This window comes from Xenopus laevis, chromosome 2L (assembly GCF_017654675.1).
Source record: "Xenopus laevis strain J_2021 chromosome 2L, Xenopus_laevis_v10.1, whole genome shotgun sequence".
Classification (NCBI taxonomy): domain Eukaryota; kingdom Metazoa; phylum Chordata; class Amphibia; order Anura; family Pipidae; genus Xenopus; species Xenopus laevis.
This window is the reverse complement of record NC_054373.1, coordinates 153,250,280-153,394,458: the sequence shown is the minus strand read 5'-3', so window position 1 is coordinate 153,394,458 and position 144,179 is coordinate 153,250,280. Positions and strand designations below refer to the sequence as shown.

General features: G+C 39.4%; 2 protein-coding genes across 5 annotated transcripts in view; both read right to left on the bottom strand.

Moving 5' to 3' along the window:
* The window catches only part of gpr84.L (G protein-coupled receptor 84 L homeolog), a 2,991-nt gene extending 1,179 nt beyond the window's left edge, over nucleotides 1-1,812 (bottom strand). Inside the window, exons 1-2 of the mRNA XM_018247543.2 lie at nucleotides 1,611-1,812; nucleotides 1-206 (exon numbers count right to left, since the gene is read on the bottom strand). The exon at nucleotides 1-206 is cut by the window's left edge and continues 1,179 nt beyond it. Of these exons, the coding sequence (XP_018103032.1) occupies nucleotides 1-206; nucleotides 1,611-1,644 (240 nt within the window). The 5' untranslated portion in view covers nucleotides 1,645-1,812. The remainder of the gene's footprint in view (nucleotides 207-1,610) is intronic.
* A 30,953-nt stretch (nucleotides 1,813-32,765) lies between these two features.
* On the bottom strand, nucleotides 32,766-141,621 carry znf385a.L (zinc finger protein 385A L homeolog). 4 transcript variants are annotated; one of them, XM_018247540.2, is made up of 10 exons: nucleotides 141,554-141,621; nucleotides 138,656-138,814; nucleotides 114,626-114,719; nucleotides 83,015-83,157; nucleotides 67,628-67,738; nucleotides 54,744-54,906; nucleotides 39,174-39,455; nucleotides 37,872-38,050; nucleotides 37,450-37,545; nucleotides 32,766-36,561 (listed from the first exon to the last, which is right to left on the bottom strand). In XM_018247540.2, exons 3-10 carry the CDS (start codon nucleotides 114,645-114,647, stop codon nucleotides 36,337-36,339), a joined length of 1,221 nt encoding a protein of 406 aa, XP_018103029.1. In that variant the 5' UTR covers nucleotides 114,648-114,719; nucleotides 138,656-138,814; nucleotides 141,554-141,621; the 3' UTR covers nucleotides 32,766-36,336. The 4 variants fall into 4 exon arrangements, with proteins under 4 accessions (XP_018103029.1, XP_018103031.1, XP_018103030.1 ...); XM_018247542.2 differs by lacking the exon at nucleotides 141,554-141,621 and adding an exon at nucleotides 141,265-141,283; XM_018247541.2 differs by lacking the exon at nucleotides 141,554-141,621 and having other exon boundaries at nucleotides 138,656-139,293.
* Between the last annotated feature and the right edge of the window lie 2,558 nt (nucleotides 141,622-144,179).

Here is a 144,179-nt window from a genome sequence, read left to right as displayed (position 1 = left end):
GTTTATTATCAGCAGATTGAACCGGGTCTGGAGCTTTTTATCCAGAGCATACGCAAGCACTGTCAGCACATTTCCAATAGTCCCCACCAGAGACACCATAATTCCCCATGTCACACCAAAATAGCGATACTCCACGATGGAGGGGTCATAGCAGGAAAAATTGGAATCTGTCTCATTCATGATGGAAGTAGACATTGTAACAGCTCCTATCAATGAAGAAAATGAAGCAATGAAGATGCTTTACATTTATAAAATACAATTTTAAAGTGACCAAAAATCAGGGACAGAAAGGGGGCTGGATGACATGGGTCACTACAATGTCTAGTTCTGTGTGCAAATGTTTTATGTGCATTTTGCCTGTAGTCTTCAACAATGTCAGTTGATTTTATTCAATTTATAGTAATGTGGAAGTGTTTAAAATCCTTGTTTCTTAATTACTCAGGCTCCACTGTTTAATTAACACATTTCTACTTTCAAACTCTAAATAGCCTTCGGTTGCTGTTATGTACAGTATGTAATCTATTGATACTTCTCATTCTATGAGTGGTTTAAGGAAGTGAGGAAATTTGTATTAGTCATAATAACGTATATAGTTTTTATGTCTTCTATAATTAACTTCTAGCAAATTCTTATGCCAGCTATAATTGAAGGCTTATAAGGGAATGGCCACATAATACAGAAAAAAATCCCCACATTATCATACGTGCTTTTCCTTAATGCATCTATGAGCAAAGCCACTAAGACAAAGATGTGTGTTTCCTGGACACTAAAATAGATATTATTGTATTTATGGGGTAAACCACATGGGCTACAAATTATTGTGAAGTTTGCACTCACGGGAAACCATTTCAATCATTTTACATAGCCACAAGTAGTCAAATTGAAACAGCTTGCCTTAAATAGCTATAAGCGACCCCAGGTAAATCAGTTACAGTAGTGGAGTGATTTTCAGCAGGTACAGGCAGAAAACAAAACAGGGAGATTGTAGTAACATGCATGTTTAGACCCTTACTGGAATGTATTCTTGTTTAGACCCTTACTGGAATGTATTCTTGTTGGAATGTAAAGTACTCTCAACAAGATTCATACCTGAAAGGCACTGCCCTTTCCCACCATGCCAAATATTTAACTCAGCATAACTCTGAGTCGTTTCAATCGTTTGCCCTGGTGGAAGGCAGCCCCCGACTCTGGGTATAGGCAAAGCTGGGTTTATCATTAGGCACTTGCCTAGCAGCACTTGGTTATATAGCCAACCCTATCAGCTTAGGGCTTGGCACATGGGAGGAATTTTTCAGCAACACTTTGGTTGCAATAAGAACAGTATAACTATAATACATTCTTTTCTACAATATTAGCTGACTACTGGTACATAGCACAATCCCTGTCCTACATTTGCAACACAAGCCCTGTCATATATCATGTCCAGTCCCTCTTAAAAACAAGAAACCCCACCTGCAACTCACAGCAATATTATCAGAGGACATTTCTCTAAATCCTGTAGCGAAGCAGTGAGCCTAGGAAGGCAATTGTTTATATTAGTTTAACTTTGCCTCTGTACAATATTTCTTAGCAGAAAAAAGAAAAAAGACATGAGACTTCCACTAACTTACCCAATACTGGAAGAGTGCCTGCGATCTCAAGCATTTAAGAAACCATTCTGGCTTTATATGTACTGCCTGCCTTCGGAGTGTGCAAGGAAAACCCCACCTTGCTCAATAATCTGACAAAACATCCGCCAGCATGTCATCTCTGAGTTATACTCTGTCTCTCTAAGGTGCTGATTAACCCTCTTGGTGCTCTCTCAGCCCTTCCCTTGGAGAATTTCACTTCTATTTACTTTTATGTTCAATTAGATTTTTTATCTCCTCCCCAGACACGCACAGCCTTTCTATATCTTTAACTAGCAGCATCCTGAGCTCCTGTTTGCTCCTTCAGTATATTAGTATTGTGTATTATGAATATAGTTTTATTCCAGTAGAATTTGCCACAATTATTAGTAGATGCTTATACCCTCTGTGTATGTTTTGGCACAGCTTCAGTGTTGAAATACCTTGATAAGGAAGATAATAAGAAGCTCATACATGGAAATATACAGAATATAAAAAAAAATTGATGTGCCTTTTACATGTTACTTTTGTACTTAGTTCCATGTAAATTCATTTTAATTATTTAAAGCATGTGGGTAGCCCCGTTATGGTTCCGTAAACATGTGTTCCTTTATGTGAGTTTATGGATTATATTTGTGTAGGGGTTGTAGGGGTTCAGTACCAGAATACAACCCTTAGACTAGAGCTGGACTGTACCTGCAGCATGAATAGGTAGAAGTAGAGAGATAGAAAGAGAGAACTTAGAGCAGTCTCAATTATTACCCAATGCCTTGTCAGGGAGTGTTTGATGCTTCACTTGTCCCCCTAGATCAGGGGTTGTGAGCCATATTCAAGTGTAAAAGAAGTTTACAAGCATGTAACACAAGCATGCAAACAGTTCCTAGGGGTGCCAAATATGAGCTGTGCTGTGCTATTTGGTATCCCCTATGTGGACTGGAAGCCTCCAGGAGGCTCTGTTTGGCAGTATACCTGTCTTTTCTGCAACCAAAACTTGCCTCCAAGCCAGGAACTCAAAAATAAGCACCAGCTGGGAGCAACATCCAATGGGTTGGTGAGAAACATGTTGCTCACGACCCACTGGTTGGGGATCACTGCCCTAGATAATATATAATATAAAGGAGTAGTCTAGATCTGCTTCTAGTGTCTCCTTGAGGGTGGCTAAGTGTGTCTAAACCAGGACTAGAGCCCACACTAAATAAAGATAGAGGGCCCCATAAATGATAGTTAATCAGAGCAGGGCTGGAACCCAACGAGAGTTTCCAGCCAACGATGTTCTAGTAGGCTTAGTACCCAACTGGAACAGCTTTTTATACAGGGCCACCTGATTAGTATAGAGCGTTTCCTAGGAGTGTCCCAGAGTGTATAGAACTGCTTCAGTTGTGAGTACTTATATTGTATTATTATCATTACTCATAAACTCATATACACATTATATTAATAAATAGTACAGTGGGATTCCCCCATTTTAGGCTGTATGCCTATAAGCATTATTATCTGTTTTGATGACAGGGCATGTTATTTATTTGCTTAGCAATCTGTAAGGCTTGTATGAGGGTATATTCTCTACTGACATATTTCAGCCAGAGGAGTAACACCCAAAATTGCCACAGTTGCAACCTATTGACTTGGATGGGAAATGCATGGCTGCGCTGAAACTGGTGCTTTTCAGTCAAAAAATGCAGGTTGAATAGAGGTTGGTTAAAAAGTCGAGTACAAGGACAAAGACATTGGTGTACCACTCTGCTGGAGTATTGAATACATTATCTAAGAGCTTCTGGTTTGGAACTACAGCCAAATGTGCTGTCTTTATCTGGCGCAGGCCATGATTTGTAACACCAGCAGTATGTTAATAATGTATTTAACACAATAGACTACAAATACACTTAATATACACTTAGGGGCACATTTACTAAGGGTCGAATATCGAGGGTTAATTAACCCTTGTTGTTCGACCATCGAAGTAAAATCCTTCGACTTCGAATATCGAAGTCGAAGGATTTACTGCATTTAGTTCAATCGAACGATCGATTCGAAGGATTTTAATCCATCGATCGAACGATTTTCCTTCGATCATAAATTGCTAGGAAAGCTTATGGGGACCTTCCCGATAGGCTAACATTGGTGCTCGGTAGGTTTTAGGTGGCGAAGTAAGTAGTCGAATTTTTTTTAAAGAGACAGTACTTCGACTATCGAATGGTCAAATAGTCGAATGATTTTTAGTTTGAATCGTTCGATTCGAAGTCAAAGTCAAGGTGAAGTAGCCAATTCGATGGTCGAATTAGCCAAAAAAAAAACCTTCGAAATTCCAAGTATTTTTCATTCTAATCCTTCACTTTAGCTTAGTAAATGTGCCCCTTAATATATGAATTTTGAATGAGTGTGTGTATGTGTGTATATATATATATATATATATATATATATATATATATATATATATATATATATATATATATATATATATATATATATGCATGCATATACAGTAGATGTATATTTTTATTTTCATAGTGCTGCCAGGTTGGTTATATATCAATATTCCAGACGTTTCATACATGCAATGATGACTATCAAGCCTTTGCCAACAATTATGTTTATCTCCTTGCCCATGAAAACAATACACCCAGGTGAGGCTTCAGAGCAGCATTACTGAACTTAATAATTATGAATCAGATAATTGCTCTATTAAATCCACAGACACTCCATTGTTTGAATGCAAATTGTTTCTATCATACGAGAAATTAAAGGTACGGTATTGCAAAAGAGATAAAACAAGGTAAAAAATACAATTATATTAATTAGAAAATAAACATGTTTGAAAATATTCCATCATTTTCTTAGCTTTTTCTACATTGACAGAGACAGGGGTGGTAGATGCATGCAATCGTACTGCACTGATGCCACAACATGCAAGTGTGTTATGGGAGATTCACCAGCAACTTTGTGGCTGGCAGTTGCTTCTTCTCTCATCAGCTCCATACGGCATCAACCCCCTCAGATAGGTACAACACTGTAAATGATTTATTGGGCCTACTGTTGCTACTGTGAACAATGTTTTGGTTGGTTTGTCAGATTCCAGACTGTCAGTACTTTGCTTCCTTCAATTTTTCATTTATTGAGGCATCACTACAGGTATTATTGGCACCTTCAGTGTTGGGCATACTCCCATAATTCTGTTAATTGCTGCATAAGGCACCTAACGTGTTGTAGCCAAACAAAGCCTCATAATGCAAGAAGAACAATGATCCCAATTACTAACGTGGATATTAAACTACTAAGACAACCGACAATGTAGTCATAGGGGCAAATTCACTAAGATGCGAAGTTGCGCCAGGCGCAACTTCGCCGCACTTCGCCAGGCGTAGTTTCGCCAGCGCTTCGCAAATTCACTAAAATCCGAAGTTGCGCACAGGTGTAGCGTAAGGTTGCGGCGTTGCGCTAGCGTTGTTTCGCTATATAAAGCGAAGTTGCGCTAGCGAAGGCTAATTTGCATACGGCGCGAAATTCAAATTTCAATGGAGGAACATGTATCTGCACTACAAATGCCTAGAAAACCTTCAAATCTGCAAATAAAAATTTTATTTTGCCCTACACATGTGCCCACTGTCTAGGTAAGTTGCCATGAGTCAGGAAATGTAGGGGGGAGGAAGGGGAGCCCCAAAATATTTTCGATCTTTTTCAGCCTATCAGCCATCATGTAGAAAACACGCCAGCGTTTTTTGGGACTTAGAAAAAAAATTGACTTTTTTTTAAACAATCCCTATCTACTCTATTGCGCTTCGCCAGGTCTGAGGTGGCGAAGGAAGTCTAGCGTAAAAGGTAGCGTTCACTACACTGCGCAAGTTAGTGAATTTGCGTAGTTTCGTCGCTAGCGAAGATTCGCCTGGCGTAAGGTTGCGAAGTAACACTAGCGAAACTACGCCAGCATTCGTTAGTGAATTTGCGCAGTAGCGAAAATGCCAAACGCTAGCGAATTAACGCTAGCGTTCGGCGCTTCGCGCCTTAGTGAATTTGCCCCTAAATGTTTGTAGACATTCAATATATTTAATTCTCTCAGCATTGGCATTGCAAGGCCCTTATCAGATTCTGCATTCAGTGATAAGCAAATCTGTCCTGTTTTTGCTAAATCACAGGAAAAATATTTGTGAAACGGGTTTGCAAAATATATTGAAGCCTCGCAAAATGCATTGAAGTTAACGGGCGTTTTTTTGCTGCATTTTTTTGGGCCGTGTCTGGATTTTTTTGTGCCAAATATTCACAGTAACATTTTGCCATGGTTTCGCAAAGAATTTTTGGCCCTTGGTGTATCCAAAAATGTTGCTCATCACTATTCAGAAGAATTACTCATACAGGTATGGGACATGTTATCCAGAGTGCTGAATAATTTAGTTCCTCATACCTTAAGTCTAATAGAAAACCATGTAAAAATGAAGGGCGTTATTTATCAGCCTATGAGTAAGTGCCCCAATAGGCACGAAACGCGTTAGGTTTTATGTCCTAATAAATTTTTCTACTTTTTACATTTGTTTCTTTATTATTGGAGACCCTCACATTCTTTTTGGACACAGTACTTTCGTTATTTATCAAAGGTCGAGTTTTAGAGCTATGTGAGCTTTTTTTTAATGAACTCACAACTGGAATGGCTACAATTTAAGAAAAGAAATTTGAACATCAAAAATCTGTGAATTCGGGGTTAACAACCCGAAACCTAGAATTGATCAAGTTTACGGCAGAAAAAAAATCGAATTTCTTGAATTGATTGAGTTTTCGAGTGAAACCCACCGAAAAAAACATCAACATCATGAAGGCTATTAACATCTTCAAACGGTTCAAGGGACCTCTGCCTTTGACTTCTTCATGACCTCGACAGGTTTTCGATGGTGTATTTTCGGATTCGAGTTATTTCCATAGCCAGGGTTTAATAAATCTCGAAAAATGCGAGGGTTTTTTTTTGGATTTACATTTATTTTTATTTTAGTTTGTTCAGCCCCAATTTTAACTGAATGGTTACAGACAGTTGAAAATGTCTTGTGACGTTGCTCTGCTTATAAAAGTTAGTGACTCCTGACTGAATCACAAGATCTTCCTTTGTTCAACTATATGTAAATGTCTACTGATTCTAGGCATCTGGCAGAAGTGATCAGCGGGGGGCGCTCTTCTTTAAAAAACAACTAATATCTTGAAAACCAGGGGAAAAAAATAATTCAAATTGCAAAAGTGCTCAGAGCTATTTTACAGTCATCTGTTTTGAGCGTTTAGTTGTAATTTATTTTGCTCTTGACAAAACTCTACTAAGGGTGAAGCCACACTGGGCGTTTTGGGGAAATTTGGTCACCTGGTGACTAATCGCCTCGTTTTTTCGGCGACCAATCTCCCCAAACGACTTCCCTCACTCTGCGCCGGCTAAAATTGAAAAAACGCAGTCGCTAAACGAGGCGATTCGTTTTCCAAAGTTGCCTCACGAGGAAACTTCGGGCGACTTCAGAAAACGAATCGTGTGATTAGCGCAGGCGTTTTTTCATTTAAGCCAGCGCAGAGTGAGGGAAGGCATTTGGTGAGATTGGTCGCCGCAAAAACGAGGCATTTAGTCGCCAGGCGACCAAATCTCCCCAAAACACCCAGTGTGGCCTGACCCTAATAGGGCAAAGTGGAACACTACAATACAGAATTCAACTGTAACACATTGTCCTATTGTGTTACTTTCCCTGATGTTTCCTTTTTAAAGAGGCCTTGGAAGCAAGATTGAGTAAAGCTCCTTTTGTCCTTTCTAATCAAGTAACGTCTCGTACACATCACTCGGACTACAGTTTGAAGTCATTAACCATAAATAGTGTTTCCACTTAATATGGGCCTATCTTTTCTAACGATTTGAATTCATTTTTAATGAAATTTTAAGAGGTAGTTCTGAGAAAGAATTGATCAGCAGCAAACAGAAAAAATGGAAACAGTAGAGAAAAGTATGGATTTGTCGCTGAGCAACAAGATTTGATTGTTTATTTTTCCTTCCTTTTCCAGCATATACAGTATATTGCCTGCAAGTTATTCAATACTTATCTCAGCCTTCAAACACCAACTCCCGCCTCCCGAATGTCTTTTCTATGAGTAGAGCTTTATTGCCATATAATCATAACTAACACCTATAAAGATACAGTGGGATAAGTTCCTGTTTCTAGTAGAATTGCCCTTTATACAGTTACATTCTGCTGAGCTGTCTGCTGCATTGCCCCTGGCTCAGGAATCTCATTTGCACAGGCTATACACCCCCAGCTTATTACAGGTATGGAATCTCTTAACCTGGAAACACCTTATCCAGAAAGCTCCAAATTACGGGAAGGCCATATCCCATAGACTCCATTTTAATCAAATAATAATTAATTGTTTTCTTTTTTTCTGTAATTATAAAACAGTACTTGTTTTTGATCACAACTAAGATAGGAAATAATCCTATTGAGTTTAATTCTTTATTTTTTTAGTAGAATTAAAGTATGGAGATCCAAATTACAGAAACACCCCTTATCTGGAAAACTCCAGGTCCAAAGCATTCTGGATAACAGGTCCCATACCTGTAAATATATAAATGAGCAGACCAGGTATGGCCATGGATAGAATGTGCCCAGAACCCAGTGCCAATCCTCTCCTTAGTCTTAATACCAACCAGGGCGCCCATTTGTCTCGGATATAGTAAGAACTCCTTGACTAAATATTCAACTGAATAGGAGGTACAAATGAATTTCTAAATACCCCATATGGGAGAATGGGGCAATTACAAACAGGATAAAATGTGAAAGCAAAAAGAGAAAACAACAAAGAGGGCAACACGTTAATGAGTAGAGGATGAATAAAATGGGGGGGGGGAGAAGTAGGGAAACAGAAAAGCCTACACCATAATGAAGGTACACTATGTAAATATACATAAAAGGTGCTGTGTACTTATCATAAAAATCCCTTATCATTTCTCATTTTCTAACTCACCATTCTGTAACTGATACACTATCCACCTATATCCTGTTCCCTTCAACTTTAGAGCAGGTGAAAAATTCCCCACCCTAAAGAAGATTTCCAAAGACCTAAATGTAGACTGAGCCTAGCACAACAAGAATGTACTGCAAGGATAAATCATAGGGGCTAATTTATCAACAATGGCCACATTTGCTTGTGGGCAGTAACCCATGGAAACCAATAAAATTGTTGCATTCATTGTTCTACTTGTAGCTGGCTTTTAAAAGCTAATTACTGATTGGTCGCTATGGGTAACTGCCCATGGGCAAATTTGCCCAGTGTTGATAAATAAGCCATATTTTCTCTAAAGGCTCATACAGATGGGAAGAACAGAACAAAATGCAGATGACCAGTGTCGGACTGGCCCACAGGGATACCAGGAAAACTACCGGTGAGCCCAGGTGTCAATGGGCCCTCCTGCTTCGAAACATTTGGCCTATTTCATGGTCATTACCTGTTTCTATGAGAACAAAGAGAATAAATAGACTGAATAATAGACTAAAGCATGTAAAGAGACTAGGAGAATAGAGGTTAAGTGAGGAGATGAATTATAATACAGTAGTAGAGTGGGCCCCTGATCTAAGGTCTTTTGGTGGACCCCTGGTCTAAGGTTTTTGGGTGGACCCCTGGTGTCCTAGTCCGACACAGCAGCCGACTCTTCCTTATGGGCCATACTGACACAGGAGCTCCTCCATATAAAAGGAGACTCTATCAATCATCCTTCACATGGTTTTGTCATTAGAGTAAAAGGTTTCTTTACTTGTGAAACCACAAGCGAGGTTTACCTAATAAAATGTCCATGTGGCAAGGCCTAGTAAGGCCAGACAAAACGTAAGGTATAAAAAAGGTTAAAGAACATAACGGCAATATAAGGAATTTTAAACCCAAAACGGCAACAGATACTTCAGTAGCAAGGCATTTTTTTGAAATGGGTCATAATTTAATGCAATTGAAATGGTTAGTATTGGAGCAAGTGAAATTACCACAGCTGGGTGGTGATATTGGAAAACTACTACTCCAAAGGGAGGCCTTTTGGATTAAAATATTGAATACTCAAATACCGGAACTTCTGAATGATACATGGAGTATTAAATGTTTCTTAAAATGTGAGCATTGCCTTATATTTCTTTATTTCCTTGTAGATTCTGGTGACTGCCTTAGCCAGCAATAGAACGGAAGGGGTACATTCAGCTAACAAGTACCCTAGGATAAGACAAGATAAAATGACTGGCAGTCATATATAATATGTACATCTTGTATATTGTGTAAATGCTCCATTGTGTTTTTACACAGGGTAGGCCTGAAGGGCAGTACCAGAGTTCAAGTTATATATTGTTTATGTTTGGTTTGGATACAACGAAAAAGACTTTGCAACACAAGGATGACACGTTGTTGCGGATTCTCCTCCCTTCCTTTTTTTTGGATGGACTATTTATTTTGTTTCATTTTGGATGTTGGACCTGGCCTAAACAGTGACTATTACCTACAAGAGTATGATTTGGATGCATAGCTGTAACTAATTGAAGGGGAAGAGTTGAAGGTGGTGTTGGTTTATTTATTCTTACTTTCAAATTGAAACACTTACACTTGATAAAGGGTTCGACCAGAAACATGTTGTGGAAATGTGGAAATAAACGCACTTTGCAGTAATTGTTGCTTGGGCTTGTTCCTACCGTATTATTGTTATAGTTGCACAGGAGCATCCAAGTGCTGAATACAGACAGAAGGCATCATGTTGAATTTCTTTCTGAGCTCCTCTGCGGTGGAACGCAGGAAAACTGACCACAGGTGAGCCAAGGTGAAAATGCCTGCCTGTATGAACCCTTCAGTAATATGTTTTCTGGACAGATATATCTAGGTAAAGCCATTGATAGATTCGCAGGATATGATCCGCATAAAGGTTATGCACAATTAGAAGGAACCTGAATTTATGTAGGTAGAAAGATCAAAGAAAAGTCCCAGATCCAGCTTTCAGACCACCATTTCCGGGTGGTACTTTTACTATTAGTATTGGAACTGATTGGCAAAATGGCATGAATTAAAGCTAACTGCCAGAGAAGCATACTATATATTGATGTACCAAACTGCAATGACAGCTAGTCTCCGTTCCCTTAGTCCCCAGTTCTATTCAGCTTACCAAGTGCACTTATTAAATACCATTCAACTCAGTTTCTGAATGGAATCTCTGCCCATTAGCTAATCACCCCATGAGACCTCACCTCAGTGCCCCCCTGGGCAGAACACGGAGCTGGATGATTCTCCCACCAACTGGAAAGCCTTGTGCCTTCTGTCTGAGCAGCAACAAAGAAATGCTTCCAATGCCACACAGTGGGTTGATGATGTACAAATGTTTAACCCATTCAGGCTTTAGGAATGTTGGGGTCCCAATCTAAATGAAAATAAACATTTAATTTAGCGGTGTTTTACATAAAACTGTTTGTGAACTTTAATTGTAAAAATAACTTAATTGTAAAATAACTTAATATTCCCCTAGTGTTTTATTCCCAATTGTGGCGTTGGGAACCTTTGGCAAAGGCCGTCTCTGCCCTACCCTAGAAGCAGCCCTCTCAACAGTGATTATTTCTGGGCTAAATATCATATTGCAGTATATGTGGGCTCATGGGTAATAACAATGAAGGATAAAGGCAGCAGATGAAGTTGTTGGTTTAGTTTAATACTGATTAGCAAACATAAAGTAATTAGATATCAATTGCACCTGCACTGTTGTTTGTATTCACTTACAGGCAGTTCAATAACCCTATTGAGAGACATGTGCTTAATATAGGATTGAGTGCAGCATTTGGCAATACCATTACTGGAATTAAAGGTTTCCAAGGTACAGGTAAGTCATTAATAACAATCCCTTGTGTCTTGGGTACAGAGGGCCAAGCTGTCGGCTGCCTGGTGCTCCTTCTCTAGCTGTCATACAGCCAAGTTTCATATCCTTTATGGGAAATGATTTCTCCTAATAAAGCTGAGTCCTCTGAGATCCCTCAACTGTAGAAGAAAACCCTTCCTCCAGCAGTGGCCCCATTTCAACACTCTGGCTTGACATATTATATAATGTTTGGAAATAAGGGGCAGGATATATGAATTTCAGTTATTTTTTATTCTGTTTATAAAAGGATAAGTCTGGGACAGGCACAGCAGCACAGACCTCAATACCACAAGAACCACAGAGGGAAGCCCATAGGAGAGTATGGGGAATGACAAAACCAGAATGAATTTTGCTGTTTGTGTGTATCAAATCAGGAACATTATAAAACATACAACCCATAAAATGAAATGTAACATTAAAGGGATACTGTCATGGGAAAAAAACATTTTTTCAAAATGAATCAGTTAATAGTGCTGCTTCAGCATAATTCTGCACTGAAATCCATTTCTCAAAAGAGCAAACAGATTTTTTTATATTCAATTTTGAAATCTGACATGGGGCTAGACATATTGTCAATTTCCCAGCTGCCCCAAGTCATGTGACTTGTGCTCTGATGAACTTCAATCACTCTTTACTGCTGTACTGCAAGTTGGAGTGATATCACCCCCTCCCTTTTCCCCCCCAGCAGCCAAACAAAAGAACAATGGGAATGTAACCAGATAACCGCTCCCTAACACAAGATAACAGCTGCCTGGTAGATCTAAGAACAACACTCAATAGTAAAAACCCATGTCCCACTGAGACACATTCAGTTACATTGAAAAGGAAAAACAGCAGCCTGCCAGAAAGCATTTCATTCCTAAAGTGCAGGCACAAGTCACATGACCAGGGGCAGCTGGGAAATTGACAAAATGTCTAGCCCCATGTCAGATTTCAAAATTGAATATAAAAAAATCTGATTGCTCTTTTGAGAAATGGATTTCAGTGTAGAATTATGCTGGAGCAGCACTATTAACTGATTCATTTTGAAAAAAAATTTTTTTCCCATGACAGTATCCCTTTAAGGACCAGTGTTACAGCAGGGCACATCAGGGTTTGAACAGGGGAGGGGGCTGAGGCCCCCCAGTTTGATTTTGTAGCAGTAATTGGGGTAAACTCTCCAAAAAAAGGTGAGGGGTCCTTTTGCACATGGCCGAGACCCCCAGGGCAATTAATCATAGAAACCTATGATGAAGTACCCTGTTAGGCTCAAAACTCGTAAGGCTGTTCTTGTTGAGATGCTTTTTCCATAAATAAATATATTTTTCACTGCTTCACTTTTTTTGGGCCAGTTTAAGTCATTTACTATGTGCAAGGCAGAGAGCAAAATACAAATCCATTATTTTTGTTGCACTTTGTGCCCTGCCCTGAGTGAATAAATGTAGTTTTTGGGTTCATTCAGTGAATACAGCTCTGGCTGTGTTTGCCAGACCTGTTTTAATGAGGGTTAGGTGCACGCAGGTGGGCGCAGACCACAGTAGGGCAGACAGTAAGGACAGGGCTGCTCTGCACCCACACTGAAGATATTTGTATCTGTCAGAAAGTGCACAGCGCTGCATAGCCAGACCTGAACAATAGCGCTCTTAGAATGAGAACTAATGGTAGTTCTTTTGCACTTCAGCATCGGGTCTAAGGAAATTACTCATATCTATTTTTATATTACATATAGGGCAAATGGAATAAAGGACATTAAAAGAAAAAAAAACATACAATGCAAATAAAAATTGAAGTTTGCAAGTTTATATCCCCAATTTGTAGACCTTGAAAGATATAAATAAGCACAAAGTGCAAATACATTCACAAAATATACTCCATGTTTGTTCCTATTTACATTCTCTCCCAATAAAGTATTTTATGATAATCCCCCTGTGTTTATCTGTATCCCAAAAAAAATAATGTTTTCTGGCTTTGCCTTTCTCTGCACCTCCTCCCCACACTTATATCACTTACTGTAGATCTCTCGTGGATTCCCCCTGTGGAACTGAGGTCTGCGCTTCTGCTGCATGAAAACCCACAGTGCTCCTCCCTGACACCCATATGAAGATGAAAGACCTGATTGTTGTTTTTATCAAGCAGCTTTTATATTAGCTGACAGTATTAAGGGATGTAGTTCTGTATAGTTGTATAAGACAAGTCTTCCCAATGGGACCAACATTCGTGCTCCATCTGGAATGGGGCCAACATTCGTGCTCCATCTGCAGCAACAACTAAAGCTCACCAAGCATTCAACAAATGGTGTGCAGTTTAATTGTCTTTACCCCCCCCCCCCCATATTCAGTGCTGGTTAGGTAAGGAGGGTGCCACATTACATGGGTCCCACTAGTACAGAATATGTTCAACACAGCATATACAAGTAGCTCTTATATATAAATATGGATATATTCAGTGCCCCTGGGAGGGCGCACCCTGTGTTTGTATATATCCCTTACCACTGTAATGCTTTTTACTATGGGGAATATTTATCAAAGGGTTAAAATTAGGGTCCATCACAGTTTGCCTATAGGGAACTCCATGGCTCTCTTGTTAAAGGGTTTTAGGGGCATAACTTTATTTTCATCCTTTGGTAAATGTGTCCCATCTATGCATAACAGGAATTTGCAACCTACAGCCATGTGTACTTTTGTGATTTATTTATTTTGATACAATATTTTGCAGTGAAGATCTTTTTAGCTCCAGGGGAAAAAAAGAATTGGTTAGGGTGAGCTAAAAGGAGCCAAAGATCTCTTCTCGTGCAATACAGAATGCATTCACATGACTCTTGCTACAGAGCTTTTTCCTTTTCTGATGTGACTTCCCCTTTAAAAAGAACAAGCTGTCTCTAGATGAGCAGGACACTCCCTGGAATGCCTTGTACTCCACTAACCTTGGCACTTCAGTATTGTACCATAAATCCAACAACAGGGAACAAAGTACAAAAGACATGTTATCTGAACATTTGTACCCTGCCATGCACATAAAACCAGGAAAGTAGTTCTTTGCTTTGGACACTTTGGACACTTACTCCTTAGATTTACCCATGCAGCTATTGTCCTTTTCCTGGGTCTGTTGTAATTGTTCATTGATTGCTCAGTATGTGGCAGTGTCTAAAAGGGAGAGCACACATGCTCAGGGCTGTCTTCCTGGATCCCACCTTGCAGGGAGATGGGTACAGATTGGGTCTGAGCAGGTGAAATGCCCTGGTTAGGGAAAGTTTATCTAGTGGGAGAAGTTTCTGTAAGGGGCAGTGTGAGCAGCTTGCTGACTCCAACAAGGAGAGTAGTTAGCACCCTTGTGGTGATCAAGCCACCAGAAAGGGACATGAGTGGGTGAGCTCAGGAGCAGCAAAAGTACCAAGGAACAAGATACCGAATGGCTGTGAGTTTTTTGTCTTGCAACTTATTACAATCAGGACTACCCCTCGTTTTTTCCAGTGGTTCACTTAACACCCCCACCCAAATTTCATTGTATCGCCTATTTTCTTATGTTCTCCCATTCTATAAAAACCTTTTTATTCCCTCTCTTTCTTCCATTTCTGTGTACCACTTTTCTTTCCTTTTTTAATACACATACCCACTCCTGTCCCGTTCCCTTATATATATATATATATATATATATATATATATATATATATATGGGAGAAGAGAAATCCTTTCCCTGCTTTTCTGTCTGTGACATCATTCAGCCCAGTAACAGGCTGGAGAGCGACCTGATTGGCTGGACACCGCAGTGCATCCTGGGAGGAGAGGGTGTGCCAGACTGCAAAGTGTGTGTGTTTATTATTTCCTAGGGGATTCCTCTGAGGTAAGTTCCTCAGTGCTCCCTAGGTGGAGGCACTGCGCTGTGATTCCTAGTTCCCAGTACTTTTCGACTTACAAAAGGGATTCAGGGCCCCTGAATTGCCAAGGAAGCTATTATTTAAAGGGACAGTAACCAAATTAGCGTTACATTTTGTAGGCACTGCTGAGATGTCGACTGGGAAGCTGGGGATGTTTGATGAAAATATGTCTGCCTTTGAAACTCCACAAAGTGTTCGCCAATGGTGTACTGCATTGGGACTTAACCCCCGAAAGGTTGCCGCTGTTGGGCCCATGGTGCCCAGAGTGAAGGAAGAATTTATTTATCAAGTTCTGGATGGGGAACAGATTTTTTACCGCCCAAGGGTGGCTGCATCACGGCGGGATTCTGCCGGGGTCCTGTTGAATGTTCTTATAGACAGCCCCAGAGAGATAGATCGTGACCGTGTTCCCCCTGATATTGATGCTGAAAGTGAAGGGCCCTGGAAGATTGTTCTGCCTGATATGTCTGATGACGCAGATGAGTTAACTTCCCAGGGTGATGCCCTTACTACCCAGTATGCAGTGAAGGCACCGGAGAGTTTGCAGCTGAACAAGACGTTGTTTGATTCGCCAGCTGAAAAGAGTCACATAAAGAGATGTCTATCCTGTGAGAGCGTGGTCTCCAAGGGGAGTCGCCATAGTTCTGGTGGCCGGCTGGATACCCCAGAGATCGTGAGCGCGGGGTAACTTACTGACCAACTGACACAGCTAGCCTGGAATGGTAATTTTAAGAGACTTAAAGTGTTTTCAGGTACCAATCCTGTACCCTCAGATGAAGAGTCCTTTGAGAGTTGGAGAGACTCGAGTCCGTGAGAGATTGGACTGGGCCAGAGACTACTATGAGAAGGAAGATCCTTGAGAGTCTTCGCAGCCCTGCCGTGGATGTTGTTAAGTCCTATATGGTAGGTCACCCCGATTCTACTACGGGTGATCTGATTGAAGTCCTGGAGGTGACGTTTGGCCCTGTAGAGAGTGCTACAGAGATGCTCTATCGCTTCCACTCTACCGTCCAGAAAGAGAAGGAAGATTTGTCTGCTTATCTTGTGCGGCTAGAACAAGGCCTGAGACTGCTAGTGAGCCGCGGTGCAATTACAGACAATGAAATGGATTCTATGAGAATTCGCCAATTGAAAAGAGGGACCCTGAATAGTGACCCTGTTGCCATAACAATTAGAGCACACTACCAGGATAAGCTACCCCCTGGGTATGTTGCTCTGATGGAGAGAGTTCGGCGAGAGGAGGCTGATGCCTATGTGAGGGTCAAACGGAGTTCAACTGCAGGGCATACAGAGAAATCCCCTGCTGAAGCAAAACTGACAGAAGAGAACAAGAAACTTCGCAAAGAGTTGGAGGAGTTAAAAGCTCAATTGTCTGAGAGAGCCAAACCCCCAGCTGAAACTAAGAGAGTTCCTACGTGTTACCGGTGTGGAAAGCTTGGCCACATCCAGTCAAACTGCCCAGTTCCTGATGAAGGTGAAACCCAATCTGCACTGTGTAAAGTACGCCGTAGATGTAGAAGATTCCATGGAAGATGTTACAAGTGCCAAGTGATGGGTCATCAGGCCCGAAGTTGTAAGACTTACAAAAATTCCACCATACAGAAGTCTTATTATGAGCCTTCTGTCTGTGAGAGTGACTCCCCTGAAGAGGATAGGGTGTTGAGTCGAGAGAAGACTACTGTGGAGAACCCTATTGGCATGAAGGTGGCCCCTGAAAACTTTGATACCCCCGATAGATCTAAAGTACTGGGTCTGGGTAAGCGCAGGTCTCCAGGTAAGGCCAATGTTAGGGTCCCAGGTAACAATAGTGATAAAGACATTTTTGACTGTTTTGCTGTCCAGGCATGCCAGGGCATACGGCAAGCGAGGACGTTGCCGATTTGTCCAAGGGGAGAATGTAGGGGTGAAGAGAAATCCTTTCCCTGCTTTTCTGTCTGTGACATCATTCAGCCCAGTAACAGGCTGGAGAGCGACCTGATTGGCTGGACACCGCAGTGCATCCTGGGAGGAGAGGGTGTGCCAGACTGCAAAGTGTGTGTGTTTATTATTTCCTAGGTGATTCCTCTGAGGTAAGTTCCTCAGTGCTCCCTAGGTGGAGGCACTGCGCTGTGATTCCTAGTTCCCAGTACTTTTCGACTCGCAAAAGGGATTCAGGGCCCCTGAATTGCCAAGGAAGCTATTATTTAAAGGGACAGTAACCAAATTAGCGTTATATATATATATATATATATATATATATATATATATATATATATATATATATATATATATATATATATATATATTACCCTGTAAAGTTTTCTTCTGCTTTCTCTATGTCCCCACTCCCTTCTTCTACCACTCCCTCAGGGTTTTGACTGTTTAAGGACACACAGTGATCAAACATGGGGAGGGAGGACATATTTGATGATTCTCATTTATCCAGGTCATGATATACAGTATCTAGCAACGTTTCACCATCACCACTCATCCGAGTGGCTTCTTCAGTACTCAGTGGTAAGGAATTCCCAGGAATTTAAATCCTTGAGGGTAGTAAAATCACAGACATCCAATCACAATGGTTCCATTGAACTTCAACACCTTTGGAACCATTGTGATTGGATGACTCTGACTTTACTACTCTTCAAGGTTTAAATGCCGGGGAACATTTCCCAGCATGCTTTACCCAGTGATCCCCAACCAGTGGCTCGTGAGCAACATGTTACTCCCCAACCCCCTGCATGTTGCTCCCAGTGGTCTCAAAGCAGGTGCTGATTTTTGAATTCCTGGCTTGGAGGCAAGTTTTGGTTGCATAAAAAACAGGAGTCATGCCAAACAGACCCTCCTGTAGTCCACATAGGGGCTACCAAATAGCCAATCAGACTTATTTTCATTCATATTTATGCTTGTGTTGCTCCCCAACTCTTTCTACATTTGAATGTGGCTCAAGGGTAAAAAATTGTTGAAGGTTCCTTCTTTAACCCATGATAGAATGTTAAACTATACTAGGATTTATAATCCAGCAAAAACTGACTGACAGTACTTTTACAGGTATAAGTACTGTATATTGAATCATGTAAACATTAATCAAACCCAATAGGCTGGTTTTGCTTCCAGCAAGGATTAATTATATCTTAGGTGGGGTATAAGTACAAGGTACTGTTTTATTATTACAGACAAAAAGGAAATCATTTTCAAAAATCTGAATTATTTGGATAAAATTGAGTCTATGGGAGACAGCCTTTCCTGTAATTCAGAAAGTATTATTTTTAGCCCGCACAAATACCTTAGCACTTATTCCCTTCCAGCTGTTCCAAGAGTTCTGTCTGTCCAAATGAATAGAAAAACTGAAGGGGCCATATTGTGCCTGGCTTTCATATAGTATCTGTCTGGTCAGCCCATGGCCAACTGATTCCATAAATTACAGGATTGCTCCATGTAAGGCCTTAAAATATGTGGGAAAATGTGTCACTCAAAATCAATGTGCTTTAAGTGGCAGTTAGACTGTTACAATTAGTCATTAATGACATGAGAAAGAGGAGTGAAGCCCATGGATGTGCTAATAAAGATGCTTCTATATATTTTGACACCCATTCTGAGCCTCATTTTTTAAAAGGGGCTTCTTTTTCTTTTCTCCCCCTCAATGCATCTCACCCATGATTACTGATTTAATATTTGTCTAAGTGGTTAATTGTTTTGAGGCTCTATTTAATTAGAAGTGCTTCCTTTTTTTACATGTAACTAAATGCAGCGCTGCAATCCTAGCAAACCATTCACTGAAACCAGGACGAACCAGTAATCACATTAGTTTAGAAGAAAAATTGCCTAAAATGTATGCCAGGTACTAGTTTAATGCACAGACATAAAAAGGGTAATGATTCTCTATGCATCAGAATTAGAGCAATTAGCACTAGTTTATTGCTGGCTATAAGTTAACGTGCAACTATATCGGTGTATTCTCACTTATCTCCACTAGGTGGTAGTAAAGCCTTAAAGATTACCAGTTAAGGTTTTCATTTTAAAGGGAAAAAAAACCTCATTATCATGTTATCCCTGAGTTTTCTGCTTTCATCCCTCCACCTGATTTTTCTACCCACAATGTCCAGCTCTAGTTACTGAATTAATCACTTACCTTCCTTTTGGCAGGAGAATTTAGAAGCCTCTTTATAAAAAAAAAATACATGTAAAATCCAAAGCCTTTAGACTTAACCTGCATTTAAAAAAATATATTTTCACACTTTAAGAGAGAAACAGATTCACAAATAATCATTTTGTGATTGATTATGAAGGCATCTATAAAGAAATGAATATAGTCTTCCTGGAGAACTGAAATTAAATCTTTATGTTAATTACACTTCTAATTTTAATGGGGGAGGGTATTAAACATGTAAAAAGAAGATCCACAATGTGAACAGCTGTCATGTTGTGTGTATTATAACTGATGTCATAGATGTCACTTTATTAATAGAATTATTTAAGGGGTGGTTAACTTTTAAGTTTAGGCTAATTCTAAGCAACTTTTCAATTGGCCTTTAAATTTTCTTTTTTTATATAGTATTTGAATTATTTGCCTTCTTCTGAATCTTTCCAGCTTTCAAATGGGGATCACTGACCCCATTTCAAAACAAATGCTCTGTAAGGCTACAAATGTATTGTTATTGCTACTTTTTATTACTCATCTTTCTATTCAGGCATCTCCTATTCATATTCCAGTCTCTTTTTCAAATCAATGCATAGTTGCTATGGTAATTTGGACCATAGCAACAAGATTACTGAAAATGCAAACTGAAGAGCTGCTGAATTAAATAACTCAAAAAGCTCTAACAAAAAAAAATGAAAACCAATTGAAATTGTTTGAGAAGTATCTCTACATCATACTAAAAGTTAACTCAGAAGTGGAAAACCTTCAGTTATACATATTTATAAGGTTAAATGCAACAAAACTGAACAGTCATGCAAAAAAATACCAATTTCAAAACTTATCTGGCAATTATTATGCTCAATTCAGCCCATGAGCTAATGAATGAAAGAGTTGAAACTGAAAAAAATAGTCTAAGGGGCCCATTCATTAAGTTCGAGTGAATGAATAGAAGAAAAAAAACTTCAAATTTCGAAGTGTTTTTTTGGCTACTTCGACCATTGAATGGGCTACTTCGACCATCAACTACTACTTCGACTTCGAATCGAAGGATTCAAACTAAAAATCGTTCAACTATTCGACCATTCGATAGTCGAAGTACTGTCTCTTTAAAAAAAACTTCGACCCCCTAGTTCGACACCTAAAAGCTACTGAGCTCAATGTTAGCCTATGGGGAAGGTCCCCATTGGCTTGCCTAACTTGTTTTGGTCGAAGGATAATCCTTCGATCGTTGGATTAAAATCCTTTGAATCGTTCTATTCGAAGGATTTAATCGTTTGATCGAACGATTATTCCTTTGATCGTTCGATCTAAGTATTTGTGCAAAATCCTTCGACTTCGATATTCGAAGTCGAAGGATTTTCATTCCCCAGTCAAATATCGAGGGTTAATTAACCCTCGATATTTGACCCTTGATGAATTTGCCCCTAAATGTTAAAATAGTTGTTTTGCAGATTGTCCTATAAGACTGATAAATAATATAAGAAATGCAAACAAGCAGCTGAAACATGTGGCCTGAGAAGATGTATCCATGGATGCAAATATTTTGCTCACACAGGACTCAATGATTTATTTGCCATGGTATTATATGCAATAAAATAACAAAGGCTGAGGCTTGTGATTGTAGCACAGAATGACAGCGGATGTTTGTCCATATATTGCAATATATGGTCTGGCCAGTCCTACACTCAACTTTCATGGTTGCCTTTTAATTGGCCACCACTGGGATCACCTGACTATAGCAGAAAAGGGTGGGAGCTACAACACGAAGCTGGTCACTGCTCCTGTATAAAGGGCAACCATGTATAGGAGTTGCAGGTAAAACTTAGTCCTTGTGTAAAATGTATAATGAAGCAATAGAATTCTTAATGAATCAGATGAAAATTGAGCATAGGACTGGCCAGATATGGGATGACTTTGACGTAGTTGGCCAGATTAAATATATTGCAATATATGGATAAACAATCCCTGTTTTATTTAAAGGGTAAGGCATTTTTTAGTAGCAGTATGCACAAAATGTCTCAATTCTTTAAATATATTGATAATGGGTTGAGTGCAGAGGACCTTTTGTATTTGTCTATATTGTAGCACAGAATGTCTAGCTCTTTCTTGCTCTTGTCTCACCTTCTCTCTCTCCCAGAAGGTCCATCTCTTCACGGAAGCCTAATAAATCCTACTGAAAGAGTTACTGTCCATCCTCTCACTCTCATCATATTTCCTGTAGCAAATGTCTTCCATAGCCCAACTCTCCCTGCTTGTCTTCAGCCTACCAAATGTTCCTGCACCTTCAAACTCCCTTCACTCGGACACATTATTGGTTGGAAATGGACTTTGTCCCTTTATCTCCTTGACTACTAATATCTGTATGATGTACAACAGTGGCACGGTATTCCCCATATATAGGACAAGGACACATCATCACAATGATCATTTAAATCAGTTAGAGTTTTTGGTAATTCCAAATAACTTAAATGTTGGGTGTAATGTGCTGTTTCTTGCACAGGTATGGGACCTATTATCCACAATACTCCGGACCTGGGGTTTCCCATATAAGGGATCTTTCTGTAATTTGGATCTCAGTACAAAGTCAACTAAACAATCCTTTAAACATGAAATAAACCCACAAGGCTGGTTTTGCCTCCACTAAGGATGAATTATATCTTAGTTGGGATCAAGTACAATCTACTGTTTATTACAGAGAAATAGGTAATCCTTTTCAAGTTTTGAATTATTTGATTGAAATTGAATCTATGGTAGATAACCTTCCTATAAGTCAGAGCTTTCTGAATAATGGGTTTCTGTATAACAGATTCCATACCCGTATTTAATTTCTAATCAGTAAATCACTACCATGTAAGCATTTATCAATATATAGCTTTATTTCATCTGGTCTTGAGGACACCAATGATGCTAATTAGCAATCATCACTAAAGATTGCACTACATACCCATCTTGTTCAGTTCTTCATATATCAGAAATTAAGATTTTAATGCCCCATAAACCAGTGAGAAGTTCAGCAGCTGCTTAAACATTTCTCTTTTCTGGAAGTTCTCTATTCTGTTGAGTGTGGCTGTATTACCAGCACTATACTCAAACCTTTAAAGCATACAGCTATATCTATTTTAATATCTATATATCTTTATAAAGTTTCTGGGTCACAGAATGTATGTCACGGCGTCTGGCTTTCCACTAGTCATGAAAGTGATTACACCAGTGCTTTGCAATATCAGTACCCGCAGTGTTCATTGAATCTGTTAACCTGAAATGTAGGAATTTGTTAAATTATCATCTTTATCATTTATTATCCAGATCTGAATTTATTTTATTTTATTTCTCTTCAATGTACAACAGAAAGCTTCATGACATCAGTCCTACTGTGTCTAATTCCCTTCTAGTTAGTTATTTTATCCTTCAATTAAATAAAATCTCCTCATGCAAATTTCCCCATAATCTCTGGGTATTTACTTGTAAAGGTTTAGGATCTGGAAACCCCTTATCCAGAAAGCTTAGAATTAAAGAAAAGCATTCTTCTATAGACTCCATTTAATAAAATAATTAAAATTGTTATATTGTTTTCCTTTTTCTCTGTAATAATAAAACAGTAGCTTGTACTTGATCCAAACCGAGATATAATGAATCCTTATTGGAGGTAAGCTAATCCTACTGGGTTTTATCAATGTTTAAATGATTTTATAATATAGATTTTAAGGTATGGAGATCCCTTATCTGAAAAAAAATCCAGGTCCCAAGCATTCTGGATAACCAGTCCCATACCTGTATTATTTTGCTTGATATAATCAATAGTAGTAAAAATGAAGGAACTGTCTTAACCCTTATTCCTACTCTTTATTGAAAGAGAACAAGAGATAAAGTGCCTGAAAGCTAGTGAAAGGAGACACTGACCTCCATGAGGTTCCCCAGGATTCTGACTCATCAAAATCTGATGCAACTCTACCACTGGATATCTGACAAAGCGGAAAATATGGTTGGCGTGTGATCAAGGATTTATCTGTACAGCAGAAAGAATGGCTGCCCATGCGTAGGTGGTAGACCACTTTCACCCTTTACAGAGGTTAATGGTGTTTCAAATGAAGTAATAAAGCTGGGGTGTTGGGTGGCTGGTCTCTAATGCCTATTGTAGCATTATGGCCCAGATCTTCTGTTATTGTCAAATTCCATACTAGTGGCCCAAAAGCTGATCTTTGTAGAAATTGACCTAAAAGTCTGATCCAACTTGTGTTCCTGCAGAAGAATGTGAGTAGTTAAAAGGTAGAGTTCTGGCTGGACATTTAGTCTGGGAGAAAAAAAAGGAGCAAGGACTCATCTATCAAGGGCCCATAATGTCTGTTTGTGTTTTTTGAGTTATTTAGCTTTTTATTCAGCAGCTCTCCAGTTTGCTATTTCAGAAATCTGGTTAAGAGACAGGAATATGAATAGGATTGGCCCTGAATAGAAAGATAAATGATAAAAGTATAAATAACAATACATTTGTAGCTTAACAGAGCATTTGTCTTTAGATGGGGTCAGTGACCCCCATTTGAAAGGTGGAAAGGGTCAGAGGAAGTAATTCAAAAACGTTAAAAAGAAAAAATGAAAGGCTGCTTAGAATTAGCCGTTTTTTAAAATGAAAAAATGTGAATTGAAAGGTTGCTTAGAATTAGCCATTTTTTATAACATACTACAATTTAACTTAAAGGTGAACCACCCCTTTAAATGAATTATTTGTACCACTTTATAAGTAATGAGTGAGACTTATCATGTCGCTTGTAATTGAAAGGGGTAATTTTATGGGATTTGTGTATTCCACCAAAGTTTGCATTTTATTGTTAACCCAAAAGGACATGTTACCTGCCTGTAATATTCTCAGGGTCGCACAAACGGGGTTAGATTAAGAATGAGACAGCGGATGCTCTAAACCAGTGATCCCCAACCAGTTGCCCTGAAGCAACATGAGCAACATGAGCAACATATTGATCACCAACCTATTGGCTGTTGCTCCCAGTTGTCTCAAAAGAGGTGCTTATTTTTGAAATCCTAGTTTGGAGGCAAGTTTTGGTGCATAAAAACCAGATGTACTGCCAAAATCCATATAGGGCTACCAAATAGCCAATCACAGCCCTTATTTGGCACCCTAGGAACATTTTTCATGTTTGTGCTGCTCCCCAACACTTTTTACATTTAAATGTGGCTCATGGGTAAAAAAAAAAAAAAGGTTGAGGACCCCTGCTCTAAACTGTCCATTCATTGAACTGAAGGGCCTAAAATTCACAGGGGCAGGGAATATAGAACTGGAGTAACCCTATTAAAATGGAGATGCCTTATGCTTTTGTACTGACATCAGTGGGAGTATTCTAAGGTGTGAACATGTAAATGGAGATGCTGCTAAAAAATAGTTTCAGAATTTACTCAATTTACATGTTCTACCACCGGTAATTCACACTGGCACCAATGATTAGGTACCCTTAGGAGATGTGTTGTTTGTGGGTATAACAGAGTTCTCATGGGTGATAGGTCTCCTTGCATGCCAGCACACTTCAAGGGGTTTGTCTTCCTTTGCTTGTGCTTATATTGAAATGAATTATGCATGCATGCTTGCATTTATACATAAGAGTGGGAGTTTTTTTGCTTTCTTCAGCAGAGAAACAACTCCCTGTAAATTGCAGTGAAATAGACCCCCCCCAGTGCTGGGTTTATGCAAAATGCACCATCAAATGTAAAAATGCAGCCGCTGCCTTTACAAATTAAAATAATAACATGCAGAGAATAAATGCTCCATGTACTCAGTGACTGGTCCTATCATACTTTTCTGCGCCATGGAAAATAAATAGGACATATAAGTGACCTGTGTTTAACAGACTGTTAATGTAAAAACATCCACAACCCCAGAGACCTGTGACAATTTACACACAGCCGACAAGCATCTTTTTTCACACTTTGCACAGTACAAGTACAAATACTTGTGCTGTGACAATTTTCTGTTGCTCGTATTAGTCAGAGATCCCACCAATCACATGGGAGGCTACAGGCTCTTTGTTGGAATATCCACATCCCCAGTAGCTTGCCTAAAGAAATCACATATTTACCATGTCTAATGTTCTACCACCTTACTGGCTAAAGAAAGAAGCAATAAAACAATATTACGTTTTTTAGGGAGCATCCATGTGACTATATACCAGTGCTTGTAAAACTTTTCTTTGGTTAAAGCTCCACTTACTGGTCCAACCTTCGACAGGGCGCCTTAAAGGGTTGGTTACCTTTACGTTAACTTTTAGCATGTAATAGAATGGTCTATGCTAAGCAACTTTTCAATTGGTCTTAATTATTTATTTTTTATAGTCAGGCCCGGATTTGTGGAAAGGCCACCAAGGCTAGTGTTGCCACCCGGCCGGTATTTTACCGGCCTAGCCAGTAAAAATTATGGTTGATCCCAATGTTATTAATAGGGAAAAAAGATAAATAGATAGGAATATTTTTTTTTCCAGAAAAGTGGCAACCCTAACCAAGGCCCGGGCCTAGAGTGGCAGGGTTGTAGGGGGCGGCATGCTACCCAACCACACCCCAGAAACACCGATATGCAGGAGATACAATAGTTTTTTAAATTTTCCATGCACCAATCTCCATTGCTCTGGTCCCGATGACAATAATTTGCCTGAATAAAGGGGAGAGGGGCAACGAACAGCAGTGGGCCTAGGGCATCCACTATGCAAATCTGGCCCTGTTTATAGTTATTTAAGGATTTGCCTTTTTCTTCTCCTATTCATATTTCAGTCTCTTCGAATCAAATTGGGACCCTAGCAACCAGATTGCTTGATTTGCTGCTGATCAAAAAGCAAAATAACTCAAAAACCACAACTAATACAAAATGAAAGTATAAAATATCATTCTCTACATCATACTTAACTCCTTTAAAACCAGAACTCACAGTGAGAATTGTAACCTTTGTTTATAATTATACATTTTCAGCTCTAGTCCCATGAGACTCAGTCTGGTAGTGCCTATAGCTAGAGACAATGGCTTTATATGTGTGCTCTTATCAGCCGCCATCTTGATTATGTCATATATGGCATCTAAGAAACGACAACACAAAAGTTCTTCCTCTGCTTCTTCCAGTTCAACTATAGAATAGAGAGAGGAGGCGCACACCCTTTAAATAAAATACAGGGTGCTGTTCCATAGAAGGCTCCCGATAAGGGTCTCCAAAAATAACTAAAGATACTCAAAAATGGATTGCACACCCAATTAAAGAAAAATATATTTATTACAAAAAAATAAAATATATCAAAAAAATCAAAAAGGCAGGGCATTATTGATTTCTTTACCATTTGTGCCCCTGAGGAAGACCCTCAAAGTCGAAATGCGTTGGGCTCACTAAGTATTATTTTATTACTTTTTTTTGTAATAAATTTGTTTTTCTTTAATTGGGTGTGCTAACCATTTTTGATTATCCTCCAGTTCAACAACAGTCTTATACTGTACTTATATGCCTGACTTACATACAGTATATTCCCTTAGCTGGAATGGCACAGAAAAGCTTTTCAACATTCCTAACACAAATGAAACTAACCCATAAAAACTGCATTTCCATATATAAAATCCCCAAAAGGTTTGAGAACCAGATGGTGGTTTTACTAAATCAAATGTAACATTTTTTTTTCATTGTGGTTTGGAAAATTCTCTAAAAAGTTTTTCACGGCACATATTGCGAGAGCAGAAATACTTCTCAGATGTAAATGTTCTGGGCAGGCTAGTAGCAATAGGCTTATATAACATGTGCAGCCCACGGCCCACAGCCTGCCAATGCGTCAGTGAAATTCTCACATTTGTCTCTTTGATGATTATACTAAACAATGAACTATATCAGTTTTTTAGTCACTGACACAGTTAGTTATTGTTTAGGGAATACATAAGATAATTAAAGCCAAATACCTTGTACACCAATTTGCGTTTCCGAAGAAACGTTTTTTTTTTACTGAAAACTACAATTATCTTAAATGTTCTTAACTTTTTTTAAGCCTTTCTTGCTTTTTAGTTCCTAGTGTAACATTATCTTTAGATCCTATCCCTGAGGAACAGAATGATTTGTGGTTTATAGTCCTTTGTGAATGTTCTAAAATGCACCGGCCATGATTATAGATTTGGCCTGTGTTGGGCTGAGGTGCCAGGGGCTACCTAAAAACCTTAGACTGAGGGAACCCAACTGTTTATACCCGTGAGCCGCATTCAAATGTAAAAAGAGTTGAGGAGCAACACAAGCATGAAAATGTTCCTGGGGTGTCAATCAAGTGTTGTGAATGGGCATTTAGTAGTCGCTATGTGGACTAGCAGACTATACTGGAGGTTCTGTTTGGCAGTACATCTGGTTATGCATTTAAAATAAGCACCTGCTTTGAGGCCACTTGGAGCAACATCCAAAGGACAGCTCCCAGTGGCCTAAAGATGACCAAAGCTTCTGCTGTTATAAAAGAAAAATACTATTAATATGTGTATCTGATTTATTCAATATTCCTGGATACATCAGCCCCTGGAGTTGAAGAAAAGGCTGGAGAGAACATCCATGGCATCATGTGGCATGACTACAAAAATATAGCAGACACAAAGAAGGTTGGATATGCCCAACCACTACGAGTGCTGTAAGATTTGAAATGGCTTGTGACACGCTAATGAACAGTCTTCCTCATATCAATAGCAAATAATATCTCCGTGTGTATACAAGCAAGTAACTAACATGACCAAAGCTAAGGCAGAGAGACATGAATGTCTTATTATGGCCATCCTGATGCTATAATGGAGGCTGAATAAATCCTCCAAGAAAAGGATGCCAATGAACAAAGAAAGAGAGGAATGTCCTAGTCAAGCAGTCAATAGAAGCCTTCCACCAAGGTTCATTAACCCTCTTTTCTTGTTAGGTGCCAATTACCGGTAACATTAATGCTCCCTACCATCATCCTCACCCTTTAACTGCCTATATTTCATTCCATTGCTTGGAATCTGGGATTTTCAGGATAACGGATTGTTTTATTATTTGAATCTTCATTACTTAAGTCTACTAGAAAATCATGTAAACATAAATAAACACAACCATGGATGTGAGTTCCTCCGAAAACGAAGCAGCAATTAAAAAAATACAAAATATTTAGTAGGACACATTAGGAAAAGGCCTAACATGTTTCGTGCCTGTTTGGGCACTAACTCATAGGCTAAATGGCACACCCTTGTACATTGCATATATAGGGGTTATGACCAATCAGGAAAGCAACACATATCTCAGCCAATCACAATCAGTAAAGGCAAATTCGCCAATTGCAGGCACCACACATATTTTTTATAAAAATAATACAATACTTTATATAATTTCATTATTTTTATCAAGTATGTTTTTTTTTGTAACTTTTGTATAAACACATTGCAACCTTATGTGTGGAGCCTGCATGTAAAATGGCAATTTGCCTGTACTGATTGTGATTGGCTGAGATATGTGTTGCATTCTTGATTGGACACAACCCCTATATAAGCAATATAGTGGGGTGTGCCACTTAGCCTAGGAGTAAGTTCCCCAACAGGACGAAACGCGTTGGTTAGGCCTTTTCATAATATGTCCTAATAAATATTTTGTATTTTTTTAATTGTTGTTTCATTTTTGGAGAAACTCACATCCATGGTTCTGTTATTATGTGCATGCACCCTTGGACTGGGGTGAACTGTGAGTATGTCCTCCCATTATTTTTGTTTTTCAGCTGTTGAAATTATATCTACTTTGGCAGTGCTTATATTGGCCTTGCGCAGCATACATATTTTTTGTAGTTAAACATAAAAAAACCCAATAGGCTGGGTTTCTTCTATAACTAATAAGGATTAGTTATATCTTCGTTTTTTATCAAGTACAAAGTACTGTTTTATTATTACAGAGAAAAAGGAAATAATATTTAAAAATTTGTATTATTTGGAAAAAATGGAGTCTATGAGAGACAGTCTTTCCACAATTCGGAACTTTCTGCATCTACGGGTTGCCAGATAATATATCCCATACCTGTGTATAAATTTAAATGTCATTTTAAATTTTTGGTGTCTTTCATCAGAGTATGTTTTAAGTGTTTTGTATTAATATTAAAATGGATATGGGTAGCATGTGAATCTGTGTATGACACATATACAATATTCAGTATATGGCTGTGTGTATGCGAGTGTACTAGAAAAGTAAGTGAACAATCATTGTGAGTGTGTGATGGGGTGAGCGTATAATGGCGACAGCTCTATTGTTGCTTAATGGAATGTCTGGCTCACGTTTCACATTGATTGCATATTCGTCGTATCGGTTTACCAGCAGAGTATGTTTTGCATTATGCACTTTTCTCTGTATATTATCTATCCCACGCCAAAACCTTTTCAGAACATATATAACAGCTGACAATTTAATGATCCTGGCAACAGGACTAACTTTGTGTTTACATTACAAAATACATTTCAGAAACACACGTATGTCCTAAGTAAGCATGTGCAGATGTGGGCCACAATATCCTCCAATTTGCTACACACATGTACTTGGTAGAGGCATAGATTTGTTGGCCTAGTTTAAGATTATATCTTTATATATGCTAAAACCTAGTTACTCCTGCTCTAAGATGTTTTGAATGTAGCCCCTGCACCTGACACAGGGGTCAGCTTACTAAAGTGCAGTAAATTTGACTATATGTTTCTGCATGTTATCAATGCAAATATGTTTCCGCCAAATTATCTGCAGCGATTAAGTTAACTAAACTGCAATGCGCTCAGAAGTCATTGCGATCACTGGTGGTAACTACGTTATAGTGCCTGACCCCTTGAGAATTTTCTGGCTAAAAAAAGTAGCATTATTTTCAGCGAATGCGATAACTGGCGAACACATATTCTTGTATATTATATGTATATTTTTTGTCTATATTCTGTGCACATATTTTTACCGCGATTTAGTAAACGATCCATCGCGTGGCGCTCGATTTCTCCTCCCTGGCTATCTCCTATAGAAGGCAGGGAGGAGAAATCGAGCGCCGCACAATGGATCGTCACCTTGTCCCCGTTTCTGAAGAGGAGCAGAAGTGGGAAATCGGTAAGTTATTTCTTAATAAAGACTTTGCAAATTTAAAGTTAAAAGTGTCTTGGTGGTTTTTTTTTCGTTAAGTAGAAACTCATTTTTTTAAAAAAATGTTTTATGTTACTGGTCCTTTAAAGGGTGTTACCATCATTACTTTGTTGCACTGGGGTCTTGGATTAAGGTCTAACCATGCTACTATCTGCAACTTGTAGAGATTTCTTTGTTCTTTCCATGGTTCTTTGTACTTTTCTCTGGTTTCCTCCCACAGTCCAAAATTATATGATGTGGTGATGTGCAGATCTGTTGAGGACTCCCTGGTTTACTTTGGGGGTCAGCTAGTAAAAGACACTAAATCCAAAAGGAAGAGTGTGAGGATCTCCAATAATCAAGAACAAATTATGTTACAACATAATTTGTTCTTGATTATTGGAGATCCTCACACTCTTCCTTTTGGATTTAGTGTCTTGGATTGGGACCTTGGGACTGAGGTGAACTGTGAGTGAATCTCCTTGCTATTTACTTAACCATAATATTTTTTTGTATTTAGAGTGGTACCATCTATATTGAATATTTTTCCTTGTGGCAGCACACACTTCCATTTTTCTTACAGTCAGCTAGTAAAACCATGTACTTTAATTGAGGAAGGAACCAAGGAGGTCTGTCTCTCTTCCAGGCCTAGACTGGCAATCTGTGGATTCTGGCAAATGCCAGATGGGCTGCTGTAAGATGCCATAGACAGTCACTATTTAGGGGGCTGGTGGGGGGCTATTTGGGTCTCTCTGTACTTAAAAAGGCCAGGGCCTGTTTTGAGTCCCAGTCCAGACCTGCTCTCTACTAAATTCACAAGACTGAAATTTGACAGTTCCCTTGGTAGATTTTATTGTTTGTACGTCAGAATTACACGATTGATCAGTGATTGATATATTGCAAGCAGTAGCAGTTATACATCGATTGGGATATACTGGCCAACATTTATGAAAATTTGATATAATATGATGAAAATAAAAAGCAAACTGTATATGTATTGTATGGGAAATTAACAAGATTCATCAGACCAAAAAAATCCTGAAAATTGGTTGTTCCCCTTCCAACATATTTTTTCAGTTCAGTTGTTTTCAGATGGTTCCCCAGAAATAGACTATTCTCAATAACATAAATGTTCGATTTGTTTTTCTAATATTGAAATTTAAAGTTTCATTTTTCACCTTCTTATGTCAGCTCTGTGCACCAATGCTGGAAACTGTTCTAAATTGATACATTAGTTGATACTTTACTTATCTTTGGCTCTGCTGAGCAGAATCATTAAAAGCAGCTGTTATAATTGATACAAAAGTTGCTGAAAACAACTGAACTGAAAAAAAGTGTTTGGAAGGTAAACAAGCCCTTTATATGAAAACCAATAACACCTAAAGGGTCAGGGCACACAGGCAGATTCGGGGAGATTAGTCTCCCGGTGACAAATCTTTTCTTCAAGCGTCTAATCTCCCCAAACTGCCTCCCCGTCGGCTAAAATGTAATCGCCGGCAGGATGGAACTCGGAGCTATTCGTTTTCCGAAGTCACCGAAGTTGCCTCACGGGGCAACTTTGGAAAATGAAACAATTTGAGTGGCATCCCACCAGTGCGATCAGTCGCCCAGAAGAAGAGGAGATTTATCGCGGGGCGACTAATCTCCCCGAATCTGTGTGTGTGCCCTGACACAAAATCTGTTGAGATTCTATAGAAGCCAATGGGAGGCCTCTCGGAAGGATTGAAGCAAACTGATGTATGGCAGCTTTCACTCTAAACAAACATATGTATATAATTAGGGCTCTCTGGTTACATTATACTCTGTTGAACTCTTACAATTGGAAAGAAAAGTCAATATAAACGGTAATTATAGAGAGTGTACTTTTTAATTATGCACTGGTAAATGACTAATGTGTATGCTAAGTTTCCCTACAGCTGTAGTGTAGGGAATGACATCAAATAAATGAACACAAAGCACAAGAGTATATTTAAAACGTGATCTCATAGGCCATAAAAATATATATTTGGATATGTTTCCCAATGGCTTTAGCTGCACTGTTACTACTTTCCCTAAAATGTCTTATTGCAATAGAAAATTGGCTGCAAGAACAAGCAGGGACGTCGCCCCTAGCAACCAAACACGAACACTCCATCAGCAACACATTACAGCTGCCCCATTCACACTGACAGGCACAGACACAGGCCAGATTTCTTATTAAAAGGAAAAAGAAACAAGGAAAAAGGAAGACATGTTTTATTTAGGTTTGACATTAAGATGTCTGGACTCCAGGAGCCTGCAGTGTGGTATGAAACAGTAGCCATGGTGAATGGGTGCCGATGGAACACAATCAGTGTAAGTCCTTCATTATTATTAGTAAGGCAAGATGTACTAAGGGTTGAACTGGCATGGGACAGACAGTTAGATTATACCCTGAAATCACACGCTCTACAATATTTCTTTTGGGCTGTATATTTGCAGTTCCAGGTTTTTCCATGTGTCCTTAGTGCAAACCGAGGAGGAAATTGTAGAAAACTGCATAGAGTATCCCATCCTGTGGTCCCATTATACATATCTCAGTTGTAGTCGGGTTTTACAGCGGACAACGTGAAATCAATTCCTTAGTTCACTTATAGTAGATGAATATTAAAAGTAACATGTACGCCCAATAAGTTGTATAATATGAAGCAAAGTGGCATCCAGCTTTCCTCTCTCATGCCAAGTTGCCCTTAGAAATCTTACCCCCCATGCTTTTCCAGTAATGTTTCTTACAGGTAGCAAACTATTCCTTAAATCATTACTGATTGCCAGAAGTAGCTCCTGAGTGCCTGTATTGTGCCAGCACTAGCACTTAAAGCTTATTGCAGTTTCAGCTAATGCAAGTTTTCGTGTCTCTGGGTAAGACAACGTTTTTCCATCTCTGTGGCTGGGGGAAATGTTCTGTTGTGAGCAGAGAGCCCTGGGCTTGAGTGTGGCCATGATGGACTGGCAAGTGACCTCTGAATTGTTCATCTCTGGCTACAGCTCCCAGCCAAGACCGAAGGAGTATTTGCTCTGGACCCTAAACAAGTTGCAAGGCCCATACTGGCAGGTATAGTTCAACCCTAGTTGGGAAGAGCAGGTTCAGCATTCTCACATTGGTCCTCAACATTAAGACAATTTTTTTGCCCCACACAGCAGCCTTTTGAAAAGAGGAAAGAAAAGCAGACACATGGCCAAATCTTATTGGCTTTACCAGCCACATACAGGCAAAAAGTATAAAATAATAATACAAAAAACATATGAGCAAAGGGTGTGAAGATACCACTTCTATCATGTTTCTCGGGTTCTTCAGCATAGGCAACCTATGGACTTTTCAGATGTGGTTTGAACTATCATTTTCAGCATTCCACTGAGAGCCAGAGACCATTGGGAGATGCTAAGAGCTGCAGTTGAGCAACATCTACTTCCCCAAAGGTCACACATTACTATTCTAGTCACCAGGTTGTTAAATTCTGGATATTTTTCTGGATATACTTATTTCTTAATCCACTTAATTCAGCTCTCTATGTATGCCTCAGATAAAACTCCCAGAATCACCATGAACTCTCTTATTATATTTGCATTATATTCCTAATTTTTTCAGTTTTCATTGCCTTTTTGAATGCTCTAAGGACCTTAGGGATAATTTTCTCACATACAGAGGGCGTACGGTATATTTTCTCATTAGGCTTGCACTTTCATTTCCATAGTGTCAATAGCATGTCCATAGTATGCACCAGAACTCTAAATACATTGTTCTCCATCTGTAGATGCAAATGAAAACAAAAATCACAGGTGCTCAGCACTCAGTAAAGTGAATTGCTCATTGGATGATTTGGGACTTCACAAATTAGGCCCAGAATCCACATTATAGTCACTCTAATTTCAGTGGAGACAATTTAAGATAATAGTGTTTATTGCTTTCCAAACATTAATAAGGTTGCACCTGAACCCAACACTCCACTTCCTTGATGTGCTAATATGGTGACCTGTTTCCGTCATTAAAATCAGAACCATAAATTCCATAGTGCTCTTTTATTTTCCTTAAGGTAAGTTTAATAGAGCAGCCAGAATCTGTAACATTTTACTTTTTTTTATCATTAATATTATGTTCAGAGTGCAAGCACCCTTATTGCATAAATCAGGGAGCATCCTGTGACTCTCCAATTATTTTCTGTCCTGCATCACCCTTCCAACAGTTGGAGATTCAGAGTCCGCCTTTCCCTGCCCTAAACAGACATTAACATACACTTAATGACCCAGTGGGTGAGAGCCGCTGTGCCATAGAAGCCTATTTGTAAATGGAAACTAAACAAATATATATGCATCACAGTAACACTTGCATAGAAGTCTTCACAAAGGAAAAAACAAAATTCTAGTAAATAAATAAACCGATTGTCAGAGTACACAGGCCTTATTTTCTCATAGTCAAACCATCTGTGCAAGTGAGGAGCTTCCAACATGGTTCATGTGCTGCACTGTACAAACATGCTGGGCACAACAGGGTTATAATATGCTCTGTGGGCCCTTGTAATATTTAAGTGTGAGCTCAGTTGCCAATGATGTCTGCCACACATTAAGGCAGTATCAGTCCTGCTGGAAGGGCAAGCTAACAAGTGTGGGTAGAACAGAATGCCAGTTTTTGTATTGTTGTAACATAGAAAGAAGAGGTGCAAGGTTTCTTGGATTATACACTACTTCTTGCCCAGACAGACTTATCTCCAATTAGAAGCAAACCAGCAACAAAGATGTTTTTATAGGGGGTTCACAAGCTTTCTCTGTCTTTTTCACTGCAATAAGCAACCTAATTAGGGTTCTCCTTGATGAGCCATTAGTAGCTACAGCCTGTGTCTTATTTGTATGGTTTATTTGTATAGTTTGAGAGACAATGTAGCTCTACCAATGCAGTCTGTAAGGATGAAAGGCTACAATTTGCCCCCTATTGCTATCTAAAAAGTACCACCCTCAAGTTTTTTTTATTGCTTTTGGAGCAGGATACCTATATTAATTGAATATAATGAAGGACATAGGGTGATTCTCTTTCTTGCCGATGGTAAGCCAGAGCGCTAATTTAACCTACAGCCAAAATGTTATATTTAATGGTGGGGACTTAATTGTTCCACCATCTCTGAAGTTTAGGTGAAAATGTGGCATGCCTGAATCAATACTATATTTCAGCTAGGGGCTGAAGGGAAGAATTGTAATGTATTGTTAATTTAACTCTTCAATAAAAGAGGAGGAAATGCCAAATGGTCAGCATTATTGTTAACTTTGTGGCTTTTCTGAGCTTTCTTTACCAAAGACATTGGCCTTTTCTCTCATTCAAAATACCACTGAACAATAGGGCACAAAAGCAGCAAACTGAAATCTCCCCCCTGACATTTAATTTCTTATACATACGACGCCATACATCGGTGGCTCGCACAGTCACCTCTGTAGTACAAGGTTTATGTACATATACCCATACATACCCTGAGCCATTTATTAGAATCTAAAAGTATCTGTATATTATTAATCTATTGTCAGATTCATCCAAAGAGCAATGAATCTCATGAATTATAGGCTCATTTTCCCCAGCCTATTGCTTGATATCCCAAGTCCCCTTCCTGCCGCAGTGTTGCATGTGTCCTGGGAAGAGCAGTATCCATGCATTGGAAAGGTGTTCCAGTTACTATATAACTCTAGGGAAAGGTTGAGGCTAAGCTTGGGGCCGCTAACCATGTCCTGCTCTAGTTCAGTGTGCAGGCGTGGGTTCCAGTGGATACGTGGTTTGAGGGTATAGGTGTCTCCTTAATAAGGGGAGAAGAGGATAGTTCCATGTGCAGTTCTGATGGGCCCAGGAGCTGGTCGGAGTAGGTGGTGAGTGAGAGGAGGAGCCTGAAGAAGAGGAGGAGTTGGGGCCGGCCGTAAGCTTAGTGGAGAGGAAACAGCAGCAGCTGCCATTGCAACTGCCAAAGGATTGGGAAGAAGCCCAGATATGGATTTGGAAAAGTCCTTGTGAAACACCAAACCGGCCTAAGAGAAAAAAAAAGAGAGTACAATATCAGCCAAAGGATACCCAACGTTACTACTGAATGAACACAGTCTGCTAAAACATTGCAACTGGTACATGACGACCATTAATGATATTCCTGCCTGACTCTGGGTAGCAGGTAAGGATAAGTTATTTTCTCCCCCATAACCCATTCAACTAAATAAATGTATTATCAATAAATATGCAAGAACAACCCATTTCAGCAACCCTTCCATGTTTCATAAAGTTATGTAGGATAACAAAGGAAAAGAAAAACCTAGATGAGCCGCGCAGAATGTTTTTGTGTACAGTTTTCTGTGTAAAGTTGCCCTAATTATGTAATATGCTGATTCATGACTGTGGCATAACATCCATTTCTGAGGATATGTCAGTTTGCTTGTTTGGTCTTTAATCTGTTTTTGAGTTATTTCTGGTGAAGAAACAGCTAATTGCAAATAGCAGCGAAATAAATTCCACATGGGATACAGCCCCTTTCATTCCCTTCCATAGTTATTCTCTCTGCCTATGAAAAGCTCTTAACAGGGGAACCTTATAAAAGTTATTAATGATAAGTATTAATAATGCAAGCAATTTTTGATTTGTTATAATACAAGTAAAGATAAAGGAGCAAGGGGTAGGCACCAAATTGCCCCCCAACTGCCCACAATGTCAGTCACATGAAAGTTCTTGTGTAAGCTCTTGTCAGGGGTTAGTCACTTGCATAAGGTGTGGGATTCTTCCCTTGTGGGAGCCACATTAAGGGTGGTGGTATTTCCAGGGCCCCCTATAGTCAATAGGCATACGCGCATTCAGCAGAAGAAGCAGGACACTGCAATGGCCATAGAGACAGTTGCACTATTTTCTTTTATATTAGAGCAACATATACTCACTGTGAGCTCTTGCAGACTTTGTTGCTTCTTATGTCGGCTCAGTAATGGGTTAGGTTTGCCGGACACACCATCACGATGTCTGCGACTTGAGATGTGCTGCAGGCATATAAGTGAAAATCAACTGTTGAGTCCACACAAGTATAGCAGGTATTCCCACCAGACTCTCAGGTAGTACCAAGAGCCAAGTACATGCAGATCCCACCCCTTTGAACAGCTAGGTGGAAGAACATCCCATAATATCTCAGATCCTATGGAAGAACAGCTACAGGGCAAGAGTCATCCCTATGCCACATCCTTTCAAAGTGAAAAAGATAAACTATTTCACATCCCTACACCTACATTATTCATGCTGTATTCAGTCAAGTCCAAGCTCTTACCAAATCATTCAATCTCCCCTACAATAATATGATTTGGGAATGTACCTGCTTGAGCTGGGCTTCAGACGTGACCCGTACATTACAGATCTCACAGTGAAATGTTCTTTCTTGGTTGGAAGAATCCGAAGGGCCAGTGGACGCAGTGTTCAAGCCTCCCAGTCGAGGGTAGGCTTTGATTGGACCCAGGCCACTTCGAGCCTCTAAAATAGTCTTGTGCTTTGTACCTTAAAAGAAAAATCATAAAGTGGATATTATTGTATAGACATAGAATCCGTACCCTTATGTCACTAAACTATTGAGAATATGATTCTGGTGTCCAGCCATAGAACTCTCTCTGTTTTTTCCATAATTATTTATTTATACAGTACTTATTCCATGACTTACATGTAAACACTGCCCAAATCCTCACTATTGCTTTACTCCAGGGATGCCCAAAAGGTAGATCGGGTTCTACCAGTAGAACTTTAGCCGGTGATCAGTAGATCTCAAGACACTGTCAACAAACAGCTCGTCTAAATCACCCTTTTATTTCATGCTTTTCATTCAGATATTTATTATGCTAAGGTTACATAAGAAATAGTTTTTTTGTCAAATATAGCAATATACATTTTCTCATAAATCAATATTTAAGTAATATTTGCCAGAATGCTAACAATGCTTTTATGGATGTAGATCATAATGGGAAATCATGACTAAAAGTAGACCTCTCATTAGTAAAGTATGGGCACTCCTGCTTTACTCTATTGCCAAATTTCCTTTCTTAAAGGGGAACTAAAGTCTAAAATAGACTTACTGCACCAGGAGCCTAATTAAACAAATGATTTATGTTTTCAAATTTGGCTGCAGGACCATGCACATGCTCAGTGTGGTCTGGGCGTCTGTTGGGAGGTTAAGCTTAGGGATCGTCATAAATTATAAGTCAAATAATTTCTGCCGTAGAAGCCGATACAGCAAGACTGATTAATAATCAGAATATACAGACTGCACTGGGTCCGCGGATACAAATCTCTACACGGTCACCGGCTGGTCTACAGGGAAACAAACAAAGCTGCTTGAATTCTGGGAAGTAAGGGGGCTCTCCTCCTGCCATTTGAAAGTATTATCGTTTCCCTGCAGAGAAGTTAGGCTGAAGTCTGAAGTTTCCTATCCGCAGCAGTCAGAACAAGTAAAACAAAGGGGGAATTTCACTGCATACAGTCAGGTTTCTTATAAAAACGGTAGACATTTTTTAATTAAAGTAAATTGGAGATAGATTTCTTTTTATTAAAGAAAGTAAAAATGGGATTTTATTTTTTTGCCTTTACATCCCCTTTATGTGTTTAGTAACTGACAAGTGTGAATCTTCACCTTTGTTATGGGCTTCCAGCTGTGAAAGGGAGTTTACAGAGATCTTGCAGAGGGCACAGTACAGAAGCTTTTTGGCTCTGTCATCGTCGCTTTCGGACGTAGATGTGCTTGTTTCATTGCTAGCAGGAGCTGATGATGAAAGGGACTTTATATCGCTTCTGTTGGCTTCAGATGATGAAAAGGAAGGTGCTGCTGGGGTAATATTCTCATGGATGAGCATTGTTGCTATGGCTTCAGGGCTGTCAGCAGTTGGCAAATCAACTCCATCTGCAACCTGTTGGTCTAACATAGCAGAAAACAAGATTCAGTATGCTCTAAACATGGACGGAAAGAAAATGTTCTAACACTAATTCAGTCATGGCATCAGATTTATTTAGAGGAAAGTATGTCTGAGGGCACAGGAATCGACAGTACATTATAACCTCTATCTGAGAGTATATGCAAATCTGCCAGTGCACCCTAAAACTGGTTCTGCCCATTATTGGACTGGACCTCTGAGGGCCCACTAGAGACCCTGACATCAACCTGACACCACTCTCACAACAACAATTTTATGTAGGTGTTGGTTTCATATAGCTGGTCAAAAATGTTGCATACCTTAGAGGCCTTAAACACATAGACACCTTTATGCTTTGCCTTGCATTATGGCATGTTATTAATCATGACTTACAGTGAGTAGATTGCCTCTATTATTTCCAACCTACGCACGACAGTACTAATGAAAGAAACTGAAATGTAGTCTATAAATGTGCAATGTAAGGCCCAAGGGAAGGTTTAAGGATTACTCTTTTACTTTACTTACACATCATTCTATTTGTATAACAGTTACAGTCTCCAGGGGCGTAACAATAGAGGAAGCAGACCCTACAGCTGCAGGGGGGCCCAGGAGGTTCCTAATTCATATACAATTTAAATAAATATTGGTAAAACTGGTCAACCTGGGGGTCTGAAAAATAATCTGCTGTGGGGCTGGGTAATACTAGTTATGCCACTGATAGTCTACCTAGTTTTTTCTCTTCATTCCTGCTACAGGCACAAGGAGTTTTTTTAAAAAAATACTGTTCCGAAAGAGATATCATGGTAATTACTTGATTGAAAACGGGGTACATACCAAGTCCATCAGTAAACACATTTTACCTAATATACCCTTTTTTAACCAAAATTTGTATTTGTATTCATTCTTAAAAAAATGTTATAAAAAAAGATAGTTTAAAACTCCAAAAATGCCCTTCAGTCGGGTTACGTTTCTGAGAACTGTCAGTTTCCACATTGCTTTTATTACTAACACCAAAAATGGGCCAGAGGGCTGTGTAGGAAAGAAAAGTCTGTCTTCCATCTATTAAATTGTATGAGGGCATGGATTTTTGTGTCCAAATAATATTGATTCTCATCCTGACAAAATGCAGGCATTAAAGTGATGAGACTGCAGTTTTTTTTTTCACAAGAAACAATAAGGCACTGGTAGTCAGACTTTTTAGTTCTATCCCCGTTAGAGATCCGACCATTGCTCAGCGCTTCCCTTAGCTCGTTGGCAGGTTACAGATATAGAACAGTATATTGGTGTAACAGTAATTCAGTCATGGGTCCAAGAATATCTAAGACTGCGATATAATATTTTCACCCTAATTCTCAGCCTAATTTACATTCATGCTGGGCTTACAGGTGTATCTAGGGGTGCAAATAGGCTTTTACTCTCCTGCCATTGCTTCAACCACCTCAGGGAGGCCAGTCCCACACACTGGGAACCATTGCGCTACACTGATCATGGATCACTGGGTACAACCGTGAATGAAACTTCAATGCTGCCCATACCTTGATTTAACCAACACAGAAAAGCAACATACTGTAGTTGCAAATAAAGAGCAAGGCAGTGCTTTATAGGCTATGGCCACACCAGGTTTAATGCATTTATCCCAGGCTGAGATCAGTCTATTCGTGTGCCTGCACTCTCTTCCCTCCATGTTCCTGCACCCAAGCAAATGCAGTGGCTCCGGGTGCAGGCACAGGGATAGGCTGATTGAAGTGCAGGGCTGAATATCAGCTAGTATTTGTCTGTCTGCAGGCCAAGATTCAGGCTGGTGTGCCATAAACCATACTATGGTACATCAAGAATTTCACAGAAAAGGACAGTATGGTAGGGTTACAGTATATGCTCTGTAAGTATAGGTTAAATTGGATAAGAAGGAATGACAAATCTCCAATTAATATGGAAATTGTGACACTCTGACCTATGTATTAACACATTAACATGTAGGGCAACAAGAGTTGTTTTAAGAGGCATTAAACTTTGCAGATTTCAAATATTTTACAGGGCTTTTAATAGTGAGTAAAGCAAGAGCACTCATGTCTCTGATGATAATCGTTATGTTGGCTTTCGATGGACAATAGAATACAACAAGAGAGCATTATTATTATTGGGTGTGAATGCAGTCTGACACTTGCCTAAAGCAAATTTCACCAAGCCAATGAAGCGACTAAAACTAACCTGGCATATTGGTATTGATGCATTTATGTGGTTTTGTATATTGGATTTAATGAAAAGAATCTTAATTGAGCTGCACGGAGATGTCTTAAATGCACCAGGAGTGTTCTGGTAAGGAAACCACAGTAATGTTTATTAGTGTTGCTATGTGACTCAGTCATTCTGTTTGGAAGATTTTTTTGGCTGGGCTAATGGGTGTGTGTATTTGACGTGATGGATACTAAGCCCTTATATGAATGAAAGCCAACTTTATGAGACTGGCTAACAAACAGCTGATCTCAGAAAGCATAGCCATGTGTGTTAGAGCAAATCTGTGCAATACAAAAGAATAATCAACAGGTAAGAGAAATGGCCTGGGAGAGGATACAGTTGGCACAATCAGTCAGTGCAGGGAGCTATAATTCATTTTTTCATGGTCAAAACAGTCAAATTCGACTAGGGAATTATCCAAAATCGATTCAGGTTTTTTTTTAAAAAAATGTTGAATTAAATTTTTGAGATTTATCATACTCTGGCCCTTTAAGAATTCGAATTTGACTATTCGCCACCTTAAACCTACTGAATTCATGTATAAGTCAATGGGAGAGGTCCAGTGACGAATTTGGAGATGTTTGTAGCCTGCCTGACATTCGAGTTTTTTTCAGAGAAAAGACTTGAATCAGGTTTGGTCGAATTCGATTCGAGTTTTCGGGTCGGTAAAATTTGACCGGGTTTTTTCTTAAATTACCACCCAGTCGAATTTGGAGTATATTCGAATTTAAAGGAGTTTAAAAAAACTCACATGAATTTGAAATTCGACCTTTGATAAATGTGCCGGCTGCACCTTTAATAGTGCATCTAGTGCAAGGTACATGGGAGCCCTGTGCTTAACAGATGTCCTAGGAAAGTATTAAGTAAAGAGCTATGGAGCAGTTTTTGTCCCCAAGTACTTTGCACGCACTTGCACTTTTCCTGTTTAATGAGTCTTATGATCTGCCGGCTTCCACATAGAAGGATTCTGCCTTGGACACAAAAAAATACCTATGGCCAAAAAGGAACAAAAACTTCTGTTGATTTAGCCCAAATGCCTGCTGACTACCCCAACAATGATTGAAAGAAATGTGGCATGCCACCCTTCTTGATATATATATATAGTATGCTATGTGGTGAGTCATGGATCATCCACCACATACGCCTGTAAGGCTGTCTCACAGCTCAACAGGGGGCTTCCAGAAACTTGTAATGAGTTTTCTGCAGTGCCCTGTGCACCCTATGGGGGCAAGTTTTCAAGCAATATTTGAATTGGTGCAGCTTTTGGGAATGAGCTATAGTGACATTGTATGCTTTGGCCCCTTTCAAAAGAAACCCAGATTATCTGCAGAAATATCTTGAAAACAAATGCAAGGTCTTTCTTTTAGGCTGCCTCACAAAGTATCTTTGTTAGTCCTGCCCCCAAAAACGGAATTTAATAAAGGAAAAGTGCTCTCTTGTAATAAATGCTTTGGAACAATGAACCATGGGTTATTGCCTGCATCTAGTAAAAGCAGCGAGCCAATGTATTACACAGTACAGTAAAAATAAAATACTGATTTCAGCAAGACTGTGCCGTTCCAAGAAAACATTTCCAGGCTACAAAACTCTGTTAAAAATAGCATCTAGTCTGCAGCAAAGGAACACTGCTTTCAAAGCAGTATTGTTGCTGGATTCTGTACATAATGTGCTATTTTTGTCTGAATTTTTACTTGGTATTCAGGCAAAAGGGTTTGATCAATAGACTCCCAGGGCGCGTTAGGGACAAAGGCAGGGTCTGTCGTTCCATCTCTGCACAGGAGGAGAAGCTGGGATCTAAGCCCTGCATTTTGAAGTTTCCGAGCATGAAGAGTGGGTACATCCAAGTCAAACAAAATTAGATGGGTCATATCTTCCGGCGATGAAAAGAAAGGAAGGTGAAGTACAAAAAAGGAAAAGGGTCAGTTGCCTGAATATATGTATGTTAGCAGAAAGAACCTTTTTGCGATGAAGGCTTAGGTCACAGGAAGATCATCAGTTACAACCTGTAGGGATATAGATAAAAACAACTACAAATATTTTTGGAGCCTTAGGGTCACTTTTCTTTGATATAAATATTGAATAACCTGTGTTTTAATCTCTGAACAGATCTGACAGTGTGTCAAGGTGTAGGATTGCCTCGGTTGCACAGGCTGGTCTGCTGTTTTCAAACCAAACATCTAATTGGCAGCTATGAATTTGTAAAAATGGAGCAAAGTTTGCACCTTTATTTACTTTTGCAGCCACTTAAGGCCTGGCTAAAACTGCCAATTTTCAGTGTGACCTGTTGCTTTAGAGAGACATTTAAGTGGCATAAGGTAGTGTCCACCAACCCTGCATTTTAGGAACAGGTAAGACAAAAGGTATTGTATTGGGGAGACACTCTGGCACAGTTTTGGAGGGAGGCTTTCCTTCACCTTTAAAGGATAACTAAACCCCTTGCGATGTTAAGTCCCCACTGCCCCCCCCTCCATTGCGCCCCCTCCCTGCTTCCACTCTGCACAGTTTTACCCCAGAATTCTGTTCCCTCTTGAAATAGCAGCCGCACATGCAGAGTGAGCACAGCAGAGGTCACGGACGACATCTTCTTCTCTCCGGTAAACTTCGTGAAGTGAGCGGCATAATGGCGCACGCGCAGTTGGAGCAATCTTCCGGTTCGCGATAACTGCACATGCACTGAAAGAGACTGAAATTTCCGAAGGGGAGGAAGAAGACATGAAGATTACTGAAGAAAAGAAGATGCTCCGCGGCGTTTACACTGCATGTGCGGTCACTATTTCAAGAGGGGACAGAATTCTAGGGTAAGACTGTGCAGGGGGGAGGTGGGAAGGGGCCAACGGAGGGGGGCCAGTGGGGACTTACCATCGCGGGGGGTTTCTGTTTAGTTCTCCTTTAATATGTGAACAATTTCGTATGATGTCATTCAAAAACATGTATTGATCAGAATAAATACAGCAGGAGGTCATCATGGATTAGAAATGGGATTACCGTAACTGCAGTCAGAAAGCAACAAATTACTTTGGAGGCCAATACAAGAGTAACTCTTGGGGGCTCTCTGGAAGATACTGTACAGGTACTAGATCAGTTATCCGGAAACTCATTATACAGAAAGCTCTGAATTTCGGGAAGACCCTATCCCATAGACTCCATTTTATCCAAATAACTCAAACTTTTAAAACTGATTTCCTTTTTCTCTGTAATAATAAAACAGTACCTTGTACGTGATCCAAACTAAGATATAACTAATCTTTATTGGAAGCAAAACCAGCCTATTGGGTTTATCAAGGGGCTATCCAACATATACAGGACCTCGACAGGTCTGAGTTGGCGGATTTTCGGAATTGGGCTTTTTGCAGCATTGGGGTATATTAAATTATTTTTTAGTTGATTTAAGGTATGAAGATCCAAATTAAGGACAGATCCGTTATCCGGAACACTCCAGGTCCCGACCATTCTGGATAACAGGTCCCATACTACACTAATTACTGGTTTTCAGCCCTCTAAACTAATACTGTATTTCCAAGGACGATTCTTCACTTGTACAAATAAAGGCCCAAGCTCTAGGCTTCCTGTAATCTACAGTGTGAGAAGTGAAACATGACACAATATATTGCAGTTCAGGTGCATCTGTTTCATGTCTGGAAGACAAAGAGTGTAACTAGATATTGTGCTAAGGGAGTTAGGCGAGGAATAGCTCCCAGTGCATGGAATGTTCAATAGTTAACATGAGGGGTTTTGGGTGGAGTCATACTGGGCTCTTCTACAACCAAATAAAGGACTGAGCTCCCATGTGGCAGAAAATATGTTAATTTGCAGTGCTTATGCTTAATGTGATGTTAGTTTTATAAATGTCTCTCAAGCAGCTGCAGAACTACAATTCTTAAATGTTCTTTACTACGCTCGAAAATAACGTCTGTCATATTAGAGTTTGCAGTTTCATTTATGAGCAATAAAGTCACTTGCTAGAAGTCAGCCAGAGCTTCTTTGGATAAAATGAGAAACGGTCAATCTCTTCTGAATTACATTTATGGAACAAAAAAACACCCTGCTGTGCCTGATTTTACACAAAAAGAACTTCTAGCAACATGGTTGGTTAGTGTAACTGATTTGAACATAGTTCCCTACACTCTAGCTGGATAATACATTCAGCCGTATGGGCAGATCACTGACTGAATCAACTGAGCTCCCTGGTAGGCAAATTACAATAAAAGACCAAGTACACATGTTTAAATGAATGGATTAAAAGGTACACCTTTCATTTGTTTAGCAAATGTCTATATGAGTGCACTGTTATGATCATTGCCCCAATGAATTTATGTTCATTTGCAATCTATGTGATTCTGAAATGATCCTGTGTGGACCTAACCCTTTATATTTTTGTAATGGAAATAATAACAGAAAGTTAAATTATATTTCTGTTAGGGATGCACAGGATCCACTATTTCAGGATTCTTTTTTGAACACATTCAAGACTTTGCAAGGGCAGCACCCCTCCTCTGGAACTCTCTCCCACAGTCTGTCCAACTTTCTCCCAACCTTTCTGCTTTCAAGAAATCTCTTAAAACATACTTCTTTAGAGAGGCATACCCTCACTCTGCTTAAAGGAGAAGGAAAGCTTTAAAATCAGAAAGGTCCATCTAAATATACCAGTAAACCCCCGAAGTAATGCTGCTCTGAGTCCCCTGTCAAAAGAAACACAGCATTTCTTTCCTTTTATTGTGTACTCATGGGCTTCTGTATCAGACTTCCTGCCTTCATCTTAAACCTCATTGCCCTGGGCGTGAGCATGCTCAGTTTGCTCCTCTTCCCCCCCCCTTCTCTGCTGTAATCTGAGCCCAGAGCAGGGAGAGACTGAGGCAGGAAGTGATGTCACACCATGTTAATACTGCAGCTCCTATCCTAAACAGAGTTTCTAGAGCTTTTTACTCAGGTATGGTAAAACATTCTACAGAATAAATATAGCATTCTAGCTTGCACTACTGCAGCTAATCTATTGGCAATAAAATGCCTCTGTAGCTTTCCTTCTCCTTTAACTACCAAACGCAACACCAAATACAGTACCACATTTCTCACCCACTTAATTCGATCTTGCCCACTCCCACACATTGTGTATTACTCCCTTCCCTTTAGAGTGTAAGCTCTTTCTGCACAGGGCCTTCCTCACCTTTTGTACCGGTATTGACTGTGATGTATGTAACTCCATATGTTCTATGTGTATAATTCATGTGATTTAGTTGTATAATCACATTTACTTTACAGTGCTACACAATATGTTGGCGCTATATAAATACATGTTAATAATAAATAATAATAATATTTTGATGCATGCCCAAAATCAGAAGAATTGATATTAACAGAGAGCAGGTATAATAAAAAGACATATGTAGCCTGTACAGAGCACACCATCTTTATCTGGAATAGGCCTATTCCTGGGATTACTCTCAAGGCCAGAAAAAAAGAGGGAAGCTGGCAAATGTAACAAGGATGGTTAAAAAAAATAAATAAATAAAATAAAAAAATTAAAAATAAATAGAAAGTTACCATATAGTGGGCTGGTAGGGGGCTGTTTGGGTCTCTGTGTACTTGGAATGGCAGGGCCTATTTGACCCCCAGTCCAGGCCTGCCCCAAATTAAGCAGCAGGGTCCTCTTTGGCAGCGACCAGATGAGCAAGTTGTGGACATTGCAGGCAGCATTCCCAGAATGGCACTTGCTACTGCCTGAAGGAGTGCCAAGGATCTGGAGTGCATTGTTGGCCTACGGCCATTGCTGAACCTCAAGTCTATCCCCAGCAGCTTTCAACAGAATAATTTTGGATCCATGTTCAGCAGCATCTCAGAACATTCTCAGTTCTAGCAGAACATTTCTTTCTCTATAAGCTCACATGATCTGATAGATGCCAGCTGTGAGGTTACAACACAATGAGCTAACAGTGCTGTGGCATTAATCTCTTTGTGTCTCCTATTATGGAGCCTATCTACCAGCATTAGCTTCCATCACCATGTTGGCTCCTAGAATATACTCATGTAGCAAGGGACAAGTGCCTGTGTTTTATGGGGGATGAGTGCTAGTGTTAGATTTTTATTATTATTTTACATAACCTTTGATAGACATTCACTTGACTTTAGCATCAGTTTCCAAGTACATCGAAGTATATGAATTGGACGTAAACGTCCTTCAAAGGGGGAAATAAAAAGTATATAAGGAAGAAAAAAATAATTGGAAAAAAAGAGAAAAGAGAAGAAAGAGAAAAAAAAAATTGCAGTTTTTATGATGCGCTGGGTGTGCCACTTGGGCTTGAAGGGTGAATGGGATCTCAAATTTGTCAACAAATTAAAGAGATCATAAAGAGATCTGTTGGAATGCACCATTGCTTTTCTGAATTGTGACTTTGTATTAAAACCATTTAGGCCGCATGGTCTGTGCTGACCTCAAGCTTATAAAAATATAATAGCTGCTGAAACCCAAGATAAAGCCACATTGCTCTAATCCCTTACTTACTCCCTTAAGCAGCTCGGCAGCATCCCTCCTTGCTCTCTGCAATCACTCCCTGCATGAGCAGGTGAAACAGAGAATGAAAGGCTTCTTGCTGTCAGTTTGAATTGCTCCAGACTAGGAAATGAGCATGGAAATAATTTGACAAAACTCATAGGAGATCTGGCCTGAACAGTAACAAAGCAGTATGTGAACTGGAACAAAGTGGGAAAATTCAGATTCATACTGACCGATGTATGTTCTGCATGTTACCAACAGAAAGCTGAATTGTCCTGCATCAAGTGCTCATTTTATAAAGCAAAGGGATTTGCATGGCAAATTTTACAGACATTAACTGACTCTTATTGACACACATTTCCATAAGCAGCAACTTATATAATATATTGACATATCCTCCAGGTCACATATTTTCCAGATTCGATAAACGGAGGAAAGGTTTAGAGTAAGGACAAGTAGCACCCAACTATTGTCATTAAAAACAAACATCATATACACAAATGCACAGTCTTGTTTTGCCTTTAAACAGTGAAATTGTGTGCCACTTTTATGAAACATAAACTAACGTTTTTATTCACTCTAACTGAAATTTAGGGTAATGTCACTTTTGTGATTCCTCGAACAATACCTTGCTTTCATTACTTGTCTTACTACTTAAAGGGAACTTAGCTGTGAACATTAGAAAAACATCACATGTAAAACACTGTTACATAAAAAGTATGTGCCACTGGATAGATTCATCTTGATATATTGCCATTTGAACACATTTAGGGGGTTATTTACTAAAAAGTTTCTCATATTTTATAAAAAAAAAAAACACGACCCAATTCGCATTGCGGATTCAAGCTTATTTATTTAAAAAAAACTCATTGATCGAAAACCTGAATTGCTCAAATTTTTCGAACCTTTTTCCCAAATCGCTCAAATTTTTAGATTTTTCTGCCCGAAAACCCAGAAACAGTCGGATTTTCAGGCTAAATCCAGCGCAGACCACGAAAACTTCTAATTGAGATAGGTGCCTCTCTCATTGACTTATACAGGTCTGAGATGCCGGATTTTCGAATTTAGGCTTTTTGCAGCATTGGGGTATAATAAATCTCGAAAAATTATAGTTTTTTTCCCTCAAAAAATTTGAGTTTTCTAGTGAAAAAAACTAGAATTTTTCAAGATTTTGACATTCGAAATTTATTAAATAACCCCCTAAGTCTGCCCTCTAGCTCGTACAAGGCACTGTGCTCACACACAAACCAGGGGCATGCATACATGCAAGGTTACATCAGCCAATGGACAGAGGTGTGGCTTTTACTCCCACACGTCTTCCTGTTAAACTAATAACTTGCATTATTTCCTATCAGGTAACGAGTGGGTGTAAAGGGACCTCTGAAGAAGCGGACCTTAGCGAAATGCGTCAGGTGTGACATCACTTCCGGTCTCAGCAGTGAGTGGATGTACAGGTGGAACATACGGGAGAGGGAGACACAGAACCCATCTCTTTATATTGCAAAGGCTCACCTCCATGATTTGCACTCTAAGACTTGATTGTGTGATATGCGCTTTTATAAAATAAAGGCAAATTAGATTATGGGCGTTGTCCCGGCTTTTTAATGTCTTTACTGGAAAAGGAATACCCTGGAGTTGATATTGATATGCTTTTTTGAAATCAGGAATCTTGTAAGTTGCCAATCCCAACAGAGAGTGGATTTTGCTGATTTTTACTGATTGAAGAAAACACCATTGCACCTTATTTTTATTTTACCTTTTGAAGCAAGCGCTAAAAGCACTTTGTTTGAATTAATTATAATTTTATTTTGGAGATAGCACCTTGTAGAAATTACTATTGCAGTTTAAAACACACATGAAATATCTGTGCATTGACTTTCTATGGTTCAAGACACAAAGATTAGTGTTGTAACACTTTGGTGACTGCACTGATTATTAACAATATTGCACTAGGTTCTGTTATTTGTTTTTTTTCCATAGTCTGTGGCGCTGATCTATAATTGTATCTTGATTTGATGATCCAGTGGAGGATCTGTGAAAAAGATCGGCAAAGGAAAAAATTCGGAGGGTTTACTCTTCCTTAAAATTTTGCAAATATTTGTTGTTTTTTGCAATCTTAAAGGGAATCTGTCGTCATTTTAAACTTTTTTTTTTTTTTTACATTTTTATAAAAACAACACATCCATAAACACTGTCTGGCAAATAAAATGTTAATCCACAAATCCATGCATAAGTTATTTTAGTTTGTATTTTCTCATGGGGGCTTCCATTTCTGCTCATTACACATTCATCCTGTGCTGCTCTAACAGCAGGCACAGCATTACCTGTGTGCTTGGAGGCAGCCACTCTGTAATGAAAAGCCAAGTCGCACCACGACATGAGAATCCAGCTGTACACTCCCCCTCCCCTCTCTGCCCATGCCTGTGATGTTTGGAGGAGAGAGGTCACATGGTTGCAGGGAACCAATTACTTTCACTTTCCTACGTTCTGCACTAGCAGCCCCTCCTCCCACAGACACTATCAAAGCTCCTGCTGTTCTGTAAGTTTGATCTCTGCTTTCCTTTGGAGGGGGGAGCTTTCTCTCCTTGCTGCCTTCCTAGTTAGTTTTACTGGTTACTAGATGAGGTAAAGGAGCTGTGAGTTCCCTCTGCTATCCACCTCACACACACTGCGCTCCTTTCCTGCCTGCAATACTTCTTTTTTCATTAACTACTTACTGCCTCCTTTCTCCTGATCTATTTTAACCCTTCCTAGACTTCCTCCTAAGTTTCCCTAGTTTTCAAGTATGTCCTCCTTATTTTATCCTTTTTCTATTCCCTGTCATCAGTCCTGGGAGTGTACTCCTGTGTTTCTGCCATTCATTTTTGTGTAAACAAATATAATAAACTATCTATATAAAATATTTTTTCCAGTGCCCAAAATGAATTGTGTGTGTGTATATATATATATATATATATATATATATATATATATATATATATATATATATATATATTTATTTTTTTAAACGTCAGTGGGGGCAGTGATCACAGGATCTTATTTCAGTCCTTCTGAAGTGGTGTCAGTGGGAGTTTATCTTGATTCCTGCCTATTGTTCAATTGACAGACTCAGCAGACAAGGCTCTATTTACATTACAGCAGCTTGTAGGAGGGAGGGGTAATGACATCACTCCAACTTGCAGTGCAGCAGTAAAGTGTGATTGAAGTTTATCAGAGCACAAGTCACATGACCTGAGGGCAGCTGGGAAATGTCAAAATGTCTAGCCCCATAGCAAATTTTAAAATTAGATATAAAAAAATCCATTTCTTGTTTTGAAAAACGGATTTCGATGCAGGATTCTGCTGTAGTAGCACTATTAACTGATACATTTTGTAAAAAAAAAATTTTTCCACGACAGTATCCCTTTAACTCTGTTGTACTGGTTAAGTTTTGGTCTAGAGGATACAGTCCTCCTTTACAAATCAGAGCTAATTGTAGAGTTAAGCTGGCCATAGATGTTGAGATTTTTATAAGATCCGATCATCATCATGAGACCACGATTATCTCGGAACGATCGTACGAATTATCTATCAACTAAAAAGACCAATTTGCCAGGAAAACAAAGGGGAGCTGCCTGCTTGGCCCTGCAAACATAGATAGATTGCACTGGGACCAACAAAGATTTTGTTCAACCTGGCCGATAAATTTCCTGACAGATGTCGGCCGAAAAATCGTAAGATGTTTCGATCGTTCGAATCCCACTAACTGCACGATAATTTTGAAGGATTGGTCGGATTCCGTTCTTTGGCAAGAGAAATCTTTGCGTCTATGGGGAACTTTATACTGAGTACAACAAAAGGGGAAAACTTTAATAGGATTGGTCTAATATCACCTTGGGAAATGGCAGATTGCGTGGTCCAAATGGAATTATTACCTCTGATTGTCATCAAAGGACTGACATAAAACCACAGATGAGAGTTGATGATTACATATATAAACTGCTTATATTCATCACAGATGATGCAGCAGTCATGCTCTTTAAATCTGGAAACATTTTAATCCTGCTAATTAGTTGTTAACTAGGATGCATGCTGCAGACTGCACTGTATCTAAACAGATAGGTATCTAAATGATGATGAACCATGCAGATTGTGAAAATTGATGTCTGCAGCAGCAACATTAGGGGAGCAGAGCCAAGTCTGATAACATGGGTAGAAGCCAGTGAACGGCCTACAACCCCTGCCGGGTGCTAACAAATGTATAGATGTGAGAGTAGTACCAGGGTGATGGTAGGTTGCATATGTTGTTGGTGCCTGGTGAGGTTAGATTAACACCCCAGAATATGTGTCTAGTTATAAAGCAGTTAGATGGCAAAGTCATGACAAGCATTAAGAGGGGTTTAAGTCTTAGGGACAATTGAAATCACTATTAAATAACTGGTTGCTAAGGGAGGATGTTAAATGACCCTTAAGGAGTTAAGGCTATAAAAAAAAAATAGTTTTGAGAAAGCATGAACTCTGCTGCACGCATGGACTTTCCCAGATGCACATTTTGGTGGAGAGATTTTGGCAATGCTATACATGAGAAAGTTCAGTGCAGAAACATATTTCTCTCTGTCTCCCAGCTAAATCTACACTGATATCTTTACACACACACAACTGCAAGAATTTCTGTGACCACAAACAAGTTTGAGGTCGGTTAGAGTGAAATAAATCCTACATTTGAATTCACGTGACTGGGATTGCATTTCTCCTGCCAGATGTAAATACACGAACTCTGTTTCACACACAACCTCATACAATCGGGTACACATGCGTATATATATATATATATATATATATATGGGGCAGGGGACACAAAAGGACATGATCCCTTTTCATGGTAGTGAAAGGGCTGGGTGGGGTGTTGGTTTTAGGGGAAATCTAGCCAACTATGGATAAGCGGCCACACCTGGAAGAGCAATTACATCTTTAACCCTTTCTGTGGAAGAAATGCTAGCCAAGAGATCAGCCCAAATGCTAGCAAAGAGATCAGCCCATCTTGCAACACTAAACCAAAGCCAGAGAAATCAATGTTTCTTAGGCCAGACTCCCACTTTCTTCCAGTACTTACAATCTGCACCAGGTGCCTCAGATCAGTCCTTCAGGATTGCTGTTTGGCAACATCCGTAATGAGCAATTAACATTATAACGCTAAGGCTTTTATATTTGTGTTGCCTTTAATAAACCTGTTCCACAGAAATCTTGATGGATAATAGTCATTCATTTATCCCACGCTCAAGTTTCTACTGCTCTAATAGCAAAAATGATTTTACTGAGTTTGTTTCCACTAGAAAATTGTATGGTATAGACAATGATATGACGATTTGCAATACTATTGCTTATTCTTTAACCTTTCTCAATGAAAGAAAAAAATACCCCCCTTTTGGACATGAGCTCATTCAGTTAGGCATATATATTTTATATACATATATATATTATTGTATGCGTGAAAGGGACTTCAAGGTCAAGGATATATCAATCAACATGAAACAAGGTGAAAGAGAGGTAATGGTCCCTGCAAATTAGAAGTAGACCATCATGGTTTCCAGTCAATGTGAGAAATGATGCATGTCGGATAAAAATAAACATTTATCTTTGGAAGTTCAGATTCCAACTGAATGGGCTGATGTCAAAAAGTGGGGTAGTTTTGTTCCCTTTTTTTATTTTATAAAATTGACAGGCTTTCTTCCTAACTGAATTGTCCTATTCATTATGAATTATTTATCCCATCTTTTCCAGTTTCCTTATAAATTAGTTTCCAAAACTGCACTTGCTCAATGTGTGTTGCAGGGTATATAGAGTGTAAGCCTAGTGATATAAATTCCCCCTGCCCCCTTCAGGCACTGCATACTGATTTGCACTTCTCCTTCTACTCTGAATCATAAGAGAAAGTGAAGGAACACCACTGCAAACAAAGACACAGATAAACTATGAACATTTTATTACAATGGGGTTTTAATGGCAGAGAAATGAGTTTGTATTCTGAGGGTTTCCTTATACTGAATGCTCCTTTATCCTACAAACTGAGCTGCTACTCTTACTTTAACACAACTGATTTCTTCCTAATCCATAACTTCCAGTATCTACATTACTGTCGATGTCATGATCATGAATCCTGTTGACTCAGCTTCCTGTCTTGGGTCAATACCTGACACCTGCCTCGCCTCCTCTGCTCATTTCAACACTATATATATATATATATATATATATATATATATATATATATATATTCAGTATATAATTCTTGTATATAATTCTTGTATATATACTATATATATATATATATATATATATATATATATATATATATATACTGACAAGAATTGCATTTTGCCAAGCAGGACTTTCTTTATTTCCATATTCTGTTTATATCTCAGTACAGCACATTATATAAGCTGTTCTTTATTGCATGGGAAAACACGAAGCTTTAAATATTAGTAGTTTGTTCATTGGAGCTCATTTACCCTGCAGTAAGTAGTAGCAATAGGCATAATCCTGCTCTGCAAAGGAATGAATGAGAATTTAGAAAAACATGCTGCATATAACTCACCTTTGATGTCAGAGTCGCTCTCGCTGGCGCTGGGGGTAGGACTGATCATAGGGGTAGTTCTGTCACTATCTTGGCCACCTTCTTTCTGTCTGGTCTTTGCATTCTCAATCCCTTTCACCCTGCGAGCATGTCGATTCCCCTTGTAATGTGCCTCTGCCTGGCTCTGCAAGGAAGTAAGACGTTAACAGATGGAGCTTTCTGCCACTCAAACACAGAGCTCAACACAAATGTGACAAAAACACAATGTCCCTAATGCAGAGCAGTGCCAAATGTTCTAACAGGAAAAATTATAGGATTGAACAAAGGTGCAGCAGCTCAGTAACAATGTCACTCAACTCATGAAGAAACATTTTTATTTGTAGGTTAACAACTGGTCACCATGCAAACACCTCAACCTACAGTATTCACTAATGGTTAGATTGCAAGCTCTATTATAGAACATAAATAGTAGCACTTTAAAAGAGCCTATTTGGATTTTCCTTAATGAAGCATAGAGGAATGTTAAGATGATAAACATGTGTATCTACAAGTCTATTTTATCCAGAGTTGGCCTTTAGTATGGACTGTTTGCAGCTATGAATTAAAAAAAGAACATTTTTGACAACAGGGTGAGTGTTTAATCTATAAAAATCTCCAAGTAAGATTCAATAGTTTTATTTACAAAGAGTTTGAAATATTTTGGCTTTCCTTCCTCCTTCTCTAATCAGCGAGGAGTTATAGATCATTTTAAATGTAAATTTCCAATCCAAACAATGAGACATTGTTTAACACATAGGCTGGGCCTTGGAAAGAGCTGGTTTCATACACAGCATCTTGCTTTCATATCACAGCATAAAGTCATGTTTAATGTACTGCAAGTACATGCTTCCCAAATGTCACTGCTTTTGAAGTTGTGTGCAGTGCTGCTGAGATATGCACCATGTGGTGTCAGCAGAAACAGTTCATATTCTGATTGTGAGTCATCACTGCTCACAGAAATATGTTCGCATTCCTTTAGAAAATTATTTTTGATATATATATTTTCTTTTGAAGCAACTCACAGCACCAATTAACTTTAACCCGACACCGTCAACTTCTAAAAGACATTTCATCCATCATCCCCAGCATCTAGTTTCTTGGGTGGAGCCAGAAAAATAATATTTAGATTCTGGGTGGTATAACCCCTTAAGTTACACCTCCACATCTCTTGTGTTGGGCTGCTATCTGCTCCAATGAGCTTCTGGTTTAGTAACCTCAGAATGATTACTTTTTATTATCTTAAAGGGATCCTGTCATCGGAAAACATGTTTTATTCAAAATGCATCAGTTAATAGTGCTACTCCAGCAGAATTCTGCACTGAAATCCATTTCTCAAAAGAGCAAACAGATTTTTTTATATTCAATTTTGAAATCTGACATGGGGCTAAACATTTTGTCAATTTCCCAGCTGCCCCGGGTCATGTGACTTGTGCCTGCACTTTAGGAGAGAAATGCTTTCTGGCAGGCTGCTGTTTTTCCTTCTCAATGTAACTGAATGTGTCTCAGTGGGACATGGGTTTTTACTATTGAGTGGTGTTCTTAGATCTACCAGGCAGCTGTTATCTTGTGTTAGGGAGCTGCTATCTGGTTACCTTTCCATTGTTCTTTTGTTTGGCTATGGGGGGGGGGTGATATCACTCCAACTTGCAGTACAGCAGTAAAGAGTGATTGAAGTTTATCAGAGCACAAGTCACATGACTTAGGGCAGCTGGGAAATTGAAAATATGTCTAGCCCCATGTCAGATTTCAAAATTGAATATAAAAAAATCTATTTGCTCTTTTGAGAAATGGATTCCACTGCAGAATTCTGCTGGAGCAGCACTTTAAACTGATTCATTTTGAAAAAATTTTTTTTTCCCATGACAGTATCCCAGAAAAATGCATTTGCCACAACAACAGTATATATATATATATATATATATATATATATATATATATATATATATATATATATATATACATATATACTGTATATAACCAATTATTTGGAAGGTTGACATGGGTTGCACTCAGAGTCGAACTGGGCAGGCGGGACACTGGGAAAAATGTGCACTCGCATTGAAAACCATGCTGTATCATAGTTTTCAATACAATGAATTTGCTGCCATTCTAATTACCCAAATACCCTACAGATGAAACTTTCTTCTATTCTTTGATGCCTTTACAAGACCATACTAGTTAAAAATGCACTGCAATGCTTGGTCAGTCTGTATCCAGACATGGCGGCCTGTATTCCTTTCCTATTCATTGAACTTGCGTTGAATCTTGCTTATGAATTGTGTCTCTCTTGGCTGTCTAGCCTCTGGCTTTAGTCCTGGCCTGGATAAGTCTTTGAATTGTTCTGGTTATTTAAATAAGTTCTGGCTGAGAACCCTGGCTACTTCTCTGACTCTGGTCCTCTATAGTCCTGTGACATCCTGTTTGGCCAGCTGAGCTCTGACCCTTGACTACATGCTGTTGATTCTTCTGCATCCAGGGCTCCTTCCTTCCGGTCCCTACATGCTGTCTTTGGCCATCACAACATTGTGCTGATCAAGTAAGAATTGTTAAACCAATAAAACATTTATATATCTTCTCTTGCTCAGTAAAATGGGACGTTTTAATGGAGAACCTTTTTTAGGATATTAGAATTTGGCCCATTCTTAGCAACTTTTGAATCAGTTTATTGCTTTCCTATTCTGCCTTTTTCAACCTTGCTACAACAACAACAAAAAACTGATGCTCTGTGAGGCTACATTTTTTATTGTTACTGTTACTTTTTGACACTAATGTTTATATAGACACCCTCTCCAATTCCTCTTCCATTCTGTCTTTCAAATCACAGGTTCCAGCATTAAACCCAGCTCTTCTTAATGATACCCATATAAATTTTCATTAAGAATCAATACTGTGAAGAAATATACCATACAAAAATATTATACCATCATTTTCAGACTTCCTAGTACATGAATGTGCAGGATTCCTAACAGCCTAAATTGCCTGGTATGAATATTTCATGGTGTGCCTAGCGTCCCTTTTCTCTGGGCTGGTTGTCAGTGATGGAAACGAGTCGGCAGATTTATTATCTGTGCTGTTTTTATTGGGATTGATCAGTTCTGCACAAGCAAGGAGACCAGGGAACTTTTATTATCTCCCCTGTAAATCTAAAGTGACACGCAATGGAGCAGGAGACAGTTAATGTAAATATTGTAAGCAAAGGCATGGATGGGAAACCAAGAGGTTTATGTACAGCATGGGATCATTATATGGACTATTTTTAAATTTTCTAAACTCAGCATATTTGACAAACATTCTCCCACACTTATGTTATTTTTTAACGAGGTCAGAAGGGACTTTTTTTTTTACTGGAAGTGTTGCCAATCAGGTTCCTGTGTTAAACTGCAATTTACAGCATCTCCCTAACAGCCAAAGGATGATGGAAGTGCTGGCAGTTCTAATTTAACAACATCTGGAGGGTATCAATGTGCTCGCCCATGTACACTAAGAAAAAACACATATAAGAGCATGTGCAGCTATACTGCTTATTGCTAGAGCAGACATTATTGGCTCCAGGGAGGTATAGGGATGTATTCTATTCAGTGCCAAACTCATATCATTTTCTTTTTCATTTCTCCATCCACCACCCCCACCCATCAGGCCTGTGCTGTATACATTCCTGCATTCCTAGAGCCTGTACTCATACACTACTCAACTGATAACATGGCCGTTTGGAATTGTAAATAGACATTTAAAGTATCCCAAGACGATCCCAAGAAGAAATTTAGAAATTCCGTTTCATTATAGAGAAATATGACTGTCCAGTAACATGCAAGAAATATGTAAACTGGATAGTCAGCCTAAATCTGTAACTATGCCAACATATATTTAAAGCTGGAATGTCTACACACACTATATCTCTCTTCAATAAAGGTATGGGCATATGATATATTAAACTTTCAAATATCAAAGTATTTGTATTTACTATTGTATAAAATAGCTGCCATACTGCTAGGTCTAAGTGACGACTATAAACATACATAAATAACATGACAGGTATAGAATCTATTATCCGAAATGCTTCGAGATCTGGGAATATCCAGGTAAGGGCTTTTTTGATCATTTGGATCACCAGCTTAATTACTATCAAGTACAAGGTACTGTTTTACTATTACAGATAAAAAGGAAAAAAGTGAAGAAATTAGAATTACTGGCATAACATGTACACCATTAGAGATGGCCCTCTTGTAATCCAGAGCCTTCAAGAGAGTTTCTGGATAAAGTGAACCAATATCTGGATTTGGTTTACACAGACCCTAGAGACCAACTGCCACCACATGGGTCTCATTTAATCACATAAGTGCTGAATATGGAAAAGTAGAACAAGAGCAGAAGGAGAGAGAGAGAGCAGCCTCTCCCTTTTGGCTGCCGTTGAGCCGACATTCGCCTAATATCTCCCTACGCAGCCTCAATACACTGTTTAGATAACTGGGGATTAACAGGAAGTCGTCTCCAAAAAATTCTTGGCCAGTCTTACTCACAACATACCCTCAGCCTCCTGAGGCAAAAGGGAATCTGCCAGGCACCTCACTGCCAGGACACCAGCTTTGTATTACTGCAGCCCAAGGCACAGAGATAGATAAGATAGATAAGCTGACATGAAGAGATCATCTTTTAATTCTAAATCAAGTTCATCTTTAAGACTTCCAAATGAAATGCAATGCTATATGTTGCAATATGTCTGAGGGTTTGGGTTGCAATCAGGAATTCTCGTAATGAAGGGTTGTGGCTTTATCTTGGGCTCGTGCTTTGTACCTTTCAGCCTTGTTTAAACAGAATTATCTTTCACATCTTATTTCAAGACAAAAAAAGCATTCAATGTAGATACTGCAGGTTTAATATAAATCAAGGTAACAAAAGATAAAAATAAGCACTATTGAGGACCATTTCCTCGCAAGGAAACTAGGTGACTTCAGAAAATCAAAGTGTTGCATATATTTACATAAGTACATAGTTAAATCGAGTTGAAAAAAAGACAAAGCCCATCAAGTTCAACCCCTCCAAATGTAAACCCAGCATCCATACACACACCCCTCCCTACTTTCACATAAATTATATATATATATATATATATATATATATATATATATATATATATACCCATAGCTATACGGTTATAGAGTTCTTCCAAAAAATCATCCAAGCCATTCTTAAAGGCATTAACTGAATCAGTCATCACAACCTCACTGTCCTGACTGTGAAGAACCACCTATGTTGCTTCAAATTAAATTTCTTTTCTTCTAGTCTAAAGGGGTGGCCTCTGGTACTGTGATCCACTTTATGGGTAAAAAGGTCCCCTGCTATTTTTCTATAATGTCCTCTAATGTACTTGTAAAGTGTAATCATGTCCCCTCGCAAGCGACCTATTCCCAGAGAAAACAACCCCAACCATGAGAGTCTACCCTCATAATTTAAGTCTTCCATCCCTCTAACCAGTTTAATTGCACGTCTCTGCACTCTCTCCAGCTCATTTATATCCCTCTTAAGGACTGGAATCCAAAACTGCACTGCATACTCCAGATGAGGGCTCACCAGGGACCTATAAAGAGGCATAATTATGTTTTCATCCCTTGAGTTAATGCTGTTTTTATGCAAGACAGAACTTTATTTGCTTTAGTAGCCACAGAATGACACTGCCCAGAATTAGACAACTTGTTATCTACAAAAACCCCTAGATCCTTCTCATTTAAGGAAACTCCCAACACACTGCCATTTAGTGTATAACTTGCCAAAGCGCATAAACTTGAATTTATCAACATTGAACCTCATTTTCCAGTTTGCTGCCCCATTTCTCAAATTAGACAAATCACTCTGCAAAGTAGCAGAATCCTGCATGGAACCTATAGATCTGCACAATTTAGTATCATCTGCAAAAATAGAAACGGTACTTCCAATGCCCACCTCCAGGTCATTAATAAATAAGTTGAAAAGCAAGGGACCTAGTACAGAGCCCTACGGTACTCCACTAACAACACTGGTCCAATTAGAAGATGTTCCATTTACCACCACTCTTTGTAGTCTATCTTTTAGCCAGTTCTCTATCCAGGTACAAATACTATGTTCTAGGCCAACATTCCTTAATTTAACCAGTAACCTTTTGTTTGGCACTGTATCAAATGCTTTAGCAAAGTCTAAGTAAATCACATCCACTGCCATCCCAGATTCGAGGTCTCTACTTACCTTCTCATAAAAAGAAATTAAATTGGTCTGGCAAGATCTATTTTGCATAAAACCATGCTGGCACACACTCATAGTAATATGATTTTCTATAAAGTCCAGTATCTTATCCTTTATTAACTCTTCAAAAAGCTTTCCTACCACTGACATCAGACTAATTGGCCTATAGTTTTGAGGCTGAAAAAGGCTGAATAGAGGCACCACATTAGCAATTCTTGCCAGTCTCTTGGCACTATGCCAGATCTCAATAAATCCTGATAAATTAAGTAAAGAGGTTTGGCAATCACAGAGCTTAGCTCGCTAAGTACCCTGGGATGAATACCATCTGGCCCGGACCTTTGCTAATCTTAACATGTTCTAGTCTCTTTTGAATTTCCTCATGTGTGAACCATGTATCATTAGTTGTATTACTAGAATTGGGACTACTAAGAAGGAAACCTTCATTAACTAGTTCCTCATTTGTGTAGACAGACGAAAAATATGAGTTCAGAATCTGCGCTTTTATTTTGTTTTCATCAACCAGCTGAACCCCCCTCTGATACTAAAGGTCCCACCCCTTCCTCCTTAATTTTTTTATTATTAACATATTTAAAAAATAATTTTGGATTCTTTTTACTGCTCGCTGCAATATCCTTTTCCATATCAATTTTAGCTTGCCTTGCCTACTTGTACCTTATAAATGATTCGGATGTCCCAGCTAACTTGAAAGCCTTAAAAGCACGTCTTTTCTTACCCACCTCTCACCAACACTTCTATTGAACCAAAAAGGTTTTGCAGTGAGATATTCCTAGTAGGTTCTTGAACGAGCTGGAATAAAAAGTTGACATTCAGCATATTTACAAACCTACTAGCTTTTTCTGTCTTGGCAACCCCATTACCCCAGTCAATGTCTGGGTAATTGAAGTCACCCATAGCAACAACTTGACCCAGCTTGTATCTGCAAGAGTAGCTGGGCTTCATACTTGTCACTTATACGAGGTGATTTATAGCATACACCAATAATAATTCTCTTTGTAACCTTTTGCCCAGTCAAAATGTCTACCCAGAGGGATTCTACACCCTCACCAGTGCCAGCTATGGTTATTTCTTTAGTGTATGGCTTTAATTGAGGCTTTATATACAAACACACTCCTCCACCCTTTTTAATCCCTCTGTCCCTCCTAAAAAGGGTGTAACCATTTACATTCACAGTCCAGTCACATGTTTCATCCCACCAGGTCTCAGTGATACCAATTATATCATAATTTTTAGAGCATGCAATTAATTTTAGGTCTCCCATTTTACCTGACAAACCCCGTGCATTTGCCAGCATACAGCGGAGGTTACTACTTTTGCTTTTACATATGTTTTACTAAAGGCAATTCACTTTATGGCCAGTGGGAAAGCATTTACTGAAGATTAGTAGCCCACAGAAGAGGAGATTTATTGTGGACAACCAATCTTCTGGTGGGACATCGCCCTAAGCATCAATGAAGAAAAGGCAAAAGCCCACGTGAGAATATACTAAGGGTAATAGCAGACAGGGCGATTGCAAGCATTTTAACAGACAGGCATTTCTTGACTGCTCAGAAAGAGCAGCAACTTAAGACACAACAGGATAATGCTTTGGTAATGTCTATATTAAAAGTAAATCCAATCTGAAGCATACTGTACTTGTGCCATGTTAAAAGGAGAATCTTTCCGGCAGCACAACAAAGCCCCCTTTTTTTTTATACTTTAAAGGCAACTAGTGTATTATTTATTGGCTTCTTTTCCAATTTAAACCAAAGCCTCAATAAAATGAAAATATGGTACCTATGCACATCCTGTTGTGTGATCTACAATCCCATAATATCCCAAAGGACTTTTCTGATGCTCACTGGTTTCCTTTGCATTAAGCTATAGATATCTCTGGGCAAACAAGATTGTACTATATATCTCATGATTCCCTGTGCAGAACATCAGAAGACTTGAACCCACAAGAATTTAAAGAGATTCAGGGCTGATACTCCATGTCACTTTGCATAGCAACTTATTTGCTTTAGTGTGAAATTCGAAGTAATGTGGGAGGTAATTAATATAAGTTTTACCGCCTTCCTCTCACAGCACAGAAATGGGATCTATTTATAAATGGAACACCTGATTATTTTGTTAAGAAAAACTGATTTGCAAATGAGGATAGTTTTAGAATAGAATTAAGCTTTGATGCAGTCATGAGGTTTTCTACTCTTCTATTTTATTTCTGCTGGATATTCACTGATATTTGTAACCTCACTCCATTTTTACTTTAAGGTGCACACTAACTGGAAAAATTGTAGGCAGCATATGATAAATATGCAATGTTCATATGTCTTCAGTAGCAAAGTCAAGGAGAAGGAATGGCTTCCTTTGGGAAGGAGAAGTAGCTCTGTTATAAAAGTATGAAAGAAGGTATGTTATAGAAAGAGTAGTACAAGAGTATCAAAGAGAAGGTAGGACAGTTGAGTGATGTACAAAGTACATCTGTTACATTAACAGAGTCATTTGGAGAGTAGATTTGCAAGGGGTCATTAGGAGAGTAGGGTAGGAGTATATGGGCGATGTACAAAAGCTGAAAAGCAGGTAGGTGAGTCAATCTGTTATTTATACAGTACAGAGGAGTAAATCAGTGATACACAAAGTACAGTTGGAGGAGATTGGATCTGTATTTTACAAAGTACACCAAAAGTGTAAGTAAAAAATGAAATCTCTATTGTCCAATGTGCAGTGGGAGAGAGGGTAGGAGAGCAGGTTAGAGAGTGGATCTGAACAAAGTCCAGTAGCATATTAGGCAAAGAGTAGATGTACGGTATGGCTGTATATACTACAGTTTTGTAAAATCATGGGGAGGACAAGTACATAAACCTCTGAGATGTCCCTACTTATGTCCATGAAGGATCTGCATAATGTTTGCAACTGATTGCTGTGTAATGTTTTATGGTGACACCCAAGCCATACCAAGCACTTGTGTCCAGAGATGCTTATAAGACAATCTTGCTAATACAATTCACTTTCCTCCTTCATATGATGTTGTTGGTTACAATGTGGGTGCTGCTGCACTAGCTCACCGCTGAGAAGTCACATCCTACATCTCTCTGTACTACCTACCATACTCAATATCCATTTCTAACATGCACATTCTCAAAGCACAATGTACCCACTCTCTAATAAAATTCCAGAGGGGACTAATAAGTTGTTTTCCCACCCTTCAATGTATTTCTGTTGGGATCAACTTTTCTCCAGGCCCAGCTCCAACTACATTATTTTTAACTTGGATGGTTCCCACTTCCACCTGCGAACTGCTAATTCCCTGCGGATTGTACATTCAGAAATGTGAAGATCTCTCATTATTAGCCTATGGTTGTATCGCTATGTCTTTTTAGTTGCTCTCATGACTGTAGCTTTACTGCAGAGAGGAAGTTTAAACAAATTCAATCTATATTTGTTGCAATATATGTGCGTGTCTTGGATTACATTTCTTATCATTTACAGTAAGTCTACAGGGAATCGAATAGAATCCAGTGCTTTGCCGAGTATGTCGTGCATGATTCTGCACTATTTAGCCCATTTCTGCTTATTACTGTTTAGCAGAATACACTCTGTGAAAGATCAGTCTGTTTTTCTGTAGAGAGAAAGTATAATCCATGTGGCAGAATAATATAAACAGTTGCTAATTCTTGCTTTGCATGCATTGCAAGTTCATATAAATACACTCTTGCCTCCAACAAGTGACTTGATATTGTCAAGTTTATTTTGGTTATCATGCAAAAAAAAGAAAGTTTTTACAGACCCATCTAAAATGTATGTTTTTTCCACTCAAGTTCTATATAAATAAACAAAGCCTCTGTACAAAAGTACTTGGGATTGTTTGTTGGGCTACAGTTATTCAGAGCAAAATAATAGGGCTATCCGGCACTCGGAAGGATCCACCTAGCCAAAAGTATAAGTTAAAAAGTGTCTTTATTAATCAAAATTAAAACTATAAATGCATCTCCATAGGTCCTACACGTTTCGTACCTATAGTTATTACCATGTGCTGCTTTGGTTTCACTGTAGCCCTAAACTTATAGCTGATGGCAAGGGGAAACTGGCCATTTTTAAGGAGCAGTTTACATTTTTTTTAGATTTTTAGTTAAATAACACTTAGGGGCAGATTTATCAAGGGTCGAATTTTGAAGTGGAAAATACTTCGAAATTCGATCATCAAATTGGAATACTTCGACTTCAAATATCGAAGTTTTTTACATCGAATTTGACTGTTTTGAGGTCGAAGTAAAATCGTTGGATTGAACGATTAAATCCTTCGAACGATTCGGAGGATTTCAGCGAATCGATCGAACGATTTTTCTTTGACTTCAAAAAACTGCTCTAGAAGTCCCCATAGGCTAACATAGCACTTCAGCAGGTTTAATTTGGCGAAGTATTGAAGTCGAAGTTTTTTTTAAAGAGACAGTACTTCGATTATCGAATCGTCGAATATATTCAAACTATTTTAATTTGAATCGAATTCGAAGTCGAAGTCCTAGTATCCTATTCGATGGTCGAAGTATCCAAAAAATTACTTAGACTTTCGAATTTTTTTACTTTCGAAAATGCCCTCGAATTCACTTCGACCCTTGATTAATCTGCCCCTTAGACTGGTTATATGGTTGCTTAAACTTAATTACCCCAGCAACACCGGCATGCAAAAACTTCCCAAATAAGGGCTGTAATGGCCTATTTGGTGGACCCTATGTGGACTGACAACCTACAGGAGGTTCTGTTTGGCAGTACACCTGGTTTTTATGCACCAAAACTTGCCTCCTAGCCAGGAATTGAAAAATAAGCCCCTGCTTTGAGGTCCCTGGGAGCAATATCCAAGGGGTTGGTTAGCAACATGTTGCTTGCGAGCTACTGGTTGGGGGTCACTGCTCTGGATTATCTAGTAGTTAGGCAGGTTATAAGGTTGAACTTGATGGACTTTTTTATTTCAACCTAACTTACTATGTCACTATGTCACTGTTTGCACAGAAAAAAATGTATTTCTTTGATGATATCTGGCCTTATTTGCTATTGTGGAGAAAAAAACAAGACACTGTTCTGTGCTTGTCATTTTAGTAAATGTATTACTTTCTACTGTTTTCAGTTGCTCTTCTCCTAAAAGATTCAGTTATTAATAATGCATTTATGTAAGTGAGCACCCACCAGAATGACACGTTTGCACTGGTTTTTACCTTATTACAGATACATACTGATATTTTTAATGCTCACCATCTCGACAGGGAATGCTTACTATGCACAAAGATACTCCTGTGGAGGTTCAGGTATGGATCACTGGACTTGGATGCTAATCAGTGTTATAATTATTAAATGAGCCTCAATGGCGTTTTGCATTTTTAAAAATCCTCGTATTGACCACAATTTTGTGGACCAAATGATGTTGAGGGAATGGCCCTACTCTACCTGGGAGTTTTAGTTTAAGAACAGCTGGAGGGTGGCATTAAATATCCTAATATCTGCTCCACTGCTATTTGTTACATATCAATTCTTTCTGTGCAATGCAAAGCAATTATTTTAATAAAACGACAGCTGTGGCAAAAATCACATGTATGACGTACTGGTGAGCATAAATATTGGTCTGCTCCTCTCTGGATTTTTGTCCTCGGTCAGGGTCTGCAGCTGCATATGGGAAATAAACAAAAGCTCTCTCAGGGGCCCCCCTCCCATTTTATTCACCCCTCCTCAATGTGGTGTGGAGCACTGAAACATTATTGAAATCATCCAGCTGTTAAGACAGCTGCTTGAAATGTGGGGCAGTTTACTCGGAGCTGGCAGAGAAGGATTAGATTTGAAGCAATCAGACTAAGTGAGGGCCTTGCCACAATTAATTCCTATTCTGTCTGGAGACTACTGTACTGCCCAATCACTTGCTGAATAGGAGTGTAAATACACAGAGCACAGATAATATAAAAGGCAGCTGAAACGTAAAGAGATTTTTTTTAAGATTACACCAGGCTTGGTGCTGTGCAACAAATTTACTCCATAGAAGATCTGAGGATACTACATGTTTGACATGCCATTTAATTGCGCAATTCAGAGATTGGAGACACGTGTAGTGTACTAATCTAGGTGGAATCCTTTTTGGAAGGACTGAGCCCTCCGGTTTAAATTGAAGCTCCACTACACAGAAGTTGCCTGTATTTTCAAGTAGTCGCACAAACCTCTACTCCAGTCAGTCAGCTGTTACCCGCTATACAAGTTAGTAGTGATCTTAGCTGATGTTATGGCTCAAGCATCCCTGAGGCTATAGTACAGTAAAAGGCCCTCTTGGTACTATTAACTGCAACCAACTCTCTTTTATCAGTTGCAGTTTACATAACGTTCAACTTGTATGATATTGAAGATTATTGATGCCAATAAGAAGACTTTAACTACTTCCAAGTCATTAGGGATAAAGTGATCCTGAGCATTTTAAGACTGCATACCATTGAATTCTATGTTTAACATATTATAGGGTCTTAAAAATGCCTCAGTAGGAACCCTGATTCAAATGTAAAACTGAGTTCAAATTAGGGAAGGCATGTCCAGGAAGTGAAAGGTGCCAGCTTGTAGGCAAATGCTTGTTACATTAAACTATTGTTTCTTGCAGAAAGTGTATGGTGTTTAGGAGCACTTACCTCGGAATTAAAGCGGATCTGACAAACATTGCAGGAAATCACTGGTCTCTTCGTCTTGATAATCGGTACCCCAAAACTAGGGCTTATAACGGCCTTCTGCATTTGGTCCATCTGTGTAGACATAAGCAGTACTCAGTCAAACAGAGCAGTTCATGCCATTGGAGAGAAGGAGACAAGGTTAATCCCAGCTTTATGTGCATGAATTCATCCCAAGTTGGTAAATGTTTAGGCAAGTTGATGCTACGGCAGAGGCTCTTTCTTACAAACCCTTCAGGCAAACTAGCAGTACCAAACAGGCGCGTGAGCTTGTGAGAAAGTAGAGTGCAGGGCTAGCCGGTCTCACAATGCATGGGATGGTCTGTGCTCTCTAGCAGTGGGATGGTTGCTGGGCTAGGGTTTAGGGAAAGCTTATACAGTAAGAATGTTTTATTTCACTGCTTGGACAGCATGTCTCATTCTCCCACCCTTCCCCTGGGAATCCACCCTCATCACTCATTGGTGAACTTGCAGAGCAGGAGCCAAAAGGCAGAGATAAACCAATTGTTGGTCTTCTGCTGATTCCTCCAAATTACATTCAGGCCATGGTGTCCCTAAAGAGACACACATTCCAGCAAACAGCTGCCATCCTACTGATACCTGTTTCTGACCCCTGCCTGCCTGACTAAAGGTGGCCATACAGGGGCTGATAAAAGCTGCCGAGAGCCAGAGTTGGCAGTTTATTGGCCTGTGTATGGGGCCCCCGGCGGGCTTCCCCGATCGCGATCTGGCCGAAAGTCTGCCAGATCTCGATCGGATGGGACTAAAAAAGTTCGTTGATGCGGTCCCGCAATCCGACCACCCATAAAGCCACCGTTAGGATGCGATTGTTGGGCCCTAGGGCCCATGATCGGATTATCCCGATATTGCCCACCTCAAGGTGGGCATATTGGGGAGAGATCCGTTCGTTTGGCGAAATCTCTCCGTGTATGGCCACCTTAAGCTGACTTCTGGGTTCTGATCCCTGCCTGGTAACCGACTATTCTACTCTCTGTGATCCGACCCGTGCCTGTCTTGTCTCTTCTTGATTGATATCCCGGCTTTGACCCTTGCCTGTCCGACTCCGTTTGAATTCTGCCTGCACCGACCCGGCCTGATTTGACAATGCAATCTGTCTACTCCTTGTTTTGTGACCTTCTGCCCAAAAAGACTTTGCTTTACTATCGTGCCCCTCTGCTCGTCCAGAACCCTTAGCTTGGCACTTTATAAGACCTGGCGGCATGCGATTAGGTGAAAGGCGGCTGTTTTAGGCAGAAGCAAGAGACGAGACCAGGGTGCATCGGTTCTGTATTTAGGGTGCCGATCGTGACATCATGTCATCGTTAGATACTGACATCAAACTGCAATGCTTATGGTCTAGGGATGACAGAACACATCCAACCTTTTATCATCTAGCTGTTGTTGAACTATAATTCTCCTTTAGCTGCATCCCTGCACTTTCCTGCACCACTTTCTCTTCCTGATACACTGTCAGATTTGTAGTGCATATAATTAAAGGTTATTTCTCAAGACCATTACTTACTAATTAATGACTGTGCTCCAGGGTTTATACATGAGGAAGAAATTTCTGACTACAACAACATAAAAGCAAATCTTGCCCCTGTTTCTATTATGTCTCACTCACTATGATAATATACAGAACTGTGCATAAGGCGGCAGGTGTAGAAATACAATATAGAAACACAACGTGTATGTTACACCAGCACAGCAGGCTCAAAGAAGTTTATTTGCCAAAGGCTTTAATTAGAGATCTGTGAGACTATATAATTCTAGAGTTTCATTGCTACAACTTGAGAGCCATGAGCTTCTGTGCCAATTGTGTCAATGCTGTTTTTGCACATGCCATTTAGTTTCCAGCCACGTGGGGTCACATACAGGTCCAAAGAAATGCCTGCTTGAGATGTGTGCATGTTTTAGCAGGCATATTCATATTAGGGGTACGATTACTTCCACTATGTGGAAAAATAACAGTACTTGTCAGGTGTGTCCAAGGTTTGTAAAGGTAACTCACCAGTTAAAGATAGTAAAACCAACTCATGTTTAGAACAGAGATGGTGGACACCATATGAAACAAGTCTATGTTGGCAATTCATTTGGGGTAAATTAAACCTACACTTTACTTTGCAAACTGTTTAGGGTGTTATTGGCCCATTCATCCAAGTACAGTTGCTCCAGGTTGTTCAGATTTAAATCAATGTATGATTGCTAGGGTAATTTGGACCCTAGCAAACAGAACTGGAAAGCTGCTGAACAAAAAGCTAAATAACTAAAAAAACACAAATAATAATATATGAAAACTAATTACAAATTGTCCGAGAAGATCACTCTCTACAACATACTAATAGTTAATATAAATGTGAACAAACCCCTTTAACTGGGCCATTATAGCATATTCACCTTTTCTTGTGCCAGAGCTTATAAAGATTTTATGTTTCTACTGGTGGCATGTAGACAGTAGTAAGCAGGTCTATATCCCTCCCCTCCCTGCTGTAATCTGAGCCCAGAGCTATATATTTCTATAAGTGACTCAGGCAGGAAGTGATGTCACACCAAACTAATACTTCAGCTGCTATCCTAAACAAACAGAGAGCTTCTAGAGCTTTTTAGTCAGGTATGGTAAAACATTCTACAGAATAAATATAGTGTTCCAGTTTGCACTATTGTAGCTAATCTATTGGCAATAAAATGACTCAATAGATTTAGCGTACTTCTCCTTTATGAACATACAGTATGATGTATAGTGGACCTTCAGTTGAAAAATGGTGTGTAAAATATCTGTAGCAGGGGAGGATTATTCCTCCTGGTGTGTGTTTCCTTGGTTAGTTGCTTATTTGTAGGGTGGCTTCTAGCCAAAGTTGTCAGGCTAACAGGCATCAAAGCAACGATCACTGAAGGAAAACCAGGAGGAGATTCAAAAGTAACTTCTTTTCCACCCCCTCACTGCAAGATACTACCGCATTCCTGAATCAGAACAATGTTTTTCCACAGAGACAAAACAAGAGACAAAACAAGTGGTGAGGCCAAAATACCAATTCTTCTACAGGAACTGGTTTAGAATACAGCAGAGAGGACTCTAAGCATTAAAGTTGGCCATATACATCCAGTGCTCCTCCATCTCCAGTTGTTTACTTGTCCCAACATCTGGAAGTAGATGGGACCATCCATGTCTCATAACTGATAAAAGACTAACTGAAGTTGTCCTATGTCTAAATTAAGTTGTCCTTTTGGCCTGTGTGGTAATCAAATCTTGCTGGTGTGTCCACAACCCAAAATAATCACATTGTATGTCTCCTGCAGCTTGTGATTTACCCAGCAGTAAACAATGGCCTTACACTAACTTGGGTGCTTGACCAATATTTGGTAGTAGTTTGCATTTTGGCCAGCTTCCTCAGATGATGTAAGGTCTCACCATGTGACATTAGTTTACTTGCCAGGCGTGCAGCTATTGGCCCTTATACATATGTGATATTTCTTGCATATGATTTTAATCATGCTCTGGCTGAATCCTTTCATTTTTATGTCCTTAGAGAAATGGGGAAATCTTGTCCAAATACGAAATCATTCAGTACACTCATACAGTGAACTAAGTCCAACGAAGCAGACATGATGGAAGACCATAACTTAGAGTTTTAGGAACATATAGAAATTAGATTTTTACTAAGATAAGAGGTCTGCTGTTATTTTGTAACTATATAAGTAAAAACATGGAGCAAATACATAAACCCTACAAGCATGCACATACATCAGCCATATGAGCACAAGCATCCACATAATCCCTACGAGCGTCCACGTTCATAACCACGTGCATCCACGTACAAAACACTTACGATTATCGGAACAACCTTTATGAGCATCAATGTACATAATCCCTACAAGCATCCACATACATAACCCCTGTGAGCATACATGAATAAACAACACCTACGAGTATCCACATACATAATCACTATGAGCATCCACGTACATAACCACTAAGAGCATCCACATACAAAACCCTTATGAGCATCTATGTACATAACCCCTACAAGCATCCACATACATAACCCCTGTGAGCATCCACGTATACACAACACCTACAAGCATCCACATTTATAAATCCTATCAACATCCACATACATAAACCCTAGAAGCGTACACATACATAAACCCTATCAACATACATAAACCCTACTGTACAACCATAAACAAACAACTTGAACACACTGCCCATGAATATTGTCCATGGAACACTAAAACTCATTTAAATTCGCTAGCGAAGTGGACCTACTCTAGCTCTACTTCCCACCCTTACACCAGGCGAAGTTGCGCTATGGCGAAGGGACGTAACTAGGCTAATTCTCTAACTTGCGCATTTTACTGAACGTTACCTCTTGCCCCAGACTTTACTTCGCCAGGTCAGACCAGGCGAAGTTCAATACAATAGATAGGAGTTTGTCCAAAAATAGTTGAAATTTTTTCTAAGTCCCAAAAAACGCTGTTGTCTTTTACTTTTTTAAGGGTGATAGTATGAAAAATAGTGTCCTTTCCACCTACATTTCCTAACATATGGCAACTCGACACCTTTATTTAATTTTTTAAAGGTTTCCTGGGCTTGTGTAGTGTAATGTAGTTGCTGCAGCATATATGTCCATTATATTTTAACTTCGGCCCGTATGCTAATTAGGCATCACTAGCATAACTTCACTTTGCCTGACGAAGTAACTGTAGTGCAACTTCGCTACCGTTCGCCACCCTGGGCGCAACTTCGCATTTTAGTGAATTTGCGTAGCGCTGGCGAAACTACGCCTGGCGAAGTGCAGCGAAACTGTCGGCGCATCTTCGGATCTTAATGAATTCGCCCCAAAGTCTGCTCAGCACTCGCAATTACTATTTCTGGCAATGAAAATCTATTTGTCCAACTTATTTATTACTGAGGTGTGACTTACACCTAAATGATCAGGGAAGGAAGATATCCCTGGTGTCTTTAACACCTCACAATTAATTTTCTGTGGCATAGCTTTGAATGGCTTCTTAAATAAGCACTGTGGGGATTTCTCTGATACTTAGAAATCACTGCTCCTTTAAATCTCTAAGAAGCTATTTCTCTCCCCATGGTATCCAATTCCCACTATGGATCCTACACCCACACCTATACTGGGTTTCTGTGCAACGTTATCACTGTATGATCCTATATTACTATGGATAGCAAGTTGTTCAAAAAAACATAAACTGTTTCAGGGCTAAATGAATCTTTGGTTTCCCCATAAATACTTGCTTTACCTTTGGGGAAAGCTACATCTACCATTTCCACTGCAGACCATAGGCCATAGCAAGATAACGCCAGGATATCATCAAGCCCTGGAATAACAAAACCTGAAGGGGGAGATTAAAGAAAAAAATGTATTTGAGCCTCATAATGAGCCTCCTCAATGACAAGGCCTACCTCTTAAAGAATAAAGGCCATTCATATATTACAATAAATGCTGGAGCATATATAAGTCTGATGGGAGAGTTTCTCCAAATTAACTCCCAAAGGAGACCCCCAAAGAGCAGTAGTCAGTATTGCTTGGCATATTGCTTCAGGTATAACAACTTTAGCATCAGAATCTCGCTTAATGACTTCAGGCACAACTTTCTGCTGAATTAGTTTCCAGATTTGGCCTCTGATTACAAAGGCATCCCTTCGGCTTGGCCTCTAAACTTCAGAGAGCCACACTGGGAACACCCGCCCCCTCTATCACAGCACAAGTTTCCAGTGCTGTGAGTGGGGGAATGAGAAAATATAGGGAGTTTGACACAAAGTGTTGCCAGTCACTGTAGCTGGAATCCAAAATAAGGGGTACATTGTAATGTATGTGACTCACTTTGCAATACCACCTGCTAGGCCAGTATTGAATCCGCATACACACACAGTCACGGCTTTGCTATTCACAGTTACGCCGCTTTCACGGCACATCAAACTACCCAACTGTTTATTTGTTTTACTGCACAAAAAGGCACAGCTTCCACAACCTGCCCTCATTTAAAAAAAAAACCACAATTCATTATTTCTCCAGTTTCCATTCCCACTTTTTTTTCTGTACGGTTGTTGCTTCCCAGCCCAGAAATGCAAAGTAGCATCTCAATGCCATAGCTTGCACTCTTTGATCCAATTAGGATCCAACCTCCCCAATCCAGCTCTGCTGCCGAACCTCTATTTTTCCCTCAAGCACCCCTTTCGCTAGAAATAGATTTAGTTACTGGCTGCTTTTACTGCTCACATTACTCTGAGAGGTTTTCCTAGCAATGAATGAGTAATGAAGCGGACTGCTGCATCATGATATATTTATAACAAGCTATTAACCCTTCTGTGCTCCTCCGGCAAAATGGCTTCTTTTTCCAATGATTCTGCCCATTGAAGATATTTACAGGAACACTAAGGGGCAAAGACTTGCACAAAAATGTTTGCTTTAGAATTGAACTAACACCTATGCAGCAAAGCAAAATGACTTTTTCCATGAAGTAGGGCATGTGTTTAAGGAAGAAATTCATAAAGACGGGTGCAAATTTACAACAATGCAGTATCCAATACTTTGTCTAGTCAAGTAAATGTAAAGCGGTTGTTCACTTTCAGTCAACTTTTAGCATGTTAAAGAACAACCTATACTTGGCAACTTCATGGTTTTAATTTTTTGATATTTTATAGTTTCCAAATTATTGGCCTTCTTCCTCCGCTTCTTTTCTGTTCTCAAATGGCTGATCCGAGCAGCCAAAAAAAAAAAAAATAACGACTGCTCTGTGATACTACGATTTCATTGTTATTGTTGTTTTTTCTCTTATGCTGTGGTAAACTAGACCCTATCAATCAGGCAGCTGTTGAGATACCAAATTGGAGAGCTGCTGAACAATCAGATAAACTATAAAAATGAAGACCAAATGCAAATTCTCTCAGAAGATCACTGTCAATATCATACTTAAAGTTAAGTTGAAGGCAAACTATCCCTTTAAACTAATAAAAGCAAGTATCTGGTTCAATGTTTTATTGTATAGATCATTTCCAGGGCTTTCCCAGCTTTTATAAAGGTGTTTCAGACAACAATTAAAGATACTGCCTTGTCTCAGCCATTGGGGTATATTTATCAAAGAGGGAAGTTAGAGATCACCACAGTCCCCTAGAGTGAAATTCCACCAGTCTCCATTCATTTCTATGGGTTTTTGAAAGGAGTATTTATCAAAGGATGAACTTTCACTTTCACCCATTGATAAATACTCTTTAAAATCCCATAGAAATGAATGGAGAGTGGTGGAATTTCATTCTTGAGGACTATGGCGACCTCTAACTTCACTCTTTCATAAATATATACCCATTGTATGTTTCTCATTCTTGCAATACGCTACTCTAAGGGGCATACTGTATTTCTCTTTTAATAGTGAAGTTAGAGATCACCACAGTCCACTAGAGTGAAATTCCACCACTCTCCATTCATTTCTATGGGATTTTCAAAAGTGTATTTATCAAATAGTGGCAGTGAAAGTTCACACTTTGATAAATATGCCTTTACAAATGCCATAAAAAAGATTTTTTTTACATGGCAATTTTGGGGGGAGGGTCTTTGTCATGTGCTTAGTGATTGGCATTTAGTAAAATATTTAAGCGATGATTCATTATTCATCTTAATCCTAAAATGATGGGATTCAGTGCATCTTTAAATCAATGCTGCAGCTCCAACAGATACAAGGATGCTCTGAACATGGAATGATTTATGTCCTGATGCACATCTGCAGATGCAAGTGGAAAACCTGTCAGATAAAGAAGGAATCTTTGAATACTATATGTCTGTATGGGCTCAGTAGCACACAAATTGGAAAGTGCAGCTCAAAAACCTAGAGAGGGGAAAGTAAAAGAGGAAAAAGCAAATGAAAGCAAGGCATACCTCTGGAACAGGGACCTATGTCTCATGTTACTCTAAATTGAAGGGGAAATCCACTAAACTGTGGTGGGAAATGAATACAGGCCCAGACAAATTGTAAACCCACCAACAAACCCTCTAAATCTGACAGGAAAACAACTTCCATGCACAAATTAGCTTCAATACTAAGAAGATGACTTTAGAAGATACTAAGAAGATGACTTTGTACTTTGCTGCAATGCATTAGCCAATGAAATGGTTTAGTGACCCAGTAACCCTAAAAACAGTGTGTGGATTCCCTTTAAAGCAGAAGGATAGTGTCAGTTTGCAGGTGTTTTTAACACAGTGACAGTCAAGGCAACAGTATATGAGGGGGAGATGCCCAGCACTTTGCCATCAGTGTGCTTTGGTTGATGTCAAAAAGCTGGTAATCGCCTTGAACATTCCGGTGCAGTAAGAAGTCAGGCGAGTATCGGCTGTCAAGCCAACGGCTTGGATAAGTCATTCCCTGTAGGGATGGAAGCCGTTGCTTCTCCAAACCCTTTAAGATGGTTCACTTAGTTGCTTTCTGCTCAGGTCACCTCCCCCCGATCACACGCACAGGCTTTGCTATCATTACTGATGGGCCGTGATAGCACTCTCAGATCTCTAGACGACAGTAATGGGGCAGCTAAGGATGCGCAATTAATTACGTGTCGCTAGACTTGTATGGAAGACAATACAAGAGGTGCTAATGTTCAACTCAAGTCTTTCAACTCCCTGCATGCCTGACAAGTTGCCAACAAACTGCAGCGCAATACCCCCGGGAGTCCTGTAGAAGTGCAGGAATGAGCAGCACTCAGTAAGTAATGCCAGAGTGTCATCCCTAAAAGCAAATGAAAACAACTGACAAGTAGATAAAGGGGATTGTGCATGTGGAGTAAGTATGGGAGCATCAGAGGAAAGTTGCAGGGAAAGAATGGGGAAGGGGAGAAGGAAGATGAAAGGACAGATAGGGTTGAAAGGGGAATGAAGAGCAATGTTTAGAGAGAGAGAAATAAGATGGAAGGAGGAGAAGTGGGGGCAGAGAGAAAAGGCAGCAGAAGGTGAAGAGAGAAAGAGAGGCGTAGTGAACAGATGGAGGCAGAAAAAAAGAGGGAAGGAAATAGGAGAGAAGGGAGGGTTGAACGGGAAAGTGACTAGGGGTGCAGAGTGCAATGGAGATGGCTTGGGGTAGATCTGAGGCTAGGATCAATTCTTACCCTTCACATATGGATCGGTGCATCTCACAGCCTGTTCGATCAGAGAGCAGCCGGCTCTGTCAAGCGCTCAGAGCATCCTAAGAGCAAACCTCACCCCTTCACTGCTGGAGAGCACCCTACTCTACTCCCTCACCAGTTTTCCTCATGCACTAGCTCCTCCGCTGCTGGAACTCACACAACCTTTATTAGCCTGCCTTCTGCATTAGGGCAGGCACTCATTAACTCCTTCACTGCCAAACTACACACTACAAGTAGTATTTTGCTTGCTCTTTATCTGCATGCTTCATTAACTTCCTCACTGCCAAAATACGCAGTATCCTTGTTACTGCTTGCTTTTATCTATGAGCCCCATTAACTCTCTCACTGCCAACGTACCCAGCATCCTTTAAAAGATTTGCACTTTATCTATGAGACCAATTAACTATGTTGCTGCCAAAGTTCACACTGCCCCTGTATCCTTTTTTTTTTGCTTACACTTTATCTACCAGACCAATTAACTCCCTCACTGCCAAAAACTCACGAAGATTTTTCTTTTTTATTCCTTTTTCTTTAATTGTGAGTATCATTAACCTCACTGACAAAAATACACATTCTGAATATCCTTGGTATTACTTGTGCTTTAGCTCATAGCTCCATTAACTCCCTCACTGCCAAAATGCACTTTAGACTTTTTTTTAATTACCTTGAATCCACGGTTGGATTTCAGTTTCTCTTTAACTTCTTACTCTGCATTTGTGAAAAAGCTCATTCACCCCAATAATGCCAGTATCACCCAGGCACTGGTACCCATGCTCATTAACTCCTTACAGTTGGAATGGAATACAAATATTCCCTGTCACATAAATCTCTGAAGCGGTCCTTATTAGGAGTAACTATTCACAGGAATTCACAGAAAACCATATGGCACTGTAATACATGCCTGCCATGTTTGTTTACTGCAGTACACCTGTTGTGGGGCTGTCATGTGAGATTTCAGCACACTGCACATAGCTTCCTTGTAGGTACAATGGTTTAAACATGGAGGGTGTGTGTAAGCTCTTTGGTGCAAAGATGAATTGCCTGTTCATTCTTGTGCATCCAACGTTTCGGCCCTCATTCAGGCCTTTATCAAGGATAGAACACAAGTGTTTAAGTGACTATTTATGTACAGGGCTCATTGCCCCCTTGGGCCATTAACTATAAGATTGCCAGACTATCCCTTTAAACAGAGGATCTTATATAACTTCATTCTGCACTTTACAGTAGCAATACTGAGCCCCTCCTGGGAAGGAGCTGCAACTGCAACATAGAGTATATACTTGCCTATGTCTGTGAAGGTTCTCATTCATTCAGGTCATAGTATATCTATAGTTATAATACACTAAACAGATTATGCCAATTGGGAGTAACATTCCAGCGTATATAATGAGATATATTTTTGTAAAAGACATTCTGAATTGAGAAAGCCAGTCAGATAACTAGCGAATTAACTAGGAAAATGAAAAATACAGCAAGTCCAGTTGATTACTATAGATATACTTGCCTATGATACCCCTACTAGCACTGTACATTATGGCTACAGCCTGAAACCTTCTGGTGCTGTTAGGGTAGGCTGAAAGCTGTAATTACTAGCCTGATTATAAATAATAGGATCATTCAAACAGGATTTTGCAGCAGGCCCAGCCAAAACTAAATGGAGCCCTGACCCTTTCTTCAACCTTTGTTCTACTATAAAGAAGCATGAGCTACTTCATTGCTAAAGTACATCTTTACTATAAGTAGAGGCCCCTGAAATGCTCTGCAGCTTGAGTTCTGTGACAAATTAATAATAAGTAGTAATAAGAGTAAAATAAGAGTAATAAGGTAAGTGCAGATTTGCAATTTAGACTTGTTCCCAGGAAGAGAGCAGAGCATCTTAATGTGGCCTATTTGTTCTCATTCTGCATATAAGCGCAGAGCTATAACCATGCTCTGGGGCGTGAAGGGTAATAGCCTTCAGCATGGTATTATATGTTTCACTGGCATGAGTGAAATGCAGGGACTCCCACCATGCCTCATTAAATGTGCCATTACCACAGAGAGAAATTAATAGCATTGCCTATTACTAGAATGAAGGGCAGGTTTTAACACTAGCCTCAGTGAAATGCGCTGCCTCTGAATAGACAAACACATTGGTAACGGGGCTGCCTAATCATACAGTGCTTTGGACTATTCATTATATGCCATTTACTAGAACAATATGTCAGTACCGAAATTACGTGTTTCTGGGAGGAGCTATTGCCCCCTTGAGCCATTAATTATTGTACAGGTCTCTGGCCCAGTGCCCTGCCCATTGTAGCCTAGGTTAAATGGTACAATTACAGCTCTCAACAAAAAAAGACTGAACATTGGAAAAAACACAATGTACTGAAGGAACTGAAATAGTTTGATAGAGTTTTTTGATTGTAAGCTCTGAGTGGGGCCCTTTTATTGATTCATATTTGTATGTAATTTGAATGATTGATGGATGCACCGTTCTATTGTACAGTGCTACAAAATATGTTGCTGGTTTATAAATAATAATTAAAGGGGTTGTTCACCTTTCTTTCGATTCAGTCGTTTTCAGGTAATTCACCAGAAATAAAGATTTTTTTTTTTAAAAGACTTTCTATTTTCTACGTGTGACCATTTTTGATGCTATGGGGGGGGGTATTTACTAAAATCTGAATTTATCTCATAATTAAAATTAAAAAAGCTCGAATAGACTCCCATGCCAGATTTTGCATTATTTATTAATCACATAACTCAAATAAATTGGACTGGGAAAACCCCAATAAATTGATCGATAAACCGAATTGTACGATTTTTTCTGACTTTTTCCCGGAATTGCTATTTTTTTCTGTTTTTTTGCTCGAAAACCCCAAATTTGTCGGATTACTGGGCTAAACCCAGCTCAAACCGTGATATCTTCAAACTGGGATAGGGACATCTCCCACTGACTTATACATGACATCAACAGGTCTGAGATTTTCAGATTCTGGCTTTCAGCATCTGGGTATAATAAATCTGGGTATAAAATATTTTTTTTTTATGAAACGTTTTTGTCCAAAAAGCCAGAGTTTTAGTAAATAACCCCCTTTCATTTTTCACCTTCTTATGTCTTTCTAGAACAGCTATAGAAAGGGGGTCATCGACTCTTCAACTGATACATTCCTTGATACATTTCTTATCTATGGCTCTGCTGAGCAGAATTCATGAGTTTCATTAAAGGCAGCTATTAGAATTGATACAATAGTTACAAATATTCCACATATGCTGCTGAGAAATGTATCAACTAATATAGCAAATTGTAACAGTTCAGAATCTGCGCCTGAATTACTGAGCTGCCAGACAGAAACACCCGAGACTGGAACGTTCAACTTTAAACTTCAGTTTTAGAAAAACCGTAAAAAAATGGAAAGTAATTGGAAAAAAGTCTTTATTTCTGATGAACAATCTGAAAACAACTGAACTGAAAAAAAGTAATAATAATAACAATGATAGATTAATAACAATAATAGAGGATGTTAAACTGAGAAACATATAGAGATTGGGAATGAATTGTTTCCAGGCCAAGCAGGGATGCATAGACTTTCACACTGCTTGCTTTCTGAGCGTCAAACCTGATCAACTCAGTCAAACATTTCTGAATATAAAGAAAATGACCTCCCTTATATCCGGCCTCAGTGGACCACTTACTTTCCGACTCTCTGGATAGCTAATGTTCCATGGCGCTGCTATAAATATACACCAAACTGTTTCTCATTTTGGAAGACTCCGGTGGGAACCAGCATTCTGCAGAGTTTCTCACTGTGATTGGGTAATGTCACACTGCTCACCGAGGGGAACGCAAGGATCCAACATGTTTGTGGGCCATTACTCTTCCACAGAGGCTAATTTATGCCCTGCTGTATATTATAAAGACGTTAGAAGTCAATAAGGAGCCATGTAGTTATATAAAAACAAAAGGCTTAAGGCCAAGTGAATTTATACAGGTCACAAAACCCTCACATTTCTTCTGCAACCAGTTTAATGTTCAATAGGGTATATGTTATTTCTTATACTTACATTTATACAGTATGTTTTGTATTTATATAAGAGACAATAAAGTTAAGGTGGCCATATATGGGCACATAAAAGCTGCCAATTTAGTTTCCGGACCAAGTTGGCAGCGTATTGCCCCGTGCGGTGGGGCATAATGTTGACCCATTGTATCCTTCCATTTCAAACACTGCATTATGTATAATACATTCATTCACGTTCATTTGCAATTCTGTATTTTGTAATTAAGCAGTTTTTTAATCTCAAACTCCACTTGGTGCCATCACTGCTTGATTTGTCTGTGCCGATTAAGGAAGTGCATGGAGATCAGTAACTCTAAGTCACAGGGGCAGGAACTACTGTAACATTTGGCGGCATGAATTTAACTTACACACGAAGGGTGGGGTAGATAGGGGAAGGTAAATATAAAGATATGTTTAATTTTGCGGCACGACATCTTCAAGTTAAGCACCTCAGCATGCCCATAGCTAAGGAAGGCAACAAACTATGTGTGCCCACTAGCAAACTATAAAGGAGAGGGGACTGAAGCAATATGGGGAAAAGGTATGTGCCAATACAAAAAAAGAGAGATATTACAAACAAAAATGTAAAATATAAACAAGGGATAGAAGGGCTTAATGCAGAAATAATGTGAAGAAGGATTCATCAATAGACATCAGTACTAACTGAAACCAGCAAGTGAGCGCCATCTTGTGGTGGGTGCACACTATTAATTTTGTAAGGATTAGCAATTTTTCTCCCTAATTTATTCTTGATCAAGAATGGTGATTGTGCCCACAAGCATAAAGCGAGTAATCATTTCGGAAAGGCAGTAATTAGTATGTGACAAGGCAGCAGAAGCATATGCCCATTGTTTTTGGGCAAGGAGCTGCAGTCATCGATGAATACTTGAGGTTGTTAAAATGAGGTTGGCCTGTAATATAAGCTGATGCTACAGGGCTGATTATTACATTCTGATGCTAATTGCACTAGTTTCTGTGCTGCCATTTAGTAATCAGCCTTATAGTGTGACATTTATATTCTATGTGTACTGTATAATGTGAGTGGGTCCCTAAGCTCAGTAAGTGACAGCAGCACAGAGCATGTGCAGTGAATCAGCAGACAAGAAGATGGGGAGCTACTGGGGCATCTTTGGAGGTACAGATCCAGTGTCAGACTGGCCCACCGGGATACCAGGAAAACTCCCGGTGGGCCCAGGTGTCAGTCTTGCTTCTAATCATTTAGCATTTTTCATGGTCCTTACCCATTCCTTTATGGTGAAAAATGCTTAATAATGGAAAAATATAGTAAGTAGATATAAAAGACTAGCAGAATAAAGAGGTTTAGAGAGGAGAAGAGGAATATTAGTTTGGAAAGTGGGCCCACTGTCTTAAGGTTTTCCGGTGAGCCCACAGTCTCTAAGGTTTTCTGGTGGGCCCCTGGCATCCTGACATTGAACAGATCTTTACTGCTAAAGGACTCTTGTTGACTTAGGCTGGTACTGGAGCCAAAAACATAATGTACAACATGTCTAGCCTACTTATTTAACTAGGCTTTAGTTCTCCTATAAGGAACATTCTGTGTATAAATACAACATTTTTAAATACAGGAATTGGACCTATTATCCGGAATCATCGGGACCTGGGGCTTTCCGGATAATTAGTCTTTCCGTAATTTGGATCTTCATACCTTAAGTCTACTAGAAAATCATATAAACTTTAAATAAACCCAATAGGCTGGTTTTACTTCCAATAAGGATTCATTATATCTTAGTTGGGATCAACTACAAGCAACTGTTTTCTTACTACAGAGAAAAAGGAAATCATTTTTAAAATTTTGGATTATTTGATTATAATGGAGTCTATGGGAGACGGCCTTTCCGTAATTCGGAACTTTCTGGATAACGGGTTTCCGGATAACGGATCCCATACCTGTACAAGTATTTCAATTCTTGTTTAAATACAAGTCTCCTCATGTAATTCCTCTGTCTATGAATGGCAGGAAAACAAAAAATTTGACCAAGGAGGGCACATTTATTAACAATGGTGCAGTAATGGCATCAATCCATTGCAATCAAATGAGCAATTCAATGCAATCAGACTATTGCAAGTAAAACTAATTGCTTATTGGTTGATATAGGTTATAGTACTGGTGCCATTTAGCACGTGTCCTTGCTGTCTGTCATAATGAGCAAAATCTCATACCGTGCTGAAGCCAGGGAAAAGTCCCATAGCCGGCTGTGGCTCCAATGGAAATGAGAGGAAGGGCTTGATATCCAGATGGCGCTGCATCATGGCAGCAGGCGGTCGAAGCAACGCGGGCATCGCTCCACCTCGATTAATACTCCCTGGGGGAAAAATAATTAAATGACATTAATAAATGGCATTAATATTACAGCTCTTGGACCAATAGGCCCTAAATATAGAGACAAAACGGCTCTCACAATCATTGCTTCAGCTTTTCCTCACTTACTCTATGCATATATCCTATTCTGTTCAGCTGCTGAACATGGCACCTCTTTACAGACAATACAAATAATACATGATAAAACAAGCACATCTACAAGTACACTGATAAATGTCTGTACAGTTACGCACCAGAGACCTCAGGTGCAAGTGATGGAGCATGAGGGGCAAAAAATCGCTCTGTTTAGGATCCACCAATGAAGCACTTGCAATTGTTGAATTTAAGTATAGGCAGTTGGGCACAAGTCAGTCTTGTACTACACATCTGCCATTGACTTTGCACCTGTTTTATTCACTCTGCACCCTGCCCCATGTTTCATAAATGGTGTCCGTGGATAGGCCCTACAAGCACAGTTTTGTACCGCTTGTGCCTGTGAGAATAATGAATGAGGCCTTGAAAGTCTTGAGCCTTCTACCACTTTTTCTGGTTTATATATGGACTAATTCACTAAATGAACCAATGAAGTAGGCACTTAAACTGTTATTGAAATGAATCTAAGATGAAATCCTTCAATAATTTGGCTAATTAAAATGCTTTAGTTCCAGAATGATTAGAAGAGATAATCACAGCGAAACATCCAGTGGAGAAGTGGAACAGTCTGTACCCCAGCATGCCCATAGCATTACAGATAAGAACAAAATGAATGTTATATAATTTACTGTTTGGAAAATAATTTAGAGATTGGGAACAGCAAAAAAAATGTAATAACTGTAATCTCAAGGCAGATTTTAGCCCAAGATGAGCTTTTATGTGTGTTTTGTGAAAAGACTGTTCTGTGACATATTGCCATTTTCTCTCTGAACTCCCTTTCTCTCCTGCTTGTGAAGTGGACGTGAATGGCGCCTAATAGAAAAGCTGATAGTCTTTATTCCCAAGAGCTCTGGCTGTGCTATAGATTCACAATGTTAAAGGCATGGCACCAAGGTAAAAATGATAATTGTGTTTCATGTATTATAACAGTTATTATAGCCAACAGCGTTGGGGTTTGATGTAATAATAGGCACAGAACTTAAAAATCCTCACAGAGCTTTTTTGTATTTTCTCCAAAGAGAACCTTGGGGAAAAAAACCCTTGTTGTTTCATTATAATGGATCAAAATGTATCATGCAATTAAAACGTTATGGCGATGTATGATGTATGGGTCATTCTACTTATAACATGTCATGGTCACCTGAGTTTATTCAACAATCTGGCTGGGGTATCAGAGCATTTCCCTAGAGTCCAGCAACAAGCAGGAAGGGAAAAACCCATATTAATCTAGGCTAGAAATATGCCCGTCTGCTCCAAATTCAGTTGAGTGGAGTAAAAAGTTGCGCAAAGTTTTTCCTAGTTGAAAGAAGATGTAATGTAAGTCTATGGGAAGCTTATACAGCTGTATAAAATCTCCTGATCATCAATAAAACTACCCCTTTGACCTTGTCGACCATTTCCCTTGTGGGATGTGTATCTGAGCCTATTTGCTCCACTGGCCAAAGCTGATATCTGGTACCCTACCATGATTGACAATTTTCCTTGAGTTGATACTGATGGTCACAACCAGGGCCGCCATCAGGGGGGGAGAGGGGGGACAAGTGTCCCGCGGGATGAACGGGGGCCCGTCAGTGCTGCACTTTTTGAAGAGCCAGGCCCCCATGGACCGCTCCGCAGCCGTGCCTCTGCTTGCAAAGTCCCGAAGAGGCAGAATGTGGAAGTGCCAAACATACGAAGTCCTAAGCCCGAAGTCCCGAAGACCCGAAGTCACGGCGAAAAGAAACAAAGTCACGAAAGGAGCCAACACTGAAGTCCTGAAGCGGTGAAATGACCCTATAGTCACGAAAACAGCTATAATTGAAGTCCTCAAGCCACGAGTTCAATTCTACTGACACCAATGTGGGTTTTTTTAATCCCCTGGCCACCAATGTTTTATTTTAATAATCTATAGGCCCCTGCCACCAATTTTTTTTAAAAGATATTTTATGGGGCCCCAATTTTTTTTAACTTGTAAGGGAGGCCCTGGCGCCAATGCTTTTTTAAAAAATTATTTTTGGGCCCCAATTTTTATTAACTTGTAAGTTATCTTATAAGCGGGCCCTGACCATCAATTTATGTTGGGGGGTTACTTTTTTAGCACTGATGTCTGTGTGGTCTTTTAATTGTAATGTGGAGTGGGCGGGGTCAGGGGTGGGGCTTGGGACGCCAGGGTGGGCGGGGCCCAGTACATATAAAATGTATATTACAGCAGGGGAACCCATAATTTCAATGATGACCTGCCTGTTCACCCAGAGAAAGAACCCTTGTATAGATATTATCCTGTAGACAAACCTCCACAAATCTGCAAGCGGAGACCATGTAGAGAGCAAACAGGCACCCTTAAGCCCATCGCTCTGGCTGAGGGCAGATATCCGATTCTGGAGCTATAACATTATATTTCGAATTGAATTGTGACCAGGAGTACATTCCATTTTAATGTTTCTAGTTCTCTAACATGTGTAGACCTTTCATGCTCCATATGTTTGTGTAAAGCATATATACCGCATGCTGGGACACATCAACACATTGCAAAACGCACACCATTAGGTGTATGTGTTTAATATGTTGTACATTAATTGAGGGGATATCACTATTAAAGTCCAAGTGTCACAGGAAACATAATGTTTCCCAAACTGCTAATACTGCCACGTCTGAAATGCCTACCTGCAGGGCCCCTAAATAAATATGGTTTCCGTTTGCATACAGATGATTTTTGATCTAACAGATTTAGCCTACTTGGGGTTTTCAATTGAGTTTATTCTTTACTGCTCCCAACATTTAATATAAAATCCTTACTGTGACTGCACAAGTGTTTTATTCCCAGCAGAAAGTCAGTATTCTTCCACCGTGGACTCAGCAGGAGTTGCCACCTAGCTTGGATACCTAACCAATAACGTGGTATGGATGCTGAAACCTTCTGTAAGGCTTAATACAGCTTTAAACTTATCAGGTTGTTATGGTATAAAACATTCAATCTGTTGCAATATAAAAAAAATATATATATATATATATATATATATTACTATTTTCTGTGATTTTACTTTAATTCACTCGGCTTTGTGCCTCTGTCCCTCCTGGATGACATTAAAGGGATACTGTCATGGGGAAAAAAGTTTTTTTCAAAGCAAATCAGTTAATAGTGCTGCTCCAGCAGAATTCTGCACTGAAATCTGTTTCTCAAAAGAGAAAACTGATTTATTTATATTTAATTTTGAAATCTGACATGGGCTAGATATATTGTCAGTTTCCCAGCAGCCCCAAGTCATGTGACTTGTGCTCTGATAAACTTCAGTCACTCTTTACTGCAAGTTGGAGTGATATCATCCCCCTCCCTTTCCCCCCCAGCAGCCCATCAGTAGAATAATGGGAGGTTAACGAGATAACAGCTCCCTGGTAGATCTAAGAACAGCACTCAATAGTAAAATCCATGTCCCACTGTGTCAGTTACATTGAGTAGAGCCTGTCAGAAAGCAGTTCCATCCTGACTCTTACTGGAAGCACTGACCAGGCAAAATGACCTGAGATGGCTGCCTACATACCAATATTACAACTTGAAAAAAATACACTTGCTGGTTCAGGAATTACATTTTATATTGTAGAGTGAATTATTTGCAGTGTAAACAGTGTAATTTAGAAATAAAAAATACATCATAAAAATCATGACAGAATCCCTTTAACATAGATGTATCAGGGTTATTCTTCAATCACTGACAAAAAGCAGTTTGTATGAGTATCCTCATACCCTATTTTTCAAGCAGTGGACTGTGCAAGGTAAGAAGTGGGTCACAGCCAGTTGGTTATTTATCTTAATATTGATCACAATAACAAAGGCAGCAAAATGGTCCATGTTAACCATAGGGAAGTTCCAGGTAGGAACCAGCTTTGCTGTGCAGTGGTCCGTGGGCACTTAATTAGGTAGATGGTGGAATGGGTAGTTTTTTTCAGTTTAGCAGGAACACAGTGCAAACTGGTGCCCATCCAGTGAAGGACAGCAACATAACCAATTGGATTTAATTCCTGAGGTCAGTCTGTCACTATCACTGACATTTGTTATTTTGTCTCAGATTATTACTCTATCATAGATCCCAAGCTTATTCTTGCCACGACAAAAGGAAAGAAAGGAAGTCAAGGTCTCTGAATTGTACAAACACACAATGCTTCATGGTTTCCAACAAAATGCTCTTGTCACTTGGCTACAAAAGAATGTGGCCCTTAGGGCACAGATAGTTACACTGTTGAAGATAAATCCATGAATAGATTTGCTGTAAAAGGGCCTATGTGTATAATTAACCCTCTCCTAGTGAGTGAGAGTCTATAGCTTACCAAAATGACATGAAGTGGGAACCAGGGAGTGAAATAAATTCTTTAGGACATCTCTCCTACACCTCAGCTTTCAGCATCTGTACATGTACAGCCATATCCCACTCAGGAGAAGACAAGTGAAACTTCATCAAGTCTGCATGACTGAGTATCAATCCTGACATTAGTCCAAGGCCTAAGGGATTCCTTCAGCACAGAGTAATGGCAGATGATAGGGTCAATACTCCTTTATACCTGCAAGGCCTATAACAGTACATTTAAGAGGTGTCTCTACTGAGCAGTACTTTGTCCCTGTAACATGAGATTTCACTCAACTCTTTCTACTCTATTCCCAATTCAGAAAAGTGTTTTACTGTCACGTCTTAATGTTCAGTCTACTGGAGCTCCATGTTCCCTCTGAGGTGCATTTAGTCAGACAGATATATTCATGGTGTGACCTGTTTGTCATATCACTTTGCACAAAATAAATGAAAATTTTGTTTTTGTGTATTTGCAGGAAATGGCTTATAAACAGGTTTGTGCCAATAGAGAGGGTCATAGGAAAGCCAAATATGGATGTATCAAAGATATATAGTAATAATGAAAATAATAATTGTACCACTGCAAACTATGTATTTATCAGCCAACCAGAAATGCACATAGCATGTGTTCGCACTTAATAATGCTAATCACCTTCTACACACTGATCACTAATTGTAGATGAGCACTAGGGGGCGGCAAAATGACATAATAGCTACTTGGTCTGTTCCATTGTGTATTGTTCTCATAATAATAATGATGATTTTAATATTTAAATTGTTTCCAATGTGAGCTTCATGGGTATCAGGGGTGCATAATTTAATCTGTACATAGCACCGCTCTTCCTACAGTGGAATATGAGAGTTTAGGAATGCATGAATGACTGTAGGTGATTTCATTCTCTGTGCTTAATATTTAATACTTTTCGTGCTTACTGTACAGGGAATTATTCTGTTGGTTTATTGCATCTTTCTGCACAGGCTATAAGTTTAGGGAGTTTTTCCTGATGCTGCTTTTGTTTTTGCATATTAAGTCTCATTGGATTGGGCGTCTCCAAAGGAAATCAGTCCTTGCAGGTACAACCAATGTGGATCTAACTGTGCAAAGTCCATATGCATTCATTAGGCAGGTGTGAGTCTCCTATCATAACATTAAAATACTTTTGCTTTTGTTCACGCTTCCCAAACACTGCCACAGCCCAAACAGCTGTCTGCCTGCCCTGATCCTGCACACTCACAATGGGTGAAAACCATTCCTTGCCACCGTATTCCATTAATTAGCTAGGCTTTGCAGACAGCTCGGTTAATTAACACACACCTGGGCAACAAAAATAAAGTACTTACTGTTTAACTGAATGCTGTTATCATTGGTTTTGCTTTCTTTCAGCATTGGCTGCTCTCTACAACAAGACCATGATTTGTGATGGGTACATGAAGTACAAGGGATGAGCAATTAACTTTTCATTACAGCATTTATTCAATTCCCTTAATATGGTCAGAGACCATAAGGAGGTGCCAGGGTGGGGATAGTGTCTCTTGCCCACTGGGTTTCTAAGTCTCTGATGCAGCCCATGAGATACATATAGGCACATTACACAGCTCACTAAACCCTCCCAGTGTACTTTATAGAGGTAAATTCATGCAGCCTGTAAAAACTGGATGTGAAGGGATTATTTGTATTGTCTGTAGGCCCAGCAACATGTATGAGCTGCCACTGAAGCAGCTGGAGCAATGTCACTGCCAAGGAAAAGAGGACAGACTCAGTGGACCATGGATATCTTCTCCAAGAATCACTGTGTCATCCTGCAGTGGAACAGACAGATGTGACGGGCTATGGCTTTCTCCGATGTGAGTTGTTTCTGAATCCTGCCTCGGTCAAGCTATTAAAATGCATGTTATTCTCGGAAAATGTAAATTAGTATAAAACTGTACTATACAACTGCATACATAGATTTAAATGCATACATGCTGTGCATACATTCTGCACCAGCCTCTGTCTGTTTGGCGTTCTTTTACCTCCCAGACCATCTTCCTTCCTGGACCCTTAAAAGCTGAAGCCATAAGTTATGACAGTAAATGGGCAAAAGTTTCACCACTGCATTGTTATTAACTTAAGAAACTCGGTTTACCATAAGTATTTTCCTTACTGCCGTTTATATTGCAGGCATTTGTCCCGGCAACAATACGTCATCACAAGCACAGGGGACAGAAAAATTATGGCTTGAAAATATAGGGGAAGCAGATGCTCCTGGTGGGGGGGGGAGAGGAAATAAATAAAAACGTCACCCATACTCTTTGAGTGGTCCCGAACAAACGTAGTTTATAACTAGAGGAGAATGAGAAACCAAACAGTTCCCATAAAAACGTCTAATGGTGCATGTACAGGATTGTTGGCCTTCTCTGCGAAAATGGTGGCAATTTAAACACCCATCCATATTCAAGTGTAATAGCTTCAACAGGGGGATTTCTTGGAAAAGCATTAAACACGGATGACAATGTGAAAAAGAGGTGCTCCCTGAGAGGACACAATTGATCAAAATATTCCCCAGTGTTTTCAAAATATCCCCCAATGTTTCCAAAATATCCCATTAGAGAAAAGGATAATATATAGCCTAAAATTCCAGTCAATGTGTAGTAATCATTGCTGGAAATGCAGATGATCACAGCAATTGTAAAGAGGAAGAAGCAACGGATCGAACAATAGTTACATGGTTGAATAGAAATGTGTCCATCACATTCAGCCTTTCACCCAAGTAAATACTCCCCAACTTGTACTTAGGTCAAGGAGTTTCGGAACTTCTGGAATGTGTTCTTTTGCTACAAATACAGTATATCCATCTGCACCTCTTCAGCTGTTTTATGAGTTCTGCGAATTGCAGTACATTACAGGGGTGCCCAAAAGGTAGATCGGGATCTATCAGTAGACCTTTAGCTGGTGGTCAGTAGATCTCAAGACACTGTCAACAAACAGACTGTCTAAATCACTGCCCAATTTCATGCTTTTCATTTATATATTTATTATGTTACAGTTACATAGAAATAGTGGTTTGTTAAATATAGCAATATAAATTCTCTCAAATCAATATAATATTAAAGTAATATGTTCCATGGAACAGAATGCTAACAATGCTTTTATGGATGTAGATCATAATGGGACATCATCACTAAAAGTAGACCTCTCATTAGTATCATTGGTGCAGCATATGCTATGGGGCTCAGCTACATACAGAAGTGCTAAAAAATCTCGAGATATTTACATGGTGTTTGGGTTCATGTCATCATAACCATGGGAGGTAAGATATTTGCATTAGGATGCACCTCCATCTTGATCTGTGTTAACAACTGTAGGTCAAAAGGGTGAGCATGAATCCTTTCAAAGCAACCTACAGGATAACCCATGGCGATGATGACATGAACCCAAACACCATGTAAATATCTCGAGATTTTTCAGCACTTCTGTATGTAGCTGAGCCCCATAGCACATGCTGCACCAATGATAATTCTTTCTCTGGAGTGAATAAGTATAGCCATCTCTGAATCCAAGGTCAATAGAAGCGTAAGGCTTTATTTAGATCTCCTTAATTATTTGTACAGATGCTGACCCAGAGTGCAGGGGTTTTAAACATATGAGAGCTCCTTTTTTCATTCTGTCACGTTTAGAAGCTTAGTTCCGAGTTTAATTTGCTCAGTGTCTCCAGGCGACACCAAATAATTTACTGGCAGCTGACCTTTTCTAAAGATGGAGTCTCCTTGTAGGAAACTGTGTCTTTTGATTCCATATATTCATCTTGGAACAGTTTAAAGTCACATTTGTGTTTCTGACTTCTGGCATATTTTTGATGTTCATTCTAATTTAGATTCAGTGCCTGACACACTGTACAATAATAATAATTATAATAATAATATATAATATGCAGCACCAATGAATAGTTATAATGCTTCCAGCAGGAACAGTTATTTCTATAGTAGTATTTCCTTAAATAGCAGCTTGGGGTGGGGGTTTGGGGATGGAACCAACTTGTAATGTTGTAATGAAAAAGAGCCGTTGTTGAGATTTCTCAGAAAGGCCTCAGATCTGACACAAGGCAAGTTCCACACATTACAAGTAAAGACTTGCTGCAGCTTTTATGGGACCTCTGGAATTGTATCTGGAAAGTGCAGCACTCAGCGTCCATGGCTGACATCACGCTAAAGCACTCACTGAGCACCTTCATGTCTATAACATGTTCTGCTAAACTGATCCGCTGCTATTGACCTGAGCAGGTTTCTCTAATGGAGTCAGAAGTTTAAATGCATTGCTTATGTAGTTAGGCATGACCTAACTAGTTACAGCCCTCCCACCTCTCAATGGGATCTTTGAAAAGTCAGAGAGGAGAATTTGTGTCTGAGACACTTGATGCCCATTCTGGTTTATCATGTCTACCTGACAGCTCAGGGTGGGGTGCATCAAAAACTTAGTATTTTGGGAGGTCTCATTTTATTGCCTTCAAAACTGTATTTACACTGTCTTTTTTGTGAATTGTATTTTTCTTTTTTAAAATTAGCTACATAATTCATTTTTATGAAGCCCCATACAAGCATCATTGCCACAATACATACAGTGCATAAGCCAGAAAGCTCATCCAAACAGCAACACCAGAAAAATGTGCCCAGCAGCGAATCCAAGGAAATATTGGCTTATAAATAAAAGGCTGGAAATCTAAAAACGTTTCCACCCAAGTTACTGAGAAATTAAGCAGATTAAAAAGTCCCATCAGGAAATCAATATACATTACTATCTAGGGACAGTTTAGCCAAGTAGTTCTGTTCATTCCATAATCCCCTTTCTCACAAAGCATTGGATTAACAGTGATATGGGGTGATCCAATGGGAATCAGAAATGTACCATATTGCTTTCTATCATATCAAGAACAGGAATAAAAGCTCAGTGGCATAATGACCCAGATTCGCTAATTACCTGACTGCCATGCTATATGTAAATCTCATACCAAACTGGGTAAGTGGTTACGAAATACTAATTAACCATCAAAAAAGCACAAGCAAGTACTGTATATAATATGCAGACCCTATGTATTCCCATTGCTAAACTCCAAAATTAAGTCAAATCAAAGGGAAATGCAAGGGGGAAAAGCGTGAGTATTATTAACACACACGCATCATTTCATACTTTCTTTTAACATATAGATGTTTTGCAACTTGCTATCTAGCCTTTAAAATAATACACAGTGTCCCTAGCTGCTTATTAACCAGTGTATTGGCGTGGTTGGTGTTTATATGTAAGATGCATTGTGTTACGATTTAGCATAGTTAACAGGCAGCGAGCATGAATTAAAATAAGGCATGTAATTAGTGTTGAGTCTTACGGGAAGCACAGAGGCTCAGAATAATCAGCGTGTAAATGAGGTGTGTATAATTAGAATGGCAGAAATAGAGCAATGCAGGCTATAGGCACAATGAAAAAAAGCAAATTTCTCTCTCTCTATATATACAGTATGTGTGTGTGTTTGTGCATGTATATACTGTATATATATATATATATATATACATACATATATATATCTATCAGATTTCAGATTCGAATAAAACAGTATGTGATGGGATCCGGATGTGAAATTTAGTGTGGTTAGCCATAAGGTTAAACTGGCAACTGGCTCGCTTGCAGTGGGGGGTTTCTTTGTTATTCTTTGGATCAATATATTAAGGTTTTTGAGAAGGCTGGACTTTAAGGTAAAAATCATTCTACTTGTCATCAGGGTTGTAAATCATTGTATTGTATGCATTGTATGCTTCGTGTGCAATAAAACACAGAGAACCCCTTATTTATCTCTCTGTGTTTATTTCATATGAATAGAAGAAGTTATGTCTGATGGTCTATCTATAAGCAGCAAATGTGAAGTAGAAAGCAGGGCTCCTGTAACTTCTAGATCTGGCAATGTGAGGCTCTGGCAGATGGGATTTTTTTTCCGGATCAGAATAAGGCCTCTGCTGAACTGCCCTCTGGATGGCCCATAAAATCAAGGTAGCCCAATAATGCCAAAATCGTCTGTCCAACAATGCAATGCTTAAGTGTAATTATCCTTGACCCCTGCCCTAAAGGAGCGTAAAATCAAAGGTCATGACCATGAACACACCTACTAGCATTAATTTAACAAGAACCATTTATGCTAGCGCTTCAAGGTGGTGGAGTTATCTACTGCTTCCGCTGTGTTGCCTCCCATACCTGGAAAACCCATAGTAATAAATTCCATCATTGACTCATTTAAAGAAACCAGAGCACAGAGCCCTGAGCACCTTTATGCTGCTGAGTATTGATGAGCGAAATGTGTGAATTTCCCGCAAATTTGTGTCTGCCGAATTTATTCGCCAATCACAACTGCTTTGCAAAACTGGACATTAATTTGGAGCTGATATCAAAGCAAAAGCTGGCTGCTGTATGTACACAACCATTTATGTACATCACTGTGTACACAAGTAGTGCTTTATAATCAAAAATACAAGCATAACCCAACCCATGCACTGCCAGCAACTCACATATACACAAATATTGTATATGATCTGGGCTGCAGTATAACACTGCTTTGTTTTCTGAAAGAAAAGCAAGGAAGGGTTAACCATAATCGTGGATATGCAAAGTCACTAGAGACCAGCCAAAGTGCTTAATATATCATTAAACGGTACTAAGTCCCTAGCTGCTGGCACTCTCTGTTCTTTAGCACACCAACAGAGTAGGTACCTCAAGTGTATGCAAAAATCAGCCTTTCTCTTTGGGCGATGAAATTGGCAAGACTTCTGGCATGTTTGACAATGAGGCTGCAAGAAAAGCTTCACTTTTTTAAAGGGGACCCGTCATCCAAAAAAATTATTCAAAATCCTATTTTATCACATTAGTCAAGCAAAATGAACTATACACTATATCAATTATTTGATTCTTGTTTCTTTCAGTCTGGGAATTCATAATTATAGCAAGCACGCAGAAGCCATTTTGTGGACACTGTTATTAAGACAAGCCTTGCATCATCTCAGAATCTTGTTTGTGCACCAGAATGGGGAACCTGATATCCAATCCCATGTCCTGGCTACATAATTAAACGGTGAAGAGAACGGGGGAATGTGGGGAGAGCAGTGACATCTAGGAGGTGCTGAATGGAAAGTGAAAGTAATTGTCTGCCCCGCCTCTATGCCTAAGGCATAGAGGAGGGTCAGGCAATATTTGATTGACAGTGGAGATTCTTAAATGAGCTTAACAGCTATGAATGCTTTAATAAAAAATAAATATTGGATTTCATGTTTGATTTGAAAAGGACTTTTATTATGCAGCTTTTGGTGTCTGGGTAACAGGTCCACTTTAATAATCAGAATTGCCATCAGCCACAAACAAAACCAAATAATAAATCCTCCAAAACCCCTTCACCTGAATACTATACTTAATTTGAACCCAAATTAGCATGTTAAGATTAAAGCAAAATTCCTCAAAAAGCATCATCTGAATAAATAACTTTTGTTTTTAGTGGTCCAGCCAGTGCTGTGAAGCCACATGCGAATGTTCAGATTCAGTTTAGTCAAACACTAAGAATTCAGCTGGATCCCAGTCCTCCAAAAAGTGCTGAGTTTCAGCAGAATCCTGGATTCAGCACAAATATCCAAAATTCCACTACAAACGTGAATTCCCATGGCACGCTTAAGGCTATTGTAAAACAAATTAGGGAGTAATATTATAACAGGCAACTTTCCACTTGTTGGTAGAAGCTGGGAAAAGGCAGCCAAAATGTGACAACAGGCCCTATGCACTATGAGGCATATGAGTGACCCCCTAGTTCAGGGTGTTAGTGGTGTCCCATAGCTTGCTCCTTATTCAGAACTGCAAGTTAGGGAGCACCAACTTATGGACAATGCTAAGAAGCCATGTACTTACTGCCTGCCTATTTAGCACTAGATTCAAGTAGCATGCCAATCTCCTGTTGTAAGTGCTTTGTAACTCATCACTGATCACTGAGGGTGCAATTTTGCTTCACCTTCTTGCTCCAAGGGATTTCATAAATGACTCCTATAACTCAGTAAGCCCCCCTAGGAACCACAGTTCAACAACAGCTGCAGAGTTGCAGCGTATATACTGAAAATACCTGACAAGTGTTACTGTCTTCGAACTTTTATATTTATTCCCCACCTACCCACCCAGGGTTTCCACTGATGCTGGACCTCCATGCCAAAGACTTCTTTGCCTACCCAAAACCAGATATGTTGCCTTAGTAATCATTTTCCAAGTGCAACTTGTATTTTAAAGAGCTTTAAAGAAATGTTTATTAAGGGCAAGGGCATAAACCAAACTGAAATCATGAGCAGTGAACAAGTAGGGACAACACATTATTAGGATGAAGGGAAAATCTGCAAATCAGCTAAACGTGGTGTCCTTCAGTGACCGATGCTGACTTGGCCTGAGCGCTGATGTGCTCTCTAGATGGACAGCTGTTGTGCTTGGGGACAAATGAGAACAGAGTCTGTTACAAATTCAGATAATCCCTTGGAATGTGCTCTAGGTTTGCTTTAAATGACTGCATTAGTTGATGGAAGCCTGGCGTACCCATGCTGCACACCCCCACCTATCACCAATGTTATCTGCAGAGGTCAGTTATTAATGCTGACAGCAAGATGCAATTAATGTATAATAAATTTCATGCAGCACATTAAAACAAACAGCGGGCCAGTGCAATTCAGAGATATAAATAAAATATATTCTGTAAATACCATGCTATATGTCTATTCTGTGCCCAGGATTCCTTTTCAGTACTCAGAAGGGCTCAGATAAAGGAGCACTATGACAGCACCCCATCGATATCCACATATAAAAGTAAATAAAGACAGAAGGAATGACCTTTGCACAGAATAAGAAATGCCATAACATATTAAGATTACTTAAGGAGCAATAAAGAAAAGATAATAGGAGTCAATTAATAACATGGGCAAAGAAATCCAGGCAATCCATCATGTTTTTATACCCCACAATGAATGTTACATACCACAGACAGTATTTACCACCTGGATAGGTTACATTCAGTGCCCTCTTGTACCTCTAAGCACAATTGTGCACCTTATTCACATTAGAAGGAGCAGCAGGTGCACTCTTGTCAGGTACAAGTATATATTTAGTAGCATTAACAAGAGCACATATTTTTACCTAGTCCTGTACCCATTAAATTAGGGGTTCTTAACCTTTTTATAAGGGGACTCAACTCAAGTGACTATTTTTAAAGAACATTTTAGCCATGAAGTCCCACCATAAACAGAATAGAAATCAAATTTTGGGTTCCATTCCTTAGCTTAAGAATTATTGCCATAAATAAGCCTTTGTGTCTAATAACAAACTGCATTTATTTTCCCTTTAAATTATTCCAGTCCTATTTATTTAATGCTCTTTTAATAGAAAATCCTCATTAAGTAAAATGACTCGGTGGCGGTATGTTACTATAAAACATAGTCAGTAAATACTGGCGTAATACTGTATGTACTGGGAGTTTCAGATGGAAAAAGCAAGTAATGAGCAAACTAAAGGTCAGGCTGTTGGAGTCTGAGCAGAATCCCTAACAAGTTTTTAACGTAGAGAAAAAGTGAAATAAATAATGTTTCTCTAATGCTGATTGGAAGACAAACTCTAACGTTGCCCATCCCTTCCTGTGCTACAAAATAATGCCTTTCTCTTTTTATCTCTTGTACTTTTCCCTGTATATTTATATCCAGTGGAATATTCTTATATAGTGGTAGATTCATGTCCAGTTGTGACAGAAGGGGCATCCCAAGTGGAGGTACATTACCACCTTTCAACTCGTCTGTGCTGTCAGATGGCAGCTGTCATTGTGTAGCGTCTGATAACCAAAAACATACTATTGACCTTGCTTTTCCTCCCAGAAATCCTGTCTCCTGCCTATTTTTCTTCTGCTTTTACTCATCCACACTGACCTTTCAGCCTTGGACAAGCCCAACCACCTTTTATCTTTATTCCTCATTGAGAACAATAAATGCAGAGACTTTAGTGTTGCCACCGTCTGATAGGAAAATGTCAGCCTTTCTAACTAATTATATTTTCCTATCCAATAATAACATTAATAACTTTGCCATCAGTCTCTATATTCACAAAATGTATTGTAAAATACAGACCAGGTGCCAACCCTAATCCATTTTCTTTGTAATGTGCCATAATCCTACAGATCAGGTGAAAGAGTTGTAGGGCTTCTTGGAATTGGTGTCTAGGATTTTTGACACTGATGTGAAATAAAACTCCTAGCACTGTAACCAGGACTCATTTGTTGTGGGGGTGCAAAGAGTCATGGTTTGTCATAGATTTAAGGCTACAGGATAAATATGTTTGGCTCTGAGTATAAAGAGTGAGAATGAATATGCTGCTTTTGGTAACTGGCCATGTGCTTACTGCCCATTACGATTAGATTTGTGCTACAGACAAGGTATAAGCAATCATGCAAATACTGAAGAGATAGGGGCAATTCTAACCACAAGGGCATGCAATCTTAATTGTGGTCCTCATAGTTTTTTCCAGGCCTCAATCTCTTATCTAAGTCAACAGTCAGGCCAAAATTAACCAAGTCATCACTGCTAAATATACAAGAAGCAGACACTTTTCCTTCGAAATGATATGTGAATTTATTATGATTTTGGCACGATTGTATGAATGCCTAGAAGCTGTCACTAACATACAATGGGGCTATAGGTCTGCATGTGCCTCTCCAGATTTTCAACTACTCCTCATCATTAGACAATTATCTATGGCAGTGACTCACAAACTGCAGGGCTGTTCCTCTGGAGGAGCCTAGATCACTGTCTGGAATAAGGTGGGTAACCCAAAGGCTAGTTAGAGGAAGATTTGTAAAGGGACCTCTTTCTGCTGTCATGTGTATTTGTGGAACTACAGCTGAATTACTGACATAGCAAAGTGTCAGTAACCATGTTATAAGCTTAAAAAGGCAAAGAACATATATATAATCTCAAAAGAGGTTTGCTGGTTGTGGAGACATCAGGCAAGATTGATAAGTGCCCTACTGTTTCATAAAATAATCAGAGATAATGCAGGCATAGTATTTAATGGAATGCTATTACTTAGACTACAATACTCCATTTCCTAATACATTAACTTTGGATATATTTACTAAACTGACCTGTTTGGGAAGCATAAGCTTGACTCTGCAATTTTGCAATATATGAGCATAAGCAGACTGCACAAGGACAATAGGCTGGGCTTCTCCGGAACATCTAGGACAGCAAATATAATCTCTTTGGCCTGAGTCCTTTGCCCTTTGTTTAGCCCTTCTCCAATCTTCTATGATTAGATTTTAGATACTGAACCTCCATTATTGGCCTCAGATTTATGCTTTTCTTTATATCGGCAAGATATTGGCACAATCTGAGTGCGGTCATGAACCTGATAATCATTATTTTACATGGAAAAGCAGAAATTGATCCGCCTACGACTACTTCACTCATATTACCTGCTATTTCCCTTGCTTAGTTGAAACCTAAGCCTCTCTACTAGTAATCTTCCATTCCATATTTCTGAATACGGTGGGATTAGGTTCTGTGCAGCACAAGCAATTTTGAATTCCTGCGCTGTATTAGCTTTCAGCACCTCTGATTGGAAAGTGCTCCATTCATGCACAATCTTTTCAGAGAAGAAGTCAGTATTAACTTTTAAACAAAGGGAACAATTGTGGGCACATGCCTTATGATTCCAGAGAATAAATGGATTGGCCAGTGTGTGTGTATTGAAAAAGAGTGTAATAAAAGTCTGCTGAGAATTATTCCTGCAGTATGTGTTTAACTGTGCCGTGCTTAATGTTTCTGGTCGATCAATACAGAATGCAATGTGAAGATCTAGGTATTGTTACAGGGTGATTGTTCTACATACATCAATATTTTCACTTTTATGTACAATACAATACAAGGTAGCTGACCTCAGGGGTCATTTAGAATAACGCCAAAGGCCTAATACAAGGGGGAAGAGAAAGCCCATGCTGTTTACAGCTGCCATCTTGGACTAGTATTGCATTGCTTCCTTAGGCCCACGGCTTGTCCAACACATGAGCAATTAGTCCATCTTGCTTGCTCACTGTTTAAACAAGTGAGCTGATCTTATGGCGACTTTTATTATCCTAATGCATTAAAGTCAATGAGCGTTTTTTCTTATGGTGACTTTTTTTTACTCCTAATGCATTAAAGTCAATGGGCGTTTTTTCTTATGGTGACTTTTTTCTCCAAATGCATTAAAGTCAATGGGTGTTTTTTCTTATGGGCGCTTTTTCACAGCAAATTTTCCTGCAGCAAATTTTCACTGCAGTTTCGCGAAAAAATTTGCACATTCAGAATCCATGGCTGGCAAATAAATACGCTCATCACTACTGGGAGAGACAAAGATGGGCTTGTGTCAACCTAGTCTTTCACAGTGTTAACTCTACTGGGCATGGCCATCTTTGCCCAGTACTGTCTAATGTGCTTTATAAATTGATATTAATAATAATAATATTTCAAAGGTGATGCATCCAGGAACACAGCAAACAGCAAGAAGGATAGAGAACTTACCTAGAATGAGTAAATTAGCTTTCCTTATGATTTAATAATGGCAAGCTATAGGCATTCAATGGTGTCAGTTGAACCACCTTACGCTACTGCTCTGCTTTTGCAGAGCTACAATAAATAGCAATTTCAAGAAATGTGTTCTGTTAAAGGCCTACACTACTATTCTGCCTGCCCATCTGTCCAGAAGTAACAATACTTGGTGAATCACAGTCACTCTCTGTTACTGAAACAATCCTGATGGCAGGTTTAATAGCTGACTCCCTGAAGACCCTGGATTTGGCACTTCTACAGCAAGGTGGCAGGAAAATGTAAAAGTGCTATTAAATAAAGAATGATTCAGAGTACAGAAATAGTGCACCTGTCAGTTCTGTCAGAGTCAGCTATCAATGGGAACTCAACAAGCAGCAACTGTCACACTCTTTAAGCAGCTTGGATAGTTTGTATGTCATACACTTCCACAAACAGATACCTGTTTTCTGCAATTATCCTTTATTTATATTGCACTGACATATTCCGCAGTGCGTTACAGAGATTGCAGGGTACCTCGCTTAAACATTGTGCTCAAATATATATATATATATGTTGGAAGCGAATAATTCACTGAAAATTAAAAAGATGACACTGATAATCCATGTATTATTGTATACCACCTGATTTTGTATAAAATAGCTCTAAAACATGACTACAATCTTGCTTGCCTGTATAAACTCCTTAGAGCCCATGAAACAAACCTTGTGTTTAAGTCTGTAAATACCCAAATATTTTCAGTTAATTCCAAACTTATGGAAAAAGTGCATTGTCTTGTTCACTAGGATACCTGGTGCCAAATATGTGAAGTCCCTATATGTCGCTATATGTACTAAAAGCCTTAGGCATGACAGATGGGGCACTTTATCGTCCAAGGGACAACCACACAACAATATCTGCACCTCTGAATGTATTGGAATCACTGCATATAATACTGTTCACATGAGACAATCCTAACTGATTGCCTGGGATTGCCCAATGTAACGTGTTTTACAATGGGTGTAGAGGGGCAGGTATTCTTGGGTGTCTTGTGGCCCACGGGAGAGGAGATTTCCCACAGGTGACTCAGATTTTATCATTTACATGGTGTACTGATATTAAAATGTTGATTAAATGTTTACTTCGTCCACCTTATTTTTCTCAGTTGTTTCTCAATTTCTTATCTGCTTTCTACATCTAGGACCCTGTCAAATAAACACAAGTATCCCAGAGTTGAGAATTCAGGACTGCCTGACCCAAAGAGGAATGTTTATATCTCTAAAAATGGCTTCCAAATAATTAGTCAGGGATATAGTGTATATTTATATATATAAAGAAATCCGTACACAATGTTAACCTACAACTGTTTTCACTAACCCGTACTTCTTTACAGGGGATGCAAACCCAAAAATTCAAATTTTCCTAATGAAAGAAAACGTTTTCTAAGCAACTTTAAATTTTACATTCAATAACAAATGTCCAAAAGTGTCACAATTATTTGTAAACATAACTGCAATTAAAAGCAGTGTTTGTCTGTCACTTTCTGTACTTCTGGTTCTGACTCATTGCAAAAGTCAACTAAAACATTTCACAGATTTGTGATCATGTGACTACATTGAGTAGGAGAAACAACAGCCTGCCAGAAAGCAGTTCTATCCTAAAGTGCTGGCTCTTTCTGAAAGCACATGACCAGGCACAATGACCTGAGATGGCGCCTACACACCAATATTACAACTAAAAAAAATATACTTGCCTGTTCAAGAATTCAATTTTATAATGTAGAGTGAATTATTCAGTGTAAACAGTGTAATTTAGAAATAAAAACCTCATAAAAAGCATGACAGAATCCCTTTAAATAAATCTAATTGGCTGGTTGTGCTTCCAATGAGGATTAATTATATCTAAGTTGGGATCAAGTACAAGCTACTGTTTTATTATTACAGAAATAAGGGAAATCATTTTTAAATTTGGATTATTTGATTATAATAGAGGGAAATTGCCTTTCCATAATGTAGAACTTTCTGGATAACGTGTTTCCAGATAACAGATCCCATACCTGTACTGTATTAGAATCCTTTACTTCAGCATCAACCATAGAAAAGAAAAGGACAAATATCAAAGCTGTTAGAGTGAGGGTCGGGAGCAATTTTGGGTATCTGGAGATGGACTCCGACACTGAAAATAATCAAATCTGTGTGAAAGCTTCTGTGAAGGAGGATATGGCAGAAGCAATTCTGTTTCTAAGAACAATACTTTAGGTAATTTTGGATTGTATTTAGCAGCTATTCTACAGCTATATGTCAGGTTCCATTAATATACAAGTTGCTTTAGGTTTTCCAATTGTTTTTGGTTTATGAATTTTAACTTTAGAATAACTAAAGGATGTGGTTTATATTTTTGAGCTTTGCAGGGGTAAAATGCTTTGTATGTTGTGTACTTACTTTTTTCATTCAAGGATCAGTATCAGCAAAAAATGAAAGCATTTTAAAGTAATTAACATATAATATACTGTTAGCATGCCTGGTAAAAGCTGTGTGTTTGCTTCAGAAAGACTACTATAGTTTATATAAACAAACTGCTGTGTAGCCGTGGAGGCAGCCATTCAAGCTGGAAAAAAGAATAAAAGGCACAGGTTACATAGCACATATCAGATATGCCCTGTCCAATACAATGGTGTTTTATTCGTTATCTGTTAACAGCTTTTAACGGGGCAGAGCTCAGTACATTATATTTCAAAGGTACCATAAACTGAGGAGTATGAGTCTAAGGATTTATGTACCGACTCCCCAGCCCTGCCAAATATGGAATTCAGATCCTGTTTTTCACATCCAATATAAGTTGAGAGTGAAATGTATATATGACATTATTGTATCAGTTTCAGTGAATTATTCATTCATGATCAAAAGCCTGAGTTAGGATTTAGTCATTCAAACCTGAACCCTGCTAAAAATAGAAGTATTTACCAAAAGCTTTGAATTATTGTGCACAATCCCAGCATATGAAAGTACTTACAAAGCAAAAAAATCTTAATGAAAAATAGATAAATACCATCATGTACAGAATATTTATGTTAAGCTGAAAAAAAGGCATCTTAAATATAACTACCTCCACATGCAGGTACGTACACACCAATTTGTAGCGATAGATAGGGCTTCCTCTCCCCCTTCCTCTCTCAGCCCCCACACTCCCCCCTCTCAGAATCCCGCTGCTTGGTGTAATGAGCTGGAAGTTACTTTTATCATTTCTGACAAACTAGGACACTACTTTAGCAAAGCAGAAAGAATGTGAAAGAAGAACATTAAAGAGGAAAGCAGGGGAGGAAAAGGGAGAGGAGGGAAAGGATGGGAAGAATACAGGAGACCTGGCTAAGGGTAGGTTAAGATGGTGGAGTAGTACAGAAAGCATAGGAGGGAGAAGGTAGGAGAGAGGTGAAAGAAGCAGGGCAGAAGTGGAAGAAAAGAACAGATGTAGAGGAAGTATGGCAAAGGAAGAAAAAGGAGGGCAGAGGTGAAGGAAATAACACAGAGAAAGAAAATGGAGGGCAGAAGTGAAGGAAATGGTGCAAATGAATGCGAGGAAGAGCAGAATAAATGTAGACAGAGGTATAATTGATAAAGAGAAAATAGGAAAAAGGGAGAAGGGCAGATGCCAAGGAAGTAAGGCTGGGCAGGAGGAAGAAAAGCAGAGGTTGAGGAGGCAGGGCAAAGGTGAAGGAAATAAGACAGAGGAAGACAAAGGTAGACAGAGGTGGGGTGTGGAGAAAGATGGACAGACAAGGGGGAAAAGGGGCAGAGGTTAAGGAAGTAGACAGAATTTATGTAACAAGAAAAAATAGGATTTGGGCAGAGGTGAATGTAGAAGGAAGTAACCACTGGAAGAAAACAAGTTACAGGACACAGAAAATTGACAGAACAAAAGAATAAAAATGCAACAAAGAACAGAAAGGCGTTGGAGACTGATAGACTATGAACCTTTTACAGTTACAGCATACAAGATATTGTGAGTGAAATCTCCAAGTAGCTTTTGACCGCAAGGGCTGCTTGGAGTTCTCGTTTATAACAGACAGGTTGCATGAATAAGATCCATAGATTGTAGACTGAATACCTTAAAGGTAAAACTAAAGTCCTCAAATGTACTGCTGTAACAACTTTATGTATAATGTTACCCCGTGGGGCTCCCCCCCTCTTTTCCTATAATGAAGCTTCAAATGCCAAGCAGTTCACAGTCTCAACCAATTTTCACAAATGTTTTGTACATTGGTGTGGTAGTTATGCCCCCTTTTTTGACTGACAGGTAGTTGCAATGCGTGTACAGGGGTAAAACATACTGCCATACTATCAAATATATAATAAATGTAAAAAACCTAAAGAACTTAGGGGCAGATTTACTAAAGGGCGAAGTGGCTAATGCTAGCGACTTTTCACTAGCGTTGCCACCAGCAAGGACATTGCCAAATCACTAACAGGCACAGGCTCCAATTTGCTAGTGAACGGGACTGTCGCTAGCGTCATTCACACTCTTTTCACTGTGGCGAACGTTCGTTACTCCGCAAATTCATTATAAGTGTGGATTTTACTGAACGCTACCTTTCGCCAAAGTTGACTTCGCCACCTCAGACCAGAACTGCTAAAAAAGAAGCTAGAATTTCCTCAATCTTCTGTCACTTGCATCATAACTGTGTGCCGACAATGCATTAAAGTTCAAAAAACGCTGGCGACTTTTCCTTTTTTTTTTTAAGTGGGATTGGCTGCAAAAGTCCTAACAGACTTTTTTTTGAGTCAAGTCTCCACACATTTTACAACATACAGTATGGAACATTGAGTTTACAGTGGGCTCATGTGTAGGGCATTATATTAACTCTCTTGACTGTATTAAGGTTCCCTGGACATGTGTAATAAAAAGTGGTAACCAAGTATTTGCACCAACATTTATAATAAAGACGTCCATACAACTTTAAATTTCCTGCCGTATGCAAATTGACCTAAGTGCAAGATCACTAGCGAATTTTCGGTAGGCATAAATGAATGCTAGTGCATCTTCGCTATGAAATTCTCGCACAGCCGAAATAACGCTAGCGAAAAGTCACCAGCGTTCGCGCCCGGGATGAAACTTTGCATTTTAGTGAATTAGTGCATTCGTATAGCATCTGTGCCTGTGGAAGTGGTGCGAGGGGTTACGAAGCTGACGCTGGCAAAAATTTGCCCGTTAGTGAATCTGCCCCATAATATCACAAATTACAGTACATTATATTTAACAGGTGTAATTGCACAATGAATTATCCCTGCAGAACAAGGTATGCCAACTAGCTAAAGGTGCCTTAACTGGGGGGATAGGTGTGTGTGGATAGATATTGACTTCAGAGAGGGGATGCAACTGCCCACTTAATAGAAGCATTGTGCAAAACCTTTACATAAAGACCACAATGATATATAGTACATAATACAACTCCAACATGGAGAAAGGTCCTGTACTTTCCAAAAGAAGAACGTCCTCCCAGAGTGGAAAGACAAATTGCCAACCAGAATGCAATTAGAGCAGGGACTGGGAGTTGTAGTTTTGCCACAGAATATTAAGGTTGTCTATTTCTAGTCTGTGCCTTCACGAGTAGCATATTATATTTAAACCTCACATTGCCTCCCTTGAACACGAACAGGCTGCAACAGCAGCAGAAGGAATGGATGTTGCTTTCTTATCTATTATGAATAAAGGAAAGAAACACTCAGTCACGTAAAACCCCAAATGCTTTCAGGTTATTTTTAAAGATATTTGTGAGCGCAGACAATAGTGGCAGCACAAAAATGCTGCATTTAATAATGAGGCACGACGTGTATGCCGGCAGACGTTTCTAGCCCTGTAACGGAAGGAAGTGATGCGTATGCCTTTCTGATCTCTGCGCCTGTGTCATGCGTTGGTGGCACGGAGAAGCTCAAGTAGTTCCGTATCTTATGAGTTTGTCACTGAGTCACTGTCACGGCACTTTCCCAACAGGACAGGCTGTTTAATATGTATCATCCCACTCTAAAATCAGAGGCATAAACTATGCTCTCTCCAGTGTGGGAAAATTAACATTCCCAAAGAACAATAAAGTATTCCATTGCAAGGAAATCATGATATGGCCAAGGGAACAATCTACAGTCCCTAATATGTAGCAAATGGGTAAAATACGTTTGGCAGTAATCATATAATTAGGCAGGGGAAGTGTGGGAGTGACATTTTTGTTTGGGGAGACTAACAATAGAAGGCTTTACATTGGACAACTCTGAATTATGAATATATATATATATATATATATACAGTATATATATACAGATTACTTAAAAGACCATAATGCTGAATGTTTCTTTGGAAGAGGTCATGCCAAATAAAGAGAGAAGCAGTTATAGTCTTTCTTGTCCCAAAGAAAATAACCTTTTTTCACTTAGGTAGGACTGATGCATGGACACTGCCTTGGCGGGGCGCATCAGCTTATGCAATTTGTACAAACCATGTAACTAAAAGTTTCTCTTTTTACCAAATACAGACAAGTTCGCTCTAATCCAATAATTTGTTTAGTTCAGTATATGATATAAGCCACACACCCATGCACCAGGCTGATTATAATTGCAACACATGGATGAGCTGCATTTTTTGTTTTTGTATGTTTATATAATACACAAAAGCCATGAATATCCTGTAAATTATATCCTTATAAACGGTGAGTAGTGATGTCATCAGTTATAAACGGTGAGTAGTGATGTCATTTCTGTCACATGACTTACTAAAATTTGTGTATTATAATAAATAAAGTACCCCCAGTTGTAAAATATGAGGATATTAGAAGTTACCTCGGAGTTCCATGACCTGTATAAAAACACTCGGCCTTCGGCCTCGTGTTTTTATATGGTCATGAAACTCCTCGGTAACTAATAATATCCTTATATTTTACAAGAGGGGGTACTTTATTCACTATATACACACATAGAAAAAGCTGGCACTCACGTAACTAAAGTTCACACGCGCCTGGGTGCACAAACTTTGAAGCTTGAATTGTGAATAAATGTAAAGAGAAGAGTCAAACTTTTTATGAATGCTGTATATATATATATATATATGAATCAAAAGCCAGCAGTGTCAAAAAGAGATATATTATTGCATAGTATGTACAACCGATGTTTCAAGGGAGACAAGCATAAGGTCGGTTGTACATACTATGCAATATTATATATCTTTTTGACACTGTATGACCCTTGGTGCTGGCTTTTGATTTATAATTGTATATGCTAGTTATCTGTGCTCAGGGGCAGCTACAAGGTAGCTTAATGCAAAGTGGTGCTGTCCTATGATCTTATTTATATATAAATAAAAGTTAGCCTCTTTGTGGGGAGGCTTCCCTAAATCCACATTTCCACAGACCATGTTAAAGGAGACAGACGCCGTAAGTAATAATAAATGGTGCTGGTTTTACTCTGTGCTAAAAATTTTATTAACTTTAAAAATAAACCTTTTATTGGAGCTTTTCATAGGTCTGCTATGCTCCCTGTCAGTTTTTCAAATGGGCAGAACGGTACTTGCCAGAAGAACAGTAGTAGGGTAGAGTCAATCACAGGCTGGCATTCACATAGGCAACGCAAGTCTTCAGTTCACTATTAGGTCCCGCTAGTTGCTGATTGGCTCCTGTCCTTCAGTGCATTTGGCTGAGTGTTGTCAGCTCCCCTGAACAGCCCAGGAAAACAGCCAGAACTAATAGGATTTGGAGCGGATTTGGAGTGAAATTTTCAATAAATCAGCCTGAAACTTTTCTAAGCACATTTCTTTAAATTTAGAGGAATATTATTCATTGGCAAATTCTTGTTTTGTTACACATTATAGCACCTTTAAAGGAGAAAGAATGGTTAAAACTAAGTCAGCTTTATCAGGTCTATACACATACACCAGTAAACCCTCAAATGCTGTTCTGAGTCTTCTGTCAAAAGAAACATTGCATCTTTCTCCTTCTATTGTGTACACATGGGCTTCTGTATCAAATTTCCTTCTTTCAGTTCTAAACCTCCAGGGCTCGGCTTGAGCATGCTCAATTTGCACCTCTCCCCTACCTTTTCCCTCCTCCCCTCCCTGCTGTAATCTGAGCCCAGAGCTATGAGTGAGCAGGGAGAGACTCAGGCAGGAAGTGAAGTCACACCAAGCTAATATGGCAGCTGCTATCCTAAACAAACAGAGAAAGCTTCCAGAGATGTTTACTCAGGTATGGTAAAGCATTCTATAGAATAAATATAGCGTTCTAGCTTGCACTATTGTGGCTTATCTATTAGCAATAAACTGCCTCGGTAGGTAGGAAAGCTTGCTTTTCAAGTGGATGACACTTTAGACAGAACACCCCCTGTTAGGCACGGAATGGCAATCTATAGATTATGGGCAGACATTGTTTAACTGGTTCCTGTGTGTGTGTGGGGGGGGGGTGTTTGTGCCTCTGTGTACTTTAAATTCCAGGACCTATTTTGAATCTCAGTCCAGACTTGCCCCAAGCCCTCGGCATAGAGCATAAGCACTGGTCCACTCTCTGGGCTTGGGCACGACCAATCATTCATTGATCAGATGTCATACAGGAGACCTGTGCATCATTGCTGAACCTTCACAATGTATGTATTGTTTAAGTAATTAAATGTATGTTAATAATAATTTATAACTTGCTGTCTGTGTAGATTTATTATATGTATGGTATTACATATAGGTGCCACAAACAGTTATTGGTTATAGTTATACAGTATACAGCCTGTATAGCTTTTGAATAGTTCAGGATCCTCCTCATCCCTATGTAATGCTGTGCATTCCTGGTAAAGATGGTGGCACACTGGGAGATTTAGCCATCTGCAATAAATCTTAGTCGTCTTTGCTACTCCAGACGACTAATCTCCTCAAAATGCATTACCCCAGGCAGGAATGTGAATCACTGGTGGGATGGCATAATCGTCGCTTCGGTTTTCTGAAGTCGTCTAAAGTTGCAGGATCAGGGCAGTTCCCAGGGAGGGGTATCACAGCCCAGTCTGTCCTGATCATGGATGGAGGCACGCCAACTCATAGGGGCTGATTCACCAAGAGTCGAATATTGAGGGTTAATTAACCCTCGATTTTCGACTGGGAATTAAAATCCTTTGACTTCGAATATCGAAGTCGAAGGATTTTAGCTTGATAGTTTAGTTTGATCGTTCGATCGAATGAATAATCCTTCGATCGAACGATTAAATCCTTCGAATCGAACGATTAAATCCTTCGAATCGAACGATTAAATCCTTCGAATCGAACGATTAAATCCTTCGAATCGAACGATTAAATCCTTCGAATCGAACGATTCGAAGGATTTTAATCCAACGATCGAAGGATTATCCTTCGAACAAAAAAACGTAGGCAAGCCTATGGGGACCTTCCCCATAGGCTAACATTGAGTTCGGTAGCTTTTAGATGGCGAACTAGGGGGTCGAAGTTTTTTCTTAAAGAGACAGTACTTCGACTATCGAATAGTCGAATAGTCGAACGATTTTTAGTTCGAATCCTTCGATTCAAAGTCGTAGTCGAAGGTCGAAGTAGTCGAAGGTCGAAGTAGCCCATTCGATGGTCGAAGTAGCCCAAAAAACACATGGAAATTCGGAAGTTAGTGAATCGGCCCCATAGTGTACCTGCTCTCTCCTATAGCAGACACACAGGATTCCTGTAGCACCACACTCAAGAACATCAGCAGTAGATTTTTTGCAGTTGCAGAAGGGCTACAACAGTATGACATTTATCTGGGAAATAATACATTTACATATGTCAAAGACGCTTGAAATGCATTGCAAAAAAAAAAAATTGGAAATCTCTTTATTATATGTACTGTACAGACAGTATGCAGACAGACTGTACGATGGAGAGACAAGCGTGTAATTAATGATGAGATTTCAAGCAGGTAATCAAGATAAGACCAATCACATTCTGTACTAAAGGACTCATTTTATGTTTGCAAGCTGATACAGCTGGGGAACCAGAGAAGAATTATTTACAGAAACTGGCAGTCAGCATAAAGTATTTTAAGAAAAACTAACATGAATCTGCTGGCGATGAGAACAAAGCCTGAAACACTTTAGGGGTCATTTACATTACAGAACGCAGTATGCAAAGTGCAAAAAAATCCCCACAATCAGTAATTTTTCCGCACTTTGCATAATATGTTCTCCCCTTCTTATATTACTGGGGCTACTACTAAAGGTCCACCACACACTTTAACCTTCAGTATTACATATATATCTATATAACCTACCCATATTCTCCTGGATCTCTCCTTGGCTAACCAGCTCTATGCCTGTTCATGCTTGAAGAACCCTAACCTTCTATTTTTAAAACTGAAAATGCAACATTTATAAATGCAAGCATGCTAAAAGCCTCTCATTTTATGATCTATTTTTCAGAGGGTTCAAAATTTCCCTTTCTCTCCTTTTGCATAAATTTACTGAGATCAAAGATTTTTTTTTTTTAATTAATATATATTTTTTATTCTCTTGCCTTTTTTATTGTACTGGGCATAATAACTATGTAAATTGTTCACCAAAACTTTTTCTACTATTGCCTATGTTGAAGTGGATGGCTATATTAAGAAGTTTTCCCCACTAATAGTTTCTTTGGACGAATGAGACCCATTAATCCATCAGCAATCTTCTGTCCAAGGGATAATGCATGGGCCAGCAGAGGTAAATTGCTGGTACAAGTTGACTAGTTCAGTAAGTCAACCAAGTGGTTCTGAGCCACTACCTGCTCACCTACAGACACAATGAAAATAACAGTTTTCATCTATATCATGTGTAGATGGACAAATTATGCTGATTGGATATATCAGCCCTGGATCTTTATGGAAGGGTCTGCCCATCGTATGACAGTTTGCTGGATAACCCTCTGCACATGCCAGAGTATAATCCAGCCATGGTCTCTGCTTTGGTGCACAAGAGTGACCATGCTCATCTGAGGACCCAACAAGTGGGCAAATATACTTCCAATAGTAGTGGCAATCATTGATGATTGTGATGGCCTGTGAATGGATATGAGACAAAGTTTAACAACGGCGGCTATAGGGCAGCACACCTTTGTCCTGCTATAGAAATATTTGTATTTAGCCAACAGTCGTGGAGAGTCAGCTAGAAATTATTGTTATTAGAAGTGTTTCTGTAGTGATAATGACAACTGCCTGTGATATCCAAGGACTGCCATATGGCACATTGTCTGCATGCTGCAACTGATGGTAAGATTTTAATCATGTGATGAGTTGTAAATATTTATGAGCAGCAAGTCCAGTCCCTTATAAAATCAAGTGTCAGGGGACTGACATTCAACAGGCCATAAATTTCTTCTGTTCTGTGACACAATGTTATAGTGGGAACCCCCTCCTCTGATTCTGTTAACTGAACCATTCCCCCGAGGCCAAGCTCCTGCCAAGAAGGAAGACATAAAGGAACCTATTCACTAGGGAATCACAGCCCCTTCTCATACTACATTCCAAACAAGGTTAAATGAAAACTGTTTAGGCAAGCCACTTAACCCTTTCTCTGCCACCACTATGATTGTTTGCTTTCCTGCGAAATTCTACAGCTTTTGGGACATGTATGTCCCAATGTATGATATGTACACAGAGATATAATACAAAATCACTCGCTATGTCCAATAGGTCACATAAGTTTCTCGTGCTTATTAAGGCAATAGCAATTAGGAACTGTGGGCTTTTGCCCCCTCCTCTACTTAGCAGGCAGGTAGGGTCGATTGAAAATAAACGCAAGTTCTAGAATTGAAGGGGTCTCGTGTGTCAAGGTCCACAAGTCACACTAATTTCATAATAACATGTTACTTAACCCCCCTAACTGATTAGAAATGCACCCTTTAGGCTGTTGCTTAAAAGCTGCTAAATGTTCTGTTAATCATGTTCATGTTCATGAGTATCGGGCAGTAGACTCCTTACACCTTGCCCAATTCTCCTCACTGGGAGTTGATCTAGGAGCAATATCACACACTTGCCGTGTAGCACTCAGGCCTGTATTATCTTTAAAGGGGAACACACAAAAACATAACTTTTTGAAAAGTAAACATAATTTCAGGCAACTTTACAATATACATCATTTAAAAAATATGCAGACTTTTCATGATTTTTAATGGTTTCTGACAGTTCCGTAAGCCTAGCCCCCTGCTCTGCTGATTTCTCTGACTACTTTGCTGAGCTGTTATACTGTTACTTTGTATCAACAGCCAGTTGCACTTAGACTGCATCCACCAAACCCCACAATTCCCTGCACATGTGATTTCAATAAGGAAAGGAACATCACAGTGCAATGCATTGTGGGTTATGTAGTTCCTGCATGCTGCCTGTGAGCTGTTGAGAATTTGTTACAATTTGTAACATCAGTGTTTTACTCCCTCCTTCCCTGCCAGGATTTCAAATCATGCAGAAAGAGAAAAACTGTTAAACAGCTGGATATCAGCATAGAAAATAGCATTTATTTATACTTTTTGAAGAAACAGGGTATATTAGGGGTTTCTGTGTTATGTGTGCCTCTTTATCAAATTTTGGTTTGGAAGCAGGAGTTCCCCTTTAAAAAAAATGTAAAAAAAAAAATGAAAGAAAATGTAAAAATATTGCTTGGGAAAAGGGACAGGAGCGCTCCAACCCCCCACCGTATGTTTAATTCAATATATTGGAATCCTTTTCTGTCTAGCGGTTATTTTTACGTTCATAAAGACTTGCTCACCGCTGTTCTAAAGTGGTTCGGGTGGACTTGCCCCGAACCCTCCGCTTTAAACTTTCCAATACAATAAGTTGTGGGTCACTCACCGCTCCTGTTCGGTGGCCCGGGTGCTGCTCCCCAAACCCTCAGCATGGGGGAGACATCAAGACTTGGAAATCGGCAGTTTGGCATGCACTCAACAGGACTCCAGACAGCGGTAAAATATCTCTTTACTTTATTGCACAAACATCTATCGTCCTAACGCGTTAGGACGATAGATGTTTGTGCAATAAAGTAAAGAGATATGTTACCGCTGTCTGGAGTCCTGTTGAGTGCGTGCCAAACTGCTGATTTCCAAGTCTTACTGTATCTGTTTGGCTGTTTTTTAGTCTCTGTTCACTGCTGTTTTCGACTTCTGAAACAATGTAGCAGAAGCCAGCTGACCTGGCAGAAAACTGACTTTTGGTACATCAAGAAACAGAACCAGGCAGGCATACATATATGGAATATATGGAAAAGCAGTAGAAGTAAAATATATAAATATAATGGCTATGATGAGCTGAGTTATATCACAGCCAAAAAAATGAATGTTTACTAGCTGCCTGAGGAGTAATATCCACCCTGTATAATTGTACACTTAGTACCACCACAACAAAACAATGCCTGTGTGTCTCAGATGTCCCCATATCTTCACCTCACCTGGCTCACGTGATGAAACCTGCATGCCTTCTCTAAAAATCTTAATCCCTAAAGAGTGAATGGGGGCTGGTAATCAAGCCATGAAAGCTAAGGAGACAAAGGCAGTGTTTGGGTGTAGACAATAAAGAATAAAAAGCAACATATATAAGCAGACACATACACAAATGTAGGAATAGTTACAGAGGCAGCCTGGGCAGGCTGGGACAGGTATTGGGGCATACTCACATGCCTGTAATTACACTGAGAAAGCACTGGCATTGAGGAAAACATAGCTGGGCCATCAACCATGACAGCTCATCCTCTGGGCGCTGCAACTGGGGCATCCCATTAATGAGCATTCAGCCAAATTCTGGAAAATTGGAAGAACATCTGGGAACATTTTAACCCCTTGGCTAAGAGGCTCTGCTGTTTCATTTCTTTTTTTCAATGGCATAGGCAGCATAGAGATATAGGCAGAAAATATTTATTTTGAATGATTGCAGCCATCAAAATGCTGTTCACAGCAGGGAGTAGTGCAGCTCTGTTGCACAAAAGAACCTGCTCCTATACCCTCTTTGTTTACATACTTCCTTACTTGTACATGCCTAGTGTTTGCTCACAGACACTTGTGTATACATGCTGGGCACTGACACCAGCCTAGATTAACATAAGAATCCAATGGGGTACAGGTAGCAGAGCTGGGTAAGGAAAGGATGCCACTACAGCTCTACAGACCGACTTTTCTCATGCATAACGAGAATGCAGTGGCTCTGGTCCCAGGTGCTAGGTTGAGATGCTGCAAATTGCCATTGGAATATATGAGAATCACTATCAGTCAGTACCTGAATAGTTCCAAAATGCCCACAGACTAAAGTTGAAAGTCTGGCAGTAGCATTCATTATGGTACAGGTAAAGGGGGAATGGTAGCCCTACAGAGTGGACATGAATATAGATGAAAGATAGGGAAAAAAAGAATGCAGTAGACATTGCAAATGGGTTAAACAGTAACAAAGAAATATTTGAATTGACGTACCAGTTAATTCTGTCCAGTACATGTTTTCTTTAAAGTGGAAGCCTTGATTTTATTGCTTGCGCTTATGTGCTCCCTCACAGCAGACTTCTTCTCCCTGTTGTATAAACAAACAGCCACCTATTTAGTCTCAGGTCCAATGAGTTTACTGAGGCTATATTAAATATTCAATACCTGGCCAAAGAGCCCTACAAAAATTGAAAGTAAATGCATTTTTAAATAAAAAAATCGAGAGATTCTAGAAACAAGTGCATATTTATAGGAGGGTACAACTGTCATATATGTACATATGAAATCCTTCACAATGATGTGTACCTGCATGTTTTTTTGTTTTCTTGGTTTGACTAGCCCATGTAGAAAAGAGACAGTATAAGACAACAAATCTTGGAGGAGAACAAATCTGTTAACTTAAAGGGTAATATCAGAGCAAACACTAGTGTAAAATACAAAGGCACTAAGAGAATATTCACTGCAATTAGAAACAACAAAAAATCTCAGTGGAGGGACCCGAAGTGTGGGTAGATTTAGATGTCATGAAAAAATAAATGAATTGACTTCTGCTTGGTGTTTGCACAGGCAAATACAGACTGTAGTTTCCTGCCCGGTCCGGCTAGTTGCTGATTGGTTGTTGATGGAGTGTCGGCAAAGCTGCTAGTAGGAAATTTAACAGATATGTGGGACAAGGTAAACTGGAAAGAAAGGAACTTCTGCATCACTGGTCTCTCCTGGCTTTTAAAGTGCGCCCACATTTTCCACCAATGTATTTTCCACCAGCCTGTATTTAGATAGAACACCCCCATCTTCATTAGCTAATCAAGTGTTTGCTTCTCCAACTCCACTCTACATCCTCTATTTCTATTCTGCTTTCTGTTACATCTATGTATGAGTCCTTAGTAAGCTACCTTTTGTATGAATCACTCTTAATTCATATTTTATAGAAACATATTAATAGATCCAATATCTGTTTACCGTATTTGTTTGTAAGTTGAACTAAGTTGTTTGAGGCCAGGTTCTTATACCAATCATTGGTTGACAGCCTATAGCTACTAGACTTAAAACAACCCTGTACCTGGAAAGATTATGGATCAGTTTGGGGTGGCTCCTATATAATTGTCTGATACCAAAAAACAGAAGAGAGATAGGATTTTAGATCTGGGACTTGGGAGTGAGATTGTGATGGGATGGATAATAATAATGATAATGGCAATAATGATTCTGCAATATATTCCTGGAAAATGAAAGACTTACCACGGTTATCTTTTTTGTTGAAAGTGGAGTAAATTATTATGCAGGCTGAGAGGGGTTCCCAAACTTTTTCATATGACTGTAATTAACATTTCTCTGGCTTTCCGAAAGGATCTAGAAAGGAAAGGCGCCGATGCGCAGTACTGAAGGGGGCTGTGATTAATATTGTTATTTGTTTTTGTTCTGAAAAGTAAAGCAATGTTTCATTCCAAGCACTACTACAGACTTCCATTAAGCAAAAAGCGTGTGAAACTCCCAAGTTTTATGGAAATGCCCTGTGAACCCAAAATGATGTTTGTTCAGCCATGTAGATATAATAACTGTTTAATTAGTCTTTCAGCAAAAACGGATTACTTGTTAGCGGCTGGCTGGAACCATCCTTTAACCCATTTATTTACTGGGAAACTAGGAAGACGTTACAAGTAATGATCCTCTTTTCCATGACGTTTATTATAACAGATGCCATGCTAGAGATATTAGATCTGAGGCCCCCAAGCCAAACAACTACTCTTAATAATCACTGACAACTCAACCACAGCGAAAGAACTGTAGGCTTACCCTAAAATTTCCAATTAATAGTTAGCAAATGTGCCATATCAGAAGATGGCCATTGGATCAGACGCTAGTAAAATCATCACCAATTTGTTAGGGTCATTTACAAATGGAGCAGAGAGAAACTGTGGGCATGAAGCAGTCCTTGGCAAGTGACCAGACCTACAAGAAAGATCCCTATTACCCAGTAAAATGCTACAGGAATTATACGGCCTAGTACTATACCCAATGACTGCCCTGGAAGCAGAATTACTAATATAGAAGGGGAAGAATCACCATACCTTAAATCTGCTGAAAAAACATTTCTGAAACATTCATATTATATAAACGCAATATGATTGTTATTGCCACCAATATGGATTTCGTGCAGATTAGTTACCATCACTTACAAGCTACTCTTTTATTATTACAGAGAAAAAGGAAATATTATTTTTTTAAATTAAAGTAGAATTATTTGCTTAAAAAGAGAAATGGCATTTGGTAATTTGGAACTTTCTAGATAATGGGCTTCTGGATAATAAATTCTATACCTGTATTAAAACTGTATTATGTATTATTTTATTAATACTTGCCTGTGTTTACTAACAAGTTTCTATGTGAGTGTCCCCCATGGAAATGAGTGTCTTTAACTATTTGAGAGCTATATAGGTCATAGAATCTGCATCAGTATCAAAGTACCCTAGTGCCACTGCCATCAATTCTATGTTTCTGGCTTTTTTCTTTCATCAGTGCCAGGCAGCATGTTTACAGGCGACACGCAGAGAGCCATGCTCAAAGAGTCGCAGACATGAAAGGGTTATATGTAATCTTTAAGACTCGTTTCCGCTTATTTAGATGACCTAATCTGTGTAGTTATTTCACTGCTATTAAAAACAGGAGGTTATGTTTTATTTTCAAGTGTATTGTCTTTCACTGTTATTGGATCTCTCTGGGAAACAGGCAGGCACTGTATTATTTATATCACTGTACCGAGACAACACCTTCCCAGTTTTATTGATCAAAGTGGGAATAATATAGGAATGAAAAGCAAACGTTCAAGGAATTTTAAAGTTTTACAAACATAAATTCATCTCTGTTACCTACAGGTTTTTAAACTTTTTCTTTATCCATAAAAAGTACTAAGCTGGCTTTTGAGCATAATGATATGCTTGCAACAGAGCAATTTACAGACACACCTAGGCGTCTCCACTTGATTCACATAAAACGATAATACGTAATACCTCCCAAATCTCATATGGTCACATGGGGACAGCTCTATGGAATCAAGTTATTTAAGTACAGCCTGGGTTATGAATACAAATTCTCAGCCAGCAGTTGATAAATTTGAACATAACCCATGAACACAATTTTTCCATGATTTCTTAGGATCAGTGATACCAAACAGGCACTCGTCCAGCTGCGGGGTTGCTGTGTGTTAGGACAGACTGGTGACAGACTGATAGTATAGGCTTCATCTGAAGTCAGGTCAAAAGTGAAAGGAAAGGGTGTCATTTCATCTGTTTCTAACACAACCCCACCCTCTAACACAACCCCACCCTATTTAGCTGCTACATTATAAAAGTGAAGGCAGATTGAACATCATAATAGTATTTAACCCCAGTTAAGGGGATTGTTCTATGGTGCTGTACAACATGTATCAATCTTAAAGGGTTCATTGTTCACCAACAATTTTCAGTTTAGCTGTTTTCAGATAATACACCAGAAATAAAGACTTTTTTTAGTTGCTTTCTATTTTTGATCAATTTTAATTTAAAGTTTAATACAGGTATGGGATCTGTTATCCGGATACCTGTTATCCAGAAAGCTGCAAATTACGGAAAGGTTGTCTTGCATAGAATCCATTATAATCAGATAATCCAGATTTTAAAAAATTAGTTCCTTTTTCTCTGTAATAATAGAACAGTACATTGTACTTGATCCAAACTAAGATTTAATGAATCCTTATTGGAAGCAGAACCAGCCTACCGGGTTTATTTAATGTTTACATTATTTTGTATTAGACTTAAGGCATGAAGATCTAAATTATGGAAACATCCATTATCGGGAAAACCCCGGGTCCCATGCATTCTGGATAACAGGTACCATACCTGTATTCCTATCTCTGGTGCTTCATGACTGCATTTAAGATAGGGATGCACCGAATCCAGGATTCGGTTCGGGATTCGGCCTTTTTCAGCAGGATTCGGATTCGGCCGAATCCTTCTGCCCGGCTGAACCGAATTCTAATTTGCATATGCAAATTAGGGACAGGGAGGGAAAACTAGTGACTTTTTGTCACAAAACAAGGAAGTAAAAATGTTTTCCCCTTCCAACCCTTAATTTGCATATGCAAATTAGGATTCGGATTTGGTTCGGTATTCGCCCGAATCTTTCGCGAATGATTCGGGGGTTCGGCCAAATCCAAAATTGTGGATTTGGTGCATCCCTAATTTTAGTTTAATTTTTAGTTAGGCAGAATCAGCGAATCCTTCATGAAAGATTCATCCGAATCCTAATTTGCATATGCAAATTATTGGAATGGAAATGTAACATTATTGAAATGTGAAATTGTTTTGTGACAAAAAGTTATATGATTTCCCTTCCCGCTTTAATTTGCATATGCAAATTCGTATTTGGTTCGGCCAGGCACAAGGATTCTGCCAAATCAGAATCCTGCTGAAAAAGGACGAATCCTGGTCAAATCCGGAACTGATTTTAGTAATCCAGGTGTAGAATCTGTGAAATGTTACAGTTTCTCAGCAGCATCTGTGGATTATTGGCAGCCACTGTATCAATTATAACAGCTGCCTTTAAGGCAGAGACACACATGGAGATTTAGGGGGATTTAGTCACCGACAACAAATCGTCTCTTCTTCGGGCGACTAATCTCCCCGAACTACCTTCCCACCGGCTAGAGGCTAAATCGCCGAGGGATGGCACTCGGAGCACTTTGTTTTCCGAAATCGCCCAAAGTTGCCTCACAAGGTTTGGAAGGTAAACAACTCCTTTAAAATTAAGCTATTCTTTACAGAAATGCTACTGTGAAACTTTTATTTTTGGCCCGGGTCCTTCTATATTAGTGAATTACCGTTAGTTTGCACTTCTATGGACATCCACAAATCACAAATAAGGGATCTTTTACAATGCAGGACAAGGTGCAAAATGCACAAACGGGCCACAATTTGCCATTTTTTTGCACTTTGCACACAGTGTTCTGCATTGTGTGAATTCCTTCATCACTCTACTACATAAGAGGTGGATGGGGAGGGGGGATATATGAATGTAGATGTAGTCGTAGTCAATTTGTTTGAATGTTTCCCAAAATGGGCCAAGTAAGCTTATACGAAGCAAAATAACCTCCCCTACTCTATATACTAATTGTTTTTGCTTAACACATTGGCAGAACAAATAAAACAGACAAATTATCTGTTTAAAAGGCATACAAAAACATTGGTGGCCACTAATAAATTTTTAGAATAGTAAAGGATATCAACTGGGGAATGTGCATCATGTTTTCTCAATGAGGAACAATTAATGATGAAGGGTTAAAATAAAACTTGGCCATTGTGTGGATCCTTATCCAGATATTGCTAAATGCAGGTATTATTAAGGGCATGAATGACTCAAGGGGCAGGTTAATTAATGAATCTTGCCACATTTGTTGAAACAGAAATAAGGACTGGTGGGTGTTTTAGTTTCTACCTAAGTGCATTAGGCCCTACTGACAACAATTTATAACTGATTCTCTGCAGTGAGGTGTCCCAAGCAGGCACCCTCTGCCCAGACTTTGTGCCAGATCTCTACTTGTGAGACAAAAGCAGCCGGCTTCCATTTACCTAGCTCTGAATCAGCACAGTTTATTTTTGCAAAGACTTTAATTTTTTTACCTGACTAAGTTAAAATATAGCTAAAAATAATTATACTGAGACCCCCAGGAAGCAACTGCTCAGATGCATACTCCCATTTAAAGTAAGTTAACAGCATGTTTTACTTTTGCCATTCTTCTTCTTTAAGGTAAGGGTAGGGTAAGGTAGGGGCAAATGTGGGGACATTTCTGAAAGAGCTTTCCTTGCTTTCCTTGAGATTCCATAGAACATAACTCAGAAGTTCAGAAGTGTCTACTGACAGCAGATCAACTATAGCTATAGAACATAAATTCTGCTTCTACATGAAAAAGTAACATTTATAAACATTGTGATTGACCCGAGACAAGACAAATGTGCCATTAGCCGTACAGCAGAAGTGCAGGAGTAGCATATTCTATAAACACTGGTTTATTCTCCCTAAAGATAAATAAATACCCTTCAATTATCTCATGCTGCAATCAAGGCAGTTGTGTTGTGTGTATGTGTGGGTGTATTTTATCTAAATTTTCTGATCAAGGTCTGAAGGGGAGTTTAGTTTCTGGGTGAGGCACGAATGTAACAAAGATCTGTGTATTTTTCTCATTTAGTGCTGGTCAAATTTCCATTCCTTCGTCATTAAAATGATGATAATCGAAACACAAGCTTAAAGAAAAAGTACTAAATATTACATATTTATTATTTAGTAAAAGCCCTCAGGGTAATTATTCCTTGCAGTGTGCAACCCCCAGTTTTCTCTGGCACAATCTATCCCTTCCCCCACGCAGCCTTCTCCAGTCTTGTCTCTTTCTGTTTAGGTCTGAAGGGATTTAGGTCAATGCTCAGCAAATTTGTAACTATAAAGGAATACAGTGTGAGCATTGGGTGGGGGGGGAGAAAGATCCCTTAACCATTAATTTCTGTGCTAGGTCGGGAGGAGTTCTGTAATTAGGAGTGAAATATGGCCGTAAACACGGGATGCACAATTCTGCAACTTCAGTCTTTCATTATCCATGCTACTGCTCATAACTGACCTGCCATGCCTTATCCAAAAAATTTCATTTCACTGGAATAGTGTCATTGCTCAAAAACACTCCCTGCTTGAATTTTCGACTGATCCTGCATGTGAACCGGCAGGTAAACTGAGATTTCAGTGCAATTCAATGGAAAGGTATTTCAAGGGTCTGTCGTCTGCTGGAGAGCATTATAAGGTCATGGGGTGGTTGGACTTCACTATGGCTGGTTTATCCTATGTAAATGCGAACGAATATCAGGCCGATTATTCTTCATTATAGAAGCGTAAATCTAAAAACATTCAAAGTGGATCCTCAATATCCTCTGAAGTACAGTGAAATGTAATGTCTTCCTACAATTACCAACAGAAATTAAAGAACTCATTCTAAACCAAGTCACAAAATTCACGCCCAGAATTTGTCTGGTTATATGAACAAGCACCGCCAACTATAGTGGATTCTTCATAATACTTTTTAACAAGTATATTTAGTTTAGTTTTTTTTTCAAATATTGATGAATTATCACTGTGCTTCCTCAATCTACATTTTTTTTCTACTGCAAACAACTCAAACATGTGCTGGATTGTGGCCAGGGAAAATAATGTTGAGTTGAGGAAATATCAAAGTATCAAGTAAACCATTTAAATTTACGAATAACTAAGAAAAAAAAATACTTGTGAAAAAGGTTTATAAAACATTCACTAGAAGGGTCCCCAACATTTTGTACGTGTGAGACACACAAAGTGTTGGGGAGCCACACAAACATGAATACAGTTCCTTGGGGATGCCAAACATGGGTTGTGAATGGTCAAATAGCAGCCTCATGTAGCCTGCAGGAAGCTCTGTTTGGAGAAAACCTGTGTATTTATACATCCTAAACCTTCTTGCAAGCCATGAAATATAAAATAGGCACCTACTTTAAGGCCATTTCCAGTAACTACAATGGGAGTGGTGAGAAATATGTTATTCATGAGCCACTGATTGGGGATCAGTGATTTAAGGGATTTGTTATAATAGCGATGGTTTCTACCCTACCATATTTAGCATTTGGTTCCTCCTATCTTTTAAAAGCAAGAAATGCCAATGAGCTTGCCTCAAGCTGGACACCCACTCAGCATAGTAATGTACTGATTGCATAATAAAGAGATTTGGCTTAATACCAAAACCTCATAATATTAAACAACATCATATTTGCATGCACCTGTATTCAAAACAACATGTTCTGTGTTACCCACTGCAAAACAAAGAAGTCACATGACATTGAGGGGTTTGGGTTCTATTCTGCAGATTATTGCGGAAATAATACTGAGATTTTGTATGTATACTGCCTTAATTGTCACTGTGAAGTTCCTGAGCTAAGCTGAGAAGCAAAGATTGTCCAACGCCACTTTTCCAAGCATTGTGCAGGACTTGGGTTGAGCCATTGATTTAGCATAATTAAGTTGCTTCCTACCAGGCGGTTCTGTAATCATCAAGCTAAACATCTGCTTTGGAGTGAAAGACACAGAACTGATTGATCATCTATCACTTCTCAAGCGATTATATCACAAAAGGGACTTGATTTATTGCTGAATTCTGTTTTGGTCCTGTGACCACCCTTTTTCTTTGCATTTGTTGAGGATAAAAAAAAATCCCAATCACTGCTGCCAGAAGGCCACTTAAGTAATGAAATGCTGAGATCTGCTTTTCTGTAGGACAATAACAAAAAGGACAAGTCCCTTTGCACAGAACACCGAACTCTGGTTCTACTACTGATTCTGGCCCATTGCACTTGTACATTAAGGGTGATCTCTACCCTTCTTTCTACACAATGAAAAAAAAAATGCAAAACCTAGAGGAAGACAATCTGCTTTCATGTATATTTATACATTGGGCATCTTGAAGAACCCCCATGTGGATCTTTATACATCTTGACCCTTCCCCAAGAAGCCCTTGTGCCTGACACCTCTGTTGTTAAGCCTCTGAGTGATGTATATTTTGACATCAGCAGAGCAAGTAGCATGGCAGCAACTCAATGATTTTACTTAATTAAAATATTTATAAGGGTTTTTGTGAACAATGAATACATTTGAATTCATATTTATATGAGAACAAGAGAAGAAAACTCACATTTAGGGTAGATAACATACCCCGCAGACTCATAAACCATGCTCTATGCAGCAATTTCCCTTAATCCGAGAGATCTGAATGAAGATGAAGGATGGATCGGGAAGAAGGAGCCATTCCTGGCATGCTGGCTAGAGTCGTTATGTATCAGGTATTTGCACCATGCCTGTCCATCAGCTCCCCACATTTAATATGAATGGGAGCTTTAACCAAGTACTGGTATCATGTTGCTGGATAGGATTTGCACAGCATTACGCCGGAACTTTGCTGCATGCGGACTAGTCTGCTTGTCTTTCATCTTATTCTAATTGCCTAGGTAATTATTTAAATATATAATCGGCCTGTGAATCCTTTAACCATATTAAAAAATGCTAAATACAATAAGCTGAAACAGAACCAAAGGATCACCTTGCTCATGCATGGTGGATAACTAGTTGGCTCTACTACATCAATAGGTTCTGGGGCTAGTATCCACTACATCTACGTTGAAAGGTCTGCATTCCTCTGCCCTTTTAGTTTATTGATTATCAAACGTCCAACTGACATTAAAATTGTTTTAATGCTGTGCTATTCTCTGTCACAACTGCTGCACTGGGATCAACACCCTATATGAGGTGTATTCAATATCTCCTGCTCTTAGAGATATAATTAAAAACTGTATTTCCTTACTCTGGACACTCTATTACAGAGCAATACAACAAGAATACATCTGAGGCAACCCAAGAATAACATGTGGGTAAATATATGACAAGTCAAATGTAACCATATAGGATGGAATGTGAAATCTCATAGGACCAAGGCACTTACATGCTAAATATGTTAGCAAAGTACACTGGAGGGGACCTTCCCTCTAGACAAATACAGTGAGTGTTTAAATAAATCCCTTCTGCATATCAGTTCTATTCGAGTGCACCTATTGAATACACATTAGTCTGATATGATGAAATACAGCTCGGCACCTCCCAACCTCTAGTGATTGTGCAGAACTTTCCCTCCCAAGGGCAATTTATCGAGAAGCATTTGTATACAACACAATTAACAAGAAAGCTGAACTAGAAATATATCTGATGTCCAGCAGAATTAAATAAAACAGATTTGTTCAGCATCTCTCAATGTGCAGACCAATACTGATCCCCAAAAGACTTGATTAGGAACGTATGTTAGCCTAAAGAGAAGAATCTGAGACTGTAACTGATTCTTTGTGGGGTTCCAAATAGAGCAGGTGGCAGGACTAATTCAGTTTGTTTCATTATTATTAATATTATAATTAACACCTATTTACAGTAATATGAAAACGTTTTGGAACCCCTCTCAGCCTGCATAATAATTTACTCCACTTTCAACAAAAAAGATAACATTGGAATGTCTTTCATTTCCCAGGAACATCTGAGTACTGGGGTGTTTTCTGAACAAATAGTTTTAATGATCAATATTCAGTCGTATCAAATTAAATCAAATGTGAAAAAATGTCTGTGCAAAAATGTGGGTACATTTTTACCCAAAAAAGTAAATGTGAATGCATGTAAATGCTCAATACTGATTACTGGCAACACGAAAGTGGTTGGATTAGCTTGTTAAGCCTTGAACTTCATAGGCAGGTGTGTCCAATCATGACTGCGCCTGTATGGTGGGAGACGAGACGACCGATATCGGGAGAAGCCTCATTCGGAGTGGCCAGAAAATTTTGATCGGGCGCCTTTGAAGGCACCCAAACATTGTCCATTGTTAGTGCTGAATCGTCAGCTACAGGTAATATTTTATTGTTTTTACCTGTATATCTGACGTTCAGCTCTCCATGTGAGTACAGACGATCTTTGACTGTGAGATATGGCTCTCCTAGAAACTTCTATTGACCTCAGCTTTCTAGAGCTACTCATAGCTAAAAAGGAAGCCAACAATTTATTGGGCAAACTGAAGGCTAAAACAGGAAGTCACAATATGAAAACATCATAAGAATTCCAAAATAAATGTTATTAGCTTTTGCTTTACTGAGTAAAGGGTGGTTGTTACACAGATGGGCCTCTCAGAGAATATTGGCATCAAATGCATGACAATTATTAAAGAACGTCTTCCACATGGAACAAGCACTTGAGTAAAGATGTGTTTTCCTGAACACTCTTGAACTTTATGAGTAACTTAGCCTTTGAGATCACAAACTCTGTCTGTAATACTTTGGCTGGAATGAAACTATATAAAAACAGCAAAAAAGTTGACACTTTCGAATGGAAAAAATTAAATCAAATTATAATAAATCGAATCAGATGAGCAATGCGATCATTTTTGGATGCAATATGAACAAAAACATGCTGGCCATTATTTAAGGAATCCTAAACAGTTCTGTTTGAAAAAAATACATTAATAAATGAAAGAGAATTAATCCTTGAAATGCATTTATTTTATTTGATGTATGATTTTGTTTTTCTGGGAATCAGAGATACAATTTTTTTTAAATGAGTAACTATGAAATTGTCCTGATCTTGAACCTTTCTAAGGTTCTGTTTTAGACCAAGTCAGTACTTGCTTTTCTAGTGTAACAGGATGAAAACTGTAAAGAGTAGCGGTTGCCATACAAAGGCAAACCAGGCACAGTATCCATCTAAATGTACTGCATGGCTGCCAAGTGCCAACACACCAGGCAGCACAAAGATGTGCCTCTTTTTCAATGGTCAACAGTGCCGGATTTCTTCAGCTGCCGCCCCTAGGCCGCGCGGTCCTAGCGCCCGCCTACACTTCTCATTCCAGGCGCGCATGTGAAAAAGCACAGACGGCCCTAGTGTAATTGAATGGGGACGCACATGTCCCCATAATGCAGCTGGGCGGCATTCCGCCCCTATTTTTTTGCCGCTCTAGGCCCGGGCCTATGTAGCCTCGCCACAAATCCGGGCCTGATGGTCAACAAGGTTCATCGGCAGATCGCATTTTAAAAACCTCATGAATGCCGTATTGCCATGCCAGCAACGCTTTAAAATGACAAAAACTGCAATTCTGATGCATTGGAATTTTTGCACAGGTATGGGACCTGTTATCCAGAATGCTCGAAACCTGGGGTGTCTTTGCGTATTTTGGATCTTCATACCTTAAATGTACTTAATAATAATCGAAACAATAAATAAACCCAATAGGATTGTTTTGCCTCCAATGAGGATTAATTCCATCTTAGCTGGGATTATGTACAAGGTATTATTTTGTTATAACAGAGAAAAAGGAAGTCATTTTTAAAAATGAGAAGTATTTGATTGAAATGAAGTCTATGGGAGATGGCCTTCCCATAAATCAGAGCTTTCTTGCTAATGGGTTTTCCAGATAAGGCATCCCATACCTGAATATAATATCCTGCGTAAAGCTCCATTTTGTCTCTTTTAACACTTAAACATGAATGTAACTGTATTTTTATTGCATTGTTCCCCGTTTATTCTATTAATGTATAGCTCTACTGTAAACCTCTGTGTGTAAAGTAGCACTACCAACACTATAAATAAAAATATACATGCATATATATAAGAAGCATCGGCGACTGAATCAATTCCCACATATGAAAACATTTTAGGAGTGAAGAGGGCAACACATACAATTAAGTTGCATGCAATAGTCTGGCACACAAAAGTTCCAAACACCCATGGATATTTAGCTCCCCTTTAACTAGGATATTCCCAAACTGTTGTAGAATTTGGAAAGGCACATGATACAGTGTAACAATCTAAACATCTGAAACACATGCCTCTTGACTCGTCTTGCCTTGGTAAACTTTTCCGCACACTGAATAGAAAAGGGGAAGCTAAAGGTTAGGCACTGGGTTATTCAAGGCTTACAAACTAGAAGGTAAAATACCACAGGGTTAGTCAAAGGTACATCTCACTGACGTCTGGAATTCACATTCTACACATGATCGAGCATTTGTGAAAATAAATAGGTTAAACCCACAAGCTCATTCATTCCCTTCTTTTTTTTTGTCTGAGCTGCTTTTTTATTTTTCATTTTATCAGAGTGGAATGTAGTCTGTTCTTTGTGTTCTTTAATTAAATGTTAAACTGGAGTTGGAGAGAAATTTAATCAGGCGAGACTGGTTCCAGTGAGACTTCAGTGCACATCCATATGTCTTGCTTCTATCTGCAGGGGATGAATCTGCCACTTTAAACCTTCTATCCCATAAAATTAACGGGTGGGCGTAAAATGGACAGTGAATTCGATATTTAGTGGCTGGAAAAACAAGTACTCTTGGAATGATATTTTAAGGGCTTTAATTTGCTAAAAATCATTTGAATCTTAAATAAACCCAATATGGATGCATGCAGTTTAGTTACCTTCAAGTACAAGGTACTGTTTTGCTATTACAGAAAAAAGGGAAATCAGTTGTAAAAATTACACTTTGAGTAAGCACAGGGTCATGTGCGATTCTCCCTTTTAGCAACCCCCTAAATAAAAGGACTGCTATATGCCTGACGTGGTTGATGCTGTGTACTTGCCAGCGAGGGTGGTGGTGGAGGAGGAGGAGGAAGTACACCAGCAGATGGAAGAGTTCCCAACTGAGGTGGGGGGCCCTGAGGTTGCACCTAGGGTTGCCACCTGGCTGGTATTTTACCGGCCTGGACAGTAAAAATGATGGTTAATCCCAATGTTATTAATAGGGAAAAAAGATAAATATATAGGAAGGCCGGTATTTTTTTCCAGAAAAGGTGACAACCCTAGTTGTACCTCAGTCCAACACTGACAGATCCCGCTTCCCCAAACACCTACCTCCAACCTGAACCCCCTAATATAGTAAGTCTGGTTGGTGTGTACTATATTTACATGTTTACTGGGGAAACATTAAGGTTTCCCTGAAGATTAGTCAAAACTTTCCAGACTGTCAGAAATAATATTGTAGCTGTCAGGTAAGTTTTTAATGAATAGACATATTTATCAAAGCTGATAAAATCCTATGGAATGGCACTGCTCAGTAGCACTATCACCAATGTGAATCCAGTGTCTCCTTGTCTCCTTCTCACATTGCTGGCTATTGTGTATGTATTTTAAATGTGTGATTTTCTGAACACTTGTTTAATAAAGTCTGTCATGTTATACCCAGTACTACCATGTGAGCCCTCAATACAAAAATTCTACAGTCCTAAGTCTCTAAGCTTTATTATATATTACACTAAACAAAATACATTGTTACTGGCAGGTTAAAAGTCACAAAGATAAGTGACATAAAGGTGCAATGGAACCAGAGAAAAGCTTCTTCCTGCATTTACAGTGCTGGGGAAAATATTATGGTCAGTGCTATGTTAATTTTAGCAGAGTAGAGCTGGGCCATCATCAATTATTTACTGCAATTACATGCCACTAATGAAAGAAAATCGTCTGGTGTACCATTCTGTGGTACAAATGTGAAAGTACTGATTTATAACAATTCATTGTTACGGTATTTTGAAAACAATTTACATACAATCTCTAGAGTCTCATTGCTTTGTTTAAAGGAGTGGTTCATCTTTAAGGTAACTTATTATGTTCTAGAACAGCCAATTCTAAGCAACTTTTCAATCAGTTTTCATTATGTATTTTTTATAGTTTTATCGTTATTCGCCTTTTTCTTCTGACTCTACAGCTTTCAAATGGGCGTCGCTGACTCCCTTCTAAAAAACAAATGCTCTGTAAAGCTACAAATTTATTGTCATATTCATATCAATGCATGGTTACTAGGGTAATTTGGTCCCTAGTTACCGGATTGGTTAAGATGCAAATGAAATGAAACAAATTGCAAATTGTCTCAGAATACCACTCTCTACATAATACTAAAAGTTATCTCAAAGGTGCCACAACTCCTTCTTTAATGCCAGGCTCTGCTTTGTGGCTCAGAAAAAAATATTTTGTTGAAATTCAGGTACGCAGTTCATCAGTGTGGGCTGGGCATGTATAGATGCAAATATGTTTGTGAATATGTTTTTATCCATTTCAGCACTTTGTAGTTGCACTACACTATGTAAATATGCCCTATGGTATTCTCAGATTTCGTCTTTTCCTTTACCAAAGTAAATCAAAAGCTACTAAGATTGCATTTACACTCCACTTTTTTATTGGCTTCCAAAGATTAGATGCACAAGAGCAGATAGAGTTACAGGCATTATAAGCAAAGTCATCCAAAAATGCTGACAAATTAACCTTGTCCCAGATATGTCTATGACGAGTATGGGTTCTGTTTCTTAACCAGGATGTAACAGATATGATCAATATGCACTGTCAGTGTAATTTCCCCTTGTTCTTCCTATGCTGACAAAAACGAAGAACATAAAATAATATCACTGATAATGTTTATTTGTGGCTGTTTTTGTACATATTGTCTATGTTCACCTTCCAAACTTTTTCTGTTTTGTTGGTTTCAGATAATACACCTGAAAAAAAAGACTTTTTTTTTTCAATTGCTTTCTATTTTTTATTTTTGACCATTTTTCTAAAAGTTACGTTTAAAGGTTAATGTTCCTGTCTCTGGTTTTCAGGACAGCTTCTCGGTAAACCTAGAAACTCTGAAATGTTTCAGTTTGCTACATTAGTTAATACATTTCTCAGCAGCATATGAAGCACATCAGCAACTTTTGTAGCAATTATATCAGCTGCCTTTAATGAAACTCAGGGATTCTGCTCAGCAGGGTCAACAATAATAAATGTATCAAATAATGGACCATCTTCAATTCAGTGAGAAAAAAGTTTATCATGTGAAAAGTCATCGACGAGATTCAATTTGAGATGCAATTCAATTCAGAAAACATCTCATGGGTTATCTCGTGAAAACTCAATTGAAGTCTATGGTGAAAAACTGGAACTTAATTTCTCCTTGAATTGAATCCCATATATGAGTTTTCACGTGATAAACCAGAAGATAACCTTTTCTCGCCTAACTGAATCTGGCCCAATGTATCAATTTAGAAGTTGTGATCCTTTTCTCAGAGCTGCCCTAGGTAGACATGAGAAGGAGAAAAGAGAAGGTTTAAACTTCAATATTAGAAAAATGGTAACAAATAAAAAATAGATAGTAGTTGAAAAAAGTCTTTATTTCTGGTGTACTATCCGAAACCAACTGAAAAAAAAGTGTTTGGAAAATAAACAACCCCTAAGCTTTTAGTAGAAAAATTATCAAACAAAAAAAATAGCATTCAACTTTAAATTTCTCCTTAAGTGGCCATTAGGGTGCCCCCTGCTTTGGGGTCACCTTCCACTTAAATCTCTCAGTGAAGGCCACCTTTCACCTAAATCTCTCCATTAACAACACCTTCTGCCTAAATCTCTCAGTAAAGGCCACCTACTACCTAAATCTATCAATGAAGGCCACTTTCCACCTAAATCTTTCAGTGAACTCCCATAAGGACCTATAATTTTGTCCGATGTTTAGGAAATCTGTAATATGTAGTACCATATGTATCCTCTATAATAGCATGTTTTTTATTTTTGTTTGTGAAATTGAAATATATAATTAGTTCCCTCTTGCTTTGTTTTCTCAAGCACCTATAAACATGTTGCTGAATTTCACTTTTGTATTAGCCTCCAGGGTACCCAGGGCTCTTTGTTCACAACCTTTCATATGTTCTTTTATAGTCCTAAGGGGCCATTTACAATTAGCCCAGGCAGAAGTGCAATAGCACTAAGGGGTACAAGTATGGTCACCTGACCAGTATTTTATCAGCCTGGCTGGTATGATGCTTAATGCCAATGTTATTTATTGGGAAAAAAGATAAAAATATATAGGGAGGGTGGTACTTTTTTTCAATAAGGGTGACAACTTTAGATGCGGGAGGGAAGGACACATAGGGGTATATTTATCAAAGAGTAAAGTTAATAGTGAAGTTCCGCCACTAGAGTGAAATTCCGCCACTTCCCATTCATTTCTATGGGGTTTTTAAAGGCGTATTTATCAAAGGGTGAAATTTCACTTTCACCCATTGATAAATACGCCTTTCAAAATCCCATAGAAATGAATGGAGAGCTGCGGAATTTCACTCTAGTGGCAGAACTTTGATAAATTTACCCCATAGGCATTTACGTCCCTCTTAAAAAGTGCTGCAGAACATAGATAGCATTCTATTCAAGAAGGCAGCAGAGGTCTGTGACAATTCTGCAATAGCAGAAGGCAGTGTGCAGAGTGCAAAACATTATATAAAAAAATATATAGATATCTGCATAGTTAAACAGATTGTATGCATGTGTGCTTGAAAGATGCATGATCCTATGCACCTGGGCTTTCTCAGATAGGTGGCAGCCATTGTAATAGTCTATTTTACTCTAAAAAATAATATTTTTCTAGAAGGTCAACATCTGGAACACGTTTGAAAATCTTAGAAACAGATAAGAATCTAGATATAGACTAGACTAGAGTACCCACTTAGGTTGGACTGGATGAAAAGTGTACTAATTCACCATAATCCCTATAATGTGGTACAGACCAGAATAGTGTCAGATCTAGCTACAGATTAGAATGATAAGGTCGCTGCAGTGGAGGTGCTGGGGGCAAAATTTAACTGAATTGAGGGACTAAAATGTAAGCTATAAAATGTTATCAGGTCATTTTGCAGCACATGGATAGAAGAATTTATACTTGATCTGTTTTAATCCCTGAGTTATGTCATTATTGTACATTACTGTAAGGACTTGTTTCCTTTTCACCTGTTCCCAAATCTCGTTTCTCACCTGCAGGGGATGCACCCCAAATCACAGAGAGACTGCAGCTTTCATATTACAGTACTGACACAGTCAAGTAGCTAAAATGCACAGTCACAACATTGCCCTGTGGCGCACATCTGCACTCTGCACAAACCAAAATCTGAAATAATCTCTGTGCGAAACATTAACAATGCAATTCATTCTACACCACAATTATTTATTCCAGCATAAGGGAAGCGCACACTGTATTGCTTTCAAAGATTCAGCATCCTTGAGTGTTTAATATACCCAAGCCACAGCTTGAATCACAGTTAGTCTGAAAAGTGATAGGTTTGTGCTGTTTCAGCTATGGATGAATCAGGAGAAAAAAAGAGATGTGCTTCTGTAAAACCTTCACTGTCAGAGACAGATTCAGCAAGTTAGGTCTCCTCTGTGGGCATGTTCCCATAAAATCACAAAAGCTGACAGATCTATACAATAAGGTAAGCCAAATAATGGATCTCCATACTGTAAGTCTGCTTAAAAATCATTTAAACAATTAATAAACCCAAAAGGATTGTGCTGGGTTAATTTTATATGAATCAATTTTCATCTGATTCATAGAATTCTTAATGAATCAGATGAAAATTGAGCATAGGACTGGCCAGATATGGGATGACTTTGACGTAGTTGGCCAGCTTAAATATATTGCAATATATGGACAAACAATCCCTGTTTTGTTTAAAGGGTAAGGCATTTTTCAGTAGCAGTATGCACAAAATGTCGCTGTCTTAAATATATTGATAATGGGTTGAGTGCAGAGGAATCTTGTATTTGTCTATATGTATTTTGTGGTCACACCCTCATTGCACCCCCGCCTAATGATTTTAAAAACTAGTGGTGAGCACAACTTTCCCCTGTTTGTTATAGTTATACAGGAGCAGTGACCAGCTCCATGTTGTAGCTCCCACCCCCTCCAACTATAGTCAGGTGATCCCACTGGTGTCTAATAAAAGGGCAAGTTTGGGAGTTTTACTTTGAAAGCAGCTAGTAAGTTGCAGGTAAAACGTATTCGTCCCTTTTATAAATTGTATAATTAAACCATAGAATTCTTAATGAATCAGATGAAAATTGAGCATAGGACTGGCCAGATATATATATATATATATACAGTACCTATATCATATATTAGTTGGGATCAAGTACAAGGTATTAATGTGTTATTACAGAGGAAATCATTTTAGAATTATTGACTAAAATAGAGTCTATGGGAGATGGCCCTTCTCGTAATTTGGAGCATTCTGGATAATTGGTTTTGGGGAAAACAGATCCCATACCTGTACCAATAATATTCTCTGATTGTACAGATACTGTGTAGAGTGGCCTTCCAATCCCAACTGATATCTGTGCTATGTCTGGTGAACAGAAGCTGCAGCAAAAATTTCTAACCTGATTGATATTGAGGTTTATTGACTATGGAGGAGGTGCGGCCTCTTGGTCACTGACCTCCTATTTCTTGACCTCTTCAGCAATGCTCTCTCTATTCCACATCACACCTGCATTAAATCAGAATTTACACCCTTCCTACCACAAACATTCCAACCATTTGCCACCTGTTCCCAGCTGCCATATCTGCCCTCCAACCTCTAAGACAACCCTACAGAACCTTCAGGGAAGGCAGAGGCTCAAAGCTTTGATCTCAGTGCTCCCGCATAGCATAACTGAGAAATAAACCTTTTATTTGCCAATCTTATGTTATTTTCCTCTTAATATATGGCAGCACATTAATTTAAGACAACTATGCTAATGACTGCGTCCGACCGCAAATTAAGTAGTGTACAATGCACTCTGTAACACAATCAAGGTTTTTACAATACTAGTCTCAGCGACAGCTCTAGCAGATTTATGAATGAATACCATTTCAGTCACATTGAAAGGTTCTATTTAAATCGTTCCTTGCTACTTTAGAAGCTGACAAGCTCTAATCGTGATGGGATCTTGGGCAGTAAATCGGATAGCGGCTTTGCTTGCAGTCATGGTGATAGCCATCGGAGCTTGTCAGAACATGAATTAGTAATCTGAAAAGATCTGGAAAGATCACTTCATATAGATTCCATTCTTGGTTTGAATGCAGTAAATCTTAAATTGTCTCCTTTCACATATCCCGCCAATGTACTCAGGGGGGGTGTGACCAGAGGCAAAGGCCCTGGGCTAAACTCTACTCTGATCTGGGGCAAAACTCTACTATACACTGCAAATTATGTAGAAGTCAGAAAAATTATCTATTGAAATCAGAAAATACATACAGAGTTTCTGTTCAGTTTGAGGCTTCCAGCTGAACTATAACTGTAAATTATAACTCTTGAGCACCCAAATACACCAAAGACTGAGAATACCAACGTGCTACACCAACCAGGCTTCTTAAGCATCACTTTGATGCTGCTCAACCAGTCTTCCTCAAAACACTAGCTGCACTGAATATGCATCATTGTGTAGTCAAGCAAGATGCTCAGTGCTATCCAAGGGCCAATTGGGAACTCAGTGTTTCCTTATAGTGCGGTATGGCCTGGGGGGACTATACACAGCTGCAGCCCCTGCCTGAAAGTTTCTTACCTGACCCTGGCCTTGAAATATTAAACAAGACACAAACCTATGCCGGCACGCATAGCATGAATATGTTTCTTTATAAAACAAAAGTCTCCGGCTATAGGTGTATATAATTTGTATTCAGCAGGACAAATATAATATATCTAGGCCTGATGAAGGACTAAAAGCTTGGCCACAAAACATTAGTCTGTTCAGTCTGATGTTTACTGACATAGCCAATGCCACACAGGGTCTGAAATCTCGCTGCTGAAATACGCAGGCCAAAAACCAGCCCCTATGCAAATATTAGTTTTATCTCTTGTCTGCACCCAGAACCATGGTGCATTCTGGAATAAGCCACACAGCGAAGTTAGCCGCGTATTTCAGCAAGCCAATTTTAGCCTCCGTGTGGCAGTAGCCATAGACTTATCATGAATAATAGTCAGGTTCCACCCCCTATTTCTGAATGTCTTCCCTGTGTTTGTATTTCCACACAGTGATTATAGTTATGGTAATGCAGTGATCACAATCACAGTGATCAGTCTGTCATTTTCTTCTTTACTAACACAGACATCATGTCTTGCCATAATTTCATCACCATTCCTATTAAGTATCATATTGTCATAGCCTTTAAAGGGGTGGTTTGCCTTTTAGTTAACTTTTATGTTGTAGAATGTCATATTCCTAGCAACTCTTCAATTGTTTTTCATTATTTTTTTTTTAGAGTTTCTCAATTATTTGCCTTCCTATCCTGTCTCTTTCCAGCTTTCAAATGGCGGTCACTAACCCCAGCAGCTAAAAACGAATAATTCTGTAATTTGACTATCTCTCGTTCAAACCACTGCCTGGTTACTAGGTTAAATACGAGCCTAGAAACCAGATAGCTGCTGAAATATCAGACTGGGGTGATGCTGAACAACATGCTAAAAAACTGAAAAAAATGAAGACCAATTGCAAATTGTCTCAGAATAAACATCTACCTCATACAAAAAGTTAATTTAAAGGTGAACTATCCCTTTAAATTTTCGCACACTAATTTCAGAGTGGTATCTAGTTCTGCACTTATTCCTTTGAAAGGTTTCGATATTCACCAGTTTTTCTTTTTCCTGTTCTACACTGTTATTTGAGTTATTAAAATGTAAATATTAAAATATGCAGGCCAAGTAGATGGTTCTAATCCAATACAGACCACTTTTACCAATGTAATCGGCCACTAATTCGGTAGACGGATGTTTGATTGTCACACAAAAAAAGCCTATGGAGTGGTTGGATATACAGGGGGCCATAAAGATTATTTACAGCTCTGCAGCTTGATCGCTGGCCTCCAAAAAAACATGTCCTTGGGCAAATGTGACCTTACTATTAATTACCTGAGGGGCAGGAAGTGATCTACTGCTGACAGTATATTAACACATGAGTCCTGTCTCACGTTACTATGTGTATTGTAGGAAATTCTGGACTTACAAATATGTTCCTGATATTCCTGCTACAAGAAATCAGAGAATGTCTGGTAAGCCCTGATACAAAACATGTGTAACTGAAGGATTATATATATATATATATATTATTTGAGAGAGAGAGAGAGAGAGAGAGAGAGAGAGAGAGAGAGAGAGAGAGAGAGAGAGAGAGAATATATTCTTAATAATTGATATAGTTAATACAAACTTGCCTAGTAGTATGAAAGTAAAAAGACTGATAACCGTAGAGGGAATGTGTAACCTGCACTGATTTTAGACACAAAAATGCCAAATCCAAAGTCAAGGTAAACTATACACTACAATAATACTGTTGCTGTACCATTATAAGAAATTCAGGACAACCATCCAAACAGCTGGATTAACAGAAAGTGAAGCGTTTGACCAATGGAAATATTCTGCCAGGAGAGATAATCTTTATCCAACATAATCACAGGATTATCTGTCAGAACAGCTGCCATACATTCCCAGATGTTTTTGTAAACACCAACATATTCTGTAGAGCATATAAATAGAAGGGTGTACACATTAAAATGCAGCATCCATACTGACCACAAGGATAAATATTGTGCAGTTTGGTCAACCATAGGAATAGTCTAATAGCATTGTCCTTTTGTTAGGGGTCTATAGTCTATAGTGGCCTATACTAGTTTATTACAACAATCTTTCATTTATCTGTTTCCATGTCATGAGCAAAGTGGATCCAGATCAAATATTGGACCAGTAGCCAAGATTACTGTTATGTCAAATATTTCTATGCTCTACACACACTGTTGCCAGACTGCTGAATTGTAAAAAATGAGTCTTTAATTACAGTCTGCCTTGGACAAGGTTTCGGAGGAAACAATACTTCACACTGAACGTTTACCAGCTGCCTTTAACAAGGTAAGAATTCTCCATTAAAAATCTCCAAAAATATACATAAGAAAATAATTTTGGCAGTATTTTTTGGAGCACAGTTCTCATCAATGAGAGTTACAATATACAAACACTTTGACCTATCACTAGTTGAACTATCTTCTGCATCCCAACATACAGTATTCTGCAAGGAAATCTCCCAGTAGAATAACACAGTTAATAGAATTTTAGTGGGACAACAATAATTTTGCTGTCGATCAAGTCAGATAACAATGAAGTTGGAAAGTAATGACAAGTAGAATAGGTGTATGTTACAACTGAAACCATGATGCCACACTGCACCTTACAAGCTATAATTATTCCAGTTAATGATGTTCCAAGAGAAACAAACTTATCTCATCATGATGTTGCAGAGATAATCGTATATGTTATATCTGAGCCCATATCATGGAAACCTATCAGAGAATGATCACTTGCAACTATTCCTGATCTGCCGTCTGCATTTTTTTTGCTTTTTTGCTTTTTTTTAAGGCACTCATTTGTCAATCTGTATAGATGGCAGCATCCTTTATCATTTGTCCCCATTATATAAGTGACTAAGCGTGGCTGTGGATGGGTAAATGCACAGAGACTCCTTGTGTGTTTATAATTACTACGTATGTTGAAGGCGCAGCTGCCGAAAATTACAGCCTCCATTAGAACCTCCTTCTGCTGATGAGCCAAGGTGAGGAGAGACATGTGCTGCTGAGTCCATCCCAGAACACGTTTTCCATACCCTGGTTACCAGTACCCATCACCCAAAAAAATCAAGCCCTGTTCCATTACACTGGTACATGAATGAAATCAGTGTTTGCTGAGTTTAATATAAAAAGTATGCTATCTTAATATGAATGAGCTGTATCTTGCTGTGCTTGTTATATAACCTACTGTACAACCTCCACTGTGCATTCCTTCCCTGCAACAGAACAGCTTTCTCTTGTGCTTTACTACACACCCACTTCCATTCCATGAAGAATATAGGAGTAAGGCTCCATTCTATATATACTCCAGGCAACACACAACATATGGCATCTCCCAAAGTAAACTGTGTGTATTCCGTCAGTTCACAGACTGTTACAGTGTAGACAGCCCCTTTTGAATATTCATTCTGAGAAATTGGCTTTTAAATTCTTCTGCCTCCGGTGCCTATAAAAATATTGCACTGGGGTTTCTCATGTAAGATCTTGCAAAGCAAAGTGTTAAACATGACATTTATGTTTACAAACAGAGGAGCATGCGGCATGGTATCCTGCACGAGAGCCAACAGTGAGGGGACACACAGCCAGCAGAGGGCTTACACCGGAGTCATGCTAATGTCTTCATTAACACTATCAAGAGGCTCCATTTCATTCATAGGATTGCAAAATTAATATAGATATCTAATCTTCTATGAACTTAAAATAAAAGTTTTCTGTGATATCGGGTAAAATCAGAATGTACAGCTGAAACAGAGGGAGACCCAAACACACACACAGAAAAAAGATTAAAGGGATGCCCAACCTGCAGCTCCATTTCCCAACAACCCTTAAAAGGCAGCTATCAAAGGGTGTAGTTGTAGCTCTTTAACAGCCTGAGAAAACTGTTTGAATGAAAGAAGAAGGCAGCTCGTAGACATGGTATAAATGAAAGGGACTTGTAAAGTGATGTTGTTCTGCCCATATTTCAATATGCTCGATACTAAAGAAGAATGGGGCATTGGTTATTAATTAAAAAGAATTCAAGGTATCTCACCTATGATCATGGTTTTTAAGCCTGCAGGGTCCGGCTAACATAAACAGAAAGGTTTCCCTTGAATGTTGAAAGAAGTCGCTCTTTCCTCTTCCCAACGATTTTCCTTACTGAGAGTCCCGGAGTCCTCTGATCTGTTCTTCAGGCAGATAGGAAAAGCCCCTTCACCAGCACAGAGAAGAGAGAGGAAACGTTAGGGCTCTGACAGATTGTGCGACAGGCAAGGCTGGGGGGTGGGGGGAGTGGAGGATGATGAGAATGAAACGATTTGTGGATTTATAAGGGAAAATGGGTCACGAATGGAAGAATAAAGCCCTTAAAATAATCCTAAGCGTTCATGTCAGGGTCCAGTGGTGTAGATGAGCATAATCCTTAAAGCATTAGAGATCCCAGAGAGAAATATCCCGTGCTCTGTTTCTGTGTAATTGAGGCTGTTCTGCACAAGGATTAAGGCAACTGCAGGAGTTGGGCAAACTAAAGACTTTTCAGACATTGAGAGGCCAACTCCTCATTCCCTTCCTGCTCACAAGGGACAGTTCTGGCAAGATTCCAGGAAGGGTTCACCCCTGCACCCCACCCACTTGTTTGGAGAAAGAAGCAAACTCCCTAGAGGAGAGAGCAGGAAAGGAAAAGTGTCTGGGACACACACCCTGTACCTCTCCTATTCCCTCTGTTCTCTTCTATGCCAGGTGAGGGGCTGTCTCTCACCTGAAGCTTGCTTTCCATTGGCTTAGCAATTTTGCCAAAGGGGGGGGGGGTTAGGGTGGGGACCATGGAAGCTATAGAATTAACTCCTTTCTTCCTCCCTGGTACCACACATCTGGGATTCTTGTCTATCTGCATTTTCTACTGACAGCATGCCAGCAAACTCAATGTATGGCTATTCTTATAGAGACACAAATGCATGCTATAATATTAAGTATTCCTCTGGTAACATGAAACCACGATTATGTTTAGCTATTTTTATGAGTGTACAGAACCCTGAATGTGTCTGCTAGGGATGCTGGGAATTATAGTTCAGAAACAAGCTGGCATTTAATTTGCTCTTGAGAATATGTTCCATAACCCAATACTACATAACAGAAATATGAGTTTCTAGAGAAGGTGCCATTGATTATTTCCCTGTTCCTCATTTAATAACCCATTGGCTTTACCCTGCTCCATTGCATATACTGGACCCCCTGTATCGCTACATGGGGCTCTGACTGGCTTTTAAGTCCACATTGATGCTGTTTCTGTTTGTCCTGTGAGAACTCAGATTTAGGGTTGTCGAGTTTTGTTTTTTTTTGGAGGGGGGGCTGTTTGGTGTATATATATTTGAATCTTTATGTTATATTTAATGTACCTCAAGCCCTTAACACCTGTGTCAGCCCAACTGTAGCAGCCCCTAGTCTTACTTACAGCCTTCCTACCCCCATAAAATGCACTTAAAATACTTACCTTCCTACACCCATGATCACTCCCCTGACACTGCCCTTACTGCACCTATCCTTCGTCTGCCCAGTACACCCATACACAGTCCCCTACACCATAAACTGACCACAACACCCATACACAGGGTCCTACACCCATATACTGCCCCCTACACCCATAAACTGTCCCTACACCCATAAACTGCCCCTACACCCATACACTGCCCACTACACCCATACACTGTCCACTACACCCATACACTGCCCCTACACCCATACACTGCCCCCTACACCCATACACTGTCCACTACACCCATACACTGCCCCTACATCCAAAACTGCCCCTACACCCATACACTGCCCATTACACCCATATACTGCCCATTACACCCATACACTGCCTCACAGCAGCATCTGTTCCATCTAATGACCCATACACAGGCTCCTACACCCATGCACTGTCCAGTACACCCATACACTGCCCCTACGCCCATACACTGCCCCTACACCCATACACTGCCCCTACACCCATACACTGCCCCCTACACCCATACTCTGTCCACTACACCCATACACTGCCCCCTACACCCATACACTGTCCACTACACCCATACACTGCCCCTACACCCATACACTGCCCCCTACACCCATACACTGTCCACTACACCCATACACTGCCCCTACATCCAAAACTGCCCCTACACCCATACACTGCCCATTACACCCATACACTGCCCATTACACCCATACACTGCCTCACAGCAGCATCTGTTCCATCTAATGACCCATACACAGGCTCCTACACCCATGCACTGTCCAGTACACCCATACACTGCCCCTACGCCCATACACTGCCCCTACACCCATACACTGCCCCTACACCCATACACTGCCCCCTACACCCATACTCTGTCCACTACACCCATACACTGCCCCCTACACCCATACACTGTCCACTACACCCATACACTGGCCATTACACCCATACACAGGCTCCTACACCCATACACTGTCCACTACACCCATACACATGCTCCTACACCCATATACTGCCCCCTACACCCATAAACTGCCCCCTACACCCATAAACTGCCCCTACACCGATACACTGTTCACTACACCCATATACTGCCCCTACACCCATACACTGCCCATTACACCCATACACTGCCTCACAGCAGCATCTGTTCATGCACTGACCTCTGTACAGGAATCCATCTAATGACTGCCCCCACCTTGAGGTCCCTATAAGCACTGGCAAAGCTGCAGCCCTGTAGGCAGTGTTGTGCAATTGCAACTCCGCGCTGTGGGAGATGTAGTTCTGCCACTGCAAGAGTTCCGGGTTAAGCTGGTCCCCCCATAAAACTTCCTGCTTCTCCAATTGTACGTTCACTTTTGTACAGAAAGAGAGCGGCGGCAGCAGCCAGAGAAATGTGTTTCCCCAGCACGTCCCAGCGAGTCCCTGCAAGAGCCCCGGTATATCCCATACCTATGTACCCCGTGTCCCTCCGCTGTGCGCCGCCTCTCTCTCTCTCTCTCTCTCTCCCATTCAGTCAGTGCAGCAGAGCCCCCTCCCCCCGTGAGTCAGTGACAAGTGCCCGGAATACTAAACGCGCGCCCCCGTGCTGAGCGGGGATTCTCTGTGCTGTGGCCCATCAGCTGCTGGTGCTGCGGCGGGGAGGATGGGGGCAGGTTGCACGTTGTCCTGATTCAAATGCTCCCTGCTTATAATTATAATCTATCATATTGCCTCTTCCTACACCAACCTCCATTGATCTTCATTTCGGCCCCATCCTTCTCCCGCCCAATGAGCTGTGAGCTCCACAGCCCGACTCCCATAGTGCCCCTAACACCTCACATACAGTTAGTTCTCCCTTTCTGCTTATCATTACGCTTCCTGGCTATTTTTGGCGAGGATGTTTCACTCCTACCTGTGCTGTCTCCGCACCTCTTCTATATTTAACCTCACTTTATGCTTTCCTCACACATCATCCATTTTTGTGCAGTTCCCTCCTCCCTTCCCCACTCTATCCCAAGTCCAATCATTTAACTGGAAACAGCACAACACAGGAGCTTGGAGTGAGAAGGACTAGGAACTGGTATCCCTCACTCAGGAAAGTCTGTGGGACCCTTCATGGTGGCCCTATCTTCATTGTGCTCTCTTCAACCATGGAAAATTGCAGCTCAACCCCAGCCATAAAATTAGTTTCAAAAGTGTGGCTCACCCGGTGTGAAAAAGGACCTGGATGTAAAGACCCCAGGTCTATCAAGTTAAGGCTTGACCCCTAATAAACCACAATGTATGTTCAAATTTATGCAATAAATAAATGTACCACACACAACATCCGGTGGCTTGGTTGTAGCACCCCAAACCTGTAACTTTGGGAGTATTGCCAACGACAACCTGAAATGAACATGCGCTCTTTATAGCCAGTCGGTGCAGATAAAACTTGATGTTATTCCAGTTAGGTAAAACAATGAGTCCTAACGCGTTTCGTATTTAGAGATACGTAATCATAGGTACCATGTTTGCGTATCTCTAGATACAAAATGTGTTGAGACTCATTGTTTTAGCTAACTGGAATAAAATCAAGTTTTATCTGCACTGACTAGCTCCAGGAGCGCGTGTTCATTTCAGGTTGTAGCTGTCTTCAACCAATCTGTTGCTTCTGGCAGAGGGGCTGCTGTATAATGCCACTATTAAGTGGGCTGGTGGGGGGCTGTTTGGGCCTCTGTGTGGCCTGTAGGGGCCTCTGGGTACCTGAAATGCCAATATTTTGATTCTCAGTCCAGACCTGTCTTCAACAATAACCAGCTTTCCCAATTTTGCTATCTCAAATCTCCCCACACCCCATGATCTACTTTTGGATTCTCTCACTGTCCCACTTCCTTTCAAAGTAGGTTAGAGTTCAGATTTTTAATTGGATTTCACATTGCAGTCTCATGAGAGACAGTTATTTGGGCAGCCTGCTAATTGCTGATAATTCATTTTCTAATGAAGTAAAAGACGCCGCTTCAGAACATCCCAACCAATTTACAAGTTGTTTTTTTTTTTTGCAGAGCGGTGACCAGTTATTGGATGAGATGCTTCAGTCTTGAGCGCTCACAGCACGAGAACAGTGGATCACATCTTTATGTAGGCGGTAGTTCGGAAACATTCCCGTTGCCCTGTAACTGCATGAACCCGTGTTGGTGCAACCACCACACTAGTGATTCTCTGCTCAGTCACTAACACTGGTGGGATGTCTAAGTATCTCACCTCCATCCACAAACCAAACCTGTAGGGGGTGAGTGATAGCTTATAGTGTAGAGATAATGTAATGGAGCATCCCTATCAATTCTCTTCCTGCCTTCCCAATTGCTGCCCAAATGTATAGTGTTTCTAACCAGCATGATCTACTGTTAATTATGACCCTTCCTCATACATTGTAATGTAAGATTCTTCACTGTCAACCTATTAGCATCATACCATTCTCTGTCATGATAGATGCTCTAAAAACCTTCACATTGTTTTGATAAGGGACTAGGAATTATTCATGGGTATATTTATTTTATTATTATGGTGTGTTATGCTCATCCAAGGGTGTATTCCTTATCACTGTTTAGGAATCAAAGTTATTTCTTCCCATGGTAGGTAAGAAATGCTCGCAGGGTCCCTTTCCTTGGATTAGCAAATGTCATGGAAGTTCTGTGAACAGCTGGAAATGATTCACAAACTATGCAATGGAACCATACTACCCATATATTTAGCTTAAAAAATACTTAGTTATTTCTTAGATGGGATTGGCTAAAATCTAGTTAGTCCCCAAGCTATTCTGGAAGTGCCTCCTCCTAGCCTCTTCTTCCTTCTCCTTAAGGGAGGTGTAGATTCAGGTGGGATTTAGCAGGAAAAGAAAAGTCTGGCCCTGGAGGCACTGGCACTAAACAAGATTGCAGGCACAGAAAGTTGATTGAAATTTCAGATCAAATTAAACCAATGCCCCCCCCTTACAAATTAAAACCACTAGCCCCCATTAACTTCGTCATTAGGCCTTGGTGTTTAAAGCGGTGGCTATGAGAAAAATGCAGAAATAGTTTGAGTCTGTCTTAATTACTTGAGACTGACTTCCTTGTGA

What these genes read in the sequence shown, in the direction of transcription:
- znf385a.L (XM_018247540.2), bottom strand. Translation starts at nt 114,647, where the DNA reads ATGTACTGGACAGAATTAACTG. An exon ending in CTGAAGCCCAGCTCAAGCAG is followed by an intron (nt 37,546 to 37,871) that starts GTACATTCCCAA and finishes ATATGCCTGCAG; the next exon opens with CACATCTCAAGTCGCAGACA. An exon ending in AAAGTCTGCAAGAGCTCACA is followed by an intron (nt 36,562 to 37,449) that starts GTGAGTATATGT and finishes TTTTTCTCTTAG; the next exon opens with GCCGGTTTGGTGTTTCACAA.